The following is a 133,584-nucleotide window of genomic DNA, read 5'->3' as shown; positions in this document are numbered from 1 at the left end:
AGTGGCTCCGAGTGAATGGAAGGGGTGGGGTTGGCTGGGGACAGGTCTGGGGAGGCCAGGAGGGGGCCCGACGCGCCGGCCGTCGAGTGGGTGGACGGACGGACACAGGACAGCGTGTGATGAGGCTGGATCGGAGGGATCAGCAGACAGACAGACAGACAGACAGACAGACTGGGCAGAGACAGCGAGAGGCCGGCGAGCGTCCCACCACCCGGGGCCTCCCCGACCCGACCCGACGGGGCCGGGGCCGGGCCAGGCCCACTGGGCATCCCCAGGAGCGCAGCCCTCCTTCCTGCCCGGCGAGGACTCGAGCCAGCCAGCCCATCCCGGGTCTCGGCCCGCGCGGCTCCCGGGGGAAACTGAGGCAGGCGGAGGCGCAGCGGGGAAGGCGAGGCAGCGAGCGCACAGACAGACGCCCGCGCGCCAGACGGATGGATGCGCCGCACAGACGGCGGCGGGACCAGGGGGCGGGCCGGGGGTGTGCGGCGGCCCGGGGCGGCCCGGGGGGCGCTGATTGGCTGCCGGGGTGGGCGTGGCCGGGAGGGCCCCCACCCGCCCCGCCCCTGCTCGACGCCCCTCCGACCCGCCCCTGCCCCTGCGCCGCCGGCCCGGGCGCTCCCCGCTGCCACTCGCGCCCCGGGGCCCACGTGGCGCAGCCCCAGGCCGCCCGGGCTCCGGGTCCAGCTCCGGCTCCGGCGGGTGCCCGGGCGGGAGGGCAGGGCCGGGAGGGGGCAGGTTCTGGCCTGCGCCTCGCCCCTCACGCCCCGCCCCGGGGCCCAGATTCCGGCGTCCGGGGGCGGACGGGAGACGCCCGGCCCGTCTACCCGCCCCGGGCCGCGTCTGCTCCGACGGGCGGGGCAGGCGGAGTGGAGGCGCAGCGCCCGCCCGCCCGCCCGCCCGCCCGCACGCCCGCCTGCCCGCCCGCCTGGCCCTGCGACCTGCCCTGGGCGGCCACCCGGGCACTGCAGGCGCTGGGGCCCCCAGCCTCTGCCCTCGGGCGGGCGGGCGGACGCGGTGCCCGGCCTCCTCCCTCGCCCACCTACCCGCCCACCCCGCAGACACACACGCTCAGTCAGACCCAGGAATCCAGACATCCCTGAGTCCAGATCCTTCGGCCTTATCTTGTCCTCGGACCGAGAGTCCAGACCAGACCGCCACCCCCGCAGCTTCCACTCTCAGACCCAGCAATTCGATGACCCCAGCCTCCACCCTCAGACCCAGGAATCCAGGCATCCATCCCCTTTCCACCATCGCCCTCAGATCCAGGCATCCAAATCTTCGCCCTTATCTTGTCTCTCAGACCAGAGAGTCCAGACCACAGACCACCCCATTCTCAGACCCAGGAATCTAGACATCCGAGAGTCCAGACCCTTGGGACTTATCTTGTCCCTCCGACCAAGAGAGTCCAGCCCAAGACCACCACCCCCAGCCTCCACTCAGACCCAGCAATTCGACAACCCCCCCCCCCCCAGACCCAGGAATCCAGACATCTATGCCCTCTCACCACAGCCCTCGGATCCAGGAGTCCAGATCCTCGGGCCTTATCTTGTCCCTCAGACCGAGACCTCCTTGGCCTCCTCCGACCTCAGACCCTCTGATTTCCTCCCCAGGTGTTTGCTGCCTGGTGCTGGCGATGCTGAGCCTGTGGCCAGATGAAGCCGTTGCCCCGGGGCCACCCCCGGGAGCCCCTCGGATCCCCGCAGACCTCCGCATGGAGCTGGACACCGTCATCCTCCTGACCCGCGCCCTCCTGGCCCACTCGCGGCAGCTGGCCACCCAGCTGGTAGGTACCTCCGTCTTCTCAGGGATGCCCCTGAGTGAGGGCAAAGACAGGGCAGGAGGGAGGGGATGGCCCACCCCCAAGACCCGTCAGCTTCCCCCTCACGGATGCTTCTCCCCCAGAGAGACAAACTCCCAGCTGAAGGGGACTACAGCCTGGACTCGCTGCCCACCTTGGCCATGAGTGCAGGAGCACTAGGGGCTCTGCAGGTGAGAAGGGGAGGAGAGGTGAGGAGAGAAGGGAAAGGGAGGGAAGGGGAAGGGAGAGTCTGGTCTTAGAGCCCTTCAGGGCAGAGGAGAAATGGGGAGGGTCCAGGATCTTGTCAAGGGAGAAGAGGGAGAGGGGATACGACTGCCTGGTGGAGGGCCCGTGGGGACCCACCGCTCTCACCCCTGCAGGTCCCAGGCGTGCTGCCCCGCATGCGGGCCGACTTGCTCTCCTACCTTCGCCACGTCCAGTGGCTGCGCCGGGTGAGCGGCTCCTCCCTGCGACTGCTAGAGCCCGAGCTGGGCACCCTGCAGCTGCGGCTGGACCGACTGCTGAGGCGGCTGCAGCTCCTGGTAGGTCCCAGCCAGACCCACGCCCCGGGCCCTTAGGCCTGCTCTGACCCCACCCAGTTAGGGGGTCCCAGGACCCCAAGGCTCCAGCCCTTACATTCCTGCTTGGGACTCGGGGACCCTTGTGCAGAGATGGGCCCAGAAGGAGAGCACAGTGGGGAGAACCACTAAGGTGGTTGCCGGCAGCCCAGCACTGCACATCAGATCAGAGTCTGCAAGTCCCTGGCTGGCCGGGGCTTGCACAAGGTTGCCCATAGGGTCCCCCGAGTCTGCCAGGAGCGATTTCTGAGGGCAGAGTCGGGTGGGAACCCTGAGTGCCTTCGGGTGTGGCCCCAAAACAAAAACAAATAAAAGTAACCCCTGACGTCTCTGGGTGTGGCTGTGCCCCCAATTAAAAGACACTCTAGAATCCGGGGTTCCAGCTTTTAGCAGGATCCTGACTCTGGACCAACCCCAACCCAATGGCAGGAGCCCCAGTTCCCCAGAACTCTGCACCCCACACTCTCTCTGACCACCCCCTCTTCTCCTGCAGATGTCCCGCTTCTTACTGCCTCAGGTGCCCCCAGACCCGCAGGCTCTCCCGCTGGCACCCCCGGCCTCTGCCTGGGGAAGTATCCGAGCGGCCTACGCCATCCTGGGGGGCTTGCACCTCACTCTTGACTGGGCCGTGAGGGGTTTGCTGCTCCTGAGGACGCGTCTGTGATCGGCCACACAGTCATGGAAGCCAGAAGTTATTTATTTATTTATTTGGGGGGGGTGGCAGAGAGAACCCCCCCTGCACTGTGTGCTCCCAGTTACCAGCAGGCCCTCCTGGCAGGGCATCTGTGCCTTATTTATACTTATTTATTTAATGGGGGGTGGGAGGCAGGCACACTTGGGGACAGCCCCGAGGATGGGCATCTGGAGCCTGAAAATGTGTCCACATGCGCCCCCTCCCGGGTGGTATATTATTTATTTAAGTCTCACTTTCTGCACGGGATACCAGCGGGGGTGGTGGGAAAAGGGGGCCTGGGTCTTGGGACGAGCCCGTGAGATGGAGTGGGTGACGCAAGACACCACAGTTTCTGAGCCAGGGCTTCATCCATGGACTGGGGGCACCGATATCCAGGGCCTCGGGGGGTTCCACCCCACAGACGTCATGGTGCCAGGAGGCAGTCTTCGAGGCTCCTGTATGCCCAGCATGGAGTAGGCCCAGGAAATATTCAATGAGAAGGTTCCAGAGCACTCCGGAAGGTACTTCGAGGACAAAGGTGGTTGCCTACAGCCCAGCACATCAGATCAGAGTCTGCAAGTCCCTGACAGGCAGGGGTAGCACTCCAGCCAGCCCCACCTCCATCGAACGAGTGCCTGAACCCTAGAAAGCACCCTCGAATTCCACGGGCAGGCTGTCTACACCGCCACTGCCTTCCCTCTGCAGGGCTTCAACATCAGCGCCCTGCAAGGACGCATCCCCAAGATGGAGGTGCCAGTGGCCTTGGGGGTGGGACAGCGGCGGGGATGTCTGCACCGCCTGTTTCTATTTCCAGAATTTCTACAAAGACCGTATATTTTGCATGACACCATTTTTAAAAGATGATAATAATAATAATAATAAATAATAAACACTATTTTTAGAATGACGGACTAGAGTCTTTCTTTTCCCGCCCTGAGTGGGGGCTTTGCTTAGGGGACCCCCAAATCCTTCTATCTGCCACCCACACACTCCAGGTGGAGAGAGAGGGGTTGCCTGCTGGTTCCCTCCGCGAGGGGGCAGCAGAATCATGGCAGAGCTCGTCCCCAAGCCTGGGGGCCCTGAACTAAATGCTAGAGGCGGAGAAAACGCTGAGAGACAGTGCAGCAGTGAAGGTGCTCGCTTGGCACGCGGCTGACTCTGGGTCCACCCTAGGAATCACAGGATTCCCTGAGCATAAAGTCAGGAGTGAGCTTTAAGGACAGAATCAAGAATAATTTCTAGGGGCTGAAGAGATAGCATGGAGGTCGGGCGTTTTTGCCTTGCATGCAGAAGGACGGTGGCTCGAATCGCAGCATCCCAGATGGTCCCCCGAGCGCTGCCAGGAGCGATTTTTGAGTGTAGAACCGGGAGTAACCCCTGAGCGCTGCCAGGTGTGACCTAAAAGCCAAAAATAAAGTGAAATAAAATAAAAGAATACAAGAATAATTCCTAGCACAGAGTCAGGAGTCAGTCTTGAGCACGCAGCCAAGAGGAAGCCCGAGCACAGAGGCTGGGGCCATCCTGGAGCACAGGGCCAGTATCTGCCGGGGTCCCAGGGGTGTTGGCAGGGGGTGCAGCCTCTTCTGGGTGAGGCCCATGCTGGGGTGCGGCTTTTCTCGGGGACCTACTGGGGGTCCCGGCCCTAGTGGGGGCTGAGTTCAGGCCTGGTGGACGGGGAGACAGAGCTCGTCGCTGCCCGTTTCCAGGCGCCTGGCAGGGGCCGCTCCCCACGCGCCCCTCACCCCCAGAGGGGGCAGCCCCAGCCCCGAGCGCCCAGGAAGCCCCCCGGTGCGCGATGAGGTCACAAAGGCCCCAGGACGCGCCGCCCCTTGGCCCCGGGCGCCGCCTCCGGAGACTCGGAGCAAAGGCGCCCCGAAAACCACGCCGGGGCGCGGGGCGCGCACAGCCCCGACAGCCCGCTCGAGCGCCCCGCGGCCGCCATGAACCGCTTCTGGAACCGGCAGCGCGGGGAGCCGGAGGCCCGAGCCGCGAAGTGGGTGCCCACGCTGGGCGGGCTGCAGAAGGCGCTCAGGAAGGGCGAGTACCTGCCCCTGCGGCCGCTGCCCATGTTCGAGAGCGACTTCGTGCAGGTGCGGCGCGGGAGGGCCGGGCCGGCCTGGGCTGGGGGCCGGGGGGCCGGGGCAGGGGCCGGGGCAGGGACGGGCCAGCCCGGACGCGACGCGCGCGGGTCCCAGCGCCCCTCCCGGCCCGCAGGTGACCAACCGGGGGAGCCCCGTCTTCGTGCACCACCGGCCCAACAGGGTCACCATCGGCGTGGCCGCCTCCCTGCCCGGCCTCCTGCTGCCCGACCTGCTGCTCATGGGCCAGCCCGGGGACGAGGACGCCGCCAGCATGGTGCTCACCAGGTAGCCCGGCCACGCCCCTCTCATGTGGCCACGCCCCCGCGAGGCCCTTCTCCCTCAAGCAAGGAACCGCCCCTTCGCCTGACCACGCCCCTTCACAGGCCACGCCCAACAGAGGCCGTCACCGACAGGCAGGCCCCGCCCCTCCCACAAGGCCCCGCCCCATCTCGACGCAGGGCACGCCCCCAGCGAGACCTCCCAGATACACCGCAAGCCCCGCCCTTCCCGTGTGGTCACGCCCCTCCTTCAACACGGACCACGCCCCCAGAGAGGACCTGCCCTCCCGAAAGCCCCGCCCCCGTGCACAAGGCCCCGCCTTTCCCGCAAGGTCCCGCCCCTCCAGCCACACCAGCCCCCTCCGAACAAGGCCCCGCCCCTTTAGCCCAGGCCCCGCCCCTCCGACTCGAGTCCCGCCCCCGCCGCCCAGGATCATCCCGCTGGACCTGGTCCACCTGTACGTGCACGAGCTGGCCGCCTGGCGCCTCAAGCTGCGCCTGGTCACCGGCCGCTACTACTACCTGGAGCTGGACGCGCCCCACCAGGAGGGCGGCTTCCTCTTCAACCGCTGGATCCGCCTCATCAACCTGCTGCAGGACTCGGTCAGCGAGTGGGCCCCGCACGTGGACCTCAACGCCGCCGTCGCGCCGCCCTCCACCTGGCGCCTGCAGGTGCGGCTCCGGGCGCCCCAGCCCGCGGGGTCCGGACCGGGTCCCCCCGCAGTCGGAGGGAGGAGGCGGGCCCCCTGGATCTCCGGGTCCGCCCCTCCGCAGCCCCTGACCGCTCTTTCCTGCGCAGGACCCGAAGGAGCCCTGCAAAAGTTTCGGTGAGCTGCCGGGAAGGGCCCCCTCCTCAGTCGTAGCTCCCGCGCTCCCCACTCAGCGCCCTCTCTCCTGCCACAGTGCTCTCGGAGCCCAGCTTCCCGTTCTCGGTGCTGGCTTCCCGCAAAACGAAGAAAGCCAAGGTGAGGGGCCGCCCGCGAGGGTCCCGGGCGGGAAAAGGGACCCTACGCACAGGAGCCCCGCGGACGGGCGGGCCTGGGAGGGAGACTTGGGCGGGGCCACGAAGGGCGGTGGGCGTGGCCTCGTGACCTTTGAGTGACACGTGGGAGGAGCCATGCAGGGTGTGGGCGGGGCCACGAAAGCTGTCGGTGGAGCCACGGGACCCTTGGGCGGGTGTGGGAGGGGCTACGAAGGATGTGGGTGGAGCCACGGGGACCCTTGGGTGGGAACGTGGGAGGGGCTATGAAGGGTGTGGGCGGGGCCAAAAGACCCTCGGTGGGGTATGGGAGGCGCTATGAAGACTGTGGGCGGGGCCACAGGGCCTTCGAAGGGTGTGGGAGGGGCTATGAAGGCTGTGGGCGGGGCCACAGGGCCTTGAAAGGGTGTGGGAGGGGCTACGAAGGTTGTGGGTGGAGCCACAGGGCCCTCGGGTGGGGACGTGGGAGGAGCTACGAAGGCTATGGGCGGGACCATAAGGCCCTCGGGTGGGGATCTAGGAGGCGCTATGAAGTTGTGGGCGGGGCCACAGGGCCTTGGGTGGGTTGGGAGGGGCTACGAAGGCTGTGGGTGGAGCCACGGACCCTCGGGTGGGGACGTGGGAGGAGCTACGAAGGTTGTGGGCGGGGCCGGGCCTGCTGCTGACACTGCCTCCCTCCTCCCTCCTCCGTCCTCCAGAAGCTGGGCCGCAGGTTCAAGTCCCAGGCCGCGGGCAGCTCCTTGCCCCTCGTCTGGTCCCAGCAGCTGGAGAAGTCCCAGACCTCGGAGAAGAAAGGCGAAAAGGAGGCGTAGGCGGGGTGCTCGCCCGGGGGTGGGGGGGGGGAAGGGGACGGACTCCGCTGGCGTAGGGCTGCCAGCTCTTGCCCTGCCTGCGTTCCTTCTCTGTGCCTCCAGGTCTCCCGGGGAGCTCGGCCCGACCACGTCTCAGGACAAAGAGCAAGTGGCAGGTGGGCCTCCCGTCCCCTCGGCTCTGGCAGGCCCCGATATCTGCTCTGGGCCTTTCTGGGCTCACGTCGGTCTCCGCACCCCCCCCCCCCCCAGGCAAACACAGCGTCACCATCAAGACCATCTTCAGCATCATCTCCGAAACCGTGAACAACCCGTCCTCCACCCAGGCAGCTAGACGACCCAGGGGCTGGGGGCTCCCGGTCTGAGGGAAGAGGGCTCAGGGACGCTCAGGAAGGGCGCCCTCGGGTCTGAGGGCGGAGGCTGGGGCTCTGGGTCCCTGTGGCCGCAGATTCTCCTGCCCAGCAGCCTCTCTTCTGCCCTCCTGCAGGTGGACTCCGATTACAACGCCACCCCCCTGGGCGGGCTAGTGGAGACCGTGAGGCGCTGCATCCCAATCCCCCCTTCCAACCCGTCCCTGCTGGGCTCCTTTGACCACCTGAACCGGCGCTTGTGGGAGCAGGACGTGGAACAGCTCATGGACCCCGAATCCAGCAGCGTGTCCTCTTCCTCCGTGAGCTCAGACACCCTCTACCCCAGCTTCCAGAAGGTCCAGGCCTTGCTGGCCCTTCACAAGTACAGGGGCAAGACTTCGGGCTCCCTGAAGAAGCAGGGGGCCGTCCCCCAGAAGAGGGCCCCATCCACCCGCAGCGGGGCCCGCAAGGCGCCCATGCTCCTGGGTCCGACCCAGAAGGCCTTGCCCACACCTGCTGCGTCCAGAAAGGGCGCGAAAGCCCCCGAGCCTCGTGAGGTGGGTTCTCTCCACAAGGTGAAAATAGCCTCTTCCCAGGGCTCTGCACCAAGGCTCAAGGGCCGGAGCCAGGCCGCCAAGCCCGCGACCACCTCGGCCATCAGGGCCCCGGGGAGAGGGCAGGGCCTGAGCATCGGCAGTGGCAAGGAGCATCGGGAGCCAAAAAGGCCTTTGGAGGCCAAAGGCAACAGGGCGCCCTCGGACCACAGACCCCAACCCAGGACCGTGGGCTTGAGGGGGATGCCTCTGCCTCCGGGGGCCCCCAAGGGTGAAGAGAAACCTGGAGAAGACAGTGCATTCAGCACCTGGAAAACAGTCTACGTGGAGAGAACCGGCTTCCAGTCAACGGCACAGCAACGAAAGTTGAGTGAGGGCCGGATGCAGAGGCCCGCGGGCTCCCTGGAGCAGAAGCATCCCATCTCTGTGGAGGGGCTGACTGTGGCCGAGCTCCTCATCATAGCAGCGAGGCGACCAAAGGCCACTCCTGATGACAAGGACCCGGCCCCGTCCCGGCTGCCAGGCCCCCACCAGCACTCTGTGTCCACAGGGACACAGGTGGACCAGGTGGGCCCTGAGCAGAAGGATGGGGGCCCTGGGATGGCCCAGAAGATATCGCGGATGTCCTCGAAGGTCCAGGAGCCCATCAAGGGGTCCAGGGTGGAGGAGAAGGAAGTGCCCCGCCAGCAGAGAGAGGCCAGCCACCTTCCCGCCCACACCGACAGGCCTCCCGTGTCCCAGGTGCCCATCCCTCTGCCCCAGTCCACGTGGGAGGAGGTGTCCCCCACGCCCCACTCTCAGACCCCCATCACTGCGTTGGAGAAGAGGGTGACCCAATTCAAGAGAGGCCTCCCGAAGTCCGAGTTAGATACCCCACGGTCCATGGTGGCCACGATGGGCTCTACCTCCGAGAACCGCTTGAAGTCGCTCCGGGAGGTGGAGAGCAAGAACCTGCCGGTCACCCCGGAGCTGGAGGAGAAGCGAGTGGCCACCGCGGGGAATTTCGAAAACTTCAGGCCTTTGAGTCTCAGGTATTTGGGGGTGTGGGGGCCAGGCTGACACCACCAGTCCTGTTTCAGGTGGGGCTCTGTGAGGCCAACAGTTCGAGTGTCCATGTGGCCTGCTCTGCACTAAAAATATGGCATCTTGGGGGTCATATGGCATCAGGCATATAGGAGGGTCCTATATGGGAGGGCAAGGAAGATCCTACACGTGGGACCATGAAGACAAAACTCTGGGTTGTGCATTAGCAGAGACAAGGCGGTAGAAGTATGTGTGTGGATTTTTTTCTTTTTCTTTTATTTTATTTTTATTTATTTTGGGGGGGCCCACACCCGGCAGCGCTCAAGGGTTACTTCTGGCTCTACACTCAGAAATCCCTCCTGGCAGGCACAGGGGACCATATGGGATGTCGGGATTTGAACCACCGTCCTTCTGTATGCAAGGCAAATGCCTTACCTCCATGCTATCTCTCGGCCCCCTTGTGTGGATTTCTGTGGGGTGGTCCCCGGGGGACTTCTGGGATGTGGTGTGATTTGTGTAAAGACTTTAAGGAGAGGGAAAGGAGACAGCAGAGAGTGTCTGGGCCAAGAGCCTAGGTAGAGGGAGGCTGTGAGCCAAGACAGAAGAAGCCACCAGAACTCTGTGCTCAGGAATCCCTCCTGGAGGGCTCGGGGGACACTATGGGATGCCGGGGATGGAACCAGGTTTGGCCGCATGCAAGGCAAATGCCCTCCCCGCTGTGCTATCGATCCAGCTCCTTTTGTTTTATTTTGTCCACACTCGGAGGTACTCAGAGCTTACACCAGGTTCTGTGCTTCAGGATCACTCCTGGGGGGCTCAAGCGACCTATGAAGTGCTCCGGGGATCAAACCCCAGGATGGCTCCTCTTAGGCCAGCATCCCATCTGCTGTTCTATGGCTCCAGCCCTGTAGAGTGTTTTCATGGTTCTCTGCTCACAAACAGCCCCCTGGTGCTGCTCTGGGAGGCCATATGTAATGCTGGGGTTCAAATCTGGCTTGGGAGGGATGAGGGTGGAAATTGTACACCCCTGAACCATCTCTTCTCTGGCCTCCTGACCTCCCTTTTGGGCATCTTGCTTCCAGGGGTCAGAGAAGTGCAGTTATTCTGCAGCCGGACTCAGGGCACTGCTCCCTGCTGCTGGGGAGGAGAGGGAGGACAACATAGATGGGGACTGGCAGGGGGACACAGCACAAGCTCTAGATTGGGGCTGGAGCAATAGCGCAGTGGTAGACCATTTACCTTGCAAAAGGCCGACCCGGAACAGACCCAGGTTTGATTCCTGGAATCCTATATAGTCCCCCGAGCCTGCCAGGAGGGATTTCTGAGTGCAGAGCCAGGAGCAACCCCTGAGCACCACCAGGTGGGCCCCCCCCCCCGGAAAAAACACCCAAAAACAAACAAAAAAGCTCCAGATTGTCTCCAAGAGTGAAGGACCAGGGGCCCGGAGTTGAATAGAGCACAATGGAGCCCATAAAATGGGGGTTCTCTGTGCTGTTCCCCTTGACGATGGGATGCTCATTGAGAAAATTCTGATGGCCAGAGGCTGTGCTCTGCACATCCAGACAGGACAGGCAGCAAAAAAATGGCAGCAGGGACTGGGAGGTGCTGCATAAGGCGTTAGAGGCTTTCTTTTGGGGATACTGATTCCACAGGAGGGAGATGGTGTCAGCACTGGGCTGGACTCAGGCCCTTGTTTGTACGCGCTGCACAGGGCTGTGTTGCAGCCATAGGCATAGTGCAGGGGTGAGCATCCTGCACTAGGCCAGAGAAATAGCACAGCTGGGGGTGAGGTGGTTGGAGGGCACTTGCACTTGCGTTCGCTCGCAAGTTAGAACCCCATCATCCCACAGGGTTAGATCCCCATCATCCCACAGGGTCCCCTCAGCCTGCCAGGAGTGATTTCTGAGCGCAGAGCCGGATAAAGGTATTTTGTGACCAAAAGGAGATAGCATAGCGCGTTTGCCTTGCAAGCAGCGATCCAGGACCAAAGGTGGTTGGTTCGAATCCCGGTGTCCCATAGGGTCCCCCGTGCCTGCCAGGAGCGATTTTTGAGCGTAAAGCCAGGAGGAACCCCTGAGCGCTGCCGGGTGTGACCCCCAAAGAAAACAAAACGAAACAACAAAAAGCTTTTAAAAAAAAAAGAGAATTCAGCACCCCTGCAGAGGTGCCCATCCCCAAAGCTTGCTCCATTCTCTCTCAGCACCCACAAAAACCAGCAATAACGGGATGGCAGGATCCAACCCCAGAGGCTCGAGTGCTCAGAGCAGCAGCCATGGCCAGTAAGTTTGGGGGCGCCCGGGCCCCAATCCAACCTCAATCCTGGCGCTATGCAATCAGGAGCACCCCAACCTCGCTCTCTCCTCTCGCCCTGCAGGACCCTATTGTAAGAAGCAGGGTGCTGAGCGGCCGGGCGTGGGGAATCCTCCCTTCCTCTCCAGCAGTCCAGAGCTATTTCTCCGTGTATATATATTGGGGGGCTGGTGGGGGGCGCAGCTCCGCGAGGATTAAACCAGACGCCTAAGTCCAGCCGCCTGTTGGGTTGGGTGCCTGTGTGCGCGTGCACCCGCGTGGGGTCCTGGAGGCCAGTCGGGGCGGGGGCTCGTTCTGATGCTGCTCTGGGCAGCGACCACGCACTCCCCCGACTCAGGACCTCCGGGCCGAGCCACGAGCGCAGCCCCCCAGCCCCGGGGACGCCCCGATCGCCCAGGTGAGGGCGGGCAGGGTGATGATGGGTCGGTTGCGGGGAGGCGGGGCGCGCTGCGACCGAGTCCCTCCGCCCCACGGTGGCTCCACTGGTCCCCGCAGCCTCTCCGGCGATGGTGGACTCTGAGCTCCAGAAGCCCCCCGGGAGGACATGGACCACGCCGCCCTTCGACCCGCGCTTCCCCAACCAGAACCAGACCCGCAACTGCTACCAGAATTTTTTGGGTGAGTGAGACCTCAGGGGTTCAGACGAGGGGGTTAACAGGCAGGGGCACGCCCCCTGACGCGGTTTTTGGGGGTCCCTTATTGCGAGGGTGCAAACAGTTGGGATGGTAGGCGCGGGGACCCCTCTTGGAAGGGCCCGAGCCGAGGGTGAAACCAACAAGTGGGCGTGGCCTGTTGAGATGTGGGCGTGGTTTAGAGATCCCAGTCCGCTCAACGGAAAGTGGGCGTGACCTGGGCTCAGATGTGGGAGTGGCCTTGGTGGGAACGGCCCGCTGGAACTAGGAAGAGGTGGGCGTGGCCTTGTTCAGCGTGCCGTGGGTGGGCGGAGTTATGGGCGTGGCCTTCTTTAATATGGCCGGAGTCGTGGTGAGAGTGGCCTGACGGGACTAAAGGCTGTGGGCGTGGAGGTGGGCGAGGTTGTGGGCGTGCTTAGCCTGTCTGCCGCGAGGGGATTGGCTCCTCAGAGAGGGGCGTGGCTTAACGCGGAAGTGGGGAAGAGAGACAAGTTTGCAGAGGGCCTGGAGCGCATCTCGGGGAGGCGCGTCCTCTTTTTCTGTGTTTGCATTTGTCTGTTGGTTTTTGTTTTGTTTTGGGGCCACACCGGCTCTGCTCCCCGAAATCCTCCTGGCATGCCCTCTTTGGGAGGGAGGCCCGGTCTGAGCTCTAAGGGGAGAAGCGGGCTGGGCCTCGAGCAAGGAGATGCAGCGGGACCCGGCGGGGCGGGAGCCCCGCGGCCAGCCTGACGTCGCCCGCCCGCCCGCCCGCCGCAGACTACTACCGCTGCCTCAAGTCCATGGACCGGCGCGGCAAGAGCCCGGAGCCCTGTCTCTACTACTACCGGGTGTTCCGCGCGCTGTGCCCCCGCAGCTGGGTGAGGAGCGGGGGGCGCGCAGAGGCGAGCCCGGGCGGGCGGGGCCGGGGCCTAGCCAGCGGGACGGGACGGGACGCCCCTGCCGCCTGCCCTTCTCCCTCCCCAGGTGCAGCGCTGGACTGAGCAGATCCAGGAGGGCACCTTCGCGGGCAAAATCTGAGCCGGTCCCCCCAGCGCCCTCTTCCCCGCAGCCCTGACACTCCACTCTCCAAGCTGCAAATACAGTTGTATCCCGCCTGACGTTGCTTCTGGTCCGCACCTAGGGAATTCCAGGGTTCGCTCCGCTCCCTGGGGTCAGAGAAGGCTGGGGGACATTCCTGTCCTGGGGGTAGGAGGAACCGGCCCAACCTGCTGTGTCCACGGGGTGCCCTCGGGCCCTGCAGGCCAGCCCTTGCACACCGGATGGCTGCAGAAAGCCCACCCCCTGCACCCCTCTGCTACTTGACCCCCCCTGGCCTAGCTGGGAGGAATCTCTTTTTTTTTTTTTTTTTTTTTTGGTCTTTGGGTCACACCCGGCAGCGCTCAGGGCTTAGTTACTCCTGGCTCTACGCTCAGAGATCGCCCCTGGCAGGCCAGGCAAGGGGGACCATATGGGATGCCCGGATTTGAACCACCGTCCTTCTGCATGGAAGGCAAACGCCTTACCTCCAGGCTATCTCGCTCGGCCCCTGGAATCTTGGGGTGTTTCTGTGCCCTCTTGTCCTGGTTCCTGTCCCACCCGCAGGCCCTGGCCCCACTGTCTGCCTCCCTCCCCGTCTCCCACATTCCCAGGCAGCTGAACCCCTAATCAGCTAGTACTCTTTGGGAACCTCACGTTCAAAGGCAGCCTTGGCGCTACACCATGGAGTGGTGTGGGTGGGTAGGTGGGTGGGATGCTGGTCTTGCATGAGGCTCATCTGAGTCCACTCCCCAGCACACCAGAGGTGGTTCGAGCCCTGCCAGGTGACTCCTGAGCTCTGGCCTGGGAGCGAGGCCTGAGAGTGATCCCAAAAACCTAACCTTGGTAGCCCGTGGCCCCCGGGCACTGTCTGGGCCTGCAGGAAGGTGCCAGAGGCCACCCCAGAGCACACCCCCAAGTGCCAGTCACGGCCAATTGCCAGGAAAGTGGGGCTTCCCGGGTGCAAATGGTCTTGTCTCAGTCCCTCCCACTCTCCCCAGCGAACACCCCTTCACGGGCCTGACAGGAGTGGGGGCTTTGGTTGAACTTTTTTTTTTTTTTTTTTGGTTTTTTTGGGCCACACCCGGCAGTGCTCAGGGGTCACTCCTGGCCGTCTGCTCAGAAATAGCTCCTGGCAGGCACGGGGGACCCTATGGGGCGCCGGGATTCGAACCGATGACCTCCTGCATGAAAGGCAAATGCCTTACCTCCATGCTATCTCTCCGGCCCCTCTTTTTTTTTTTTTTTTGTTTTTTTGTTTTTTTGGGCCACACCCGGCAATGCTCAGGGGTTACTCCTGGCTGTCTGCTCAGAAACAGCTCCTGGCAGGCACGGGGGACCCTATGGGACGCCGGGATTCGAACCAACCACCTTGGGTCCTGGATCGGCTGCTTGCAAGGCAAACGCCGCTGTGCTATCTCTCCGGCCCGCATTTTATTGTATTTATTTTTTGGTTTTTGGGCACACCCGGCGGTGCTCAGGGGTCACTCCTGGCTGCCTGCTCAGAAATAGCTCCTGGCAGGCACGGGGGACCCTATGGGACGCCGGGATTCGAACCAACCACCTTGGGTCCTGGATCGGCTGCTTGCAAGGCAACACCCGCTGTGCTATCTCTCCGGGCCCTGGTTGAACTTTCGGTGGAACACTCCTTTCTGTATGGCGCAGCTACTGAGCAGGGTTCCCAGGAAAGCGACAATGCTCCTCCTCCTTCACACCTCCCTATGAGCTTACCACCTGAGCAGGCTGCTTATGACTAATATGCCTTTTTAACTTTCATTTTTTTATTTATTATAACAAGGTTTTAATAAAATAAAAGTTCAAGTGCTTCCAAGCCCCCTCCCCGGCCTTCTGGTGTGGGGGAGGGCAGGGTACCCCCACACCCCAGTAGCACCAGGGGCAGCACCATGAAAGGATGAGGTCACACGGCCTCCCTGAGACCTGCCTGGGTGGTGGCACACCCCGACACACTGGCCCTGCCCCCTGACTGTTGAGGGAGCACCCTCAGCCCCCCATGGGCCCACCCCTATGGCTTTGCTCGCTGGCCAGGGCTCCCTGCAGGCTCAGGGTCGGCAGTCACAGGCGATCAGGGGGGCACCACGGTCTTGGGGGCAGGGTGAGCTTCTTGGAGTGACTTCAGGGGCACCAGGAGGAGCCGCTTTCCTGGGGGACCTCCCTGTGTGGCCGTCAAGGCCCCTCACCGTGGACGTCCAGGTCGATGGAGCCATGGCTAACCACCAGCCGCAGGCGCTTGGGTGGGGAGAAGGGGGCGAAGGCCAGAGCCTGTTTGGGCACAGGCATGGGTACCGGGGCCCTGGCGGGCGTGGGCGCAGGGGGCAGCGGCACCGTTGCCCGGCTCAGGTTTACTCGCAGCACATAAGGCAGCCCGTAGCGCCGAGCCCAGTGCCAGTCGTGCTGCGGGGCCGACATTCGGTGGAGCATCACCCGGGCCTCGGCCTGCAGGCGGCAGTGGGGCCCGCACCCCGCCCAGGGGTGCAGGGAAACTTGGGCTTCCGGGAGAACGGGGAGCGCCACGGAGGCTCGCCGGGACTGGGGGCGCCGGCGTTTCCGGGGACGTGTCCTGAGCTGGGGCTGAGGCAGCCACTGGAGCCAGAGCGGGGAGGCATCGGGGCAGGAGCTGCAGGGCGGGGTGCGGAGCGACTGGCAGGCCACTGTGGAGAAGAGAGGTGTCACAGGGCCGCGAAAGGGCCTGGGGTGGGTGGCTGGGTAGGGCAGCAGGCACTGGGCGCTCACGGCAAGAGTCCTGGCGGCCAGACTGCAGGGACTGGTGTGCGCAGGTCCGGGGGGCCCGCGGGTCTTGCTGCAGCCGCCGTTTGGTCTCCCGCAGTTCGTACTTGTCGGGGGGACGGGTCTGCGGGGGCTCCCGCGGCTGCAGCCTGAAAGCGCCTTCGCCTTTCCTGCCAGGAGGGAGGTCGCGCGTCAGTGAAGGCGCGCAGTGGTCCGCAAACTACGGCCCCCCGCGGACCACATGTTGTGTTTGTTCTGGTTTGTTTCTTCACTTCAAAACGACACTCTGATCGGAATTTTTTCGGAGTTTTTGTGTTTACCATAGCCTGGCCCGCCAACGATCTGAGGGACATGAACTGGCCCCCTGCGGGACGCCCACCGCCTAACTTTAGGAGCCCCCAAGGCCCGCCCGCACCTCTCGCAGGTGTGGCATTCACAGTGCTCGTTCTTCTCCCCGAAGAAGCCGTCGCCGTAGAAGCACGTCACCTCGTCGCCGGGCTCGATGTCCCGCAGCACCTTCACGCACGCGGCGTTCCCGTCTGTGGGCACAAACTGCGGGGCCCTGCCTCAGCGCCCCACCTGGGGACGGGTCCTCGACTGATTGGGAGCCCTGCGAGGGTGGCTCGGGCTCTGTGCCTCTCATGCCCCCTGCAGGCCGGGGATAGCCAGTGCACGCCAGGAGGTCAGGGACACCCTGCTAGTCTCACTGGCTGCGGTGGTGGGGGCGCCCCCACAGTCGTTGGGGTCCTGCTGCTGGCCCTCCGGCAGCTGCCCACCCGCACCCCCCACTTGCCTTCCCGCTGCCGCGGAGCCTCACCTTGCAGTTGGGTTTGCAGTCTGGAGTCGGGAAGAAAGGAGGACAAGAGGGTGAGGACAAGAGGGCGGTGAGCGGACCAGCACCCCGAACCAGAACCCGGCTGCGCCCTGCCCTGCACGCACCGTGGTTGATGAAGGCGGCGGGGCCCAGCCAGAGCTGAGCGCTGCGCTTGCGGGTGGAGTACATGATGCTGAAGTCGTTCTCGCCGGCCCGAAGCAGCTCCTCGTCGGCCTCCCGCAGCTCTGCGATGCAGCCCACCAGCATTTCCAGCTTCTCGTTCTTCTTCCTGCCCCGGGATCCCTCGCCGTGAGCCCCAGCCGCCACGCTTGGAATGGGAGGTAGCTGCCGTGCGCCCGTCCAGTCCCGTCCCTGTGCGGACCCTTCTCTGCCTGGCTGGGCAGCGCCAGCAGGAGGAGGAGGGCCGGGCCCGCGGGCCTGCTGGCTCGGCCGCACTCACCAGGCGCGGGTGGACACGATCTTGGCCCCGTTGGTCTCCATGGAGTAGCGGGTGCAGGGCAGGATGGCGAAGCCACTCTCGGGCAGGAAGGCGCGGAGGTAGCTATAGATCTGGGGAACCATGGTGGCAGCTGAAGGGGTGCCCCTTTTGGGGGGACTGCTCTGCACTGACCCAGGAGAGCTCAGCGGCCCTGTGGGCCACAGGAAGAGGAGGTGAGGGCCCCCCACGCCTCCTTTCCGTGGCAGCTAGGCCTGGGGGGTCCTGGTGGCTAAGGAAGTGAGGGAGGGCGGGCGGGCGACGGGCGGGGTGGGGGGCCCTCACGTGGCTCTTGAGCGCGGCCTCCTGCCGGGGACCCCGGCTCTGGAAGTAGTGGGCCATCCAGCCGCCCCCCGTCAGGGCCCGGAACGCAGCCTCCAGGTCCCGCTGCCTCAGGAAGGCCTCCAGCGCTGAGCGCAGGTGCTGCTGTCGCCGCAAAGGCGGCACGGGGCTGGGGGAGAGCGCACGCGGGGTCGGGGCCAGGGCCTGGGCCGACCCCGCAGGCCCGCTGGGCGGGGCGGCTCCGAGGGGCCACCGGGAGCCTCACCTGACGTTCATCTTGTGGGTGCAGAAGCCCAGGTAGGGGTCCAGCACCAGGCTGGTGGCCAGGTCGTCGTTCTCACACAGCTCCCGCGCCGTCACTCTGTCGGGCCCCATGGTGCCCCCAGACCATGCTGCCTCTTGCGGGGAGCCGCGGGGAGCGCCGGCCGGGCTGTAGCAGTGGTGGGGGAGGGAAAGCAGTGCGAGGCGAGGGTGAGATCAACAAGTTCCCCAGAGCGGGCTCAGAGCCCCCCGAAGCAGTACCGGCCCCGGCCCGGTGTGACGGGACAGACACCCCACTCACCCACCCCCGAACCCTGGCTGGGTCCCCGCGCACACGCGTGCGCGCAGTTGGTGCCGTGCAGCGAGCGAGTCCCGGTCTCCCCGCAGGCCAGGGGGACCCACTAATGGCAAACCTAGCATGACCCCAGGGCCGCCCCGCACCCCACCGCAGCCCTGGGGGGCTCCTGAAGCCCCAGGCAGGCGAGGCGGCCTGGGGGGCTGGGGGCGGGAGGCGGCTCCCCACACCTGCGCCCCTTCGAGGACACACAGGAGACATGGGGAGGGGGTGCTGAGGCCGAGACAAAGCAAGAGGGGTGCGGGGTGCGGGCCGGGAGGAAGAGGCCCCAACCTGGGCACTTCGGGGCGCATCAGGAAGGGGGACCGGAAGGGCCGCTTGGGGGTCGTGGCCAGGAAAGCGGGGCTGGGGGCGGGAGCAGACCGACGGGTGCGGGGCCTTGGGGGGCGCCGGCTGGCGAGACAGCCGAGACCCAGCGCCGGGTGGGGGCCCAGCGAGTCGGGGTGCGCCCCGCGGGCCGGGGGACCCCGGGGGCAGAGTGCGGGCGCGAGGGGCCAACTGGGCGCCTGGGAGGCTGCCGGGAGGCGGCGCGGGGCGCAGGGCCGGGCGGAGTCGGGTGCGGGCGCCCGGGCCGGCGAGGGTCACGCGCGGACAGAGCGCGGCCCGGTCGGGGCAGCGGCGGCCGCCGAGGGAGGCCGAGGCCCGCGGGAGGAGGAGGAGAGGAGAGGAGAGGAGAGAGGAGGCCGCGCCGGGGCCGCGGGACCGGGGCGCCCCGAGCCGGGGCCAGAGGGGCTCAGAGTCGGGGCCCGCGCCGCCCCTCACCCGCTTCTCCTCCTCCACCGCCGCCTGCGCGCCGCCGCCGCCACCACCACCGCCTCCTCCTCCTCCCACAGCCTCCTCCAAGCTCTCTCCTCCTCGGCCCGGCCGCCGCGCCTCCCGTCCGCTCCGCCGGGCCCGCCCCGCCCTGCCCTGGGCCTCCGATTGGCCGGACGCGCTGTCCATCCGCCGTTGCCATGGCGCCCGGGCCGCTCCCATGGCTCCCCTCCGCGCTCCGCCCCGCCTCTCCCGCCCCGCCAAAGTCCCGCCCCCGGCCCCGCCACGCCTGCGCCGCCGCTCGGCTCGCCATTGGCTCGCGGCTCCGGCGGGCCCGCCCACGGCCCCGCAGAAGGCGATCTCATTGGCTGAGAGCGCCGTCGCTCCTGCCGAAACTGGGGCTGGGGTCAGGTTCTTCGGGGCCAAGTGGAAAAAGAGCGGGCTCGGCGGACTCCGGAGGCGGCCGCTGATTGGCCGCTGCGGGAACGACTCTCGCTGCTATTGGCTGGCGGTTCCCCCTCTCCCCGCCTCCCCGCCGGCCTCCCGCCTCCGCTACGAGGCCGCGAGCTTCAGCCGCGGGGCGCCGGGGCTGCGCGCGCATCTCGCCCGGCGAGGCCTGCGTTGTCAAGGCGACCAAACTTTATTGACAACCCCGGCGAGCTACAAAGGGCCCAGGCGCTCTGTGGCTTCCCGCCCTGTACCCCCAGGTCACTCGGGGAGCGCCCCCCAAAACGAGCCTGCGCATACACGTCCACGGAAAGGAGGAGGAGGAGGAGGAGGAGGAGGAGGAGGAGGAGGAGGAGGCGGCGGCGGAGGCTGAGGAGAAAGCTCGGACTGACTGCTGAGGCGCTCCCAGGGGACACCCCCTCATTAGGGCGCCCGTCTCAGACGCAAACATAATTAGCGAGGCATCATAATTGCGCCCCGAATTCAATCCGCGGCAAGGCGCTTGCTAGGGCGGTCTTTGTGTTGCTCTGTGGAACCCAGGGTTCCTCTGAGCAGGTGCTTCTGGAGTGTGGGGCCCAGGGAGAGATGTGCGGGTGCTGGGCTGAGACCTGAGAGCATTGGCCTAGGGACTAAATGAAGTGTGCTTGCAAAAAATAAATGTGGTATGTATACACACACATGCAAATACACACACAGAAATACAGATATACACCTGAAGAAATGAATCCAGGAGTGAGTGTAAGAGGAAATGAATGCATGCGTGGACACTTGAAGAAATGAATGGGTGAATGAGTGAATGAGTGAGCGTGTGTGTGAAGAAATGGAGGAATGGGTGTGTGAGTGCATGAGTGAACGGGTGAGTGTGTGGGTGCATGGGTGAGGTGTGAGCACGCGGCTCAGAAAGTACTTGCAAAAATATACACACACCTGAAGAAATGAATGCAGGAGTGAGTGTCTGAGGAAATGAACGCATGCACGGACACTTGAAGGAATGAATGCACGAAGGAACGGGTGGATGAGTGAATGAATACGTGAATACGTGAAGAAATGGAGGAATGGGTGGGGAGTGCATGAGTAAACAAATGAAAGCATAGATGCATGAAGGAATAAATGGGTGGGTGAGTGTGTGGGTGCGTGGGTGAAGCGTGAGCATGGCCCAGGAAGTGAAGGAAGTGTGCTTGCAAAAAAATATTTTTATTTATACACACACATGCGAATAAACACACACATATATTATATATATGTATATATATACCTGAAGAAATGAATACAGGAGTGTCTGAGGAAATGAATGCATGCATGGACACTTGAAGGAAGGAATGCACGAAGGAACGAATGATTGGGTGGATGAGTGAATGAATGAGCGTCTACGTGAAGAAATGGAGGAATGGGTGGGGAGTGCATGAATGAATGAATGAATGAAAGCATAGATGCATAAAGGAATCAATGGGTGGGTGAGTGTGTGGGTGCGTGGGTGAGGCGTGAGCATGGCCCAGGAAGTGAAGGAAGTGTGCTTGCAAAAAATATTTTTATGGGGCCGGGCGGTGGCGCTAAAGGCAAGGTGCCTGCCTTGCCAGCGCTAGCCTAGGACGGACCGCGGTTCGATCCCCCGGTGTCCCATATGGTCCCCCAAAGCCAGGAGCGACTTCTGAGCGCATAGCCAGGAGTAACCCCTGAGCGTCACTGGGTGTGGCCCAAAAACAAAAAAAAATATTTTTATATATACACATGCAAATATAAACACACGCATATATATTATATATATATATATATATATATATATATATATATATATATATATATACCTGAAGAAATGAATGCAGGAGTGAGTGTATGAGAAGATGAATGCGTACATGGACACTTGAAGAAATAAGTGTAGGAAGGAACGAATGAGTGGATGGGTGGGTGAATGGATGCATGGCTATCTGAAGAAATGGAGGAATGGGTGGGCGAGGGCATGAGTGGACGAATGCATAGGTGCATGAAGGAATGAATGGGTGGGCGAGGGCATGAGTGGACGAATGCATAGGTGCATGAAGGAATGAATGGGTGGGCGAGGGCATGAGTGGACGAATGCATAGGTGCATGAAGGAATGAATGGGTGGGCGAGGGCATGAGTGGACGAATGCATAGGTGCATGAAGGAATGAATGGGTGGGCGAGGGCATGAGTGGACGAATGCATAGGTGCATGAAGGAATGAATGGGTGGGCGAGGGCATGAGTGGACGAATGCATAGGTGCATGAAGGAATGAATGGGTGGGCGAGGGCATGAGTGGACGAATGCATAGGTGCATGAAGGAATGAATGGGTGGGCGAGGGCATGAGTGGAATGCATAGGTGCATGAAGGAATGAATGGGTGGGCGAGGGCATGAGTGGACGAATGCATAGGTGCATGAAGGAATGAATGGGTGGGCGAGGGCATGAGTGGACGAATGCATAGGTGCATGAAGGAATGAATGGGTGGGCGAGGGCATGAGTGGACGAATGCATAGGTGCATGAAGGAATGAATGGGTGGGCGAGGGCATGAGTGGACGAATGCATAGGTGCATGAAGGAATGAATGGGTGGGCGAGGGCATGAGTGGACGAATGCATAGGTGCATGAAGGAATGAATGGGTGGGCGAGGGCATGAGTGGACGAATGCATAGGTGCATGAAGGAATGAATGGGTGGGCGAGGGCATGAGTGGACGAATGCATAGGTGCATGAAGGAATGAATGGGTGGGCGAGGGCATGAGTGGACGAATGCATAGGTGCATGAAGGAATGAATGGGTGGGCGAGGGCATGAGTGGACGAATGCATAGGTGCATGAAGGAATGAATGGGTGGGCGAGGGCATGAGTGGACGAATGCATAGGTGCATGAAGGAATGAATGGGTGGGCGAGGGCATGAGTGAATGAATTAACGTGGATGCATGGATAGTGAAAGAATAAATGCATGAAAGAGAGAATGGGTGGGTGACGGTATGAGTGGATAAATGAATTGCATGAATACGTGAAGCAATGAATGGCTGGATGGGAGAATAACGGAGTGAATGAATGAATGCAAATATGAGTGGGGCATAAGTCACACCACTCCTCAGACACCCAGTCATGACAGAGCATGTGTGTGACGAGGTCTAGGGCGTGTGGTGTGTGGAGCCGGGGTGAGTGAACACCTTGTTTTAGTATTGGTCATCTATCATGTTTGTACCCCGAAATCATCACCTAGTGATCTATATTCTCACACCATGTTCTAGTCGTACAGGATGGGGGGCAAGAGCACAGCAGGTGGGGAGCTTGCCTAGCACATGGCCAGCCAACCCAGGCTCTACTCCCAGCACCCTACCAGGATGGATCCACCACAGAGTCAGGAGCAACCCTGAGCACCTCTGTGTGTGGCCCCCCAAAAAAGCTACCAGTGAAAAGATTGTATGATGAGAGTTATAAAAGTCTGGGAGCCAGGGGCCGGGCGGTGGCGCAAGAGGTAAGGTGCCTGCCTTGCCTGCGCTAGCCTTGGACGGACCGCGGTTCGATCCCCCGGCGTCCCATATGGTCCCCCAAGCCAGGAGCGACTTCTGAGCACATAGCCAGGAGTAACCCCTGAGCGTCACCGGGTGTGGCCCAAAAACCAAAAAAAAAAAAAAAAAAAAAAAAAAGTCTGGGAGCCAGAGCGATAGAACATTGGTAGGGCGTTTGCCTTGTATGCAGAAGGAAGGTGGTTCGAGTCCCGGCATCCCATAGGGTCCCCTGAGACTACAAGGAGCGATTTCTGAGCGAAGAGCCAGGAGGAACCCCTGCCACTGGGTGTGGCCCCAAAACAAAAAAAGTCTACAGCCTGTCAGAGCACCATAAAGGACAGACAAGGGTCAGGGACAAAGGTCAAGGCCCCAAGTGACAACTTGAGGAAGGAAATAAGAGATCTGTCAGGAGTTAACTGTTAGGAGGCACACCCAGAGGTACGTAAGGACCATGCCTGGCTCTGCGTCACTTCTTTGGGGCTTTGAGGATATTGTGTGGTGTTGGTGACTGGACACGGTCATCAGTATTTCAAACCTCGGGTTTGGATTTACTATCTCTACAGCCTAGTCCCTAAGTCTCTCTCTCTCTCTCTCTCTCTCTCTCTCTCTCTCTCTCTCTCTCTCTCTCTCTCTCTCTCTCTCTCTCTCCCTTCCTTCCTTCCTTCTTTTCTTTCTTTCTTTCTTTCTTTCTTTCTTTCTTTCTTTCTTTCTTTCTTTCTTTCTTTCTTTCTTTCTTTCTTTCTTTCTTTCTTTCTTTCTTTCTTTCTTTCTCTTTCTTTCTTTTTCTTTCTTTCTTTCTTTCTTTCTTTCTTTCTTTCTTTCTTTCTTTCTTTCTTTCTTTCTTTCTTTCTTTCTTCTTTCATTCTTTCTTTTCTTTCTTTCTTTCTTTCTTTCTTTCTTTCTTTCTTTCTTTCTTTCTTTCTTTCTTTCTTTCTTTCTCTTTCTTTCTTTCTTCTTTCATTCTTTCTTTCTTTCTTTCTTTCTTTCTTTCTTTCTTTCTTTCTTTCTTTCTTTCTTTCTTTCTTTCTTTCTTTCTTTCTTTCTCTTTCTTTCATTCTTTCCTTCTTTCTTCCTTCCCGGCCCCCTTTCTTTCTTTCTTTCTTTTTCTTTCTTTCTTTCTTTCTTTCTTTCTTTCTTTCTTTCTTTCTTTCTTTCTTTCTTTCTTTCTTTCTTTCTTTCTTTCTTTCTTTCTTTCTTTCTTTCTTTCTTTCTTTCTTTCTTTCTTTCTCTTTCTTTCCTTCTTTCCTTCTTCTTTCTTCCTTCCCGGCCCCCTTTCTTTCTTTCTTTCTTTCTTTCTTTCTTTCTTTCTTTCTTTCTTTCTTTCTTTCTTTCTTTCTTTCTTTCTTTCTTTCTTTCTTTCTTTCTTTCTTCTTTCTTTCTTTCTTTCTTTCTTTCTTTCTTTCTTTCTTTCTCTTTCTTTCCTTCTTTCCTTCTTCTTTCTTCCTTCCTTCCTTCCTTCCTTCCTCCTCCCTCCCTCCCTCCTTTCCTTCCTTCCTTCCTTCCTTCCTTCCTTCCTTCCTTCCTTCCTTCCTTCCTTCCTTCCTTCCTTCCTTCCTTCCTCCCTCCCTCCCTCCCTCCCTCACTCCCTTCCTTCCTTCCTTCCTTCCTTCCTTCCTTCCTTCCTTCCTTCCTTCCTTCCTTCCTTCCAAAAGTAAAAAGTACTTCATACAAGTCTTTTTTTTTTTTTTGGTTTTTGGGCCACACCCAGTGACGCTCAGGGGTTACTCCTGGCTATGCGCTCAGAAGTCGCTCCTGGCTTGGGGGACCATATGGGATGCCGGGGGATCGAACCGCGGTCCGTCCTAGGCTAGCGCAGGCAAGGCAGGCACCTTACCTCTAGCGCCACCGCCCGGCCCCTTCATACAAGTCTTTAACCCATCTAAGAAAATGACAGAGCAATATTAAAATATCTCCTTCCATGGACGGGAGAGATAACATTGCACTTTGAACTCAGCTAGGCATAGTCCATAAGCACCACTGGGCGTGGCATTCGAAAAGACAGGTATTTGTGGACTGGAAGGATAGTACAAAGAGTAGAGCATTTGCTTTGCACAAAGTCAAGCCGGGTTCAATCCCTAGTACAATGTATGGCCCCCCAGCACTGCCAGGAGTGAGTCCTGAGCACTGCCACCTGAGCACAATACAAACCTGACTGACAGCCTAGCATGAGTGAGGGCCTGGGTTCAACCCTTCACACCACCAAATATCCCCCAGTAGACCTGGGTGCGTGTCTCTTACAGCGGAGTGGGGAGGCCATTTGCTTTACACATGACCAACCCCAGGTTTGAGCCCCAGCATCCCATGGGATTCCCTGAGCCTGCCACGAGTTAATTCCTCAGCTCAGAGCCAGGAGTAACCCCTGACAACACCGGGTGTGGCCCCAAAACAAAAACAAACAAATAGGGCCGAGAGATAGCATGGAAGTAAGGCATTTGCCTTTCATACAGAAGGACAGTGGCTCAAATCCCAGCATCTCATATGGTCCCCTGTGCCTGCCAGGGACAATTTCTGAGCATAATACCAGGAGCAACCCCTGAGCGCTGCTGGGTGTGACCCCAAAGCCCCCCAAAAAATAAACAAAAAGCTCGGGAACTTTTGCAGGTAGCTTCCCAGAGGCCTCTGTGGGCCCAGCTCTCCAGGAAATTTCGCCACAGTGAGACACAGCGGCGTGGGCTGAGTGTGCACAGCCTACTGGGGCCACCACAGGAACGGGGTGGGGGAACCCTGGCCTCAGCTGGACGGCCAGGCTCAGAAAGAGGAAACCTTGGCTTGCAAGAACGTGCTTTCATTTTAGGGTTACAAGGGACCCACCGTTCCCACTTCTCCTGTTTAGTCATTTCTGTTCCTGGTCAGAACCTCACGCTTTGCTTTCTGTGTTCCACTGGCACATGCAAATAAAACAAAGAAGGAATATTCCTTGCTGGGGTTCGAGAGATAGCATAGCAGGGAGGGCACTTGGCTCGCACATGGCCAACCTGGGTTCAACACCTGACGTCCCATATGGTCCCCCAGCATTGTCAGGAGTAATTCTTTTTTGTTTGTTTGTTCGTTGTTGGTTTTGTTTTAGGGTCACATCCAACAGAGCTCAGGGGTTCCTCCTGGCTCTGCACTAGAAACCGCTCCTGGCAGGCTCAGTGACCGTATGGGATGCTGGCAATTAAAGCTGGATCTGTCCCAGGTCGGCTGCGTGCGAGGCAAACGCCCTATCGCTGTGCTATCGCTCCAGCCCCAGGAGTAATTCTTGAGTGCAGAGCCAACAGAAATTCCTGAAGCATGGTTGGGTGTGGCCCTCCAAAACAGAACAAAAACCATTATTTTTGCTTGTGTGGGGGCCACACCCAGCTGTGCTCTATGGAAGGGCTCCGGGGACCATGTGATGCCAGGGATAGAACCTGGAACATCTATCCAGCCCCCAAAATAGAATAAAAAAATGCTGTTAGGGCTGGAGCTAGTACAGCAGGGATGGTGTCTGCCTTGCATGGGGGCAGAGCCAGATTTGTTCTTTGTACCCTGGAGATACAGTGTCCTGAGCATGGTGGCCAGGAGTAGTTCCTGGGCACAGAGCCACCAGTACAGCTGAGCATCACCAGGCCTGGCCCCTAAAATGAACCCAAAACTAAACAAAGGGGGTTGGCTCCAAAATCAACAGCTGCAGATCAGTTTCACTTCTTCTGAGTGCCGGGGATCCCCAGACACCTCCGTTTTAGAAATTCACAAGACTAGGACTTACTCAAGAACTGTAGCGAGGGCACTGGAGCAAGAGCACAGAGGATAGAGCGTTTGCTTTGCACATGACCGAGCTGGGTTCAATCCCTGGCGTTCCATAGGGTTCCCCCAAGACTGCCAGGCATGATTCCTGAGTGCAGAGCTGGGAGGAACTCCTGAGCACCACCAGATGTGGCCCCAAAACCAAAAATAAAAAAGCTGTGGTTGAAGTTGGAAGGGTTTACAACCCCAGGATCCCAGAAAGATACCCGAAACGCTGTCCCCGAAACACAAGTGCAGTGATCCCCATTTGTTATCTGTAACTTGGGGCCCTCAGAGGTGGGCGATCACAAAGACACCCAGCCCTGCCATGCACACAGCCTCATTCCAGCTCCCATTCTAGGCAGGGGAGGGACCAGACACAGTGGGTCTCTTACAGTGACCAGTAAGCCTGTAACTCAGGAAGCAGTAACTCAGGCAGTTGAGAGGTGGAGGGGCTCAGCGTTGTCTTCATGCTTAACACGGGTTAAAATGGGCGCTTTAGAACACGGGTTGGATCCCCAGCATTGAACAGTTCCCCCAGCACTGCTGCATGTGGCAACCAGAAAGAAACAACCAGGCCAATGACAGCCCGTCCTGCAGCTGGGATAGGTGAGTGATGTCTGCGTTTCTCTTTTTTTTTTTGGTTTTTGGGCCACACCCAGCGGTGCTCAGGGGTTACTCCTAGCTGTCTGCTCAGAAATAGTTCCTGGCAGGCACGGGGGACCATATGGGACACTGGGATTCAAACCAACCCCCTTTGGTCCTGGATCGGCTGCTTGCAAGGCAAACGCCGCTGTGCTATCTCTCCGGGCCCTGCGTTTCTCTTCTAACATCAGTGATGCAATGTGGGAGGACGAGCCCATATAGTCCATGAGTTATGCTTGAGGGGCCTGGAGAGATAGCACAGCAAGGGGGGTGTTTGCCTTGCATGTGGCTGACCTGAGTTCTACCCCTGACATTCCTTATGGTCCCCCGAGCCTGCCAAGAGTGATTTCTGAGCACAGAGCCAGGAGTAACCCCTGAGTACTGCTGAGTGTAACTGAAATCCCCCCCCCCCCTAAAAAAGATAGAAGAAATATTTGGGTTGGATCTGGTAGGGTGCATGCCTTGCATGTGGCCAGTTCTGGCTTATTTCCAGGTATCCTGTGTGTCTTCTGAAGCTGTCAGGAGTGGTTCCGGAGCCAGGAGTAATCCCCAAGCACCACCTGGTAGGCTTCCCCCTGCCCCCGGGCAATCCAGTCTTTTTAATGTTTTGTTTTTATTTTTATTTGTTGGGCCACACTTGACAGTGTTCAGAGCTTATTTCTGTCTCTGTGCTCAGAAATTTACTCTGGCAATACTTAGGGGAGCGTACGAGATGCCGGGGATCGAACTGGGATTGGCCACATGCAAGACAAACGCTCTACCCCCTGTCCTATACCTCCTGCCCAATCCAGTCATTTTTTTTTTTTGTTTTGTTTTTAGGAGCACATCTTGGGAGCATCACCTTTGGTCTCTTGGACAATCTTCACTTCTATTTCCAAGTATCTCTACCCGCTACTCAAGGAAATGATTTAGCAATGAATGATCTATCATTTCCTTTCAGTCTAAACGCAGTCACTGACTCACTTCAAGTTTCTATAATTGAGTCTTCAGGAAACTCTACTCCTGGGGTTCTCGGGGCTTCACTCACTGCACCCCTCTTCTCTTCCCCTGTTACCCAAAGTGAGCCCCTCAGCCCTGGCCCCTTTGGCTTCTGCTCCCTCTTTTTTTGTTGTTTTTCTTTTTGGGGTACAGCCAGCGGCACTCAGGTTACTTCTGGCTCTGCACTCAGAAATCACTCCTGGCAGACTTGGGGGACCCTATGGGATGCTGGGGATCGAAACCAGGTGTGCAAAGCAAATGCCCTATCGCTGTGCTATCTGCTCCCCTTTATTTTTCAGGGGACACTTCCCATGCCTGTCACTTTCCCCCTGCCCCTCTTCTGGCCCCTCTGCAGAAATTCTCAGGCTGGAGGAGGCTCCTGGACCCCGAACAGGCCCACGAGTGAGTAACTAACTTCACTCGGCATTTCCCAGCCAAGCACCAGTGGAGCCTCTCTCCAGCTCTCACAGCCCAGGCCTCCCTGGCTCCCCAAGATGGTGTTGGAGACAAACCATCAGGATCCTGGCTTTTACCGGGAAGAGGCTGAAGCACTTCTGAAGTGTCCCCTCCCTGCTGGGTCAGCTTCCTCTTCTAGAGTCACGGTCCCCGCCACCCACCAGAAGCGGTTTCCCGAACATGAAAGTGTGACATCGCCTAGCTCAGAGCAGCACTTGGCCTCTCTGCCCTGGGCCAAGGCAGACAAGCATCCTCGTTTTGTGTCTGGAAGGAGCCAGCCCTTAAGGGGGGCAGTGAATGGAACGGAACCGGAAAGAAGCCCACCAGGTTTGAGGCCTTAGAAAGAACGGTAGAGAAGCGGGGAGCAAAAGGATGGTTGGGTGGGGGAGCGGGAGAGACGGGAACTTGCTAGAATATGTGTCACTTCAGTAGGCCAGGGTGCGTTGCTGGGTCTATGTTTAGTCCAGGGCCAGAAAGACAGCTCAGGGACAGGAAGCACATGTCTGTGTTTTTGACCTGCATGGACTCCCCAAAGTACAACCAGGGACAGCCCTGTTGGTCCTAGTCTTGCTGGTCTCAGCCCCCACATTACTGGCCCAAGCACTGAACTCTCAGACTGGCCTGAGCATTGGTGGGTGGGTGGCCCCTAGGCCCGGGAACAACTGCTTGTGAGGTCCCCTTGGATATAAATGAGTAAAATGAGGTAGGGGTGGGGCTCAGGAGTAATGCACTCTCCTTGCATGCCTGAAACTTGGCTTTGAGCCCCAGACCATCACCCCCTGGCCCTAACACACATACATACACACACACACACACACACACACACACACACACACACACACACACACACACACACACACGGTTGTGGCTTGTTAACTGGGGCAGGGCCTTGGCTTAGCAAGCAGAGTAAAGGATAAAAGATTTGTCCAATGGCCCTGGGGGTGGCTCAAAGGATCAGAGTGTGGGGGATCCTGGGATTGATCCCAGCTGCTGCATGGTCTCTGGAGCATCTCAGACTGGCCTGAGCATTGGTGGGTAGGGCATTTGCTATGCACGTAGCCGACCCAGGTTTGATTCCCGGCATTCCATATGATCCCCCGTGCCTGCCAGGAGTGATTTCTGAGCACAGAGCCAGGAGTAACCCCTGCGTGCTGTCAGGTGTGGCCCCAAACCTAAATAAATAATAAAAAAAAATCCTAAAGAAAAATATGATTTTACTGCAAAGGAAAAAACAAGTGTGAGATACACTGTGCTGTGCCCAGGCCCATGCGGACTTTGGTCCCAGCCTCGCCCCTGATCCCAGTTTCGGTGGAGCCGCGGTGCCAGCCAGCGGTGGGGAGAACCAGGCCAGGCTAGCAGGTGAAGCAGGACACCAGGCCTGGGAGGGACCTTCCATGTGGAGATGGGCGGCCCCCTTGGACCCTTACCCCTGCTCCAGGTGACCCAGGCTTCCCACACCTGCTTCCTTCAGGGCCTTCTCACCTCAGCGATAGGGACCAGGCAGTGGGAGACTGAGAGATCCAGAGATCGGGAGATCCAGTTCCTGCCTGGCTGAGACTTTCCGGTGGAGCCGCCATGAGGGGCTACTTGTTCCTGCTGCCCATCTTCCTGGCCATCTGGTCTATTGTGGGCGTCTGGACTGTGTGAGTGCTAGAGGCAGGACGGATGCTCGTCTGAGGGACGAGGCTGGGGACCTGGACCCCAGGTCTGAAGGAGGAGGCTTGGGGGTGCCTGGACCCTTGGATCTGGGAGAGGAGGGTCAGAGGACTCCAGGATCTGACAAAAGCGGCTGCAGCCTGGAGCTCTGTGTCTGAGGGAGGAAACTGAGGGCCTGGACACCTGATTCTGGGGGAGGCAGCTTGCAGCCTGCATGCTGGGTCTGAGGGAGGAGGCGGGGGCCTTCCAGCAACCTGATGGAGGAGGCTGGGAGTCTGGACTCCAGGATGGGCGAGAGAGCCTGGCGTGGTCTCTAGGTAGGACCTGGCTGACAGCTGACAGCACTCCCCCCGTTCTGTCCCTGCAGCTTCGGCCTGGCGGTGGTCAACGAGGCGGTCAACATCTCCCAGGTCTTCCCCTACATCAGGTAGGAGCACGGGCAGAGGTGCAAAGTTGAAGGTGGCGGGGGTCCCGCTTGGAGACAGCCCGGCTGGAAACCCTTCTGTGTCTGTCCCAGTAACTGCGGGGCCGAGCCCCCCCAGAGCTGCGTCTTCAGCCAGGTGCTCAACGTGGGAGCTGCCACCGGTAAGTGCCTCCTGCCCAGCCTGCCCGCTCAGACCCAGAGCACAGGCCCCTGCCCTCTTCCTCCCTCCTAGGGCTTGACCTGCACCGGGCCCTAGAGCTTCCCTTCCCACCTCCGGGTGTCCTGCCCAGCCCCACTTCTGTCTCCGCAGTCGCCAGCATCTGCATTCTCCGTTACTACCAGCTTCAGGATTGGGGGCTCAGGAAGCGGCCGAACCAGGCGATCTTGTGCAGCGGGCTCCTCTGCGCCCTGGGCACTTCCATCGTGGGGAATTTCCAGGTGAGACTACAACTCCCAGCAGCCCTCGGGGCCTCCAGCCCTTTGTCTGGCGGGCTCATTGCCGCATAGCCTTCTGGGACTTGTATTTCCTCGGAGGTGGCCTCTTTGGCCTGCCAGGGTCGTGGGGGCAGTTTCCTGCGCCCCTTCCCCGTTCTCAGGGGGCAACTGCCGAGGTTCACTCACGGATACTATTTGCTTCCACCTGGGTTTGGGTTCCCTGTGCGTGGATTGAGACTGGGCGAGTGAAGTTCGCCCTTATAGGCTCTAAATCTCACATCTATTTCATTTTTGGTTTTTGTTTTGGGGCCATAGTCGCTGGTGTTCAAGGGTTACTCCTGGCTCTGTGCTCAGGGCTGCAAGGGGCCCATAGAGGGTGCCGGGGGTCAAACCGGGCTCAGCTGTGTGCAAGGCAAGACACTCGACTGTCTCTCTGTTTTGGCCCTTTTAAAAAATATTATTATTTTTTTGTTTTTGTATTTTTTGGGCCACACCTCGTGGTGCTCAGGGGTCACTCCTGGTTCTGCGCTCAGAAATCGCTCCTGGTAGGCTCAAGGGACCATATGGGATGCCGGAGATTGAACCCAGGTCTGTCCTGGGTTGGCCAAGGGCTGTGCTGTCTATCACTCCACCCCGAAACTCCACTTCTGCAAGCCCCCTGGCCAAAAAACTAATTCCCACCCCAGTGTGGCCATCAGCCAAGGCGGCTCCCGGTGTCCTGATAGTCACATCTCTTGCACGGGCGTTGTGGGACTATCTTCAGGTGAAATCACAGTTGTCCTGTGAGGGGACATGATCAGACAGCGCCCTGGGGGGGGGGGGGGCACTGTCCTGGACTCCCAAGCTGCAGAGGGCTATCAGCTGGGATCCTGGGGCCTGCACTGGGGAGATGGCGCCTGGGTGTGGTCACATGGCACTCGCTCTGCGCCTGGCACTGTGGGAGCCCTGGGCCTCACCAGCAGTGCTCAGGGAGGACTTGTATCTGGTTCTGTGCCCAGGGGTCAAAATGGGATTGCTGAGTGCAAGGCCAGTATCTTCAACGCTATAATTCCTGCCGCTGCAGATTCCAAGGCCTGCCCCCTAGTCTGGGTGCCTGCAGGGCTGGGCCGGTGGGCTGGGCTCGGGGTACCCCGGGATCCGCTCTCAACACCAGCCTCTGCCCCCCAGCATCAGCACCAGCGGCCCACACACCTGACGGGCGCCTTCATGGCTTTCTTCGTCGGCGTCTCCTACTTCTGGCTGCAGCTCCTCTTTCTCCGGGGGCTGAAGACGGAGCCCCGGCTGGGCGCGCCCTGGCTCCAACCCCTGCGTCTGGGCCTCTGCAGCGTCGGCTCCGTCCTCATGGTGGCCAGTATCCTTCCTGGGCTGGGTCTCAGTTTCCCCTCAGTGATCACCAAGCGCCCCCTGGCGAGAGGGGTAACCTGCCTCATTACATTCCTCCCCCCTCGAAGGTGTCTGAGAAGCAGCCAGTCCCTGTCCCCTGTCCCCGAGGATGACGATGGTCTCTCCCGGGAGATGAAGGACAGGAGATAAGGACCAGGCCTGCCTAAGCTCCATCTCCCTGAGCTCTGTGGAGGGAGGGAGATGGGGATCTTGCAGGGAGCACTTGGGGCTTGGCAGGCAGGGGTGAAGGGGCTCTGAGCTCCGGGCCTGGTCGGGGGTGGCCCTCAGCTCAGTGTCCAGTGAGTCCAGCTGGACCTGGTGAATCTGCCCCTTTGGGACCACTTTCTCGGGGCCCAACGCCCTGGGCAGGCAGAGGAGGTGGTAAGGGCTGGAACCTGCAGGGCAGATAGGGAAAGGGCCAGTAGAGGAGGCTGGGGACAGGACTAGAGCCCCTAGGCTCTAGGCTTTGCCATTTTGTGGGGCAGGGGGCAAGGAGAACCCTAGGCTCCAGAGCTAGGGGGAGAGGAAGGAGGCAAAAGAGGGGAGAGGGCAGCATGTCCATTCCTGGGCAGGGACTGCCTCCCCCTCAAACCTGGACTGAACAGGCCAGATCTTGTCTACGGTGGGTGTGTGGAGGGGAGAGGGAGAGATACTGGTAAGGGGGTCTGGGATGGGGAATGGTGGGCACCAGTGTAAGGGGGGAACTTGGGTGCTGGGTTCGAGTTGTTGCAGGGCATCAGAGGTGGGCAGCCAGGACAGATGTGGGTGACCAGCTGGCAGGGTGGTGGGGTGGTGGGAGTAAGGCAGGAGGTGGCTTTGACTCAGGCTCTGCTGGGGCTTGATGGGGTGACAGTTGGGCAGGAAGAATATCTTTCAGGGCCAAAAAAGATGCCTATTTTTGGAGGGGGAGTGCTCCCCCTGGGCGCTGCTGTGGGAGCAGATTGGGGGACTGAGGTGGGGCCATGTTTGCAGATGGAGGCTGATGATACTCCAGCTAGGAGGGGAGCAGGGGTCGCCTGTGGGCGGTGCCTGTCCAGTAAGATAAGAACCTGGTGGCGGGCAAACTCAGGATGAAAACAAAAAAGGGCCAGAGGGACAGCATGGTGGGTAGGGCCTTTGGCTTGTGCCCGGCATCCCATAAGGTCCCCGAGGCTTGCCGGAGCGATTTCTGAGCGCAGAGGCAGGAGGAACACCCTGAGGGTGGCAGGTGTGGCCCCAAAATCCAAACAAACACACACAAAATGCAGCGGAGAGGCTTGCCCCAGCAGGTGGGCGGGGCCAAGCCGGCGGCACAGGCGGGGCTATTCATAAAAGGGCGTGCCCAAAACGAGGGGCGGAGCCAGACCAAGCGGGCGTGTCTAAACCAGAAGGGGCGGGGCCACGCCTGCCGGCCGTGGCGTATCCAGACCGAGCGGAGGCTGCGTGCGGTGGGCGTGTCTTAGGTGGAGGGGCGGGGCCATGCGCGAGTGGGCGTGTCCAAGCCCTAGGGAGGGCCGGTGCGATGGGCGTGTCCCAGATGGAGGGGCGTGCCCTGCCGGGGCGGGCGGGGCCTCGGCCTTGGTGGTCCTTGACGCTGTCAGTGGTGGTCCTGCACGTCCGGGGGCTGCGCTCGGCGGGCGCGGGCTGCGAGTGGGCGGCGGCCACGATCCTCTTCGCGCTCTTCGGCCTCCTGGCGGTGGACTTCTCGGACCTGCAGCGCTGCACCCTGCAGCTGCTGCCCCGCTCCGGCGCCTGCCCCGGGCCCTGCGCCCCGAGCTCCCTGCAGCAGCTGCCTCCGCCCGAAGCCTTCTGAGAAGCTCCCGAGGGGGAGCGGCCTCCCAGGAGGAGCGGCCCGGGGTGGACGGACCCGCGTGCCTGGAACCCCGAGGAAACGAGGCTCATCCCAGCGGCCGGCCGTCCCTGATCAAGGCTATTTATTGTTATTATTCCTTTTTTTTGTTTTTTTCTGTCGGGGTTTTCTTGGCCGCCGGCGGAATCAGAGACACGGACGCAGGCAGGATCACGCGAAACCAGAATTCCTTCCGGAGAGCAAATCCGTACAGAAGGGCGCGGGGCGGGGTGGGGTGAGGAAGGCCCGGCGGGCCCGGGAGGGTTGTGGGGTGACAGGGCTACAGCGCCCGCCCTGCCCCTGGGATCTGCTAAACCACCCCGACCAGCCCCGTCCCTCCCCCACCCTACCCCGCAGATTGATCAATAAATAAAATAATAAATTAATCAATAAATAAAATAGAAACAGCTCCCCGCCCCCAGCCCCCCCTAGTACCACCCCCAGGGCGCCCCCAGAGCCCTAGCCCTGCAGGGCAAGGCTGGGATTTTGTGTCTCCCCCCGCCCCACCTATTCCTTGGGCCCTATTTACAGATTCACAGTTGGGGGCAGGGAAGGGGGTGGGGGCTCCCCTCCTTCCCTGGCCCCCTGGGGTCAGGGCAAAGGGGTCCCGTTGGTGGCCAGCAGCTTCTTGTCCTTGGGGGGGCCTCGGCGGGGGCAGCTGGTCAGCTCGGGATCTGGGCGGCCAGGTGGGGGCTGCAGGCTGCGAGGTGGGGTGCCTGTAGGCCGGCTCTGAGCTCCGTTCTTCTCGTCTGGGAGGGAGAGGAGCGTGGGGACGGCGTGGCCTCAGTTTACCCGAAGGTCCACACTGGTGGCCTGGGGCATCACTTTGTCATGCAGGATCCGTGTGTGGCTGTTCCAATAGGGACTTCCAGTGGCCACTGTGACCCGCTCCCAAGAACCCTCCCCCCGCCCCCCGTTTTGGAAGGCACAATGAGGTTGTCTCCTTACTGGAGGCCCTTTGGGGGACCCCTAGTTTCCTGGCACTCAGATCTGGGAAGCTTTACGGCCTTAAGCCATCCCAGGCTTTCAAGGATCACGGGGTACCACATCTCTGGTCCCATCCGGAGGTCACCCCACATGCCATGGACACTGCAAAGTGTCCCCTGGGGGGGTCTGTGACGGGCAGGACAGTTTCACGTCCCCATGGGCTGGAACTTGGGTCCTGTTGGACACCTCTGCAGCTTCTTTCCCCACCCCAGTTCTGTGTATTGACTCCCTGCGATCCCCAGTTCCTGGATGTCCCCGTTTGGCACCCACCTGCCAGGGCCTGCACCGAGGGCTGGTCGTGCGTGCTCAGCAGCTGAGCCTGGATCGTCTCCACCACGCGCTTGAACCGCCGGCTAGGGCCTGGAAAGAGCCGAGAGGTGACCAGCTGGCGGGGGAGAGGAGTGCATTCTACCTACCTGGGGCCTGGTTCCCCCCTATAGCGTAATGGGCATCCATCCATGGTTGCCAATGGAACTAGGAGGGATTCTCTTTAAAATAACAACCGTGTTATATAAATCTTTATAAATAACAATCTGCTGAAAAGTGCTGCGGTTGGCTAGATTCTACTTGGGGCCACAAAGGAGAAATGTCAGAAAAAATAAATGGGGGGGGGGTGGAGAGATAGCACAGCGGTAGGGCGTTTGATTTGCATGTGGCTGACCCAGGGGGGACCCAGTTCTATTCCCGGCCAGGGGTGATTTCTTTTTGTTTTGTTTTGTTTGGGGACCATACCCAGCTGCGCTCAGGGGTTACTGCTGGCTATCTGCTCGGAAATCGTTCCTGGCATGCACAGGGGACCATATGGGATGCCGGGATTTGAACCACCTTTGGTCCTGGGTCAGCCGCTTGTGAGGCAAACGCCATGCTGCTGTGCTATCTCTCTGGCCCCATCAGGAGTGATTTCTGAGTGCAGAGCCAGGAATGGCCCCTGAGCACCACTGGGTGTGGCCCAACAACCAACGAACCAATCAACCACTCAATCAATCAATCAAGTTTAAAAAAAAAGAAAAAGAAATGAGGGACTGGAGTGATAGCACAGTGGGGAGGGCATTTGCCTTGCATGTGGCAGATCCCCAACATCCCATAGGGTCCCCTGAACCTGACAGGAGTGATTCCTGAGCACAACCGTGCGTGTCTCAAAAACAAAAAGAAATGGGAGTATTTCTTCTTGTTTGTTTGTTTGGTTTTTGGGTCACACCAGGCCGAGCTCAGGGGTTACTCCTGAATCTATGCTCAGAAATCGCCCCTGGCAGGCACAGGGGACCATATGGGATGCCGGGATTTGAACCACCCTCTTTCTGATGAAGCCACGTGGCCGGGGCCTAAGGACAAAGGCCTCCATCCTTCTCCATCCAGCCCCATCATTAATTATTTGATTCTACATCTGGCCCTCCGAACTCTGACCTGAAACCTGGACCCAAGAAAACAGCAAATATGGTGAGATTTTTGCTCTTCTGTTTGATTTTGGCTCTTTTCAGATGCAGTCAACCCAAAGTGTTTGGCCACGTGAAGCCATGTTCAAAGATGGCCGTGACCCCTTCTAGGGGCAAAAATATCAGTGAAATGGGAGTTGAAAACTTGTATCACTCCCATCCAAGACTCAGGACTGAAACTTTGTTGCCGAAAATCCTTTTTCCTAAAACCTCGGCCTCCTCAGAGACTGATTAAAAGCCTAGATTGGGGGCCCGGAGAGAATTTGCCTTGCAAGCTGCCGATACAGGACCAAAGGTGGTTGGTTCGAATCCCGGTGTCCCATATGGTCCCCCGTGCCTGCCAGGAGCTATTTCTGAGCAGACAGCCAAGAGTAACCCCTGAGCACCTCCGGGTATGACCCAAAAACCAAAAACCAAAAAAAAAAAAAAAAAAAAAAAAAAAAAAAAAAAAAGCCTAGATTGGAAATGGAGGAGAAAAAAGACTGTATTGAAAGTGGACTGATTTTCTAAGAATGACCTTCGGCTTGAATTTGGATTTCGACTTTGGAAATTTCGGACTGGACTTTTAGTTTGAACTCAACATCCACACATGGCCTGCGGGGGGGGGGGGGGGGAGGGGAAGCTGCAAACAAGTTGCGTTGCCACAGCGGTGATCAGCCAACAGTGCCCGTCCTGCAGCAACAGTGCCCGTCCTGCAGCAACAGTGCCCGCCCGTCCTGCAGCAAAGAAGCCCAAAAAACTCCTAATCAGCCCAGAAATGGCAACATCTGCGGCTTGGCTCTGCTCTGCTCTGCTATGGAAAAGCGGCAAGCCTGGAATCCACCCTCCAGATCACAAAGGTTAACAGCACAGCAAACCGTCTGCGGGGCCTGGGACTATGGAAGTAAACCATGTGGTGAGAACAGCATGGGACAAATTAATCATCTAGACATTTGGTTTTAGGTGAAGGAATTTCACAATTGGTGTTGGTAATGGGAAAAAATTAGGTAGTAGTGTAAAAAATAAAAAAAGGAGTAATAACAGTTTAGCCCATTTAAAGATCTGATTTCTAAACGCCTGCATCTTTGTCTTGATTGTCATTTTCTTTGTAATTTAAATGTGTTTTGTTTTCCATAGCTAATATTTTCAATTGCAAAATGTTTTACTGTGTGTATTTTAATGTACTTAGCCTGTTTTTAAAATGTATGTTATGTATTTATGCTGTAGTACTTGTGTGTAGGGAAGGTTAATAGGAACAGAAAGTTCCCCCAATATAGTTTAAAAGTATAGGAACATGAAAGTTCCGGAATAGTGCTTGGTAAAAAAGCATTAAGAGAATTTTAAGTTACAGGTGTATAGTATATTTTGCAGAAATGTTATGTTTTTGAAAAGGGCTTGTATGTTAATTTTCACTTTATTTGTTGCATAAAAATATTAACCCACCTTTGGCTAAAGGTGGAATCAGGATTACAAAAGGTTCTTTTATATTTCAGAGAAGGGGGAGATGAAGCCTCATCCCTCCTTTCTCCCTAGGTAACTTGACCTTATCTGCAAGATCCCGCCCATTCCTGGGAGGGGTCTTGGAAAAGGTAGATAAAGCCTTTGACCCAGGGGGCTCTCGCCCTTTTGGTCTTTGTCCAGGATGGAGGTCAAATGGAAGATGGCTGAAAGGAGGTAAGATGCAGAGCAAGCTAAGAATAGCTAATGCTTAAAAGGTTAGGATATAGGCCACACATGTGGTGGATAGGGATGAATAAAGTTGATGCTTACTGATGCCTGCCTGTGAGTGAATTCAATACCCGTCGCTTTCCTGGACCCCAGACCCGACGGTTAATGGGGGATGAAGCCACGTGGCCTGGGCCTAAGGACAAAGGCCTCCATCCTTCTCCATCCAGCCCCATCATTAATTATTTGATTCTACAGTGCATGAAAGGCAAACACCTTACCTCCCTGCTATCTCTCCGGCCCCGAAATGGAAGTATTTCTAGAATTTGCAAATGCTCCTTCTACCAGGAGTTTGGGAGTGGGGGGTAAGACAGACCATTAGTTCCCCATGGGACAGCAGTGCTCAAAGTCTTAGTCCTGGCTGGACTATGAGTACACTACGGAGTGCTGGGGATTAAACCAGGGTTGGTGGCCTGTAAGGCACATACCTTAACCCACTGGACTATTTCTCTGGCTCCATAAAATTGGTCTGGACATCTCGAAGGTCAGTAAGGGGTGGGAGATATAGTCTAGTCCAGGGCGCTTGCCTTGCATGTGGCTGACCCTGATTTGATTTCTGGGACCCCATCTTGTTCCCATGCACCACCAAGAATGATCCCTGAGCACTACCAGGTGTGGTCCAGTGACTTCCCACCCACCCAGCATGAAAGGAGAACCACAAATAAAACAATAGGGATGCCAGGCTGGCATGGGAGGGGAAAGGAAAGGCATCTCCCAGAACTTGTTCTTTCGGGATATTCAGCATCTTGTGGGAATATTCCCAGGCTCAAAGCAAGTGCTCCTTAGGAGTGGATAAGACACAGGAGCCAGGGTGGGGGCCTGAGTGAGGAGGGGATGCGTGGAGAAACTTCTTATTTGCTGCCCTCCCAGCCCTCAAAGTGCTGGGCCTGGTGTGGTCATGGGGGCTGGCTGAGAGACACTCACCGGAGATGAGAGTGAAGGTGACAGAGTAGATGCCACCCCCGCTGCTCCCGTCCCGCCGTGGAGAGGGCTCGGGCCCCTCAGAGGAGCTGATGTCCACCTGGAAGCGGACAGGCTTCTGGAAGACGGAGGGGCCGCCGCTGGCCTTGTATTCGGCCCTGAAGCTGGTCTGGGACAGCACACTGTGACTCAGGCTGGGAATCTGGGGGGGGGGGGGCAGGAGACACATGGTTGGGGGACTCCAGGGACCAGGCAAGCTGCAGTAGACCCATTGTATTAAACTCCAGGGAGCAGGATGATAGGAAATGTACCAGGAGGCCCCACTGCCTTCTAGGAGTTGTAGTTTTCTTTCTCTGTCCTAAGAGCAGCAGGACAAGGGAATCCCAAGGAACAGGACTCACATTTTTAGGTATCAAGCTCCTGGAGCACCAGAAAAGAGGTTCCTCCTCCCTCCCCAAACCATAGCATATCTGGTCTCAGAACTACAAGTCCCATCAGCCCCCCTGGAGCAGTCCCAAGGGCTATAAATGACCCTTCCACCTCTCTCAGACATGGAAGTGGTGGAAACAGCAACTCCCCAATCCTTAGAGGACTGAAACCTGGAATCCCATCTCACTTCTCTTGGACTCTGGTTGGATTCTTTATCTTCTCCTATTCTCCCCCTATGACTTTGCTTGATTTCTGTTTTGGGGCCATGCCAGGCAGTGCTCAGGGCTTATGCGTAACTCTAACTTTAGGCATCACTCCTGGCAGACCTGAGGGACCATATATTCATATATTCGGAATGCCAGGTATTGAATCCGGGTCATCCTGGTGCAAAGCAAAGCAAACGCCCTCCCCGCTGTATTAACACTCGGGCATGGGCACCCCAGCCAGGCAAAGGCCCTCTCACCGACAGGAAGGCGTGGACAATGTCCGCTTTGATGCTGCTCAGCGGTTTGTCCTTCAGCACGAGAAATATTTGTTCTTCTTTGTCCAGGGAGATGAAATTCCCAAACCAGGAGCGTTTGGCCAGCCTGAGCAGGAGAGAAGGTTGGGGTGTGTGTGTGTGGGGGGGGGGGGGGTGAAATGGGGAAAGACCAACACCATCCTCCTAATCCCTTCCCTCTTAGACTCACTCTGGAGAGGACTCTGGTGTCAAACTGGACATCTCCTCTGCGGTGGGAACTGGGTGGGGAAGTCAGAGCACGGTCAGACACCCCCTATGCCCCAAAGGGCCCAGACCTCAGGACCCTGCAACCAGCCCTGGAAACTGGAGCCAGGTCGCTTTTTATAGCCCCGAAGGAGGCGTGTCCGTACAGGCCACGCCCATGGGCGGGATCAAACAGTCGTAAGCCAATGGGAAGGGAGGCGTGGCTCCACCAGCCAATGAGAAGGCCCCGATCCCGCCTCGGGCCGCCAGAGGGCGCGCCAGCCCCGCTCCGCCCCTCTACCGAGGTTCCCTACCGAGGGATGGGGCGCCCGTCCCTCACCCTGCATCTTGCGGCGGTGGAAGCGCGGGGAGCCCAGGAAGCTGTTGCGGATGGAGTTGAGGCGACTCCTCCAGGCAGCGCCCCCGACGCCGCCTCCAGGGCTGGGCGGCGGCGTCGTCCCCGGGGTCCCCGTCGGGCTGGCCCGGGGCGTGTGCAGCGGCGAGTGCAACGGGGTCCCCCCGGAGGAGCGCGGCGAGCCTGGGGGCCCGGGCAGGGGCGTGGAGCGCGCGCTGGGGGGCGGAGGCTGCTCCCCGGTGCCCCCACCCCTGGGGCCCCGAGAAGGCAGCGTCTGCGTCTTGGAAGTCGGGGAGCCCCCGCCCCGAGCCTCGTCCCCAGCTCCGGGCTCCGGTGAGAAGGAGAAGACTGGACTCTGCGGAGGAGAGGCGAGGCGTGAGGGGACTACAACTCCCAGGGGGCTCTGGGAACCCGCGCCGCAGTCGCTGGTGGGGGCTGACCCAGAGGCATGCCGGGACTTGTAGTTCCAGCTGGCTCTCCTGACCCCCTCCCAGGCACCCCATTTCATTCTTGGTCTCCTTTGATGGTAATATCAGTACAATAACTAGAACTTGATCAGGCTTCTTTGGCTTTAGATCAGTTTTCGATGAGGGCATTTGCCTTGCATGCGGCCAACTCAGGAGCGACCTGGTTCCCCTATTGTCCCCCAGCCTGCCAGTGATGATTTCTGAGTGCAGAGCCAGGAGTGACCCCTGAGCTTCGCTGGGTGTGGCCCAGAAACCAATCAATCAATCAGTAAAGTTTAAAAAAATTAACGATGAGGGCCCGGAGAGATAGCACAGCGGCGTTTGCCTTGCAAGCAGCCGATCTAGGACCAAAGGTGGTTGGTTCGAATCCCGGTGTCCCATACGGTCCCCCGTGCCTGCCAGGAGCTATTTCTGAGCAGACAGCCAGGAGTAACCCCTGAGCACCGCCGGGTGTGATCAAAAAAAAAAAAAAAAACAAAAAATAAAACAAAAAAAAAAAAACAAAAAAAAAATTAACGATGAAACCTTCAGATGCCCAGAACCCCAATGCCATGGAGGTGGGTGTAATCTATGGACCATTACTCTTGGCCTATTATTGCTTGTTTCAAAGCTCATGAGCACTGTCTCTGCCCTTCCAGGGTCTCCCTCCCTCCCTGGTACCCTTCTCAGAGTCTCTCGGACCCAGTCTTACCCTTGGGCTGCTCAGGGGGCTGGAGGACAGGCCCGTCGAGGCTCCGCTGACACTGCGGGATCTGTTTCCAGGAAAGATCAAGAAAGGCAAAATTGATTGTGTGTGGTGGGGTGAGGTTTGGGGGTGCAGTTGGTGCACTGTGGCAAAAGGGTTGTGGTGGTGGATCCCACCTCTGACTGTGCTGGGCCATCTCCAAAGCCCGGCGAGTGGGCACTGGAGACCCTCCACAGCCTGCGTCCGTGATGCTTAGGACCTCCATGGACTTCCGCTCCGGCCTCCGCTTCCCATGTCGGCTCAGCATGGGGGAGTCCACCCGCTTCCGTGGAGGGTCTAGGGGCCCAGAGCACGCACATGATCAGCTCACAGGGCTGGAGCACAGGCTTTGCAGGCAGTGCCCTGGGTTCTGTCCCCAGTACCATATGGTCCGAGGATGCCCTTACCCCTCCCACAAAAAAAAAAAAAAAGATGAATTTGCCCAGCTGTACCAGATTCTCATCCTCCTTGGGAAACTGAGTCCCGGAAAATAAAGGTTTTTTGGGAGGGAGAACTACACCCGGTGGCACTTGGGTTACTACCGGCTCTGCGCAGAAACTACTCCTGGCAGGCTTGGAATAAGGATCAAACTTGGGTTAGCCGTGAGCCAGGCAAACGCCCTCCCTCCTGTGCTATGGCTCTGGTCCAGTAAAAAATGGGTTTCAATAAAGGTCCAGAGCAGGGGCTGGAGAGATAGCATGGAGGTAAAGCGTTTGCCTTTCATGCAAGAGGTCATCGGTTCGAATCCCAGCGTCCCATATGGTCCCCTGTGCCTGCCAGGAGCAATTTCTGAGCATGGAGCCAGGAGTTGTAACCCCTGAGCACTGCCGGGTGTGACCCAAAAACCACAAAAAAAAAAAAAAAGGTCCAGAGCAAGTTGGGGAGTCAGAAGCCAGAGTCTGGGGAAGTGAGTGGGGGCAAGTGGGGTGTCTGAGCCCAGTCTCTCACCAACATCATTCCGGGGAGGCAGGTCCTGGTCCTCACAGCTCGGGTACCGCTCCTTCCGATCCAAAAGCAGGTAGTAGATCATCTTTTCTTGGTTTTCCCTATGGAGGAAGCAGGAGAGAACTGAGGTCAGAGTTCAGAGGTCAGGTCCAGATATGGTTTTACCCTCTCAGCCCCTATGGCTGAGTCTAGCCTGATATTGCTAATAGGTGGCCCCTGGGACCTCATTTTGCTCAATAGTGCCAAAGCTTAAGGTCAAAGTTAGGGGCATTTGTGGACAGCACAGTCTTGGCATCTTCATTAGCACTTTTCCAGGAATTTTGTTTTGTTTTGTTTTGTTTTTGATTTTGGGCCACACCTGGTGGCACTCAGGCTCTGTGCTTAGGAATCACAATGGCAGGCTCAAGATACCCTATAGCAGGGGTGGCGAAGACACGGCTCTCGAGCCGCATGCGGCTCCCGGCCAAAATGAATGCGGCTCTTTGCCTCATCATTATTTTCTATACTGTGGCTCTTTGCCAAATTTGGATTTTGTTCTGCTGCTTATGAGGAGGGAGTCTGAGGAGAGATCTCCGAGTGCGGAGTCCCATCTCCCATCATTCGGAAACAACTGCATGGGCCAGCGAGTGGGGGACCCGTGTGTCACATGTTGGGTCACGTCTTGCCATTAGTTCTTAGTGTGGAGGACACAGCACACCCTCACCATCACTGTAGGATTTTGACCCTCACTCAAAATAGCAAAATGCACTATGTGTTTAATAGACTGTTAAAATTATATGCTTTTATGTGAGTGTTTGTCTGTTTTGGCAGGTCACTGCGTGGTGTGGCTCTCAGACTCTCACAGTTTAAAATTTTGGCTCTTTGTGTCGAACTTGTTCGCCACCCCTGCCCTATAGGATGCCAGGGATTGTACCCAGGTCAGCCAGATTCAAGGCAAATATCCTAACCGCTGAGCTATCACTGGCCCTTTCCAGCAGTTTTTTTCCTTCCTGTTTTTGGACCACACCTAGCGGCACTCAGGACTTACTTCTGGCTCTGGCCTCAGAAATTGCTCCTAGCAGGCTTGGGGAACCATATGGGATGCTGAGGATCGAACCCGGATCTGTCCAGGGTCAGCTGCGTGCAAGGCAAACACCCTGCCACTGTCCTATGGCTCTGGCCCCTCTTTCCAGCAGTTTTTTTTTTTTTTTTTTGGTTTTTGGGTCACACCCGGCAGTGCTCAGGGGTTATTCCTGGCTCCAGGCTCAGAAATTGCTCCTGGCAGGCACGGGGGACCATATAGGACACCGGGATTCGAACCGATGACCTCCTGCATGAAAGGCAAACGCTTTACCTCCATGCTATCTCTCCGGCCCCTTTCCAGCAGTTTTTAAGCACTGCCTCTCAGAACCCAGACTTAAATAATGTGCAAGGTCCAGCACCCCCAGTCTGGCCTTAGCTCCCGGACCAGTTCTTTTGGGGATGCTGAAGTTTACGGGGGACCAGGGAAGGTCTTACTCATCACTGCGCAGCTCTCGGTGTAGCCGTTCCCGGTCCCTGAAGCAGCCGAGCGAGGCCATGCTTTCCAGGACATCAGGGTCCAGCTCCCCGTTGGACGGCAGGCTCCTCATGGCCACCCGGCGACCAGGGGCTGGCTCCAGGCAGGGGTCCGGCTCGTGTTTCCCGCCCCTAGACACCATCGAGGGGACAGGAGGGGGTTGTAATCAAAGTTCAAACTCCAACTCTCTCCTTCACTCTGGGGTTCAGAACCTCCAACCCCTTTTCTCTCCTCCATCGGACTGTCCAGACCAATCCACCCCCCTCCACCTAGGACCCAGAAGTCCTCGATTTTTGCCTTTCTTCTCTGGAAGCCTCACTGTCCCACCCATTGGCTAGTTCCCAGGCTGTCACTCTCCCTCAACCCCCCAAAGAGACCCAGGGGTGTAGGTGTCTCGAACTCACAGGTACCAGGGATGTTTCTGAATTTGCTCCAGCTGTGGGGAGGCGAGTAAAAAAAGAAAAAAGCGGGCGTCAGGGCGTGTGGACACTGCAGCCGTGTCTTGAAAGTTGGGTGCAGGGAGCCTTGGGGTGGGGGACCCCAACTGCAGGGCTCTCTCCCCATTCAGATACAAGGGCGCACATTGCCCCCTCGTGGCCACCGAGCGTCATTTTCCCACCCCGCGCACGCGCAGTCCGGGTCCTCTGGACCAGCCGGGCGGCAGGTGCGCACGCGCAGTGCTACCCGGCGCCCCTCGCCGCAGCATCAGCATCCCCATCCCCGGGGCCAAGGTGGCAGGTGGCGGCCGCGCATGCGCCCTGAGCTGCCCCTCCCGCGGCCGCCTCCCGGCTCCGGCCCCCCGACTCACGCTGAGCCTTTTCTCGGGCTCCACTTCGATCATGCCCCGCAGGAGGCTCTGGCAGTCCGGAGGGATGAAGTGGGGCATGTGGAAGACGCCCCGTTTCACCTTCTCCAGCAGCTGGCGGAGGTTGTCGTCGTCGAAGGGCAGAGCCCCCTGGGGCAAGCAGGACGGAGGGTCACCCGGAGCCCGACTGCGGTGGGGGACAGCGGGCACCTCCCGGCGCCACTCGCACACCGGGAAACTGAGGCTGCAGGGCCGAAGTGCCACGCTCAGGCTGTTACTTAAGCAACTGCAGAGAGCAGGGCCCGGAGTGACAGCGGAGTGGGGAGGGCGTTTGCCCTGCACCCGGCATCCCATAGGGCCCCCTGAGCATCCAGGGGTGATCCCTGAGCACAGTCAGGAGTAATGCCTGAGCACCGCCGGGTGTGGCCCCCAAACCAAACCAAACCAATCAAAAAGAAGAGGGATGGGACAAAGTCACACTATGGGAGGCTGGAAGGGGTCACGTGAACGCTGAGGCCAGACCAACAAGGCTGCAGGCCCAGGAAGGCCAGAGCACCTTCAGATTCCCGGGTCCCTGGGCCCAGTGCCTGAGGGGACAGGGGGCCTGCCTACACCCCGCTCTGTTGCTTAGATGGCGGGGATCAGTCAAAAACCTCAGTAGCAGGGCCCCCTACCAGGGCCTCCCAGGCGATGTACATAGGGTGTTCTCTACAAGCCACACACCACACATTACCACAGCCTGACACCAGAACACAAATAGACACTCAGCATGCCACCACAGCCCAAACATATGCCATCACATGCCGCACATATCACAACCCACACCCCCTATCAGCACACACCACAGCCCACACATACCATCACCCCACACCCCACAACACAGCACCTCATGCACCCGACACTCTATCACCCCACATGCACTCTTACCCAACACACTATCACCACACATAGATGCCATCACCCCCACATTCACACCATCACCCCCACATAAGATAAGAACCACTGGGGCCGGGAAGGTGGCACTAGAGGTAAGGTGTCTGCCTTGCAAGCGCTAGCGTAGGACGGACCGCGGTTCAATCCCCTGGCATCCCATATGGTCCCCCCAAGCCAGAGGCAATTTCTGAGCACTTAGCCAGGAGTAACCACTGAGCATCAAACAGGTGTGGCCCAAAAACCAAAAAAAAAAAAAAAAAAAGAAAAAGATAAGAACCACCGAATTCAGGACTGAGGCCCGGAGGTGAGCTGGTTGACCCTGGTGGTGTGCTGGGGTCTATCCTGTGTATTGGAGTGCTCACCACGAGCAGCGCGAACAGGATGACTCCACAGCTCCACATATCAGCACGACGCCCATCGTACTTCTCTCCCTGCAGCGGAAAGACAAGGTGGGGTGTCACACCTCTTAGGGACAGTGATAGGGTGGGGTGGGGTGGGCTCCCCCCACTGCTCACTCACCTTGATAACCTCCGGGCACGCATAATGGGGGGACCTGTGAGGAGAGTTGGCGGTGAGGCAAAGCAGGGCGCGCGGGCAGGGGGCGCGGGTCGTACTCACCCGCAGCTGGTTTCCAGCAGGCTGTCCCCCACCTGCAGCGATGCCATGCCGAAGTCCGCAATGCGGATGTTGTTCTTCTCGTCCAGCAGAAGGTTCTCGGGCTTCAGGTCCCTGTGGCTGCAAGGGCGGGTGTGGGTGGCGGGCTTAGGGGGCTCCCAGGGGGTCCCAGGGAACCCAACCCTCCTCCCCCGCAGGGGACCTCCAGGGCCCTTCACTGTGTCCTTACTCCTGCTCTGCACTCAGGGATCACTCCCAACTGGACTCAGGGATCCTATGGGGTGTCGGGGATAGAAGCCGGAGCCTATGGCTTGGGGTTCTATGACTCTGGGTACTATGGCTCCGACCCAGTCAAGATTTCAGGGTTAACTTGGGGACAGGGAGCTGGAGCAATAGCACAGAGATAAGGCATTTGCCTTGCACGTGGCCAACCTGGGACAGACCTGGGTTCAAATCCTGGCATCCCATATGGTTCCCCGAGTCTGCCAGGAGTGATTTCTGAGCACAGAGCCAGGAGTAACCCTTGAATGCAGCCAGGTGTGACCCCAAAACCAAAAATAAAACAAAATAAAAATAAAGCACAAAGCCTGAGAGATAGCACAGTGGTAAGGCGTTTGCCTTAGACACAGAACGACGGTGGTTCAAATCCCGGCATCCCATAAGGTCCCCCGAGCCTGCCAGGAGCGATTTCTGAGCATAGAGCCAGAAGTAACTCTCTCAACAGGCCTGTCAGGAGCAATTTCTGAGTGCAGAGTCAGGAGTAATCCCTGAGGCCTGCCAGGAGCAGGATTTGAACCACCGTTGTTCTGTGTCTAAAATAAAAAAAAATAGGGCCCGGAGAGATAGCACAGCGGTGTTTGCCTTGCAAGCAGCCGATCCAGGACCAAAGGTGGTTGGTTCGAATCCCGGTGTCCCATATGGTCCCCCGTGCCTGCCAGGAGCTATTTCTGAGCAGACAGCCAGGAGGAACCCCTGAGCACCGCCGGGTGTGGCCCAAAAACCAAAAAAAAAAAAAAAAAAAAAAAAAAAAAGCCCAAAGCCCAAGAGATAGCACAGTGGTAAGGCGTTTAGATGTGCTGCCAGGTGTCCACCCTGATCCCTAATGCCCCACCCCCAAACAAACTAGAGTTCTTTCAATTGGAGTTTTGGGGCTGGCAAGATAATACATGTGACCAGCCTTGGTTCAAACCCTGGGGTCACACATCACACAATCCCCAGAACATCATTGGGTGCAAGCCTAGAGCCCCAACTACCATGCTAGTGACCCGGATAATCCTCAGCATTGTATTTCCGCAGCACGGATTTATGGGACCTGGCACTCACACTGGCTCCAAGGACTGGGCATTACTTGGAGGATCTCTCAGCAGCCTCCCCCCAGCAGCACCTGGGAGCACCCCTCCAAAAATGAAAAGGAAACTTTAGTTTATTTGTCACTTGGTTATAAAAATGTAAACGCATGTCAGAGACTGGGAGAAAATGATGGTACTGAAATAGTGGATAGAAGGCTTATTCTTAGGTTTTTCCTGCTCCTAAAAACATTGGGGATGGAGAGCTAGTATGGTTGGGAAGGCACTGGCCTTGCACCCCAAACGAATTCATTCCCTGCACCCCATAGGAGTGATCTCTAAGCACAAACACAGAAGGAATGGGCTAGAGAGATAGCACAGAGGCAGGACATTTGCCTTGTAAGTGGCTGACCCAGGACCAATGGTGGTTTGAATCCCAGCATTCCATATGGTGCCTGCCAGGAGCGATTTCTGAGCACAGAGCCAGGAGTAACCCCTGAGTGCCGCTGGGTGTGACCCAAAATCCAACTCCCCCTCAAAAAAATACAAAAGGAAGTCCCAAACACCATTGGCCCAAAATCTAAAACACACACATACACCCCAGCACCACTACCACCACCAGAAACCTCAAACAAAACTAAGAACATCTATAAGTCAATAAGAGCAAGAGCCATGAAGAATGGGCAAAAGAGGGGCCAGAGAGATAGCATGGAGGTAAGGCATTTGCCTTGCATATGGAAGGATGGTGGTTCGAATCCCGGCACCTGATATGGTCCCCCGAGCCTGCCAGGAGCGATTTCTGAGCTTAAAGCCAGAAAGCGCTGCCGGGTGTGACCCAAAAACAAAACAAACAAAAACACCTCCAAAACAAACAAAGGAACAAAAAGAAAGATGGGCAAAAGATGAGAACAGGGCCAGAGCAATAGCACAGTGGAAGGGCGTTTGTCTTGCAAGCGGCTGACCCAGGATGGACCTGGATTTAATCCCTGGCATCTCATGGGGTCCCCTGAGTCTGTCAGGAGTGATTTCTGAGTGCAGAATCAGGAGTAACCTTTGAGCACTGGTGGGTGTGGTCCATAAGCCAAAATAAATTACTAAATAAAAGCATTAAAAAAAAAAAAAGATGTGAACAGACAATTCTCCTGAGAAGGCCAGATGGCCATGGGCGAGGGAGGGGACGCTCCACACAGTCAGCCACGAGGGGAAACGATGCGGAGCCAGAGGCGCCAGACGGGGAATCCAAAAGGCAGAACAGATGCAGGAAAAGGCCGGGATGCAGAAGCATAGCACCCCAAGGATCTGGTGGGCTCAGGGTCAGTAGTGCAGCCCCCTGAAGACTGAGTGGCACTCTCTCCCCCAACTCCCGTCTCACCCCACAATTCCACTCCCAGGCTTGTGCCCAGGAGAAAGAAAAGCACAACACAGGGACCTAAGAGAGGCCTTGCATGTGGCTGACCTGGGATGGACCTGGTTTCAATCCCTAGCATCCCATATGGTCCCCCGAGCCTGCCAGGAGTGATTTCTGAGCAAGAGCCAAGAGTAACCCCTGAATGCTGTCGGGTGTGGCCCCAAACAAACAAACAAAACAAAAAATACAAAACAAACAAACAAACAAAAAAAAACCAAAAACACATTGCAGATCTCAACATCACTCAGGAACACCCAAAGGGAACAACCACCCTAACAGCCACCAACGAGTGAGTTCATGAACCCAGCTGGGAAACGGGCTGGAGGACCCACTGGCAAGTGCCCCGCTGACACCCCGGGTGGATTCTCTACAAGCAAAAGGGCTGGCTTGAGGGGCCACAAAGCCAGTGATTCATTGGGGGCCGGAGCAGTGGTGCAAGCGGTAAGGTGTCTGCTTTGCTGGCACTAGCCTAGAACAGACCTCGGTTCAATCCCCCGTCGTCCCATATGGTCCCCCAAGCCAGGAGTGATTTCTGAACACATAGCCAGAAGTAATCCCTGAGCATCACCGGGTGTGGCCACCCCCCAAAAAAAAAATCAGAAGGGATCAATCCAAGCACACAGACAGCAGGGAGTGACTGTCAGGATCAGGAAAAAGTTGAGGGGAGGTAAATGGTTCAGGTGTTTAGGGGGATGGACTGGAGAGACAGGACTAGGAATATACTAACAAGCACTGGGTGGCTTGATCCACAGGGGAGAAGTTTCTGGCATGGGACCTCACGCTTCTCCCAAGGGTGCAAGGTCAGGGTCGGAGCCATAGCACAGTGGGGGATGGCATTTGCTTTTGCATTGCAGGCAGTCAACCTGGGTTTGATCCCCGGCATCCCACCTGGGTAAACTTCAGGTGTGATTTCTGAGCACAGAGCCAGGAGTAACCCCAGATCACCGTCCAGTGTGACCCAAAAACCAAACTACAAGGGTGAAAGGTGGGTTTAGACAGGGAGTAGATGAAGCTAGCGAAGGTTAAATGCATGGCCCTGGTTCAAGTCCTGAGCACCACCAAGGGTCCCTCCTGAGGGCAGAGCGAGAAATTGCTCCTGAGCACTGTGAGGTGCTGTCCCCCCCAGTAAAGGTCATGGACATAGAGCAATTCTTCTCTCTGCCCGCCGAGAGCCTGCAAGGAGGAGCCCCTCTTCCCCTCACACTGAGCCCTCACCAGATGGAGTAGCTGTGGCAAAAGTCCAACGCCGACACGATCTGGCGGAAGAACTTTCGGGCCTCCTTGGGGGTGAGTCTCCCCTTCTTCACTAGGTAGTCGAACAACTCACCTCCGGAAACATGCTCCAGAACCAGGTACCTGAGGACACAGAGAGGGCAGAGGGCTGGAAGGGACATGTGGGGGGCCAAAGAGCTTGGTCTCCCTCTTCTAGCAGCTACCCCAGACCCCAATCCCATTGTCCCCACGGTAGCCCCATGAAGTGAAGGGCGAATCCTGTTCATTCCCATGAATTCTGGGAGGAAGATACTGCACTTTCCATGAGTCCTATGTCAAATTAGGGTGTTTTTATTTTCTCTCCACATTTTGGACAGAGGTCTGTCCTGGAAAGATCAGGCCATCCCTCGAGATCCCATCAGTCACCGGCCCTTGGGAAAGAAAAACCCTCTTTCCCTCAGTTTCTCTGGAAGCCAAAGCCTCATCCTCCTTAATTTCTGGGATACAGCGACAGAAATTCCAGGCAGACTCAGCTCCCTGGAGAAACGCTCTGCTCTGGTTCCCATCACCCCCTCCGCCCCTCATCTCATCGGGCCCTAAGGAAGTGCAGTCTCAGTGCCTGTCGGCCTGGGCACACCCTTGGGCTGCCAACCTCTGAGCAGTCCTTTTGGACTCTTACTTGTTCCAGACATCATCCCTACTCCATCCAACCCTGATGGCCAGAGACACCCTGAGAAACACAAATCCTCCTCCCTTCGGCTAACCATCCTTGAAAGGCTATGCCTCTAATTCCCATATGGGTCGGAGAGGAAACAATTTGGAGTCTCATCCATTTTTTGGGCAAGAACATGTACCCATCTCAGTCAACCTCTGTGGGGTAAAAGACTACAACTCCCGTCATCCCCGGAGAGGTCCAGAAAACTCCCAGAAGCCTCCAGAACCTAAAGTCACCTCATTCTCATCAGCCATCGGGGTTCCAAGGCCTCCAACCTCATCAGGCCCTGGGAGGGTAAAGCTTAATTCCTAATCAACTCCTGGGACACAAAAACCCAATTTCAGGGAGTTCCTGGAAAGCCAGGATTCTTCTGAGAGGCACCAACTCCCCTGAGCTTCCCATAAGGGGCTTCCCCCCAACTCCCTGCTCACACCTGGGTCAAACCCAGGACTCCAATTCCCATGAGCACCTGGAGCTGGGAGGACTTCCTGCCGGGAAACCCCGCCCTAGCATCCTGGCAGCCTGGCATCTGATGGGTATTGGAGCCAGCTCATCCCCGGGGAGTGCTGAGTGGTGGGGGCAGGAGGGCTGTCCCCTCGCTTAATGCCCAGGCCCAGCTGTCCTATGGGTCACCAGAGTCCACACAAAGAGCCATTGTCTGTGTGGCTTGGACAACTGGACCCCACTGCTGCCCTTGTTCCCCGAGGGGACGGGGTGAGGACCTTGGATGGAGACTGTCTCAGAGCGCCTAAGGAGGCCCATTGTTGGGGTGTCCTGGGTTTTGTGGCCGGAGGAAGGAGCCCCGCGTTGCCTTAGAGAGGGCCTGGAGGCCAGGGAGAGTTCCCCGGTTCCAAGCACACTTCATTGGGCCTAGGGCATGTGGGGAGGACGCAAGGAGAGTGAGGGACAATCCGTGTCACTCTCCGAAGGAGGAGCCCTTTCCAGCGCTTGCTTCCAGAAAGTTCCCTCCCCAGAGCTGGCCAAGGGTCATGGGGGGCGGGCGTCTATAAATACCTACAAATATTTCTTGTTCTCGTAGACGTCATGCAGCTTGAGGACGTGCGGATGTTCGATGAGCTTCAGGATGGCGATCTCCCGCTCCACCTGGGGACGGGGCGGCAATGGGTGGGGGGCCGGGTGGTCCCTCGGCCTCAACTGTCCCTGCCCCAGAGCTGCGCCCCGCACGCACCTTCATCAGCACCGACTCCGATAGCTTCTCCCGGTTCACGATCTTGATGGCGACCTTCTGGCCGGTGATACAGTGGACCCCGAGTTTCACTAGACCTGAGGGAGCAGGACCGACCTATGGGTGCTGACCCCTGCCTCCCTGCCCTGCAGGCTGATGGGCAGGGCTTGCGGGGTGCACTCCGTGACCTCCTGAGCCATGTCTTCTCATACTTGGGCATACCCCAATCTCCTCCTCTCGCACCCCTCACCTTCCTTGGGTTCTTTTGCCCTGCCGCGGCCTCAGGTGCCCCCTTTCCGGACCGCCCCACACCCTGACCTTGGATCCCCTCTCTCATCTCCCCGAGGGCTGCGAACCCCAGGGAGGACCTGAGACCAAGGGGCCAGACCCCCATTCACAGAGTCAGGGTCCTGGTCCAAAGTGGAAAGACCTTCAGACCTAGGGTTCCATCGCCCTGGCCTCCTCCCTCAGACCAGGGGGGCAGTCCCCAGGTCTCCTCCCTCAGACCTTAGGGTCTAAGCCCCAGGCCACCTCCCTTAGACACCCAGGGCTTCAGATCCCCCAGCGTCCTCCCTCAGGCCCAGGGCTGCATTCCCAGGTCCTTCTTCCTCAGACCCTAGGGTCTAAGCTCCAGGCTACCTGCCTTAGACACCCAGGGCTTCAGACCCCCCCAGCCTCGTCTCTCAGGCCCAGGGCTGCATTCCCAGGTCCTTCTTCCTCAGAGCCTAGGGTCTAACCCCCAGGCCTCCCCCCTCTGGCCCAGGGGTCCATGCCAGGCCTCCTCCCTCAGACCCGAGTCCTGCCATGCCCCTCCTCCCTGACCTGAGAATTCAGGTCAGCAACGCCTCGCCTCCGTGGGGGCCCCTGGATCTGGGGGCCCGTCTCCCCTTCCCTGCCAGCTCCTCCCCACCTCTGGCGGGCCGGGCGCCCGTCCCGTCCCCCAGTCCCAACGCTGGGCCAGTGGGCCGCGGAGGGGAGAGGACCCGAGGGGTGCGCGGCCGCCCGCCCTGGGGCCTGGGCGCCCGTCCGCGGCCTCCCTGGCTGCGCGGTGCCCGCGCCGGGCGCATCCCGAGCATCCTCCGAGCATCCTCCGAGCATCCTCCCGAGCATCCTCCGGGGCCCGGGGTGGCGATCGGGGCGGCGATCGGGGGGCCCCGCGCCGCTCACCCGTCTGGCCCTTGCCCAGCGTCTTCTCCAGGCGGTAGGGGCCCACGTACTGGGCGTGCTGCGGCGGCGGCGGGTGCGGGTGCGGCAGGTGGTAGGCCGGGGCGCCCCCGGCCCCGTCCTTGGCCCCCGACATGGCGGCGGCGCGGGGCCCCCGGCCCCCCCTGCGGCCCGCCGCCCCGGCCCCGCGCCGGGGGCCGGCGCCGGCCGCGTCCCGGCCCCCCCGGCGGCACCCCGCGTCCCCGGGGGTCCCCAGGGGGCCGGGCGCGGGGGGCTGGCCCGGGGGTCCGCCCCAGCAGTCGCCCGGCCCGGGGGCTGCGCGCCCCCTCCCCGCCTGCCCCCGGGGGTCCGAGTGCGGATGCTGCGGCCGCGCGCCCCCGCCCCCCGCCGCTGCGCCGCCGCCTCCGCCTCTCCGCCTCCCCCCGGCCGCGTCCTTTCTCTCCGGCTCGCTGACATCACCATCCGGGACTCCGGCCCGGCCCCGCTTAACCCTTCCCGGGCGGGCGGGCGGGAGGAGGGGGAGGAGGAGGAGGAGGAGGAGGAGGGGCGGCGGGCGCGCGGACGGGGTGCAAGGCTGCAGGGCTGCGGCAGCGCACAAAGGGATGCGGGGATGCAGGGATGCTTGGATGCAGGGATGTAGGGATGCGGGGATGCAGCAGCACACAAAGGGTGCAGGGATGCTTGGATGCAGGGGTGCAGGGATGGAAGGATGCGGGGATGCAGCAGCACACAAAGGGATGCGGGGGTGCAGGGGTGCTGGGATGCACCGATGCTGGGGTGCAGGGGCGCAGCAGCACACAAAGGGTGCAGGGATGCTTGGATGCAGAGATACAGGGGTGCAGGGGTGCTGGGATGCATGGGTGCAGGGATGGAAGGATGCGGAGATGCAGCACACAAAGGGATGCTGGGATGTAGGGCGCAGGGGTGCAGCAGTACACAAAGGGTGCAGGGATGTAAGGATGTGGGGATGCAGCAGCACACAAAGGGATGCGGGCCAGAGGGACAGGGGGCCACAGGGGGACAGGGAGCCAAAACGTCCCCAGGGCCCAAGGGACAGCAGCAGGGACACAGAGAGGGACCAGGAGGGACATCACATGGGGCACCGCCCGGGAGGCGGGAGGCAGGAAGCAGGAGGCAGAGATGCCATAGAGACCAGTGATGGAGAAGAGGAAGGGGAAGGCGAAGATGGGGCGGTGGAGAAGCCAGGGGGACATGGAGAGAGACGGAGACAGACAGAGAGACAAGAGGACAGACAGGACAGAGTGTGAAGGTGGCACAGTTCGGGGGGGATGTGGGACCACAGGCTGAAGGGAGGATGGAGGTGATGGGGGGCCGCTGGAGAGACACCCCCTCTCCTCCAGGAGAGAAGAGGACTGGATGCTGGCACGGATGGCAGCAGACTGAACCACAGAGAAAGAGAGGAGAAAAGTTTGGGAGTTGCTGACCCAAGACTCATTGGGAGCACTCCAAGTTCTCCCACTCTGTTTGTTTGTTTGTTTGTTTTTGGTTTTGGGGCCACACCCGGCGGCGCTCAGGGGTGACTCCTGGCTATCTGCTCAGAAATAGCTCCTGGCAGGCACGGGGGACCATATGGGACACTGGGATTCGAACCAACCACCTTAGGTCCTGGATTGGCTGCTTGCAAGGCAAACACCGCTGTGCTATCTCTCCGGGCCCAAGTTCTCCCACTCTGAACCCCAGGTCTCCCTTCTTCACTCTGGGTGGTTTTGGTTTTTCCCAGCTCCAGGACATCTCGGGCCAAAGCAACACTCAGTGTCCTCAGGGCTCTTAAAGAAGCTTCCAGAACACACTGGGGCGTTTCCTTAGACGCCCCCCCCCCACCATGCTCTGTCTCCCACAGCCTCCTGGATCTTCAACATGGACACCGACATGGCCCACCCCACTACAGAGAACCCACCCATCTGTGCTCAGTCCCTGCGGGATCCCTTACCTCTGCTAGTTTCCCAGGATGCCACCAAAAGTCGCTGCAAACCCAGGGCTCTCCTCTAGCAGGCACTCTCAGGTGCCTGGCACCTTTGCTTCACCCCGAGACCCTAGACCAGGCATCCTCCAACTATGGAAATATTTATCTGGCCCTCAGGGTGTTTTGCTGCTGTTTTGTTTGTTTTTGTTTCTGGACCAACCCAGTGGAGTTCAGGGGTTCCTCCTGGCTCTACACTCAGAAATCACTCCTGGGGCCGGAGAGATAGCATGGAGGTGGTGCATTTGCCTTGCATACAGAAGGACAGTGGTTAGGACAGTGGTTCAAATCCCGGCATCCAATATGGTCCCCCGAGCCTGCCAGGAGCGATTTCTGAGCATAGAGCCAGGAGGAACCCCTGAGCGCTGCCGGGTGTGACCCAAAACCCCTTCCACTGTGCTATGTGACCCTTGCACTGTGTTTTGTGCATCGTGCATAGGATTTGTTCATAGTTTTTTTTTTCTTTTAATCTACAGTCCAGCCCTCCAATGGTCTGAGGGACAATGAGCTGGCACCCCTTGTTTAAATAGCTTGAGAATCTGCCCTAGACTGAGTCCAGGAGACTTTAGTCTGTGTAAAGACCCTCATTCTGGGGCAGGAGCAATAATCCAGCATTTGGGAGGGCATTTGCCTCACACACAGCTAATCCGGATTTGATCCCCGGCATCCCATATGGTCCCCTGAGCCCTGCCACGGGTGACCCCTGAGTGCAGAACCAGGAGTAAGCCCTGAGCAGCGCTGAGAGTGACCCAAAAGGCAACAAACCAAAAAAAGACCTTCATTTTGTGAACCTCGACTGGTAATGCAAATGGAGTTGTGTGTTCTTGTTTCAGAGGGTGAAGGCACTTTAGGGGACAGTCCCCCAAATCCCCACCATGTGACTCCCTCCTAAAGTGGAGGGAACAAGGAGAAACAAAGAAGGATAAACAAGGGTATAGTGAGCTCTGTGAACTGTGCTCTTTGAGAGGAGCTGAGTTAGAGATGAGAAAGAGAGACACATACACAGAGAAAGAGACAAGGAGAGAAAGAGAGAGAGAGATAGGAAAAGAAAGTATGTTGTCTCAGGTGGGGTGTGAGCACTCAGGAGAGGGTAATGAGGGAAAATCAGGAATAAAGGGAGGAGCATGTGCAAAGGTCCTGTAGCAGAAGGCGCCTGCATGTGGTAAATCCACCGAGGGGCCTGAGGCTGCCCGGCCAGCAGGTCCTATGGTGCCTGAGAAACAGGGGATCATCTGTCTGGGGTGAAGTCTGGATCCTGGAATTATAAATAGGGTGTGCTTTCACTCTTAGGTGTCTCTCAGTTTGGACCGGAAACGATCGCATCATTTGCCTTGAAGGACCTTGTGGAAGGTCGGACCTTTGGCCTGCAGTGTGACCTGTGGCCCTGGCCTACTCAACTGTGCGATGCTACATTTCCTCCTGGACTCTGGACAATGGCATAGTACAGACTTGACCCCCGTAGAACATGGATTTGGAGGGGCCATGCGAGCTTGAGTTTTTTTTTTAGGGGGTCACACCCGGCAGTGCTCAGGGGCTACTCCTGATTCTAAGCTCAGAAATAGCTCCTGGCAGGCTCGGGGGACCATATGGGATGCCAGGATTCAAACCACTTTCCTTCTGCATGCAAGGTAAACGCTTTACCTCCATGCTATCTCTCTGGCCCCGAGTTTTTTTTTGTTTTTGTTTTTGTTTTTTAATGCATGAGTGTGAGTCTACATTCACAGCTGTGGCAGTTGTAAATCTGAGGAACATGAACTTCAAGGGTTTCAGAATCCATGATGGTGATGGGGGGCAGCAGGATCCTGGGAATAGTCTCTGGATACTAGGGGCACAACTGCCTTTTAGATTTGGAACAGTCAAAAGTTGGAGCAGGGGGCCGGAGCAGAGGCACAGCAGAAGGCATTTACCTTGCATACGACTGACTCAGCACGGACCTTGGTTCAATTCCCCGGCGTTCCATATGGTCCCTCAAGCCAGAAATGATTTCTGAGCTCATAGCCAGGAGTAACCCCTGAGCATCACTGAGTGTGGCCTCTCCCCCAAAAAAATTTGGGGCTGGAATAGTAGCACAGTGGGGAGGGCATTTGCTTTACAAGCAGATGACCCAGGTTTGATCCCCGGCATCCATATACTCCCCTGGAGTACTCCTAGGAGTAACCCTTGAGAGCTGCTGGGGTTGCAAAACAAACAAAAAAGTGGGAATGGAGCTCAGTGGAGAGGGCTTGCCTTGTATCTGGACATGCTGAGTTCAGAAAATATGTGCCTTGATTAATAGAACCTTGTAAAGATGTGGGGGCCGGAAAGATAGCATGGAGGTAAGGCATTTGCCTTTCATGCAGGAGGTCATCGGTTCGAATCCCGGCGTCCCATATGGTCCCCTGTGCCTGCCAGGAGCAATTTCTGAGCCTGGAGCCAGGAATAACCCCTGAGCACTGCCGGGTGTGACCCAAAAACCACAAAAAAAAAAAAAAAAAAAAAAGACGTGTATATTGTTTCCATAAGCCAGGAACAGTTATTTTATTTTTTTTTATATATATTTCTAAGATTTTTTGAGGTGTAGAGATAATACAATATGTAGGGTGCTTGCTTGCACATAGCCTACCTGGGTTTGGTCCCCGACACCCCATAATATTTCTGGAGTTTGCCAGAAGTGATCCTTGAGCAGAGCTCGGTAGGAGTAAGCTCTGAGTACTGCCGGATGTGACCCAAAATTAAAAACTAAATTTTGGGGGGTGTGACACATGCAGAGGTGCTAGTGAAGGAATATCCACTGAAAGATGATGCTTAGTTGCAGGAGTTGAGCCTGGGATTGATCGTAACAAAACTCACACCCGGTCCTTTGGGCAGTGTCCCGGCCTTGAGTATGTTATCTCATGTAGCAAACTGCCGTGTTGATGCAGTAAGCGGGAGCTCACGACGTGAGAACATGGTCCTGGATTGTCTGCTGGGTTCTAGAAGTAACTCCAAGGGTTCCCATGAAAGCAAGGCAGTGGCTAGAGTTTGAGAAGGGGTGACTGATGCAAGCCAGGACGCCAGTGATGTAACCCTAATTCAAGATCTCAAGGCTGAGAAAGGCAAGAGAACAGTTTCCCCTACGCTTCTCCAGGAGAAGGCAGCCGTGTCCCCACTACTTTGAACCCTTTTTTTAGGGAAGCCACACCTGGGGATGCTCAGGCATGACTCCTGGCGATGTTTGGGGGATCCTAGGGAATGCCGGAGATGGAACCCCAATTGGCTGTATGCAAAGTGAGCTCCCTCCAGGCTATATTAGCACTCTGGCTTCTTGTACTTTGGATTTTTGATGCCCAGAACTGTAAAGCACTTTTATTTGTCTGTTTTGGGGCCTCATCTGGAGGTGCTCAGGGTTACTCCTGGCTCTGTGCTCAGAAATTGCTCCTGGGGGCCGGGTAGGTGGCGCTGGAGGTAAGGTGTCTGCCTTGCAAGCGCTAGCCAAGGAAGGACCGCGGTTCGATCCCCCGGCGTCCCATATGGTCCCCCCAAGCCAGGGGCGATTTCTGAGCACATAGCCAGGAGTAACCCCTGAGCGTCAAACGGGTGTGGCCCAAAAACCAAAAAAAAAAAAAAAAAAAAAAAGAAATTGCTCCTGGCAGGCTCAGGGAATCATGTGGGATGCTGGGGATAGAACCCGGCTCTGTCTCAGGTTGGCCGTGTGCAAGGCAAATGCCCTACCTCTTTGATATTGCTCAGGCCCCAGCATTTTGTTGTTGTTGTAATTTTACTAATGACAGCAATATAACATACCACAGGAGACCTGGGGGCTCACGACACTTCTGTGTGACAGCTGTGCAGTCACAAGACCCCCCTCTCTCTTACACTCACTCACTCACGCAAGATTTATGCATTCTGCTTCCTTTCTCCGCCTCTCGGTGAATTTGTTTCATCTCTGACCCGGCCCTCCGGCTGGCCAGAGCAGGCGGCTGTGAGAACCTAGAACAGGGCCAGGAAGAGGACTCCCAGGGCTGGCAGCCAGGGTTGAGCCTGGGCCTCCAAGGTCCCCTAAGTCCATGGGAAAGCACTGTCTTAGAAGTGTCCCCAAACACATCCACAAGACAAGACAAGACAAGACAAGGAGCAGGGTCTCCTCAAGTCCATCCCAGCAGACCTGAACCCCCAAAAACAACTGCAGAGATTCTGGGGAGCCACCTGGCTTGGGCAGCTTGCTGTCAGGCTTTAGGGGCCTATTCCAGGAAGGGCAGAGGAGTTGCTGATTCATCCGTCACCGGGGTCTGCACCGAGGTCGCTACGAGGAGAGAGAGGGCGCGAAGGCGAACCTGGGGCCCCAGACATAAGGGGTGCCAGCCTAAGCGGGCACCGGTGAAGCCCAGGCAGGGGCGGGCGGGGCAGGTGGAAGGAGCGATAGCCGCGGGTGGGCGTGGCCAGCTAGAGGAGGGGCGTGTCATCTAAGGGGTGTGGGCAGGGCCCGCGCGCCAAACAGGGGGCGTGGCTTCTCTGGGTGAGGCCGAAGGGTCTAGAAGAGGGGCGGAGCCTGAGCTGGACCCTCGTTGCGTGTGTGCGCGCTCGGGGCGGGCGGAACGAAAAGCGCGCCGGGGGGAGTGTTTCCGGTCGGGCCGGGCGCACTTCCGGCCAAGATGGCGGCGCCCAGTAGAGGCAGGTGCGGGCGCTTCTGGCTTCAGTAAGCGGCGGCCGCTCCGAGTCCCGGGGAGGTGAGGCCCGGCCCGCTCCTGGCTCCCCCGGTTTCGGGGGCAGGGGGAGGCACCCCGCTTTTAAGAAGAGCACTGGGGGAGGACACGTCGCCGGGGCCGCGCGCGCGGTTGCTAAGAGACGGGCACGCCATCCTTGGCGGCCCGGGGCTGGGGGAGGGGCGTCTGCCGGTTGCTAGGTGGAGTGGGCGGGTCTTGTTGCCAGGGAGACGGGGCGGGCGGGCCTTGTTGCCAGGGAGATAGTGGGCGGGGCCCGGAGGACTTTGGGGAAGGGGCGGTCGGGCCGGTGGGCTGCAAGCTGCGAGCTGCAAGCGCTGCGGGTGCCAAGGGCTGCTGGGGTGGGGGGGTCATGGCGGGGCACCCCGTTCTCCCCCGACGCCCTTTTCTCTGCAGAACTCCAGAGTCGACGCGTCCGGACGTCGGGAGCTCCCTGGGCGCTGACGGACCACTCCCCTGTGCCCAGCGCCTGCCTCTCCCCTGCAGAAGCGGCCCATGGCGGACCAAGGGTCTCGGGGCGGCCGGCTCCCCCTGGCGCTGCCCCCAGCCCCGCAGGGTTCTTCGACTGCGGGGGGCGGCGGCTCGGCGGCGGGGGGCTCCGGCAACCCCCCGCCTCCCCGCAGCCTGCAGGGCCTGCTGCAGATGGCCATCACGGCGGGCTCCGAGGAGCCGGACCCCCCTCCGGAACCCATGAGCGAGGAGGTAAGGGGTGGGCGAGGGAGGGTTTTTGCAGAAGGTGGGTCCCTGGGGGGGGAGCTAGAAGAGGGGGTACCCCCCTGGTTGGGAAGACCAAAGCCCAGAACCCTCAGCCCAGCCCAGCTCGGTCCAGCTGGGTCCAGGACGCCAAATTTTGGGGCTGTGTGTCCAGAAGGGCAGAGCCGCCTTCCCCAGTCCTTGGGTGTGACCTTGGTGTCCGAAAATGAGGGAGCACAGCCCTAGGATCTGGCAGCCCCTGAGGCTCTGGGCAGGATGCTGCCCTCCAGCTCCAGGTCTGGCCTAGTGACCTTGATGGAGTCACACCACCTTGCCTTGCCTCAGTTTCCCCCTCTGTGACGGGAGGTTGACAGCCTGCTAGGCTACTTGCACAGGGTGTTTATTTAGAGATTGCTGGTATCGGACCTGATGCTAATGCACAAGCATCCCTGACATCATCTCGCCCCTTTTCCCAGGGGAGGATGAAGCGGGCTGGGAGGGACTCGGCCCTGGGGCACTTGCCTTGCCTGTGGGAGGTCCTGGCTCAGCGTCTGAGCACTGAAGAAGGTAGAGATGGAGCAGCCTGTCCTCACCCGCAACCCCATGGAGCTTCTTAGGAGGCCGGAGCCCAGCTGGGACCCAATACTGAGGCAAAGCTCTGTGCTGATATTTTGTTTCCGCAAACCCTGTGGGGTTTCCACTCTTCTCTGGCCTTTTTAGTTTCCCCATTTCCCCTGCTGGATTCCCCTCCTACTCAGGATGGTTGGTCAGTGGGTAAAGATCAGACATCCCAGAAGCTCCCCAGGACTCTCCGGCTCCAGTCGCCACTCAAACAGCCCTTTTCCTGGGCAGGTGCCCTCCATCAGCCTCTGTGCCCCACTCTTCTCTTGCCACACTTGTTCCTCTGGCCCCCAGGTTCTGATCTTTGTCCCCAGCCATGCCCTAGGAAAGAGTGCAGGGTTTTTTTTTTTTTTGGGGGGGGGTCACACCTGGCAGCGCTCAGGGGTTACCCCTGGCTCTAGGCTCAGAAATCGCTCCTGGCAGGCTCGGGGGACCGTTTGGGATGTCGGGATTCGAACCACTGACCTACATCAGGGGTCTCAAACTCAATTTATCTGAGGGCCGCAGGAGGCAAAGTTGGGGTGAGGCAGGGCCACATAAGAGGTTTCGCTTACCAAATATTCGCATTAGTAAAAAAAAAAAAATCGCAAAAAAACTCATTAAACATTTGCATACCCCGAAGGGAACTGCATGGAACTGCTCGGGGTATGCGAGTGTTTATGTTTTTTCTTTTTTTTTGGTTTTGGTTTTGGTTTTTGGGCCACACCCGTTTGATGCTCAGGGGTTACTCCTGGCTATGCGCTGAGAAATCGCCCCTGGCTTGGGGGGACCATATGGGACGCCGGGGATCGAACCGCAGTCCGCCGTACGCAAGCGCGTGCAAGGCAGACACCTTACCTCTAGCGCCACCTTCCGGGCCCCGAGTGTTTATGTTTAATGCATTTTTTTTTTTTTTTTTTTTTTTTTTGGTTTTTGGGCCACACCAGCGTTGCTCAGGGGTTACTCCTGGCTATCTGCTCAGAAATAGCTCCTGGCAGGCACGGGGGACCCTATGGGACACCGGGATTCGAACCAACCACCTTAGGTCCTGGATCGGCTGCTTGCAAGGCAAACGCCGCTGTGCTATCTCTCCGGGCCCTAATGCATTTTTTTTCACTAATGCGATTTTTATTGCGATTATTCGGTAAGCGAATAATCGCGAATACTGGGATATTTGAAGGCCAGCCGCGGGCCACAAAATATTGTATGGAGGGCCGCAAATGGCCCTCAGGCCGTGAGTTTGAGACCCCTGTTCTACATGCAATGAAATGCTTTACCTCCATGCTATCTCTCCGGCCCCAAGTACAGGGGTTTTTGCCCCCCAGCCTGACTCCACGTGAAATCCCAAACCTGCATCACAGCCTGCACCCCCTCCCACCCACATCTATCTCCTCCTCTTGTGTGCCCATTTCACTGGTGGGGCTCTGGTGCCCCAGTCTCCTATCTACTTACCTGCGGGCCTCAGGAGGCAAAGTCGGGATGATCCTTGAGTGCAAAGTCAGCAGTAAGCCTTGAACATTGCTGGGTGTGACCCAAACAACTCAAACAAAACAAAACAAATAAAGATTCCCCTAGGGCAGGGCCACAAAATGTTGTATGGAGGGCCATGAGTTTGAGACCCCTGCCTTATACCCTGCCTAGCCACATTAACACATTGCTGCCTGGTAGAGGTTTTTTCTATTTTCTGTTTTGTTTTTGTTTTTTCGGGCCACACCCCTTTGATGCTCAGGGGTTACTCCTGGCTAAGCACTCAGAAATTGCCCCTGGCTTGGGGGGACCATATGGGATGCCAGGGATTGAACCGGGTTGCTTGCGATCTTTCCTTGGCTAGCACTTGCAAGGCAGACACCTTACCTCTAGCGCCACCTCACCGGCCTTTTTTTCTTTTTTCTTTATTTTGTTTTTGGGCCACATCTGATGGTGCTCAGGGGTTGGTTCCTCCTGGCTCTGTGCTCAGGAATTACTCCTGGCAGGCTCGGGGGACCCCATGGGATGCCCAGGATTGAACTCGGGTTAGCTACATGCAAGGCAAACTCTCTCCTTGCTGTACCCAAGACCCGTGGTTGAGTTTTTATTTAGGGGTCGGGGTTGGAGCCTTAGCTGTCTGGGTTCAGGGTGGTCTCAGGCTGTGCTGGGATGGAGGGGTTGGCTGCTCGTGAGCAGTGCCTCACCCCTGTCTTGGCCCTGGTGGTTCTTTGCTCCCCAACAGAATGCTAGCACCCCTGGTAGGCCTTCTTTGGCCTCTGACTGTGTAGACAAACAGACAGCCACGGACCAATGTGATGTGGGTTGAGTGATGTGACCCCTCCACCCCTTCTCTCTCCAGCGGCGTCAGTGGCTGCAGGAAGCCATGTCTGCAGCCTGCCGAGGCCAGCAGGAGGAGGTAGAACAGATGAAGAAGTGCCTTGGGGTGCTGGCGCAGCCCACGCCCTCCGCGGCCAGTGAGGCCGAGCTGGCCTCTGATCAGCAGGAGCGCGAGGGGGCACTGGAGCTGCTGGCCGACCTGTGTGAGAACATGGACAATGCTGCAGGTGCCAAGGGGTGCCCTCCGCCACCCCTTCTCAGGGGATCCATGCTCAGCCTTTTCCTGTCCAGGCCTGCGGGCACCACCTAACCTGATGGGCACTTTCCTCTGTCCTCGTGGTTATTCCCCAGAACAAGAATCAGCGAGGGGCCCGGGCAGGGAAGGTGTGGGCCACGGGTGGGTGGGGAACCCCGAGAAGGCCTGAGTGCGGGTCCCAGTAGGGAGGGACCAGAACACATCAGGGTAGGTGGCGAGGCCGTTCTCTGTGGGGGGGTCGGTCGTATGTGGGTTGGGCCTGTTTAGGATGGTGCCACAGTGATGGGGACACACACTGGGATCATTCTTCCTTGGTACCCCCGAGATGGGCAGTGTCAGCCCTGAGTACTGGCACCATCAAGACTGGGGCCACGTTGCAGTGGGTGTGGGCTGGTGGGTCCCCTCGATGCCTCGTAGCTGCCCATTTGGTGTCAGGCCCTCGTGGCCCTCACCAGGCCCTGCCAACCGTGCCCTCCTGCCCACAGACTTCTGCCAGCTATCAGGCATGCACCTGCTGGTGGGCCGCTACCTGGAGGCGGGCGCGGCGGGGCTGCGCTGGCGGGCGGCGCAGCTCATCGGGACTTGCAGCCAGAACGTGGCGGCCATCCAGGAACAGGTGCTGGGCCTCGGTGCGCTGCGCAAGCTGCTGCGGCTGCTGGACCGTGATGCCTGCGACTCGGTGCGCGTGAAGGCCCTGTTCGCCATCTCCTGTGAGCACTGTGTGTGTGGGGAACAGGGCTGGGGCTCAGGGGAGTGTGAAGGTCTTGTTCGCTATCATGCAAGTACTGTGGCGAGGGCATTCCTGTGAGCACTGTGGGGCACTGGGCAGAGCTCAGGGATTTCGAAGACCCTGCTCGCTATCCTGGGAGCACTGTCACAGGGGCCACAGAGCTGTTGCTTGCTCCCCTTCGGAGTGGAGACAGGGCGGGGTCTGAGTGACAGGTTGGGATGGCCACACCTGAACGGGTGGACGACAGGCCTGTGGGGGCCGGGCTGCGAGAGGCAGGTGTGGGGCTGTGGCAGGCGAAGGGCCCTCCAGACAGATATGCCTGTGACTTCTCCACGCGGAGCACTGCACGGCCGGGGAAGGCGCAGGCCTGTGAGGGTGGCAAGTGTGACCCGGACCCGTGTCCCCCTCCAGGCCTGGTGCGGGAGCAGGAGGCGGGCCTGCTGCAGTTCCTGCGCCTGGACGGCTTCTCCGTGCTCATGCGGGCCATGCAGCAGCAGGTGCAGAAGCTCAAGGTCAAGTCAGCCTTCCTGCTGCAGAACCTGCTGGTGGGCCATCCAGAGCACAAAGGTGGGCCGGGAAGGAGGGCCAGGCGGAGGTGGGCAGGGCCCCGGGCAGGGGTGCGGAGCGTGGGTCCCTCCTCATGCCGAGCCCTCCCTGCAGGGACCCTGTGCGCCATGGGGATGGTCCAGCAGCTGGTGGCCCTGGTGCGGACAGAGCACAGCCCTTTCCACGAGTATGTGCTCGGAGCCCTGTGCAGGTGCGCTGGGGCCAGGCAGAAAGGAGTGCCCTGCAATTGGGGCCTCGGGGTGGCAGTGTACGGGGGCAACACTCTTCCAGCTGGGCCTGGGTGTGGCAGCGGCCCTTCTAAGCTCTGCTGTTGTCCCTGCAGCCTAGTGACAGACTTCCCGCAGGGCGTGCGAGAGTGCCGCGAGCCTGAGCTGGGCCTAGAGGAGCTCCTGCGACACCGCTGCCAGCTCCTGCAGCAGCGAGAGGAGTACCAGGTATGTGTCGGGGTTCAGTTGGGCCAAGACAGGAGGTAGGTGCGTGGGGCAACAAGGTGGGCAGAGACATGCTGCAGAGGGGCAGGTGCTTTGGATCTGTCTCATTTGTCCTCTACATGTGCATAGCAGAATCTTGTCTATTTTTATTTGATTTTTGGGTCACACCCAGTGTGTGTTCAGGAGTTACTCCTGACTGTGTACTCAGAAGTCGCTCTTGGCAGGCTCAGGATCATATGGGATCATATTGGATGCCAGAAATGGCACCTGGGTCCATGCCAGGTTAGCTGCGTGCAAGGCAAAACGCCTTACCGCTGTGCTATCAGTTTGGCCTCCAATCTTTTTTTTTTTTTTTTTGGCCACACCTGGCGGTGCTCAGGGGTTACTCCTGGCTGTCTACTCAGAAATAGCTCCTGGCAGGCACGGGGGACCATATGGGACACCGGGATTTGAACCAACCACCTTTGGTCCTGGATCAGCTGCTTGCAAGGCAAACGCCGCTGTGCTATCTCTCCGGGCCCCATTCTTGTCTTTATTATTATTCCTTGTTTGTTTGTTTGTTTGGTTTTTGGGCCATAATCGGCAGTATTCAGGGCTTATTCAAATATCACTCCCAGAGACGAGACAGGATGTTGGGGATCAAACCCATGTCAGCCACAAGGCAAGCACCCTCTCTGCTGTGCTATGGCTCCGGTGCCCAGAATCTTTTTTTTTTTTTTTTTTTTGGTTTTTGGGTCACATCCAGCAGTGCTCAGGGGTTACTCCTGGCTATCTGTTCAGAAATAGTCCCTAGCAGGCACAGGGGACTATATGGACACCGGGATTCGAACCAACCACCTTAGGTCCTGGGTCAGCTGGTTGCAGGGCAGACACCGCTGTGCTATCTCTCCGGCCCCCAGAATCTGTCTTTAATACTGACCGGGCTTTATTATCAAGCCAACAATGGACCGGAGGTGCCAGTGGTCATGTAGCAGGGCCATATGGGGGACTGTCCCAGCCACCTCCTGATACTGTTTGTCCACTGGGATGTCTGTGCAGTCCTCTGCTGTCCCGCTGGCTGAGCCTGGGGAGGCTTGGAGAGCTTACGCACCGGGTGATCCCCTTTTTTATCGAAAGATTTGCATCCTGCTCAAATATTTATTATTAGGTCAATAACTAGTGAGAGGCAAATAGCAGCCCGTGCAATGCTGAAGTTGACAATATGTGATTAAGCACTTAAGCAGCGATACACAATACCAACCCGTAGTTATTTAAATAACAACTCATTAGGCATTTAATTATATAGCTCGATCACAAATAAGGGACGATTAAATGCGCCATTTGTTAGGAAGTTATTTAAATGGCCAGGTGATTTGGGGAGCTGATTAGAAGCCGCTTATTCCCTCCTGGAAGTGACACCCATGTTGGTGCCTTGGCACAGCCACGGGTATGTTCCAGCTGGGATGGCTGGTCTTTATTTGGCTCCAGGGGTGCTGGGGGTGGGAAATGGGGGTGCCTGGGGGACCTGGCGCTCATCTCCAGAGATATCCCCTCTGACTCAGGGCTACATGGAGGTAATTGTGTATTTGTTGGGCTGTCTGGGGGTGTTTGTCACTGTCCATCACTTGTCTGAAGGCACCTTGGAGTGAGGGAGGCCTCCTGTGAACAAAGCTCAGAGCTGGCACCTTTTTCCTTTCAAAAACCTGTTATGGGGTGGGGCTGTGCCTTTTCTCAGCCCCACCCAGTCTCTGGCTTATTTCTTTCAGGTGTTGGGTCATGCCCAGCCATGCTCTGGGGTTACTTCTGATTCTTTGCTGGGGGGCCAGGGGAGACCATGTGGTCCTGAAGGCAGAAGCAGGGCCTCCTACGTGCAGAGCCTGCATTCTGGGCTTTGGCTTTCTCCCCGGCCAGGATGGGGTGTTTCGGTTTGTCCTGTTGTAGCTGACCCATAGGACCGTGACCCGCTTACTCATGTGCTGTGTGTGGCCAGCAGGTAGCCGTGGAAAGGTGCCCTGTTCCACCTGTTACTATTGGGCCTGGTGGGGTGACAGGCTCATCCTAATGCATTGGTGGTTTTCCGAGGACTTTTTTTTTTTGGTCACACCTGCAGTGTTCAGGTCACTCCTGGCTCTGCAGTTGGGTCATTCCTGCCAGGGCCGGTGGACCATATGGGATGCTGGGAATGGAATCTGGATCGGTCGTGTGCAAATGCCCTCTCTGCTGTGCTATCATACCAGCCCCCCGGATACTTTTGCACAGATGAGCAACCCTGTGTAGAGCCCTCTTTCTCTTCCTCCCTCTTTCTCTCTGTTTAGTGCAGAATCATCCTCTCTGGGCCATTGCCCGTTCCTTGCCAGGCTCCCTCAGACATCTCCAGGGCGCTGTGTGGTCCACTTAGGCATCCCAGTTTCATGGCAGGGTCACCTCTCTCCCCTAAGGGCTCCTCCTGATGAACAGGGCCCTCTGCCGATGGCGAGCTCACTGAGTAACCATTCGAACATGTGAGTTTTTTGGTTGTTTTGGGGTCATACCCTGTAATGCCCAGGGATTATTTCTGATGGTTTTAGCAGACCCTGTGAGATGTTGGGGATTGAACTTGGATCAGCTTTTTGCAAGGCTAACACCCTCCCCGCTATGCTATCTCTTTCCCCAACTTCCTGATACTGTTTCCATCCTTTTTCCTTTTGTGTTCAAAGTTAACCATCTTATTCCTTTCTTGTGAATTACTCATTCTTACTCTTTGCCCATTTTCTACTGGGTAGTCATGCTGCCATTAACATTTGGGGGCTGTAACTTAGTGGTGATGGGAGCTATTCCAATTTCAGTGCTGTCAGTCCTGGAGGTGTTTGGATGACAGTGTGGTGCTGGGAGCTGCATGCTCAGCCTGCACCCCAGCTCTTTGAGCCATTTCCTGACAGACATTCAGTGGACTTTGTCCATTTGAGGGGGACATACCTACCTGGTCATGCTTAGAGAGAATTTCTGGCAGGTTGTGAGACAGTGCAGTCAGTGCTTGGGATGAAAGCCAGGTCATCTGCCTGTTAAAGCATACATGCAGACTTTTGGTTCATCTCTTGGTCTTCCTATTACTTTTTTCAGGGTGAAGGGGTCCCTACTGGCTGCATGACTCAGTGCTAGGGCCTAGGTTATAGTGATGTCAGGAATTGCCAAGGTCACCCTGTAGTGCTTGGGGACCCCTCTGGCAGGGCTGTGGGTCTATTGGGCACATACAAGAACAATGCCTGAACCCGTGTACCATCTCTCTGGCCTTTTGACTTAATTTTTTACATAGTTTATTGGTCTCCCAAACAGTCCTGGGGGAACTCAGGAGCCACTTCTGACTATACTTGGCTGTATGGTGTTTGGGTGTACTGTGGTGCCAGGGAGCTCGACATGACCACGCCTGAGGTTCAAACGACTGATCCCTCACCCCGGCCCCTGCAATGGACCTTTTCATTCCTCTTCTTTGATTTTGGGTCATAGCCGGTGGGTGGTGCTCAGGGACGACTCCTGGGAGTGTGTGGGGTGGTGTCTGTGGTGCTGGGTATGGAGCCTGCATCAGTTGCGTGCAAGGCTAACGCCCTGCTCGCTATAACGTCTCTCCAGCCTTTGTTTCTCATTTCCATTCTTAATATGTTTGTCAGGCCGGTCGTCAGTTTTGCAGTCCAGTTTTGCAGCAGCACTCTGTGGTTTCTGGGGTCCGTTCCCACAGAAGGGGTTCTGGGCAAAGGCAGGTTGTACGGCAGTGGGTTGTGTGGTGTCAGGCGAGGGCCCGAGATGGTTCTGGCCCAGCACAGGTGAGGAGAGGCCGTGAGTCATGGAGTGAAGCCAGCCGAGAGGCAGGGACAGGGGCAGGGGCAGGGGCAGGGCGGGAAAGGCCCAGGGGTGGCCGGGTGCTCAGGCTCACGCCCCCACCCTCCTCAGGAGGAGCTGGAGTTCTGCGAGAAGCTGCTGCAGACCTGTTTCTCCAGCCCCACGGATGACAGCATGGACCGGTGAGACCGGAGGCGCGTCTGTCAGCTTCGTGGGAACCCTGGCCGACAGCCGCCCTCCCCACCCACGGGCGCTCCTGGGGAGAGCCGGGCACAGCCCTTGCTCCTCACTCCAGAGGCTCCTCGGCCACGCCCTGCGCCCCTTCACCGCCCTGGCCACGTCCAGCTTCCCGTCCAGCCTCTCCCTGCCCTTCTGCCACCTTCCACGGCCTCCCCGCCGGGCGCTGGGCGAGACCTTAGGGCCCGGGGCCCACGGGGTGGTGGTGGGGTACAATAAAGTGTTCGATCCTCAGAGCCTTCGCGCCCTTGATCATCTCCCTCCCCTCGTGAGTGATTTTGGGGGACACGACGCCTGTGGCCTCGCCAACAGGGAACAGCTTCCACGCCTGGGAGGGGGCGCATGATTTTCCCAGCAGCCCCTGCGGCGCCATCACATGACCGGAGCCGCACCAATCAGGAGCCTCGGAGCAGCAGGGCTTTCCCAGAATCCCTGGCGGCAGCATCACATGACCCGCGCGGCCAATGAGCGGCCGCCAAGGGCCCAGGGCGCCAAGCACCAGCTCGGCTCTCCCGCCATGTTCCCCGCTGGGGGCCGAGGCCGAGGCGACGGAGGCCGGAGCGGGCCGCCGTGTCCCGGGTCCCCAATGCAAAGCAGCAAGCCGCCCCACCAGCTGCCCCCGAGGCCGGGGTTCCGGGGCACGCCACCTCAGGTCCGTTCAGGGTTCTTTCCGGCGCCTTTGGGGGCACCCTGGGCTGGGTCGGAGCCGGGAATGGAAGGGAAGGGAAGCCAGGCCTCAGTAGTAGCTGCCCGGCTCCGTTTACTTGGTTGGCCTTGCCCCAGATCGAGGGCCGTGCAAGGTGCCAGCCACGCCTGCAATTGGGAGGGAACGCCCTGTTGGGGGTCATGGGCACGGGCCTCTAGCGCCTACAGGCCTGCACCCCTCCTCCGCCCATTACTGTTTGTTGCTTGTTCGGGGAACACGGCGATGCTCAGGGGTCACTCCTGACGGGCACGGGGAACCATCTGGAATGTGGGGGGCGTCAGACCTGGGTCGGAGGCCCGCATGGCAACGCACCCTTCCCGCTGTACCATGGCTCTGGCACATCCTGAACGCTCCTGTGAACCCCAGAGTCATTGCCCACATTAGGCGGCGCCGAGTCCACTGTGCTGCGCGGCAGCGACTTCGCTAAGGAAGCTGCAAGGATCGGGAGCTGGAAGACTTCAGAACTTAAATGCCGCCACTGCTCACCCCTTCTGTGCCCACCATTTGTCGGGTCCTCCAACCTCTCTGGCCGGTCACTGCGGCGACAAGCCTTGGAAGCAAAATGCTGAGGAGGAAAGTGGACTCCGGAACAGCACTGAAGGCCGCCCAGCTGCTCCCAACCTGAGGACAGCAGGAAGTTGGATCTCTTTTAGAAAAGACCTCTGGCCGGAGTGACAGCACAGCGGTATGGTGTTTGCCTTGCACGCAGCTGACCCGGGATGGACCGGTTTGATCCCCAGCATCCCATATGGTCCCCCGAACCTGCCAGGAGCAATGATTTCTGATCACAGAGCCAGAAATAAATAACCCCTGAACGTTGCCAGGTGTGGTCCAAAAACAACAAAAATAATTAAAAAAAAAATAAGAAAAGAAAAGAAGACCTCAAGCTGGAAGGGTAAGACAGCCAGTTAAGGGAGCAGACAGAAGACTGGAGGGGCTGGAGAGATAGCATGGAGATAATGCATTTGCCTTGCATGCAGAAGGTCGGTCGTTCGAATCCCTGCATCCCATAGGGTCCCCTGAGCCTGCCAGGAGCGATTTCTGAGCATAGAGCCAGGAGTAACCCCTGAGCGAGGCCAGGTGTGACCCAAAAACAAGACAAAACAAAAACTTGACAAAAAACAATACAAAAGGCAGCTCCAGTGTAGGCACCACAGAATCCTCAATACAACCTAGTGAGGCCCGGGACCTGGGGTTCCTGGGGTGTAGCTATCCTTGTGCACATGAATGAACAGATAGCCTAGCTAGACCCTGAGTCAGGCCTGATCCACTTGGGTTGACCCACACGTGGTTTCGGACCTAGACCACCCAGGCAAGTTCACAACTTGCCCTGGATTAGGTCACAGTTGCCCAAGGCCAGCACGCTGCTTCTCTGAGGTAGCTTGGTGGTATCCAGGGCCTGGAGGTGATGGATGTGCACCACACCACGACCGTCTACGTCCTCAGGAGCCCTGTGAGGCAGGCAGTCAGTAGCCAGGGCCAGAAGCCACACGCTGACACGTGCATCAGTGACACGGATTAAGGCGATCATAGAAGCTGGCAGCTGTGAAAGGACGTTCTCAAACCAGAGGAGAAAACGACAGATGAGGGGCCAGAGCGATGGCACAGCGGGAGGGCATTTGCCTTGCACGCAGCCGACCAGGGGTTTGAACCCCGGCATCCCATAGGCTCCCTGAACCTGGTGATTCTTTTTTAGAACCTGCTGGTTCTTGAGCACAGAGCCAGGAGTGGGCCCCGAGCGCCGCCCCTGGGTGTGGCCTAAAAAAACAACAACAAAAAAAATAAAAGCAAAACGACAGATGTGCAGATTGCAAAGAAGCATCCCTCCAAGTCCTGGGGAAGGCGGGGAAAGCTCAAGTTGCTGGATAATGCTCTGCGCGGCAATCGGGCATGGAGTCGGTGCCGGCCAAGGCCATCAGAACCGACCACGCAAAAGAACACCGAGGCGGCCGGCTGCGCGGGAAGACAGAGCCCGGGCCTGGACGGGAACCGAGCCGGAGCCGAGCCAGAGCCGAGCCAAAGCCAGCCCGGCGAGCGGGACAGCTGCGCCTGCGCACTGGCCCGCCCGGCGGCTCCCCCGCCCCTCCCGGAGAGGCCGTTGGCGCGGGCCTGCGCAGGCGCGGACGCCGGCGGGGCGGGGCGCGGGCCGCCCGGTGGCGCATGCGCGCGGCGGGGCCCGGCGCCCGGCGCCCGGAGCATTGTGGGATCGTGGCGGCCGGGCCGAGTCGGGCCGTGCAGCGGAGCCTCGGCGGCGGCTGGAGCGAGCGGGTCGAGCGCGGCGCCGGGGTCGCGTCTTGGGGCGCCGTCGGCCGCTGCTCGCTCGTCGCCCCGCGGCCCGTCGGACTGTGCAGGTGCAGCCTCCTGGCCCGCCGAGGCCGCCCCCGACCCCCGGGCCTGGGAGCCGTCGAGGGCCCCGGCCCCGCCCCACTCCCGGGCCCCCGCAGGGTCCGAGCCGGCGGCGGGGCGGGGGGGGCGCCCCGATGAGCCCCGAGTGCGAGGAGCCGCCGCCCCGCCGCGCAGGTGAGCCGCCGGGCCCCCGGACCCCGAACCCCGGACACCCAGACTCGAGACCCCACAGCCAGACCCTAGGTCCTAGACCCCGAACCCCAGGCCCGAGACCCCCAGATCCAGACCCTGAGACCCTGAACCCAAGACCCCGGACCCGAGACCCCAAACCCCTGACCCTGAATCCGAGACCCAGGCCCGGGTCTCAGACTCAGACGCGAGACCCCCCAGACCTTAACCCTGAGCCCCAAACCCCAGACCCGAAACCCCCAGATCCAGACCCTGAATCCCAGAACCGAGACCCCAAACCCCTGACCCTGAATTCGAGACCCAGGCCCGGGTCCCAGACTCAGACGCGAGACCCCCCAGACCTTGACCCTGAGCCCCAAACCCCAGGCCCGAGACCGCCAGCTCCAGACCCTAGATTCTAGACCCTGAACCCCAGGCCCGAGACCCCAGACCCAGACGCGAGACCCCCCCAGACCTAGACCCTGAGCCCCAAACCCCAGGCCTGAGACCCCCAGATCCAGACCCTGAGACCCTGAACCCCAGGCCCGAAACCCCAGACTCAGACATGAGAGCCCCCAGACCTAAGCCCTGAGCCCCAAATCCCAGGCCCGAGACCCCCAGATCTAGAACCTGAAACCCTGAACCCCAGATCCGAGACCCCTGACCCTGAATCCGAGACCCAGGCCCGGGCCTCAGACACTCAGACTTGAGACCCCGGGACCCAGACCCTGAGCCCCAAACCCCAGATCTAGACCCTGAAACCCTGAACCCTAGATCCGACCCCAAACCGTGAACCCCAGACCCAAGGCCCCAGACCCGGGCTGCCCCGGTAGCAGCGGCACCCACCCACGTTGAGTACCCTCCCGTTCTAGTTCTTTCCCCCCTCCAGGCCCCCCCCCCGAATTTCCCACTTAGCCCCCCCACTCTCCCCGAGGCTGCCCTCGGCACCCCAAGTTTCTTTTTTTTTTTTTTTTTTTTTTTGGGCCACACCCTGCTTTGCTCCGGGGTTACTCCTGGCTGTCTGCTCAGAAATAGCTCCTGGCAGGCACGGGGGACCATATGGGACACCGGGATTCGAACCAACCACCTTAGGTCCTGGATCGGCTGCTTGCAAGGCTAACGCCGCTGTGCTATCCCTCCGGGCCCCGCCCCAAGTTTCTTACGTTTCCCCCATGCACCCCCCGGTGGATCGCACACCCACATTTCCCCTTGCAGCTCCTGCCCCGGGATGCCCCTGGGCCCGGAGGGGTGCCTCCAATCCCGGGTACCCCCCACTTTGGGGTGGGGCGGCTGCAGCTTGCTTTGGCTCAGCTCCGCTGGGCTGGGCTGGGCTGGGGTTGCTGACCTGGTTGTGCCGTGCGGGGCGCCCCCATATGCCACAGGAAGGGCCCCCCACCCGCCACTTTGAGGATTGTTATTTGCTTTCCGAGTCTCCGTTGCACCGGGTCCAGAGGGGACTGTGCTGCTGCCTCGGCGATTTTTTTTGGGTGTCAGGGGTTGCTGCTGCCTCTGCTGGGTGGAGGCTCAGTGTGCCCCGCTGCATCCCTGATGTTGGGTCGTTGGTGTCCTGGGCCTGGTCGCCAGCTTCCTCTGAGTGGCTTCTCTTGGACTGACTTGGACCTCTGGTCCTCAATCTTCCTTGGGCTGTGCAGTTTCTTCCTGCCAGCGGGATCTTGGGGCCCCGACCCACTTCCTCAGTGCTTCAGCATTTTGCTCAGGACTAAATTAATGAATGCAACAAGTATCTTGAGCCTAAGACTTGCCTCAGATCGGCCAGATCTGGGACACCTGCCTGCCTCTTGTGGGGCAGGCAGCTGGCCAAAGGGGCAAGCCCTGCCATGAGCCTCGGGACTCGGCCATGGGGCGGCCTCAGCTGCTGGGACTGCCTAGCAGCCTGGAAGGCTTCCTGGAGGAAGTGGTGTCTGCACCGGAGCCTGCAGGCCCTAGGAGGAGCTAGTCAGACTCAGCCGGGCAGGCTGGTGTGGCGGGAGGTGCGCCCGGCCTCGTGAAGGTGGGGTGTTGGCGGTGGCCTGCCCTCCCTGCCCAGAGGCCCATCTGGATCTGCGGCAGGTGAGGTGCCCAGGCTGGCAGGGCCGTAGGCCTGTTTGCAGGCTCTTCTGAGGCTCCTGGGGCTTGTTCCTTTCCCCCGCGACTTGGGCTGAGCCTGATCCCGGCTCCTCTCCTGTTCTGGCTGAGCCTAGGCCCCAGACTGGAACTGGAACCTTTGGAAGGTGCTTGAAGCCCGGGAAAGCCCTGGTGGCCCCGGCTGACCCTGGTCCTGTGCAGGGTCCCGCGCCCTCCCTCGCTGGGTGCTGCTGGGCCCTGCTGCTTCTGTGGCCCAGCTTAGCGCTGTCCCCACCCCTTCCTGTGTGGGTTGTCAGGGCCGCTGGGCCGGGGACTTAGGCCAGGGTGGCCTCGCTCGCACCCTGGTGACCCGCGGCATGTGAGCACGGTCAGCGGCCTCTGACGGCCGAGACTCCCAGAGGCTCTGCGCCCTTGAGCTCCTCTTCTGGGTTTTTTCGGGCCCTGGCACCCCAGGAAGGGGTGGGTGGTGTAAAGGGCCGGCCTTGGGTGCTGGGACCGACGGTGGTGGCGGCGGCCGCTATGGGGACGGTTCTGGGGGGGACGCTGTGAGTGATGGTGTGGAGCCTGCCGGCCGGCCAGCCAGCCTAAAGTAGTTCTGTTTCTAGCAGCTTCCTTTCTGGGGCAGCTTCCCCTTCTTCCGCTCGCAGCCCACAGGCTTTGCAAACCGTTGCCGAAACCAGTTGACAGTCACTTCCGTCTTCTTGAAGTGGGCGAAAAGTGGCGAGGTGGGGGTGGCGAGGACCCTTCGGGCCTATGGGCGGTTGCTGTCCCTTCCCTCCTGTCTACAGGTGCCCAGAGGACAGACCAGAGGGGTCCCTGGCAAGCCACCCCCTCCTCTGGCCAGCTTTGCACCCTTCTCTTGCCCAAGCCCTGCCCGTTTCCTGGCTAGGACTCTGGGGCTCCCGAGGGCCCAGCCCAGGTTTGCTCCCCACCCCTAAGACAATGACACCCACTTGTCTGCTTGATCTCCAAAGTGGCGGCAAATTCTGCAGTTGGGCAGAGGGGACTTGAGGCTGGGAAAGTCTCGTCCTTTTCCTTCTGTGGCTTCTGTCCTGTGGAGCTCTGCACAGCAGTGGCTGTGGGCTTCGGATCTGGCAGCCTCTTTCTTGAGGGTGTTCAAGGGTCTCTCTCCTGGACTCACCCCCTCCTCTCACGGCTTCGCCATGAAATGGTTCTGGGTGGGAAAGCCTGGGGCATTTGGGGGCATCGTGGGGGCGCTGGGGTTTTGTGGGTGGGGGCTCTAGGCGTGCGGGGGCACCCCAGCTGGGGGGAGGACCCTAGGCGTGCTGGCAGGGCGGGGCCCTCACGTGCTCCAGCGCTGCAGGCAGCTGGCACCGTGTCAGCTCGGGGTGACCCAGGGTGACCTGGCTGCTGGCGAGGCCAGGCCTGGTCCAGTCACGGCGGCCGCTGGCAGCTTTGGTTTTGTTTTTGGTAACGGTTTTTGTGGAGCTCAAATGGTCGCCCTGCGCAGCAGCTCACGCCTCTCCAGCTCAGTGCTGTGGCTCCCAGAATCTCCCTGACAGACACGGGCAGGCCCCCCACAATGGGCCGTTTTAATGGCGCTATAATCGACCACGTTGTTTACTGTTGGGGTGCCGGCTCCTGTTTGCTGGGCCAGTGCCACCCGGCACTCCTCCCCCACCCCGGCCACCAGGCCCCTCTGGGTCTCTGTCGCTCCCCAGTCCTGGTGACTGACTGTGGCCGCCGGAGAGAGGCAGGTCAGCTGCTCCCTGGTGCCTGCTCGTCCCCTGCAGGGGAGGCTGAGGGTGGTCCCGGGCCCGGGTCTGGGCGACAGAGGGCAGGGAGGCTGAGCGCCATTCTTCTGGCCCATCTGTCGGGTGGGCTCCAGTCCCGCGGCAGGCCCGGCAGTCTCCTGCCCCCTGAAGGGCCAGGGCCAGAGGGAACGGGGCTGCCGAGGGCTCAGGGCAATTGTCCAGTGCCAGGCTCTATGCCAGCTGCTCAGAGCACCCGCAGGAGAGGCTCTGTCTGTCCTGCCCAACCCAGGCACATTTGTTGTTCACGTGTGCCGGGTCAGAGCCGTGGGCGAGGGTGAGGCTGGGGGTTGTGCTGGGCGGAAGCTGGAGGTTGGGGGACATCCCAGGCTGGGGAGCTCTGGGACACGATGCTGCCGCCTCCCCCCCCCCCCCACGAGAGCGGGGAGGGAGCAGAACAGACCGTAGAGAGCTCCCGAGCACACTGGCTTCAACACCCCCACACCCTGGCTGCCTGGTGAATGGGAAGTGGGGAGACCGGAGGGGTGGGGGCTGAGTCTGCAGGCCTGAGCAAGGGTGGGTGGGTGCGGTCTGGGGGTCCTGGGAACAGCTGTCTCCCTCAGCCCAGATGTGTACTGGGGACCCAGTGTATCCCAGGCCTTGGGCTGAGGAGGGCCCGCTGGGCTTGTGGGTGGCAGATGGGATGGGGCTCTTCCCTCAGTGCTCCTCAGGTCCTTGCGTATGTATGACTGTCGCCTGGGGCTGGTGTTACCAGGCCTTCCGGATGTGTGCTCTGCTGTTGGCCTGGAGGTCTCTCCCTCCACAGGCCTTAGTAGTGCGCCCACCCTACAGCTGGGCTGGTATGGGTGGCAGAAGCAGGGAGTGTGCAGACAGCACTCGGGAGCCCCGGCTGCTGAATGGGGAGAGCGCTACAGCATGCATGGGGGTGCTTCCGGGAGTCTGGGTGAGGCTGCCTCAGGGGTGTCTGTGGTTGGAAGACTGGGTACCTGAGCTCCCACACTTGTGTATGAGAATACACTCGTGTGCTTGTGCTCACACCTTATCCTTCCCGCCCGGCACCTGTTTCACTTCAGTGATGAGGGAGGAGGCGGCTACTGCTGCTTCCCACATGCTGGCGGAAGGGGGCACTCAGGAGAAGACGGGCACCGCACGTTTGGGGATGCCTGTCTCCCTCTGCTCTGAGTCGTCGACGCTGGGTAGACACCAAGAGTGAGGGGCTAGTTGGGGCCCAGAGCTGCTGCTGTGGGGACGAGTGGGAGGTGAGCGCCTTTGTGCCAGCCTGCTGATTGGTGGGGCGGCCCTGGGGACAGTCTGGTCATCTTCCGTACCCTGGGTGCTGGCTGGAGTAAGGCTGTGTGTGTGTGTGTGTGTGTCTGAGTGTGTGCTTGTTTCTGTGTGTGTGGTTTCCAGGCAACTGCTAGCACCTGCCCACACTGCGGGCTCCCCTCTGCCTACCACCATCCCACAGCCCACACTGGGCTTCGATGGATACTCAGGCAGAGGCACGCCGGCCAGAGGCGGTTCAAGGTTGAGGGCGCTGTGCCGTGTAGGGTGCTCCCTCGGCCCCTGCGCGGGCACCTCGGGGTGCACGGGCCCCGTCAGTCTCGAGGCCGGCAAAGGTGACTGGCCTTGGGCCTCGCGTCTGTCCACAGGGCGCCATGTTTTGGAAGTTTGACCTGCCCACGAGCTCGCACCTGGACTCGCTGCTGGAACGGGAGGACCTGAGCCTGCCCGAGCTACTGGACGAGGACGACGTGCTGCAGGAGTGCAAGGTCGTCAACCACAAGCTGCTGGATTTCCTGCTGCAGCCGCCGCACCTACAGGCCATGGTGGCCTGGGTCACGCAGGAGCCCCCGGCCGGTGGTGAAGAACGGCTTCGCTACAAGTGAGTGAGGGCTGGGGAAGTGTGGGCGGGGGTGACCCGGGGCTCCCGGCCTCAGACTGTGGCTCTGGAAGCAGCTGTCAGGGCGTTTGACACCAGCAGAGAAGTCCCTGGTGGGCCTCGTGTGGTTTCCTGAGTCCCTGGTTCCCCCAGTGTCTGATCTGCCAGTCTTGGGTGAACCTTCTCTTTGGACCCCAAGGACCAGAACTGTTCTCCCCTGCGCTTGCCTGGCTGCTGCTCTCTGCATGCCCCGGGCTGTCTGTTGGGAAGGATCTGGCTCTGACTGAGCTGGCCCTACAAAGGGGCACCTGCCCTCCTGGGAGCCCCATGCCCCGGGCGTCCCTGCTTGCTCTGCCTAATTGGGCCCAGTGGGTGAGACCTGCCCCTTAGTCTGGCTTCTGTAAAATGGGATTCACTCGAGGACCTGCCAGCAGTTGGAGACAGTGGGATCCCCACTGGAGGGCTGTGTCCCCTGGTGTCCTCTTGTGACCTGTTTCTTTTCCCCTTGGCTGTGACCTTTGGTCCCTCCCCCTTCCACTGTGAGTCCTGTGTCCCATTCCCAGAGGACTATGCTGGTCAGGGCCAGTTGCCTGCCATGGAACACGCAGTCGGTGGGTCCAGCTGTGAGCCATGCATGGCCAGCCCCCCTGCTACTTCTGGAATGACAGCCCCTCCGACTTGGGGCCCCTAGGTACCCTAGCGTGGCGTGTGAGATCCTGACGTCAGACGTGCCGCAGATCAACGATGCCCTGGGAGCTGACGAAGCCCTCCTGAACCGGCTCTATGGCTTCCTGCAGAGCGGCGACAGCCTCAACCCGCTGCTGGCCAGCTTCTTCAGCAAGGTCATGGGCGTCCTTATCAACCGCAAGACGGACCAGGTGCTTCGGGGACCCCCCATCCATGCTGGGGTCCTGGGTGGCCGTTGGGTGTGAGCTGTGTGCTTAATGGGCCCTCCCCCAGCTCGTGTCCTTCCTGCGCAAGAAGGACGACTTCGTGGACCTGCTGCTGCAGCACATCGGCACTTCGGCCATCATGGACCTCTTGCTGCGCCTGCTCACCTGCGTGGAGCGGCCGCAGCTGCGGCAAGAGGTGGTCACTGTGAGTAGCGGGGCTGCGGGAGGGAGGAACCTGGGTGCCACGGGGTGACGGGCTGGGCTGAGCAGAACCGAAGTGTGTCCCAGCCCCTCCTGCCTCCCCCAGTGGCTCAATGAAGAGAAGATTGTGCAGCGGCTAATCGAGCAGATCCATCCGTCCCGAGATGACAATGTGAGTGCAGGGAAGAGACCTCTGCTTGGTGGCGGTGGTGGTGGCGGGTGTGTGTGTTGCAGTCACCACCCTCAGTGCTTTCCCACCCTCGAGGGCGCCCCAAACCCACCAGCGCTCACTGCCTGGCCCCCCACCAGCCCCGGGCCCAGTCTGCCGCTGTCCCTGGAGTTGTCTTTTCTGGGGGTTCCATATCATGGACCCTGTACCGTGTGTCCTGGACGGGCTTCTGTCACCCTGGGCTTGGGTGTTGGTTAGTGCCCCGGGACAAGCCCCGTGGGGTCCCCATCCCCTTGGTGTCTCCCACTGGGCTGCCTTGGGGTCCTACACCAGGCTGTGGCCCGTTCCGTTCTCACCCCCACCCCTTCTTCCCCAGCAACATTCCAACGCGTCCCAGTCGCTGTGTGACATCATCCGCCTGAGCCGAGAGCAGATGATCCAAGTCCAGGACACCCCAGAGCCCGACCAGCTGCTGGCCACGCTGGAGAAGTGGGTCTGGAGAAGGGGTGAGGAGGGCCTTCCCTGGGGACCTGGGCCCTGCCCCCCTGACCCCACCCCGCTCACCAGGCAGGAGACGATCGAGCAGCTGCTGAGCAATATGCTGGAGGGGGCCACGAGCCCGTCAGTGCTGGTGAGCGGAGTGCAGGTGCTGCTGACCTTGCTGGAGCCCCGGAGGCCCAGGTGAGCGCTGCTGGCGGCCCTGCCCCTGGCCCTGCCCTCTGCCTGGCCCCATGCGAGGTGCCCACTGTGCTGTCCCACTGCAGGGCAGAGACCACCTTGAGCAACTTCTTTAGCAGCGTGGACGGGCAGCTGGAGCTCCTGGCCCAGGCCGTCCTGGACCAGTCTGCGTCCAGCGCCGGCGCCCTGCAGGCCCTGCGCCCTCGGCTTCGCCGCTTCCACCAGCTCCTGCTTGAGCCCCCCGAGGTGCGCCAGCTGGAGGGAGGGGCCCTAACCCCGCCTGGCACCCCACCAGGCTGCCGGCACTGAATCGCCTCCCTTGTGCCTGCAGCTGGAGCCCCTATGCACGACGTGGGGCAGCCTGGCCCCTCCTCTGGGCAACACCCGGCTGCATGTGGTGAAGCTGCTGGCCTGCGCCCTGAGTGCCAACGACGCGGCCCTCACCGAGGAGCTCCTGGCGCTGGACGTGCCCAACACCATGCTGGTGCGGGCGGGGTTGGCCTGGGCAGGGCAAGGGGTGGAGGGTAGGTCAGGTCCCCTGATGTCACCGCACTCTCCCCCAGGACCTCTTCTTCCAGTACGTGTTCAACAACTTCCTGCATGCCCAAGTGGAGATGTGTGTGAGTGCCATGCTGGGCATCACGCCACTTTCTGAAATCATCCCCCCCGAGACGCCTGCCCCAAACCCCGCCGTCAAGCACGTAAGCACCCTCGGGGGACGGCCCTGTCTGGGTGTCCTTCATTACACAGCCAGAATCTGCCAGAGGGGGGGCTCCCTGCATGTGGGGAGGCGCCTGTGACCAGGCCTCTCAGGAGGGAGCCTGAGGGCTTGTGGGAGCACTCGGCAGAGGGGCGGTGGGGCTCGAGACGGGGGGGGTGGGGGGGGTGCTCGGGTCTCCGAGGTAAACTTGGAGTGCACATGGTGGAAGGGCAGGGCGGTGGCGTGGTGGGGATGCGGCCCCACCGTGCCCACTGCCCACAGCTGCTGCAGCAATGCCGCCTGGTGGAGCGCATCCTGACTGCCTGGGAGGAGAACGACCGCGTGCAGTGAGCAGCCCCTCCCTGCGGGATGGGTGGGTATGGGGACAGCGGGGGTGGGGTCCGACCCGGTTCCAGCTGTGGCTCTCCCACTCCTGCCCAGGTCTGCAGGAGGCACCCGGAAGGGTTACATGGGCCACCTGACGAGAGTGGCCAATGCCCTGGTGCAGAGCGCCGAGAAGGGGCCGAACGCCGAGCAGCTGGGCCAGCTGCTGAAAGGTGAGGGTCAGAGAGGGGACCCCCATCCCGTGGGGAACTGCGTCACGGCCTTCCCCTTCCTCACACACCTTCCCTTTCGTGCGCGCAGAGCTGCCGGCCGAGCAGCAGGAGCAGTGGGAGGCCTTCGTGGCAGGGCCCCTGGCAGAGACCAACAAGAAGAACACGGTGGACCTGGTGAGCCACTGACCCCTCCGTGTCATGCGGCTCTGCCCCTGCCCTCAGCCACCTGCTCACTGGCCCATCCCGCAGGTGAACACCCACCACTTGCACTCCTCCAGCGAGGACGAGGATGACCGGCTCAAAGAGCTCACGTTCCCCGAGGAGGCGGTGCTGCAGCAGGTGGGCCAGGCTCGGGTCCAGGAGGGGGGTGAGGGCCACTCTCCTCCACTCCCAGCACCTGCCCGCCTAACCGTGGCTCCCACAGGCCTTCATGGACTTCCAGATGCAGCGCATGACCTCCGCCTTCATCGACCACTTTGGCTTCAACGACGAGGAGTTTGGGGAGCAGGAAGAAAGCGTGAAGTGAGTGGCCTATGTGGGGTTGGGTCTCCTTCCAGCAGAGGCGTGTTTTCAGGGGCCCTCTCCTCCCCAGAGCCATGGGGCTGTGGTTAGGTCTTGGGGGCCCTCTACTGTCCCCGTAGAGGTGTGGAGCCCTGAGCATATTTTTGAGGTGAGCCTGCTTGCTTGGTGCCCTTGACCTCTGTCTTCCCCATTTCCTGCCCCCTGCTGTACTTTTTACAGCGTGGGAAAAGTCAGTCCGTGGGCAGATCTAGGAAGGTGTGGGACATCCAGGACAGCTGCCCGTGTGTGCCTGCCCCCTACCCTCGGGAAATAGAGTCCAAACAGGCGACACAGGGCAGGCACCAAGCTCTCACCCATGCCCATTTTGGTGGGGGCAGCTGTGGCCACAGCCCTGAGCATGTTTGCAGGACTTGAAATCCCATGCCCAGTCCTGCTGCTTGGCTTGGTCAGAAACTGAAGCTCAAAAAAAAAAAAGAAAGAAAGAAAGAAAGAGAGAAAGGAAGGAAGGAAGGAAGGAAGGAAGGAAGGAAGGAAGGAAGGAAGGAAGGAGAGAGAGAAAGAGAGAAAGAAAGAAAGAAAGAAAGAACGAAAGAAAGAAAGAAAGAAAGAAAGAAAGAAAGAAAGAAAGAAAGAAAGAAAAGAGAGAGAAAGAGAAAGGAAGGAAGGAGAGAGAAAGAGAGAAAGACAGAAAAAGAAAGAAAGAGAGAGAGAGAGAGAGAGAGAGAGAGAGGAAGGGAGGGAGGAAGGAAGGAAGGAAGGAAGGAACGAACGAACGAACGAACGAAGGAACGAACGAACGAAGAAACTAACTGAGGCTCTAGGGCCAGAGAGCTCACAGCGGTAGGGCGTTTGCCTTGTACATGGCCAACCCAGGACAGACCTGGGTTTGATCTCTGCCATCCCATATGAATTCCCGAGCCTGCCTCCTGAGCGGTCCTCTCTGAGCACAGAGCCAGGAGAAACCCCTGAGTGCCACGGGTGTGGCCCAAAAACAAACAAACAAAAGAAACAGGCTTCTGCGCTCCCGTCCTGAGCACACGCATGGGTGGTGCTCCTGTGTAGATCTAGGTCTGAAATGCAGAATTGCTCCAGCCGTGGTGTCTCAGGGCCTGTCTGCCCCATGCTGGATGGCCATTTGCCCTTCGGAGCAAAATGAGGTGGCCTGTAGTGGGGTGAGGTCAGGGAGTCAGAGAGTGAGTTTAGTGCGAGGAGCTACTGCAAAAGTCCCCACTGGGTGCTGATCCAAGGTGGGTGAGTGACCGTGACCGCTCCTCGCCCGCCCACGGGTTCTTCACTGCCCTGTGGTGGGCGCCACCTCATCTGCGGAGCTGGGAGCTTGTGTGCTGGGCTGAGGGGACTCATTTTCCCTGCTCTGTAGACGCCTCGAGAGGCTGGGGGGCATCTGGGCTCTGACTTTGGAGCAACAGATGAGTGGGGGGAGGTGGGCCCAAGGCAGCGCCTCTCACTCGCACCCCTCTCCCAGCGCGCCTTTTGACAAGACAGCCAACATCACCTTCTCCCTCAACGCCGACGACGAGAACGTGAGTACCGCCCTCTCCCGAGCTGGGCAGGGCTGCGGCGGGCATTGCCCCATGTCCACTCTCACCCTTGTCCCCGCAGCCCAGCACCAACCTCCTGGAGCTCTGCTACAAGGACCGCATCCAGCAGTTCGATGACGAGGAGGAGGACAGCCGGGAATCGGACGGGGAGGACGGGGAGGACGGTGCCTGGGACGGCAGCCAGCAGACCAGCAAGGGCCTGGGCCAGCCCCTCGCTGTGCGGTGAGTCCCCACTCCCTGGGCGGCTCCCACTTGTGCCCTCAGCGTGGGGTGCTCAGATCCCCCCTTGCGCCAGAAGGGCTCCTCTCGAACAACCCCGCCTGTTGTGGGGGCTGCTGGCTCCGAGGCTCATTCGTGCCCTCGTCTAGGGAACGGGGCCCTGGGCATCTGAGGACAAGTTTGCCGTCCCTGTTCCCTTCCTTTGTGGTTCCCGTGGAACTGTCGGGCACAGTCTGGCTCTGTCCCGTGGCTGAGGGGGCTTTGGGCGCAGGAGCCGAGGCAGCACTGACAGTGAGGAGGACGAGGACGAGGAGGACGAGGACGAGGAGGGTGATGGAGCAGCCCTGGGGGGGCCCAGCCCCCCGCCCTATGCCAGCCCCGGCCCTCAGCCTCCAGGTGGGTGAATGGGGAGTGGGAGCACCCGGTCCCTGCCTGCCTGCCTGCCTGGGTGGCTTACTCAGGCCTACTCGCTCCCCTAGGCCCCAGCTGGACGGCCTCTTTTGCCCCAGTGCCTGCGGATGCCCCGACCGAGCCCCAGGACTCCCAGGAGTCTCGCTCCGGAGCACCTGCCACTCAGGGCGGCTCCGATGGGCCCCAGGCCCTCCCTATGCAGAGCCCGGCCAGCCCTGTGGGCCCCGGCAACCTGCAGCCCAGGTGAGTCCGGTGGGTACGCCAGGGCTCGCTCCCTCTCAGGGCTGCCATTCACTCTGGGCCCTCTGGCTGCTTCTCTCACCAGGACTCAGGAGCCCACACACCCTTCCGCACCTCAGGAAGCCCCAGTTGGTGGCAAAGCAGCAGAGCCCGTAGGTGAGCCAGCCACGGGACAGCCGCCCCGATGCCCGCCCCTGCCTGGCCCCAGCCCAGCCCCACTGATTGTCACACCTCCCGCAGCCCCTTGCCAGGCCGTGGTCAGCGTCGAGGACCCCCAGGCCACCCCCAGAGAGACGTGTTCTGGCCCCAGCTCCTTGGACAGGTGATGGTTTGGGCCAGGGCACACTGGGGTCACTGGAGAGGAGGGTCGTGTCCGGGCACTGCTGGGCAGGGAGCTCTGATGGCACGTCTCCCCTGGCAGTGTGACCGGAGACCCCGCTACCTCTGTCCCGGCCTCCGGGGCCTGCCAGGAGCCTCCACCCGCCAAGGGCAAGGATCCAGACCCGAGGTGAGCGGCACTGCTCCCGCCACACCCTTGCTGCCAACTCCCGGGAGCGGGCAAGGGGACCCCGGGTTCACAATTCTCTCTTCCTCCAGGTAACCAGTCCCCCGCCGGGTGGAGGCGGCCCTCTCTGCTCCTGGGGACGCCCGCGGGGGGCAGGGCAGGTCCCCCGTGACCCCTGCCCCTCCTCCTGGACTCCGCGAGGCTGGGCCAGGGACCCCCATTTGCACTGAGACCCATTTGCACCGGAGTCCATGTCTGAGAAAGAATCGGGAGTGGCTGGGCCAGGAGAGCCTGTGTGGATCGAGAGTTCGTCGGGGCGGTGGGACCCAGCACATGGCTGGTGGGGCTGCGAGGCCCTGCGCTAACTCGGGTCGGTGCCCGCACCTCCTTGGCCTGGGTGCCTCCAGCTGGGCCTAAGTGGGCTGTGCCTTTGGGAACCCCTCACTGGGCCCCGCACTTTCCCCATCTGGGGGCCAAGGAAGCAGCGCCTATCAGCGGCTGTAGTTGGGAGGGTCCCCGTCTGTCCAGGCGGCTCCTGTGACCTTCCCTGGGGCCCTGACCCTCACAGCTGGCACCTTCCCTCGGACCCTTTGGCGGTCCTCTGTCTGCCGAGGCCTGGGGTCCGGGCCCGCTGCCAAGTGACCTTGTCCCAGCCCCAGGCTGGTGTGAGTGCGTGTCCATGCGAAGTGCTTTCGTAGCACGACTCAATAAAGGAGACTTTAACACTCTGCCTGAGGCCTCGTTGGTGCCGCCGCTCCCACTCCCTGGTCCCCAGGCACAGCCGAAACCAGCCTGCCCATGGGTGGGGCGGGTGGTGGGAGAGTCCAGAGGGGCCTTCCAGCGTGTCTGGGACCTTTGGTTGGAGCAGTCCTGGCTGCGGGCAGGAGCGAGGGGACAGGCTGGGTGCCCCACTCTGTTCTCCTTGCAGTGCCACCCCGAGCCCAGGACGAGAGTGGGTGCTGGAACTTGCCCACCCATGACACCCACGTGGGTGATGGCTTCTTCAGGGAGCTGTGGGCATCTCAGCCCCAGAAGGTGCGGGGCCACCCGCTCTGCAGCAGCCAGGCAGAAGCCTTTGTCCCGATGGCACCTTATCAGCAGTGCCAGGCGGGGCTGGCCCCCGGGCAGCATCCCAGGCCTGTTATCGGCCCCAGAGTCCACAGGACACTTGGGTTAACGAGTAACCATGCGCCATCCCATCCTGCCCGCAAAGCGCCCGTGTCCAGACCGGCCACCCCGGGGGTAACAGTCAACATGGGTGCCAGGAAAGAGGGGACATCCCGGAAGCACGGCTCTTCCGTCCAAGTGAGCACCGTTTGTGGGAGGGAGGGCCTGGGGGGTGGGCAGGGGTGAGTGGGATTCCCGAGGGTTGCACAGAGGGGGGCTGGTGCCCTGGGCTCCACACAGCAGCGCCTCCTCCTTACAGTCGCCTCCCGTGTACCCCTGGCTGCTCCCCTTCGCCCTCACCTGCGCCGCCTACTTCCTGCTCTGGATCCCTGAGGACCAGCCGTCGGCCTTCAGCGCTTTCGTCAAATGCCTGCCCATCCTCTGCCTGGTGCTGCTGGTGCGGGCCACGGCCTCCCCGGATGCCCGCACCCCCCTCAGTGCGGCCCTGCTATGCTCGGCCGTCGGGGACGTCTGCCTCATCTGGCCCAGCGCCTTCCTCTACGGTGAGTGGCTGCCAAGGGGTGCAGGGGTCACCCAGGTACCGCTCCTGCCCCGCCTGGCGAGAGGGACCAGCGAGTGAGTCACCAGCGTTCCAGGAGGGGCGAGGTGACCCGGCAGGCCGGCACAGCGGTCATGGCCGTCCCCTTCGTGCCGCAGGTCTGGGTGCCTTCGCCGTGGCACACCTGCTGTACATCTGGACTCTGGGCTTCACTCCGCTGCGGCTGCGCCTGCTACTGCCCATCGCGCTCTTCTCGGCGCCTTACACCATTCTCCTGTTGCGTAGCCTGCCCGCCGACATGGTGCTGCCCGTGGTGGTCTATGCGCTGGTGCTCGCCTGTACCCTGTGGCGCGGCCTGGCTCGGGGCGGGGCGGCCGGCTGGGGGACGCTGCTCTTCACCGTGTCCGACTCGGTGCTGGCCTGGAGCACCTTCGTAGGACCACTGCCCCACTCGCGCCTGGTGATCATGACCACCTACTACGCCGCCCAGCTCCTGCTGGCCCTGTCGGGGGTCCAGGGCTCCCGCCCCAAGGCCTCCTGACTAGGGGCCCCCTCCTCTCCTGCCACCCACAGGACCCCCCTCCCAGTCTGGCTGGGTGCCTCCCCAGGGCCCCGGGACTGGGCATGGGGCTCCAGCACTCCTGCCTGCAGGCACCGGGCCCCCTTGGGACAACAGAGCACTGTGGGGGGGATTCTGAGCCCCACCCCGACCTCCATCCCCTTCCCCTCGATGCCTATGTCCCACCCCAGTCCCCTCAACCAGACTCTCACCTGGGGCCCGGCAGCCCTGCACCTGCCTCAGTGATCCCTGGATGCCACCCAGGCTTGTCAGTGGACTGAAACTTTTTTTTTTTTTTTTGGCCACACCTGGTAGCGCTCAGGAGTAACTCCGGGCTCTGTGCTCAGAAATCACCCCTGGCAGGCTCCTGGGACCATATTGCCGGGGATCAAACCCCGGTAGGAAAAGGCAAATGCCCTACCACTGTGCTATCACTCTGGGCCCAGTTGGGCCGAAAGTGAAGAGAATGCAGCTAGGGATGCCCCATTATTGGAGCTGGAGAGAGCCCGAGCCCAGAGCAGACGCTGTTTCCTGAAACCTAAAGAGAATCCCAAGTCTTTGGTCATTGCGTTGCACCTCACCTGGTCATGCCTTTTGTCGGTATCCCAAAACACAGCCCAGACCAACAGGGGCCCTGTGGGGTCTCATGCAGGGGTAGCTGTTCTGATGCTACCAGGTCCCAGGGGCACCCAGCCCGACACCTTTGTTGGGGGGTTCCCTGAGCCAAGTTTCAGAGGGGGCTGCCCTGGGGGAGCCCAAGCCTGGACCAGGGGCCACCCCAGCTGCTTCATAAACCTGGTACATCACGGGACCCACCCTGTCCCCCAACACTCAGAGCCAGGCCTGGGCCCACTGAAGCTGCCTAACCCGAGAACAGGGCAGGCGGGGTCAGCAGAAACGGACACATGGGACGTGCATCTGGACCTGTGGCCTCGTCCATGCAGGCTCCAGGTCTCCCAAATCCCATGTTCAGGAATAGGTAGAGACTGTCTCAAGGTACCCCAAGAGCATGAGGGGTGGGTGTGGTCCCTAAGGATCTCAGGGAACCACCAGCACTGCAAGAAGTGAAGGGCCCAAGGCAGCTTCCTATTGCACCTGCCTCACTGTAATGAGACCCTGGTTTGGGTCCCACCATAAAAAATACGGAGAGAACTCGTCACCCTGTCCCGGCTCCCAGCCCAGCCACTGTTTGGCCAGATCACCAAGTGACAAATGTCCTAGCCGGAGACAGTGAGCTCTGAACCTGAGGCAGGTGGGGGTGGCAGCCGGTGTGAGGAGGATCAGGCACCTGGAACCCAGGTGTCATGGGGTGGGTATCCCGGGCCCACGGGATGCAGAAGCCAGAGCAAAGGGCCATGGACAGTATTCTGGTACTGGTGGGGGTACTGGGGCACATCCATGCACCAGGGGGCACTCTTGGGACCAACAGGTGAAACCAAAGTGGGAAGGGACCTACTCTTGGGAGACGACCCTCACCGGTGCTCAGGGGCTGCTCCCTGGTGCACAGTGGACACCATGATGCTGGGGGTCAGGCCCGGCCTCCCCACAGCCTGTCTCTGGCTGCTATGACACGGCGCCACCGGCAGGGGGAGAGGCTTGCCCAGCACTAGGGCGAGACAGGCTCCAGGGCAAGTCGAGTCTGTGCACAGCAAGTCAGGGTTAGGGTAGGCCCTGACCGAGAGAGACCGTGATTGATGGGTGCAAGGGCACAGATATCCCTCAGGGGACAAGCAGTTGATATCGGGACCAGCCAGAGTCCAGTGGGGAGGGTGTTTGCCTTGCACAGAGCAGATGCTCGTTCGATCCCCAGCATCCCATACAATCTGAGTACTGCGCCAGGAGCGATTTCTGAACTCAGAGCCAGGAGAAGATGCGGAGCAAAGATGGGCGTAGACCAAATAAAAGGACTAATTGAATGAAACAACGACGCATTGATTTCCTGGTTCCCCCAATACACCAGGGGACTCTCGATAGAAGCTGGAGGAGCCCCTGAACACTGCTGGATGCAAGGCTCTGAAACTCAGACCAGGGGGAAAGAAGCCGATGACGCAGGAATTACCTCCTCAGAAGCCAGAGGGCCTGTTTGAGAGGCCCAACAGGCCGGGGTGGGTCTCCAGGTTTTACAAAAGGGCGTTGATTTTATTTTGGCCACACCTGGTGAAACTTGGCTTATTCCCGACTCTTTGCTCAGGAGGTCTCTCCTGACATGCTGGGGGGAACTTTTGGTGCTCAGGGCTCCCTCTGGCTCTAGGCCCAGAAATTATTCGCGGCAAGCTCAGGGGACGCTATGGGATGCCAGGATCGAACCCAGGTGCCTTGTGCCAGGCAAATGACCTCCCCACTGTGCCCTTACTCTGGTAAGACTTCTACTTTCTTCCCTGAGACCTTTTTTTTTTTTTTTTTTTGCCTCAGCTCCAAGCATCAGGCACCACCTCTCTGTCAATACTGTCTGAAGTCCTCAGGCACAAAGGTCTGATGGAAACGGTGATTTAATAAATTACTACATAGAAGGGCAACATAGGCTGTGGGGTACAAGGGACCTCAGAGCCTCGAGGGAAAAATAATATAGTTTGGGAGTACGTGGTGGGCTGCAGCCAGAAAGTCCTGCTTCTCAAACAGCCAGAACTCGATTCTGATCCCCGCTCCTCAGCCTGCGTCTCGCTCCTGGGCCCTGCAGCTAGTCTCAAGGTGCAAAAAGTCCAGATGCTCGATCCACATCCTTCAGGGCCCAGAATCTAGGCTCAGGAGGTTCCCAGGTGCAGCCCTACTGGACACTTGGGGTTCTCTGTAGATTCCAGTGCCCAAGAAACCCTTGGGAGATGGTGTCGGCCTCTCTGAGGGCCTAGTGGGCACCCCTGTTCTTTTAGATCACGTCCTCATACACATGAAGCCACGACGACTGTTCCAGAAAGCGCAGGAGGCAATGGTGCAGAAACACATACTGGGCCTGGGGATGCGGAAGGCAGAGGGAGTGAGAGGAGGGTCCACTCCAGCCCCCCGCCCTTATAGCAGGACCCTCACCTCGGTCTGCACCATCAGGGGCCTGCTGCTCTGCATCCTCTGCACGAAGCTGAAGGGCCCCACGGAGTGGACACCCTCCAGCTGCCACAGCAGGATGTCCAGGGCGATGAGGGTGCCCGTGCGGCCTGCGCCTTCACTAATCGGGACAGGAAGGGTTGGCATAGGGCAGAGCGGGCACATGAACAAACCATGCTGCATAGCCTTCACCTTTCCTCACTTCCCAGGGCCCCAGTGCCTACGACACCCCACTCCCCAGCTTCTCTTGGTCCACCCAGATGTCGGCTGGATCAGGTCCCAGATGACCTTCCATCTGGCTCTGCTCACTTTTCCAAGTTTAGCAGCCGCTCCTCTTGTGGCTCCTACTATGGGAGTCCAGCTGGGCCGGATCCCTTCCCACCCAGGGGACAAGAAGGTCTAAGTCTGGTCTAAGCTGCCATCAGGGACAGTGCGGGTCTTCCTGGGGATCACTCCAGAACAGACGGACCCCAAAGACAAGCATTCCAATGAGGTCTCAGCTCGATCCTGGGGACCTCAGCGAGTGTGTGATGCAGGCAGAGGAAGCCGGACCATGTCCTCCAGCACTGCCCTCCAGTGTCCCCGTTTGCCGGCGCCCACGAGAGCCAGCGTGCCCACTCGGAGGAGGGCCCCTCGGTCCGGCGGGGCTGAGCCCACGGCCCCCAACACCGTCCCGGCCACACCGCCTGCCCCCCCCGCCCTCACCTGCAGTGCACGGTGGGGGTGCCGTCCCCCGAGCACTGGTCCAGCCGCTCGCGGACCACCTTCCTGAAGGCCAGCACCGGGTCGGCGGAGGGCGGCACGCCGTGGTCGGGCCAGGCCAGGTAGTGGAACTGCCGCACCTGCAGCGTCTTCTGCTCCTGTGTCTGCGGGGACGGGCGGAGGGAGGGCAGGGGCTGGCACAGGCCGGTGGAGGCATCCCAGGGCGCCCTGCAGCCCTCCCGAGCCCGGGGGCGCTGGGTGGTGCCTGGCAAGGGCCATCAGGGGCCTTCTCCAAGTGATGGATGGGGTTAGGATGAGAGGCGGAGCTATCGGGCAGAAGCAACGCTGTGGGCGGGGCTTTAAGAGACCAGGAGGGGCTTAAGCAGGACCAAGGGAGCTGATTGGTGGGTGGAGTCTAGGGGCGGGGCTTTCTGGAGATGTCCAGGGTGGCATGTGGGTGTGGCTAAGGGTGGAGCTCATTAGAGGACTGGGGCGGGGCTTGTGGAGGAGGCGTGGCCTGTGGTGGAACCTAGGCCTTGGGGTGTGAATGAGACCAGAGTGGGAAGTTACTTGTGGGTGGTTGGGGGCGGGGCTTATGTGGATTCAGAGGCGGAGCTTAGACGTCGTCGGGCGTGGCCTGTGGGCCTGGGGCCTGTGATTGGCCTGGGTGGGGCTGAGAGGGTGGGCTTGTGGGCGTGCCTGTGGCTAGAAAAATGGTTCGGAGTGTCTGGGCGGGGTCGGGGCGTGGCTTGAGATGACATGTGGGCAATGGTTTGGTGGTGGGCGTGGCTCACGAACAGGGTGTGGCCTGGTTGTTGGGCGTGGCTTGTGATGAACCCAGGGCGTGGTTTATAGTTGGGGCGTGGTTTGTGGTGATTTCGGGGCAGGGCTTGTCGTAGGGGCGGGGTCTGTGGCAGATGGGGCGGGGCTCACATGTCTGAGCTTCAGATCCCGGATGGTCCAGTTGTCCTTCTTCTCCTCCTTCTCCAGCGTCACTTGCAGGTGCCCGTGGGTGCAGGGCGTGGCGTCCAGCGGCCAGTAGTGCTCACACTTCACCTGGGGGGTCAGAGCATGGAGCCCCCAGGCCCGAACTCTCTCCTGGGCCCCTCCACTCCCTAGATCCAGCCCCCTGGTGTCTCCCCACCCTAGGCTAAATGCTAATATTACCTGATGGTCAGCCCTGCCCACATCTGGGAGGGGGCTGGGGGTGCTACTAAAGGGGTGGCCTCAGGGCAGGAGAGAGGAGGAAGAAAGAAGCAGCAGGAGGGGCTGGCAGCATGGAGAGATGATGGAAACAGGATTGAATGGCAGGGCTGCTTATGGAGCTGCTTAAAAGGTTTAGCATAGAAGCCACACTTAGTGGCTAAGGCCTGTTATGAATTATCAATAGAGCTGATGTGTCCTGAAACTTCCTGATTGCTGTGGATCCTTCCTCACCGCAACCCTGAACCTGCAGACCCGCTGGATAGGATAGAAGAAGGGGTTGCAGGCGCCTGGCCTGGCCGAGAAAGGATCCACCATCCATCCACAACCCTCCAGGACTCTAGAATTAATATGTAATTCAACAGCCTGGCAGTCCCTGGAACCTCCTCTGGGTCAGTGGCTGGGCCCGTGAGGTCAGAGGTCAGGGGTCAGAGGCCAGCCACTCACCCTGCCCGACTCCATGCAGTTGGTCAGCATGACCAGGGTGTGGCTCTGCTGCTCCCACACCAGGCGCCAGAAGTCCCCCACAGTGTGCCCCACAGGGGCCCCTAGGTAGCGATGAGGTCCTGCGCCTTCCAGAGACCCTGCGGGGTATGAGAGGGACAAGTCAGGGGTCAGTTCGGCCTGCCCAGGATCACTGCGGTACAGGGACACCCCCTGGCTTACCGGGATGAAGCTGGCATTGATGTAATCGGAGCCCGGCTCCCTGGGCAGAGGCTTCAGGGGCACCCGGGACCAGTCATCTGGGGGCGAAGGCTTCGTCAGAGCAGGGCTGGAGACAGCGAATGTTCCCCCAGGACAGGACAGGGAGGTGACACCTTGGGACCCACAAGAGGCACCTTTGCTTTGTGATTGCACCACTGGGTCCCAAACTCTTCTTATGCCACAGACTTGTCCCCACAGACACCACCCGAGTCAGGTGTCCCCACACTTGGGCTCTCTGGCTGCCGCCTGGGCGTCACCCTGAGCCCTTTGGACTTCACGCCACATGCCACTCTTTGGATGAATGTTGATTCAACTCTCAGTCCGGACCCAGATACAGAGCTGGATGGTGGCGCAGGGACCAACGGCCTGCAGGGACCCATGGCCGGAGCGATCCCTGAGCATAGTGAGGAACAAAATCGAAGATGATCGAAATTGGTCCCTGCACCCCCTCTAAAAGGCTCACCCCTCCCCCTCCCAACAGCCCCTCTGGGTCCCCGAGGGCCTCAGGACTGAGGTGGCCCCTGCTATGTCTGGTGCTCAGAAACTCACCTGCCTAGGTTGCAGTCCAGAAGCATAAGCCCTGAGGAACAAGGGGACAGTGAGGTCTTTGACAGAGCCCTGTGCCCTGGGACCTGATGGGGACTGAGCTAGAGGGAGAGAGAGGGGCAGAGAGACAGAGAGAGAGAGAGAGAGAGAGAGAGAGAGAGAGAGAGAGAGAGAGAGAGAGAGAGAGTGAGAGAGAGTAAGAGAAAGAGAAAGAGAGTGAGAGAAAAAGAAAATCAGAATGTGAGAAATTTGGGAGTGTAATTGTGTGAATGAGCTTTGCCTGTGAGTGTGTCCTTGGGAGTTCAGGGGGACCAGGGACACGACATCTGAGTCACTCCCCTAAGGGTCTGAGGTGCAGTTAGTGTTCCTCTCCCTCCATCAGTCTCTGGGAGACCCAGGGCAGGAGGAAACAGGGTCATCATGTGTGAGGGAGGAGGCTGGGGCTTGGAACTCTGTCTGAAGGAGGAGGGTAGGAAGTCTGGACTCCCCATCTGAGGAAAGAGGTTATGGGGAGCCCTATATTTCTGGGGCAGTCTTTCTTCTCCCTCAGACAGTCAGTCTCCAGGGGTCCTGTTCCCTGGAGTGACCCTGACATTCTCCTTAAGCACTCTGGGCTCAGAGCATTGCTGATGCCCTGTCACTTCCAGAACCCTCCACCCTCAGATTAGGAGCTGGCGGGGCTGTAGGGATAGCACAGCAGTAGGGTGTTTGCCTCGCATGTGGTTGAACCCTGGAGGGACCCGGTTTGATTCCAGGCATCCCATATGATCCCCCAGCCTGCCGGGGCGATTTCTGAGTGCAGAGCCAGGAGTAACCCTTGAGCACCACTGGATGTGGCCCAACAATCAATCAATCAATAAAGTTAAAAAAAAAAAAAGATTAGGGGCCTGGAGAGATAGCACAACGGTGTTTGCCTTGCAAGCAGCTGACCCAGGACCTAAGGTGGTTGGTTCGAATCCCGGTGTCCCATAGGGTCCCCCGTGCCTGCCAGGAGCTATTTCTGAGCAGACAGCCAGGAGTAACCCCTGAGCACCGCCGGGTGTGGCCCAAAAACCAAACCAAAACAAAACAAAAAAAAAGATTAGGAGCTGGCGGCCAGGGTCCTCTACCCCTCCCAGCAGTGGGGCACACTCACCAGCAGCACCAGGCTCCCCCTGGCTCTGCGGCCCCGAGGACAGCCACCCATAGCTCCAGAGGGCTCTGGACCCGTGTCCGCCTTTTCTTCCACCTGCTGGACTTTCCCCGAGGGAGGCGTCCAAGATGAGGAAGTGGAGGAAGTGGTTGCTGTTCAGGGCTCTCCCTTAGCATCCGGACCCCTGAGGTGCTGGGTCAGACCCAGGTTCGTCCTGCAGGTCGAACTCCTACCTTGCAGCATCTCTATAGCCTGAGGAAGGTGCAGGGACTCGGGTCTCATAGGTTCAGTGCTCGGTCCATGCAGTGCTGGGGTGAGCCAAGAGAACCTGGAGCCTCTGCCCCAGATTCTGGGGTCTGCCCAGAGTCCCCAAACCCGGGGAGCAAGGACCCAGTCCTGAGGTGACCCCACTGCCCCATGCCTCCCCTCACTGCCCTGCCCTTCTGTGAGCAGGATGCGGGGTGCAGGGTTGGGTGACCCAGTGCTCATTTGCTCTTGCCTGCCATCAAGTGACCAGCCCCCGCCAGGTGGAGTTGGCATCACTGCTCCTGGGGACACTCTGTGACCTCCTGGACTCCCCACATCTGGGCCAGGGACCCCATTTGCACTGTGACCCCCTGAGCCCATGTCTCAGAGTGAAGTGGAAATGGCCTGGTCCTGGGAGTCCATATGGATCTGAGAGTCCACCTGGGGCCCTGAGCTCCCTGAATTGGTGCCTGGTATCCCTTTGACCTGGACACCTCCACCTGGGTCCGAGTGGACTGAGCCTTTGGGACCCCTCACCGCCCTGATTTTCCCCATGGGAGTTTGAACTGCTCTTGGGGGACGACCCCCAGCGGTGCTCAGAGGCTGTTCCCAGGCGCCCAGTGGACCCCATGATGTTGGGGGTCACACTCAGACTCCCCCAGCCCTCTGACTCCCCTGGGCTGCTATGACGTGGTGCCACCAGCAGGGGGAGGCTGTGCCCGGAGCTGGCCCAGTCTGAGGCTCTTGGGGGAGTCTATCCACAGCCGGTCTGGGGAACCCCAGGAGCCCAGGCCTGCCCTTCGGCAAAGGGTCCGAGCACCGCCAGGACTGACCATGGCCGGGATGGGCGCAGGGCACAAATGTCCCTCAGGGAACAAGCAGTTGATGAAGGGACCAGAGTCCAACCAGAGGGAATTTGCCTTGCAGATGGTTGACCTGGGTTCGATCCCCAACATCCCATATGATCTTCTGAGCACTGCGCCAGGAAAGATTCCTAAGCTCAGGCCAGGAGTAAGCCCTGAGTCTCACCGGGTGTGTCCCCAAAACAAACAGAATAATTGAGGCTTATGAGCCTGGGCTGGGTCCCTGCTTCTGGATACAGAGACAGCAAGTTTGCCCTCCCTTTGGCAATATATATAATTTTGGCACTGAGCAGTGCTCAGGGGTGACCCCTGGCTCTGATCCATGCAAAGGTTCTTTTGTTTGCTTTTTCCTTACGGACTATACCTGACAGTAGCATTATATCGATCAATCCTGGCACTGTTTGGAGGACCATAGGAGGTGATGGGATCCACCAGATTCTCCTGAGCAAGAGGAGGGGCCTTCCTGCTGTTTTCTCTCTAGGCTGGGGCAGGGGCTCTGACATCTGTATATAAATTATACTGACACAGGGGCTGAAGAGGTAATGGAGGTAAGGCGTTTGCCTTGCATGCAGAAGGACGGTGATTTGAATCCTGGGATCCCATATGATCCTCCGAGCCTGCCAGGAACAATTTCTTTTTTTTCCGGCCACACCCATTTGATGCTCAGGGGTTACTCCTGGCTAAGCGCTCAGAAATTGTCCCTGGCTTGGGGGGACCATATGGGACGCCGGGGAATCGAACCGTGGTCCTTCATTAGCTAGCACTTGCAAGGCAGACACCTTACCTCTAGCGCCACCTCACTGGCCCCCAGGAACAATTTCTGAGCATAGAGTCAGGAGTAATCCCTGAGCACTGCCAGGTGTGACCCCTCCAAAAAATTATACTGATATAGGGCAGGCGGGCAGGGGAGAGATGGTGAATACAGTGGGAGGACTTGTCGAACACGCGATGACACAGGGGCCAAGCCTAGCACCCATCTGAACCCTTCAGGAGTGAGTCCTAAGTACAGCTTTTTGTTTGTTTGTTTTTGTTTTTGTTTTTTGGGCCACACCCAGCGGTGCTCAGGGGTTACTCCTGGCTGTCTGCTCAGAAATAGCTCCTGGCAGGCACGGGGACCGTATGGGACACTGGGATTCGAACCAACCACCTTTGGTCCTGGATTGGCTGCTTGCAAGGCAAATGCCGCTGTGCTATCTCTCCGGGCCCCTAAGTACAGCTTTGTGTGGCCTAAAAACCCAAAAGTGGGTGGGAGAGGAAGAAGATGGTGGTCATTGGTGGTGGGAAGGTTGCACTGGTGAAGGTGGTGTTCTTTTATTAATAACTGAAACCCAACTACAAGCATATTTGTAATCATGATGCTTAAATAAAGATATTATTAAAATTTTTTTAAAAATACCCCAAAGTGGAGCCAGAGTGGTGGTGCAAGTGGTAAGGTGTTTGCTAACCGAGGACGGACTGCGACTCAATCCTCTGGTGTCCCATATGGCCCCCAAAGCCAGGCAACACCACCTTCCACCCCCACCAGAATGACCCTGAAGCTCTGCCCTGTGAGGCCCACAGATCTGGGTGACCTCACCAGGGATACCTGGTCCCAGAGACTTCAGGGAGGCCCCCACCGTATATGACACCAGAACACAGAGAAATGTTTCTTTCAACCTGGTAGTGGGGGCCGGAAAGCCACATGGGTGATTACATGCAAGAGCCCTGGGTTCCACCCCCGCACCGCTGCATGTCCCAAGCACTGCAGAGGGAGCCCCAGGACAAGGATAAGAGTTCTGTGACTCTGTCTGGACTCTGGTCACAGGAAGTGAGCTCTGACATCCACTTCCTGGTGTCACTGGGGTGACCCGAGGGTGGGGACTGTGTCCGGGGACACTGCCATAGAGTCCAATAAAATGCAGAATTATTATTCTTTTTTTGTTTTTTCGGGCCACACCCATTTGATGCTCAGGGGTTACTCCTGGCTGTGCACTCAGAAATCGCCCCTGGCTTAGGGGGACCATATGGGGCTGAGATCCAACCTCTGTCCTTCCTTGGCTAGCGCTTGCAAGGCAGACACCTTGCCTCTAGCGCCACCTCGCCAGCACCAAAATGCAGAATTATTTAAGAACTATGTCCTTCCAAAGAGAAAGACTTTGGGGTTAAACAACTTAATATGCCCTAAGCCTGTAGCTGGTCTTATGGCAGGATGCTTCATGGTTAAAGTCTCCCTGTTTTTAAGCCAAAGGTTTTTCCTTTCTCTTTTCCTCATATTTTGCTGTGCCTTTGCAAAACAAAACAAACAAACCAAAAAGCTGCCACACACAGATACTTTTTTTTTTTTTTTTGGTTTTTGGGCCACACCCGTTTGATGCTCAGGGGTTACTCCTGGCTATGTGCTCAGAAATCGCCCCTGGCTTGGGGGTATCATATGGGACGCCGGGGGATCGAACCGCAGTCCTTCCTTGGCTAGCACTTGCAAGGCAGACACCTTACCTCCAGCGCCACCTACCCGGCCCCACAGATACTTTTTTAATTAAATTAAATTTTTGTATTTCGGGCCCGGAGAGATAGCACAGTGGCGTTTGCCTTGCAAGCAGCCGATCCAGGACCTAAGGTGGTTGGTTCGAATGCCGGTGTCCCATAGGGTCCCCTGTGCCTGCCAGGAGCTATTTCTGAGCAGACAGCCAGGAGTCACCCCTGAGCACCGCCGAGTGTGGCCCAAAAACAAAAAACAAAACAAAAAAATTTTTTTTGTATTTCTTGTCTTTTAAATTGGGGCTCCCACCTTTTTTGTAGACCTTGGGACACGAATTACTTTATTTCACCACATATTCCCTCACTTTTCTATAAAACTAAGAAAAAAAAGGGGCCGGTGTGGTGGCGCTAGAGGTAAGCTGTCTGCCTTGCCAGCCCTAGCCTAGGATGGACTGCGGGTCGATTCCCCAGGGTCCCCATATGGTCCAGGAGCGACTTCTGAGTGCATAGCCAGGAGTAACCCCTGAGCGTCACTGGGTGTGACCCAAAAGCAACAACAAAGAAAAAAAAAACTAAGAAAAAAGGAATAAAGAAAGTCTGGAGGCCAGGGGCCAAGTGAGTGGTCTTGGATGCATGGGGAGGGGGGGGAATGAATGACAGAACTAAATATCCAAGCCAAAGTCAATGATAACGGTATCAAGGGACCTAGACTTAAACTATCTAAACTTACAGGGTCCTGTTATACTGGCAGACCTGGGGGCAAAGAGTGGTGGCGTAGGATGTACCCTGGGTCCATTGATAGAGAGAGGTCAACACTGGTGAGGGGAAGAGCCCTGACTCAGCGTAGGTCTGAAATCCAACTATGAAGGGCTCTGCAGATCACAATTGTTTCAATAAAAAACAAACAAACAAAAAACTATGTCCTTAAAAAGAAACAAGTCGGCAACTAAGCCTTTTCCTTCCCTTTCCTAAATCCTTTCCTTCTGGAACCTTCCAGGTCTGAGGCCCCTGGGAGGGAGGGAGGGAGGGAGGGAGGGAGGGAGGGAGCAGCGCGATCGCCCCCAGTGGCGTGAGCGGGAAGTGCAGGTCCATCTGGGAGCTGAACCCCCAAGCTGAGGAGGGTGTGGGCTGTTTGCAGGGCCCAGTGGGGTAGAGGTGGGTCAGAGAAGGGGGATTTCTTAAGGGGGGCTAGAGGCAGGATGGGGGCTACTCCCTGTGGTGGACTCTCTCGAGGAGAGCAAAACCATCGGAAAGGGCCAGGATGACCCCAGGAAAGGCAGGAGAAGAAGAAAGGAAATCTGGTCTGGGGGGACATGAAGTTGGGGTGACTGTCAGAGTCCAGGAGACTCTGGGGGATCCTCTTGTTCCCCCCAACAGCCCGGACCCCTTTTCGTCACTTCTTGCACTAGCACCCCAATGGCCTGGTTATGCTGGGTCGGAAGATGTATCTATTTATTTTATTTATTTAATTACTTATTTATTTTATTTTTTGGGGGGTATTTGGGTCACATCTGGCAGCACTCAGGAGTTACGCCTGATTCCACACTCAGAAATCGCTCCTGGCAGGCTCGGGGGACCCTATGGGATGCCGGGATTTGAACCAATGACCTTCTGCATGAAAGGAAAACACCTTACCTCCATGCTATCTCTCTGCCCCGTATTTTATTTTATTTATCTTTTGTTTTGTTTTGTTTTTGTATTTTGGGCCACACCCAAAAAGTCCTCAGGGGTTCCTCCTATCTCTGTGCTCTGGAATTCTGGTGGTGCTAAGGGCACCCACCATATGGGATGCTCGTAATAGAACCTGGTTCGGCCTTATGCAAGGCAAATGCCCTACCAATGAATTATTGCTCCTGACCCCTCATCAGTATTTTTAAAAATTATTCTATTTGGGGGACCAGAGTGGTGGCACAAGCAGTAAGACATTTGCCTAGCACACAGTGACCTAGGACGGACTGTGGTTCGATCCCCCCAGCGTACCCCAAGCCAGGATTGATTTCTGAGTGCATAGCCAGGAGTAACCCCTGAGTGTCACCAGGTGTGGCCCAACCCCCCCCCCAATTATTCTATTTTTTGGGGAAAACTGAGAACACACTCCATGACTCAGTGCTGCTAGCTCTGCTCAGGGCTTGCTTGTGCTGGGGCTCAGGGACTTTTGAGGTGCTGGATCGAAGTTGTTCAGTCACCCCCAAGGCCAGCATCTTCCCTATGGACTGTCTCTGAACTGAGTTTGCACCTGAGAAGAATGTTCTGAGTTTTCCCATGTCCCTATGGCATTTCACACCATGTACAGGGCCCTGTTCCCTCCACCGGCCGCTGGGACCCTGATGGCAGAGGCAGGATCACGACTAGTCTGATGGTGGTGGCAGGATGGGATCCAAGACTCCATCGCAGGACATTGTAGAGTTAGACCAGAGCAGGGGTGAGAAGGTGACCACATCTAAAGGGTTAGACACCCCTGCTGTCTTGGAGACGCGTCCCTGCAACTCTGGGGGGGCTGTGCCCTCCTCTGGAGGAGGGTCCGCTGTATATACAGGGCTGAGGGGTCCTGACATCAGCTGTGACTCCCAGGACCGCAGGGTCAGGGGTCAGCAGGGAGCACTGTCAGGGGATGATGGCCTGGGCACTGGGGGTGGCAGTGAAGGCCCAGAGCCCACGGCTTCTTTGGGTTGGAGTCCTTGTGCCCCACATCTGGTCCCTGTGCTACTCACATAGAGGCCGCTCTGGGATGGGGGTGTCTGTCTTCTTGAGTGGGGGGAGCAGCTGCAGGGTCAGCCCTGGACAAGAGAGTTGGCACGGAAAGTAGCTTAACCTACAGGGACCCACCTGGTTCCCACCCACTCTTCAGAGGGTCCAGACAACACAGGGGCGAGGAGGGAGCCCTGAGCGGAGTCCAATGTACCCCAAATCGGAAAAGAGAAATGATCCAGAACAGAGGTCAGGGGAGAGGAATGGGTCAGGCTCCAACATGGGGGAGGGGACTTCCCCGGGGCCTCCACTTCCTCCTCTCGGACCCGCCCCCGGCTCCCTCCCTGGGGAAAGTCCAGCAGGTGGAGGCCAGGCGGGCACCACCGGGACCAGAGCCATCTGGAGCCATGGGTGGCACCGCTGGGGGCCACAGGGCAGGGGGAAGCCTGCTGCTGCTGGTGAGTGTGCCCCACTGCTGGGGGTGTAAGTATGGCGGGACCAAGGGCCAGCTCATAGTCTGAGGGTGGAGGGTTCTAGAAGTGACAGGGCATCAGCAATGCCCAGAGCCGAAGAGCTTAGAGAGAATGTCAGGGTTACCCCAGGGAACAGGACCTCTGGGCACGGGCTGCCTCTGAGGGAGAGGAAAGACTGCCCCCAGAAAAACGGGCCCCCACATAATCTCCTCCCTCAGACAGGGAATCCAGAGTTCCCACAGTCCTTTCTCTGTCAGGAAGTCCTGACCTCCCCTCCTCTCCCTCAGACTTTCCCACCTTCCTCCTCCCTCAGACAGGGTTCCAAACCCCCAACCTTCTCCCTCAGATCGGGTCCCAGCCCAGCCTCCTTCCTCACACCTGATGACCTATTGCTTCCTGCCCTTCTGGGTCCCCCAGAGACTGTGTTGAAGGGAGGAAACACTGACTACATCTCTGGCCCTTAAGGGGAGCAACCTGGATGCTGGGTTCCCAGATCCCCCCTGAACGCCCATGGACACACTCACGGTGTCCCTGACAACACAAAGACACATTCACTGGCAAAGCTCATTCACACAATTACACACAAACAGTCACACACATTCCACTCCCAAATCTCTCACACTCTGATGTTCTCTTTTTCTCTCTTTCTCTCACTCTATCTCTGTCTCTCTGTCTCCCTCTCCCCTCACTTCATCTCTCTGGATACAAGGGATCCTGTCCTAGCTCAGTCCCCGTCAGGTCCTGGGGCACAGGGCCCTGTTGAGGGTCTCACTGTCCCCCTGTTCCTCAGGGCTTGTGCTTCTGGATGGCAGACTGGGCAGGTGAGTCTCTGAGCACCGGACACTGCAGGGGCCACCTCGCTCCTGGAGTGCCCATGGGGACACAGAGGGGCTGGGATGGGAGGGGGAGGGGGAGGCCTTACAGAGGGGGTGCAGGGCCAGGATGACCCCTGTGTGGACTGTCCTCTCCCCAATTCAGCCCCCAACCCTGTCGGGAACCTCACGGCTGAGAGCCAGACCAATAGCTCCATCACTCTGAGCTGGACCGTCCCCTCTGGTGGGAACCCCACGGACTACATCTACTGGGTCCAGTGGACGGGACCATTCAGCACTAATGAAACCACAAACACAGCCAACACAAAGGAGACCACATACACTGTGGAGAATCTCAAGCCAGGGTCCCTCTACAATATCTCGGTGTGGACAGAGTCGAACGGTCAGAACAGCACAGCCGAGAACATCTCGGTGGCCACAGGTGGGTCCAGCAGGGTCTGTTGGGGAGGGGCTAAGAGTAGACCCCAGAATCTGTTGTTGGACTCAGACTGCCAGTGGTGGGGGAACCTGTCCCTAAGCCTCAGTGACCATCTTTGGAGACACAGGCGAGACTGGACATGCAGGATGGATAGGACTCTATTCACTCCTCAGGCCGGCTGGGCTTCCTGTGGGACTTTGATTAATGTTAAAATTAAGTCACTACAGTTTTATCAATCTTAACGAGGATGTTCTTTTGTTGGTTTGATATGCTTTGGGGGAGCACCCGGTGCAGGGTAAATCCTGTTTCTGTTATCAGGGGTCAGTGCTCTTAGAGATCAGGGACAATATGGGTGCTAAGGATCAGATATTTAAAAAAATTATTTATTTATTTTTGGTTTTTGGGCCACACCTGGTGGCCCAGGGATTACTCCTGGCTCTGCACTCAAAAAAAGCTCCAGACAGGCTCGGGGGACCCTATGGAATGTCGGGAACAAACCTGGGCTCAATCCAGATTGGCAAGACAGTGCAAGCCAAATGCACTACCACTGTGCTATCCTCTGGAGCCTTCAGGGCCCTTGAAATAAAACCCAGGAAAACGGCCAATTTTCTCCCTCTTGCCCTGGGTCAGACTCCTCCTAGTTCAGGCCGCTGAAGCTCCCTCAAGCTGGGCCTGATGCTGGACATCTCCTCAACACAGACTCAGTGAGCAGGACTGGGGTTCCCCTGTCCCCTGGCCCCGAGTCGACAAAGGGGCCTAGATATTTGGAGATAAACTCAGATGACCCCTGGTCAGCTAGAGAAGCTCACTGAGCAGGTCCTGGGGAATGTGGGGCACAGTCATTGTATTCTGGTTTCTGGTGGGAGCAGAAGTGGGCGCAGTGTGGCAGTTTGAGGGCCATAAGGGTCCTAACTGTCCTCTATTCTCCAAGAGTGACACCAGAACCTTGTCTTAATTCTTAGCCCCCAACCATGTGCAAGACCTCACAGTTGTGAGACAGAGCAACGACTCCATCACCCTGACCTGGACCAGACCCACTGGCGGGGACACCGAGGACTATACTTACTGGGTCCAGTGGATGGGACCAGGGGGCACAAGTGAGACCAGAAACACGGCCAACATCACGTACACCGTAGAGGGACTCGAGCCTGGGTCCCTGTATACTTTCTCTGTGTGGGCAGAGTTGAATGGTGTAAACAGCTCAGCCCAGAACATCTCAGCGGCCACAGGTGGGTCTGACCAGGGCTGTGGGGGAGGGACTGAGAGCCGACCCCAAAATCTGATGTTGGACTCATGCTTCCAGGGATGGGGGGGCATCCATCCCTCAGACTCGGGAGCCATCTTTGGGGACAGGAGAGACAAGTCATGCAGGATGCACAGGGCCTGGCCGACTCACCAGGACAGAGTGGGATTCTTGTAGGAAAATGACAGGGGGCATTTCAGGGTGAAAGAAGGCTGATCCCCTGGGGTAAGGGACAAAGGGGTGTTGGGTGGAGGGACAAAGGGATGGGGGACAGATAGATGGACAGATAAGTGGACAGAGAGCTGAGTGGCAGGTGGTTCAAAGAATGGACACATGGTGTGTGGGGGATAGAGAGACAGATGGGTAGACAAAAGGCAGAGAGCATGATATGGGGAAGTAGGGAAAATGTGGAACAGACGGACTCAGATGCAAGGACACATGTAGGCAGGGGTTGGCCTCCAGACCCCCCTCCCCCAATGCTGTGACGTGTCTCTCGGGACACAGGAGCCGACCATCGGCTCACTGACTATTCTGTGTGGACACCCCTTTCACCCCCCAGACCCCACCTACATCTATCTACTGTGTATCTGGGTGCTGGAGGATGAGCCACTCACCTACCACTGTTCTCCAGATGTTGGGTGATGCTGCAGGGACTGGCCCTGGGACTCGGGCTGTTGGAGTGCGGGAAACACATCCTTCAATTCAGGGACCATCTGTCAGGACAAAGAGAGATGGGACAGAGGGGGTGAAAAAAAGCCCCACTAACACACCAGGCCCGTTGGATTTCCTGTGGGGAATCTTTTAATTTTGTTTTTAAGTCACTTTAGTTTTATCATTATTGATGATAACATTCCTTTTTTTGGGGGATTGGGGACACACTGGGTGCTGCTTGGGTTTAATCCTGGCTCTGCTCTCAGGGTCAGTGCTCTTAGGGCTCAGGGGAAAAGTGGGTCCCAAGGATCACACACTTGACTAGTTCTTGTCTCCTTGAGACCCTGGAACTGGAGGACAGATATATGGCCCATTTATTTCTTTCTACCTGGGTCAGATTTGTGCGGGGTCTGGCCCCTCAGTCCCACTTGGGCCAGTTTTGCTGCTGACATGGGCGTCACCTCTGGGCAGGCTCAGTGGGGAGGGTTGGGGGCTCCCTTGTCCCCATGGCAATGGCTAGCAAAGGGACACAAAACAGATCAGCCAGGGGAGCTCAGTGAGGGGGAATGTGCAGAGTGACCACACCTGACATTTGACGGAGACAGGAGTGAACATGTGTGGGCAGTTTGAGGGCCACAAGGGTCATAACTGTCCCCCATTCTCCGTGAGTGACATCAGACCCTTGTTTCAATTCTTAGTCCCCAACCCTGTGGAGAACCTCACGACGGTGAGCCAGACCCCCAGCTCCATCACCCTGAACTGGAACATCTCCACTGACGGGGACACCACAAACTATACCTACTGGGTCCAGTGGACAGGACCAGGGGGCACAAGTGAGACCAGAAACACGACCGACACCACATACACGGCGGACAAACTCAAGCCTGGGTCCCTGTACAATTTCTCAGTGTGGACAGAGTCGAACGGTCTGAACAGCTCAGCCCAGAACACCTCGGCGGCCACAGGTGGGTACCATGAGGTTGGTTGGGGAGGGTCTGAGAGCTGGCCCCAGAATCTGTTTTTGTACTCATTCTGCTAGGTTGGGGGATCCATCCCTCAGATTCCATAGCCATCTTTGGGGACAGAGGAGAGACAAGACATGCAGAATGGACAGGGCTCTGCTGACTCGACAGGACAGCTGGGATTATTTTTTGGGGGGGACCACACCCTGTGACACTCCGGGGTTACTCCTGGCTGGCTATGTGCTCAGAAATTGCTACTGGTTTGAGAAGTCATATGGGATGCTGGGGGATCAAACCACGAGAGATCAAACCCTGGTCTGTCCTAGGTTAGTGTGTGCAAGGCAAATGCCGTACCACTTGCGCCACTGCTCTGGCCCACAGCTGGGATTCTTATGGGAAAATTACAGGGTATGGTTCAGGGTGAAAGATTGGTGAGCCCCTGGGGCAGGGAACTGAGGGATGTCAAGTGGAGAGACAGAGGGATGGGGATAGATAGATTGAGGAATAAGTAGGTAGAGGGATGCAGGGTCAGAGGGTTGGAGACGTGGAGGATGGAGGGATGAGGGACAGAGAAACAGATGGATGGAGGGAAGGCAGATTTCATGATGTGGGGAAAATGGAAAAAAATGGGGGACAGAGGGACTAAGATGTGGAGACAAGTGCAAGGCAGGAATTAATCTCCAGACTCCCTGTCCCCAGTGCTGTGACATCTTTCAGGACAAGGGATTGATGGTGACTCCCATGGGTGGGAAAATCCCTGAGAATTTTGCCTGTTGTCTGAAATTCCTGTGGGGAATTGATTTATTTTATAATGAGTTTACTATAGTTTTATCCTTCTGAATGTCAACACACTTTGGTTATTTTTATTTTGTTTTTTTTGGGCCACATCCAGCTGAGCTCAGGGGTTCCTCCTAGCTCAGTGCTCAGAAATTGCTCCTGGCAGGCTCTGGGGACCATATGGGATGTTGGGGATCGAACCCAAATGTCCTGGGTCGGGGCCGGTGAGGTGGCGCTAGAGGTAAGGTGTCTGCCTTGCAAGTGCTAGCCAAGGAAGAACCGTGACAGCGGTTTGATCCCCCGGCGTCCCATATGGTCCCCCCAAGCCAGGGGTGATTTCTGAGCACTTAGCCAGGAGTAACCCCTCAGCATCAAATGGGTGTGGCCTGTAAAAACAAAAAACAAAACAAAACAAAATCTTTTCTGGGTTGGTTGCATACAAAGCAAAAGCCCTACCATTGTGCTATCGCTCTGGCCCCTGATTTTATTTTTTAATTTATTATTATTTTTTGTTTGTTTGGGGGCCACAACTGGTTGTTCTCAGGTTTTACAGGAGTGCTCAGGATTCACTCCTGGTAGACTCAAGAGGATCATATGCGATGTCAAGGTCGAACCTGTTGGGTTGGGTTGGGTTTGTGCAAGGCAAATTCCCTCCCTGCTATTCTATTGCTCTTTGGTTCATTTCAGTTATATTCTTTATTTTGATTTGGGGGCACATCTAGGGGTGCTCAGGATTTTTTGTTTGTTTTTGTTTGTTTTTGGGTCACACCCAGCAGCGCTCAGGGGTTACCTGGCTCCATGCTCAGAAATCGCTCCTGGCAGACTTGGGGGACCATATGGGATGCCAGGATTCGAACCAATGACCTTCTGCATGAAAGGCAAACGCCTTGCCTCCGTGCTATTTCTCCAGCCCCAGGTGCTCAGGATTTAATCCTATTTCTGTGCTCAGGAATCAGTGCTCTTAGGGCTCAGGGACAAAATGAATGCCAAGGATCAGATACTTGAATAATTCTTGGAGCCTTGAGGCCCCTGGAACTGGAGGGCAGGAAAATGGCCCATTTACTCCTCCTGTCCAGGTCAATTCTGTGGGGTTCAGCCCCTCATCCCCCCCAGCCCCCCGTCTGGGCTTGGTGCTAACATGGATCATCCTCTCAAAGCAAGTTCAGTGGGAGGCCAGGGGCTCTCCTGTCCCATGGTCCCCGGCTGAGCAAAGGGGCCTAGATTTGGGGAGAGAAACTCAGAGTTTCTGAGTCAGTTAGGGAAACTGAGCAAGTGCTGGGTAGTGGAGTACAGTGACCACAACCAAGCTTCACATGGAGGTGGGGTGGGCACAATATGTTCTGTTTGAGACACACTGGTGTCCTGATTGTTTCCTGATCTCCTCGAGTGACCCCAGACGGTTGTCTCAATCCTTAGCCCCAAACCCTGTGGAGAACCTCATGGCTGTAAACCAGACCAACAGCTCTGTCACCCTGAATTGGTCCATCCCCACTGGCGGGGACACCACGGACTATACCTATTGGGTCCAGTGGACAGGACCATCAGTCACAAATGAGACCAGAAAGACGGCTAACATCACGTACACTGCAGACGGACTTGAGCCCGGGTCCCTGTACAATTTCTCGGTGTGGGCAGAGTTGCACGGTCTGAACAGCCCCATCGAGAACACCTCAGCAGCCTCAGGTGGGTCCACCTGGGTCTGTGAGGGGATCGGCTAGGAACTGATTCACAATCCAATGCTGGATTCAGCTGCCGGGGGTGGGCAGACCTGTCCTTCCACTCAGGAGCTTCTGTGGGGACAAGGAGACACAGGAACATTCAGGGGTGTGCAGGGCCCAGCTGACTCGCCAAGTGCCTGGGATTCCTGTGGGGAAATCAATGGGGGATCAAGGTTAAAGAAGGCTGAGCCCCTGGGATCAAGGGACTGAGGGAATGAAGGGTAAATTGGATGGAAGGATGGAGAGTCAGAGGGACAGAAAGACAGATGAATGGCAGGGCAGGCAGAGAGCCAAATGTGGGGGAAAAGGGACTTGGAAATAGAATACTGAGGGACAGAAGGATGGAGGGATGAACAGGCTGAGGCAATGCCAGGACTAGCCTCCGAGGTCCCTCACATCCTCTCCTGCCCCAGTCCCCAATGCAGTGACGTCTCTCAGGACCCAGGACCCGACCAACAGCTCATTGACTGTGTTCTGGGGACGCCCTCTGGGCCCCCCGGATCCTGCCTATACCTACTGTGTGTCCTGGTACCTGGAGGGAGCGACCCCCACTCCCAGCTGCTCCTCAGATGATAAGGTGACACTGCAGGGACTGGACCCCGGGAGCGTGTACTCCGTGACTGTGAGGGCAGAGAGACACAGTCTCCAAAGTGAGGACAGGACAGTCACTGGGACCACAGGTGAGCAGGTGTCAGGCCAATGGGACCCGGGAGGGGATGGGGCAGTGCTTGGTGGGGCTGTCCTGGGAGCACTTGTGGGGATCTTCTCCCCACGTTATCCGCCTAGGGAGCTCCCCACATGGGTCTGTCTTTGGGCACAAGTGTTCTGTGTTGTGGGGGACCCTCGGCTCTCACCTTCACCCCTTGGGTAGGGGTGATGCAAAAGAACTCGATGTCCAGAACGACTGTCCGGCCAGAGGGAGGGTTGGAGGACCTTCAGGGCCCAGCAGTCCAATGGCCCCTCCTTAGCATCCAGCATTAGGGCTTTGCTAAGAAGATTCAGGCACTGGGGTCTCCAGATCACACCCCGGCAACTCCCCTTCCTCAGCTCCCAATGGGGTCTTGAGCCTCCGCAACGAGACCCAGACCAACCACTCGATCACGCTGCGCTGGGAGGCCCCCCCGGACCCCCACTCTCAGCACTACACGTACCAGGTCCAGTGGGTCACTGGGGAGCACCCCCAGACGCAGGGGGAGACAACGGAGACGTCCTATCGGGTGGACGGCCTCGAACCCGGGACTCCCTACAGCCTCAGAGTGTGGGCAGAGAGGGACAAGGTGGCCAGTTCGCACACGACTCTGGCAGCAAACACAGGTGAGGTTGAGCTTCAGGCCGAGCTCTGTGGACTACAGGTCCCGGCATGCCGTGCGCCGACTGCCGCTCAGCAGTGAGCAGAGCGCGCGCGCGGCCTCATGGGAGCTGTAGTTTCCGGGCTAGCACTTGGGCTTAGCGGGCTTCTGGAGTGGGCGGGATGGGGGCTCCTCCGGGGTCCGCGCCCTGGGCAGAGGCTGGGACCATGCGCCCCTGTGTGGCTCCGACTCCTCCGGTGCCCCCGCAGCCCCCAACCCCGTGGCCATCGCCTCCTGCACCAGCGCCTGGGGGGGCTACGGGCTGGCCCTCAGCTGGGCCTGCCCCCGGGGCGGCTACGAGGCCTTCCTGCTGGAGCTGGGCGGGCAGCTGCACCGCGAGAACCGGTCCGCGTGCGACGCCGCCGTGGCAGTGGGGGGCCTGCAGCCGGCTCGCGCCTACGAGGCCCGCGTGTCCACCGTCTGGGCCGGGCTGGTGGCCCCCGGGGGCTCCGCGACCTGCCACACGTCCAGCGCAGGTGAGCGGGGCGCCCTGGCCTCAGCGGGAATCCGGGGGCCCCTTGGGGTTGGGGGTCCCCAAGGAGGTCCTCTTGGTTGTCAAGATGCTTAATTGCTGGGTCTCTGGGTTTCCTTCCTCCTGGCTGGATGTGGGGCCACTCACCCAACAGTGCTCAGGGGTTCTTCCTGCCTCTTCTTAGGAGCCCCTGGTGATATTTGGGGGCCCTTGTTGAGATCAACACTTTCATTTTTCTCTCTTTTTTATTTTTCTTTTTTTTTTGTGGTTTTTGGGTCACACCCAGCAGTGCTCAGGGGTTATTCCTGGCTCCAGGCTCAGAAATTGCTCCTGGCAGGCTCGGGGGACCATATGGGACGCCGAGATTCGAACCGATGACCTCCTGCATGAAAGGCAAATGCCTTACCTCCATGCTATCTCTCCGGCCCCGTACACTTTCATTTTTCATTCGAGTTAATCGTTTTATTTGGGATTCACCCATCCTTGCTCAGGAATCACTCCTGGCACAGTGCTCAGGAGATCATATGGGTCTCTGGGGATCGAACCCCGGTCAGCCGTCTGTAAGTCAACTGCTCTCCCCACTCCTCGACGGCACCTCAACCCTCCATGAAAACCTTGTGCTCTGCCCACCTAGTCTTCTTTCGCTCTCTCCTCCTCCTTTTCCATTTTTAATGTTGTTTTGGGGCCTCACTCAGTGGTGCTCAGGGCTTACTCCTGGCTCTGCAGTGAGGGATCACTCCTGCTGCTCATCTGGGGACCCTGTGGGTTCCAGGATTGAACCTGGGTCAGCTGCATGCAAGGCAAACACTCCCCGCTGTGCAAGTGCTCCAGGTGTCTGTTGATGAACGGATGCCTGTTCAAGGCACCTGAGATCCTTTTGGGGGGTTGGCCCAGTCCAGGGGTTCATTTTATTTTATTTATTTTTTTTTTGTGGTTTTTGGGTCACACCCGGCAGTGCTCAGGGGTTACTCCTGGCTCCAGGCTCAGAAATTGCTCCTGGCAGGCACGGGGGACCATATGGGACACCGGGATTCTAACCGATGACCTCCTGCATGAAAGGCAAACGCCTTACCTCCATGCTATCTCTCCGGCCCCTGGGGGTTCATTTTAAAGGTCTACGGACCAGTAGTGCTCTGGCGAATGGTTCTGGGCCCAATTGGACTTCCAGATGGCATTCAGGCTCCCTGCGTGCTGGATGGAAACTGGCTTATCTGCTGGAATGTCCGTGTCTGTCTCCTCCACCTGGCACCTGGGTCTCTTAGCCCATGGGGTCTCTGCTCTGGGCAAGACCCGAGGCCTGGCAGGGACTGACCCTGGGGACTGGCCTCACTGCCCAGCAGTCTCCTGAGAAGTCTAGCTTTTTATGGGGCAGCACCTCATGGCGCATTGGGGGACCCAGCCCCCAATGCACCCTTGATTGGGATTCTGTGGTTCTGAACCCAGCGCAAGGCCGAGTGGGCATTCCTTAAGTCAATGAAACCTTTAGAAGACGTACCCCCCGGGACCGGGCGGTGGCGCTAAAGGTAAGGTGCCTGCTTTGCCAGCGCTAGCCTTGGACGGACCGCGGTTCGATCCCCCGGTGTCCCATATGGTCCCCCAAGCCAGGAGCAACTTCTGAGCGCATAGCCAGGAGTAACCCCTGAGCGTTACTGGGTGTGGCCCAAAAAACCAAAAAAAAAAAAAAAAAAGAAGACGTACCCCCACGTTTGCCTTGCAAGCAGCCGATCCAGGACCTAAGGTGGTTGGTTCAAATCCCGGTGTCCCATATGGTCCCCCGTGCCTGCCAGGAGCTATTTCTGAGCAGACAGTCAGGAGGAACCTCTGAGTACCACAAGGTGTGACCCAAAAACAAAAAACAAAAAGAAAAAGAACTAGCCTTGCAGGCAGCAGACCCAGTTTCAATTCCTGGCCTCACATGTGTCCCCTTGACATGCCAGAAGTAATTTCTTAGAGCCAGGAGTGACTCTTGAGCCTTGCTGGGTATGAGTCCTCCCCCCAAAGAAGATGCATCCTCAGTACACAGGGCCAGCCAACCTCTTGTCTGTGGACTGTGTGATGGCCAGTTCTCTTTTGGGGCTTTCTCTGGGAGTGTCCTTGGTGGCTAGCACCCTGCCTCTGTTACTCTAGCCGGTGGCAGGTTGCTCATGGAGATCCACTGTGGGCCACTGAGGGACAGTTCCTCCTTGGGGACCTGGGGAATGGGGTGTCATTGCCCCCAAGTCCCAAGAATCCAAGATCCCTGAACAATGGGAGGGAGGACCCTTGTCCCCAGGTGCCCCATTCCCAGTCTGTTGTTATTCCCTGAGCAAAGGCAAGGGGTGTCCCTGGACAGTGGGCCCCTCTGACACTTGGTCCCCTCAGGAGTGATCGCCGGGTCCATCCTGGGGGTGCTCCTATTCCTTGTGCTGGTTGGGCTGCTGCTGTTCTTCCTGTGGCGCAGGTAAGTCCTTGGAGGGGACCCCGTTAGGGGGTTGTGGCCTCTCCTGACTTCTGACTCCCCCTATAACCCTCTTCCCAGGCGACAGAGAGAGACACACCCCGCAGCTAAGAACGAGGTGTTCAGGTGAGGAGGCTGCTCTGGGGGTACCGAAAGCCTGGTTAGCGCAGGTCACTGATGGTCACAGAGGGAGGATGAGAACCGGGTGTGGGTCACAGAAAGAGGATGATGCTCTGTCCTCCCACCAATGTCGTGTGACCTGGATGAGTCCGCGCATGCCTGTGTTTCCTCCATCTGGCACCATTAAGGCCTTTCCCCTGGGCTAGGCTGGGGCGACAAAGAATCATTGAGTCTGTCAGGGTCCTGGCTGTGTGGCCCAGGCCAGAAAGATCCTGAATCCAGTCCCTGAGACAGAATCCGAAGGGTATGGATAGGGAAATGGGGTGTGGGGCACAAGTGGGCGGCTGGACATGGGCATAGGGGACAGCCTGGACACATAGAGGCTGGATACATAGAAAGGTGGGGTACAGGGCCTGGAGGGATAGCACAGCGGCGTTTGCCTTGCAAGCAGCTGATCCAGGACCAAAGGTGGTTGGTTCGAATCCCGGTGTCCCATATGGTCCCCCGTGCCTGCCAGGAGCTATTTCTGAGCAGACAGCCAGGAGTAACCCCTGAGCACCGCCGGGTGTGACCCAAAAAAACTAAAAAAAAAAAAAGAAAGGTGGGGTACAGTGTCTGGAGCGAGCAGACTCGGTGAGCCTGTGGGGTGACTCCTGACTCAGGAGACCAGTGAGAGCCCCTCAAGAACTCCTCGCCAAAGCAGGCATGGCTCAGAGACAAAGGATCGTTCTGGAAGCCTCAAACAGGAAAAGGCCTCCCCTCTATGTGTGGGACAAGTTGGGCTGAGTAAGAGCACAATGGGGAGGGTGTTGGCCTGGCAAATGCTGCCCCAGGAGCTGGAGCGATAGCACAGAGGTAGGGCATTTGCCTTGCACGTGGTCAACACAGGACAGACCCAGATTCAATTCTGGTCCCCGGAGCCTGCCAGGAGCAATTTTTGAGTGCAGAGCCAGGAGGAACTGACCCCTGAGCTCTGCTGGGTATGGCGTTGAATCAAAAAGGAAAAAAATAATAGAACAAAGAAATGGGAAGAGACGTGCAGGTTAGAAAATGAAATTGTTGGGCTGGAGAGATAGCATGGAGGTAAGGCGTTTGCCTTTCATGCAAGAGGTCATCGGTTCGAATCCCAGCGTCCCATATGATCCCCCGTGCCTGCCAGGAGCAATTTCTGAGCATAGAGCCAGGAGTAACCCCTGAGCACTGCCGGGTGTGACCCAAAAACCACCAAAAAAAAAAAAAAAAAAGAAAATGAAATTGTTTTTTGGGCCACATCTGGTGATGCTCAGGGATTACTTTTAGCTACGTGCTCAGAAATCGCCCCTGGCTTAGGGGACCATATGGGATGCTGGGGGATCGAACTGTGGTCTGTCCTAGGTTAGTGCACACAAGACAAACACCCTACCACTTGCACCATGGCTCCGGCCTAAATAAAGTTAATTTTATTGATGTTTCCTGCTGGTTTGGTGCTCAGGGAGTGCTCCTGGCCTTGGGTCTCCAGGGACTGTAAGTCCCAGCCAGGCTAGCTGTGTTTTGAGGAATGCCTTCCTCCCCTCCCGCTCTGTGTCTCGGTGTGGGCCAAGAGTTGAAGCAACTACGTTCAAAGAGCGGAGTGTGGCATGAAGTCCAAAGGGCTTAGGGTGACGCCCAGGCAGCAGCCTGAGAGCCCAAGTTGGGTCACCCCAACTCCGGCGGTGTCTTGGGGGTGTGAGAAGGGTTTGGGACTCAGCGGTGATGTCATGAAGTGGGAGGTGCCAGTTGACATCTAGGTGGGAAGCCTAGGCCAAGTTCAGGGTCCGAGTGGATGTGTTCCTGGCCCAGATTCACTGGGCGGGTCTCTAAGTCTCATACCTGGGGAGACGCCTACTGGGATGGGTGCCAGAGACAGGGGAACCTCCAAACCCAGGGCAGTTTCTGCTTCCTTCTGGATCCTGCTCAGGCCCATCTCCGGGACAGCTACTTTTGCTGTTTATTTATCTTTGGGGGGTCACACACAGCGGCACCCTGGGGTTACTCCTAGCTCTGCACTCAGGAATCGCTCCTGGCAGGCTTGGGGTCCCTTGTGATGCCAGGGTCAGCCACGTGCAAGACCCCCATTGTGCTCTTGTTCTGGCCTCCGTGACGATTTTGTCCATCCTTCTCTTTACAAGCCTGGTGATAAATGACTCTGGAACATTCGAGAACAGGTGACTGAGGAGATGGGGCCCACGGGAAAGGGCTTGATTCTGTCACTGTGTCCAGGCTGGCCAGGGGGCGAGGGGGTCTCTGTGGATAGCGAGATATGGCTGCCGGTGGTGTGTGTACAGAGGAAGCAGGTGGGGTGATGGGGTGTCCCTTGCTGAGAATCGGGGTGCAGTGGGCTGGAGGCGGCCTTTGGACCCGGAGATTAGTATGTAAATAGACACAGGACCAGGCGAAATGCAAAAGGGATCCAGGGAAACTGGTCTTAAGGGGAAGTTTGAAGGTACAAGGATGATCTCTGAGTTTTATTGTCTGTGGGCACAGAGGGCAAAGACCTGGGCAGAGGGAGGGAGGGGTCGTGGGGAAATTGATCCTGCTGGCTTCCCAGGACAGGGGGTGAGGCCGCGGGTGGGGGCACCCGGGTCTGGGGACAGGCTATGGATGATCCCGGTTGTGGGGGAGGAAATCTGCAGGGGGTGTGGTCCAGGGGCCCCCAGAGGAAGTGGGGGTCAGTAGATTTGATTCTCTGCTCTGAAGGGACCCTCCCACCCAGAGCTGGTATTTATGAATGATGGGAGGGGAGAGGGAGGAGCCCAGGGCCAAGTGAGGCCAGGTGGTGGTGGGTGTTTTGGTTGCTTTGGTTTTGCCACACCCGGTGGAGGTCAGGGGTCACTCCTAGCTCTGTTCTCAGGAATCACTCCTGGGGGGCTGGAGTGATAGTACAGTGGTAGGGTGTTTGCCTTGCAAGCAACTGACTCAGGATGAACCCAGGTTCGATTCCCAGCATCCCATGTGGTCCCCTGAGCCTGCCAGGAGCAACTTCTGAGATCAGAGCCAGGAATAACCCCTGAGCCCGCCAGGTGTGGCCCCAAAACAAAACAAGAAAGGAATCACTCCCGGCAGTGCATTGGGGACCTTATGGAATGCTGAGATGAAACTTGGGTTGACAGTGTGCAAGGCAAACGCCCTCCCTGCTGTGCTGTCGCTCCAGCCCCTAAACCTCTTTTAGCCCCTCAGTTCCTCTCTGGGGTCTTCCCTTGAGGGCCAGGAACTGTGATGACAATTAGGGGAGATGCCACTGCCATGGAGTTACTGTGACATTGTGAGCAACAGGCCAAATAGGAAAGAACCCGTCAGAGCAGATGGGGTCCAGACTCCAGCTCGCCCACACTTACACACCCATACTCACACTGACACCCCCACACAGGGGAGTTTTAAGTGTGGTCAGGAAGGTTCTAATGCCTTTCTAAGCCACTGGACAGGACATCGCGAGCTGGTCCCAGTGGAAGGGGTCATGGCGGTGTGTGAATTTTGCAGTGTCTCCCACGGGTCGGCCACTGAGAACCCCTGAGTTCCAGAGGGCGGGTGCCAAGGCCTTTTGGCTGTAGGTTGAAGCAGATGGTTGGCCTTTCACTTGCTTAGTTCTGTTCTGTTTAAGTTTAGTTTCAGGACACTCCCGGGTCTGTCTCTGCTCTCAGGCTTGCCTCTGGTGGTAGGCTCGAGGGGGATACTATAGGGTGCTGGGATTGAACCTGGGTCAACCATAGGAAGGCCAGCCCCCTCCCCACTGTGCTATCAGTCTGGCCCCTTATGTTTCCGCTGTGAAGTCTGCATAGGAACAAGAAGTCAGACAGGACAGCGCAGTCCTGGGGTCCGGGGATTCCACAACTCAAACCCTGTCTCCCTCCCTGCAGCTTCCACAAGGAAGTCCCGGCTGACCAATTCCCCGAGTATGTGCGAGAAAAGGAGAAGGACAGCAACTGGGGCTTCGCTGAGGAGTACCAGGTGGGAAGAGACCCTGAGTCTCCACACCCTTCCTGGAGGAGTGAGCAGGAAGACAGAGACTGTTTTCTGTTGGGCCCAGTCTTTACCCTGCTCAGAGTCCTGTCATTACTGGGGGTCCCGTCTGACTGGCGCCACACTCACTTCCCTGCTTTCCAGAGGGCACAAGAGCTGGCCTTGGTATCTCAACTTTCTTTTCTTTTTTTTTTTTTTTTTTTGTTTTGTTTTTGGGCCACACCCGGCCCAAACAGGTTGCTCAGGGGTTCCTCCTGGCTGTCTGCTCAGAAATAGCTCCTGGCAGGCACGGGGGACCATATGGGACGCTGGGATTCGAACCAACCACCTTTCATCCTGGATCAGCTGCTTGCAAGGCAAATGCCGCTGTGCTATCTCTCCGGGACCTCAACTTTATTTTCATGCTGGTGCTTGTTGGGTGTGGCTCCCTTCCCTGTAGGTGGGGAGCAGAAAGCAGGTCTGTTGGGCATGTATGGGACACTGGAGACTCGAACTCACAGGTAGGCTTGCCAGGGAGAGCTCTGAGTGCCAAGATACTCCATCAGGCCCTGTGATGGTACTTTTTTGGATGTGGTCAGCACTCCTGGCAATGGTCTGTGTTGACTCCTGGCTCTGTGCTCAGGGATCACTCCTGGTGGGACTCAAGGCAAGAACATGCTCCCCTGTGAGTCCCACCTCTGCGGCAGGTCCCGCCATGTCACCTTCCTCTCCTAGAGGGACACTCGCTGTCCCCTGCCCTGCTCTCACGCCCCCTTCGCCCCCAGATGACCGGTCCCAGGTGCTGAGCTCAAACCAGAGCACACACAGTGTGCAAGGCAAACACCTTCACTCCTGTCTGTCTCTCAAGGCCTGGCATGGTCTTTTTTATTTTTATTTTTAATATATCTGGCAGTGCTCCAGAGTCACTCCTGGCAGGCTTAGGGGAACTTATGAAATGTTGGGGATGGAACCCGAGTCAGCTTTGTGCAAGAAAATGCCCTCCCTGCTGCTCTATGATTTCCTCCTCTATGGGATAGTCTTTTTGATCCATCGAGATCTTGAGCCGTGACTGGCTGGCTCAGTCCTTCCCACTGGATGGTTTGTTCTTCCCTGACTCCTCCTTCAATGTCATCCTCCACTTTCCCACCCACCCCAAATCGTCCCCAGGACCTCAGCATGGTGGGGCACAGATGGCTTTCAGCCTGGTTTTGTGAGTGCTGGCGAATTCTGCAGGCAAATGTTTGACAAAAAGGGGGCCGAATAGATAGATGGCTCAATAGACTGTGCATGACAGCAATGCCTGCAGCAGCCGTTTGATCCTGTTTGGTTCCCTTAGTTCTATTGGGAGTATTGCCCAATCACAGAGCCAGGAGATGCCCCTGAGCACTGTTGATGAAGTCCCAAAACATAAAATACCAACACCCCTTGAAGCAAAAGTGGCACTACAGTGGCAAGGGGATGACAATGGTGTCTGGGCAAGGGCCCGGCTGGGACCATTTATCTCTGACCCACTTCATCTCCCGCAGATCTTAGACCAGGAGGATCAGAACCGGCAGCCTCAGACTGTGGCCATGGCCCCTGAGAACCAGAGCAAGAACCGGTACAAGAACGTGCTCCCTTGTGAGTCCCACCTCTGCGGCGGGTCCCAAGGTGTCACCTCCCTCCAGGGGGACACTCGCTGTCCCCTGCCCTGCTCTCATGCTGCCTTCGCCCGCAGATGACTGGTCCCGGGTGCCCCTGAAGCCTTTGCCCGGGGAGCCGGGCTCTGACTACATCAACGCCAGCTTCATCCCTGTAAGCCAGGGGGAGGGTCCTTGCACCTCAGTGAACCTGGGCAGGCTAGACTGACCCCTGACTTGTCCCTCCTGCACTCTGCAGGGTCTCTGGAAGGCACAGGAGTTTATCGCCACCCAGGGGCCCCTGCCCCAAACTGTGGGAGACTTCTGGCGCCTGGTGTGGGAGCAGCAGAGCCACACCCTGGTCATGCTGACCAACTGCATGGAGTCGGGCAGGGTGAGTGGCTGGCCTCTGACCCCTGACCTCTGACCTCACGGGCCCAGCCACTGACCCAGAGGAGGTTCCAGGGACTGCCAGGCTGTTGAATTACACATTAATTCTAGAGTCCTGGAGGGTTTTGGATGGATGGTGGATCCTTTCTCGGCCAGGCCAGAACCCCTTCTTCTATCCTATCCAGCGGGTCTGCAGGTTCAGGGTAGCGGCGAGGAATGATCCACAGCAGTCAGGAAGTTTCAGGACTCATCAGCTCTATTGATAATTGATAACAGGCCTTAGCCACTAAATGTGGCTTCTATGCTAAACCTTTTAAGCAGCTCCATAAGCAGCCCTGCCATTCAATCCTGTTTCCATCATCTCTCCATGCTGCCAGCCCCTCCTGTGCTTCTTTCTTCCTCCTCTCTCCTGCCCTGAGGCCACCCCTTTAGTAGCACCCCCAGCCCCCTCCCAGATGTGGGCAGGGCTGACCATCAGGTAATATTAGCATTTAGACTAGGGTGGGGGGACACCAGGGGGCTGGATCTAGGGAGTGGAGGGGCCCAGGAGAGAGTTCGGGCCTGGGGGCTCCATGCTCTGACCCCCCAGGTGAAGTGTGAGCACTACTGGCCGCTGGACGCCACGCCCTGCACCCACGGGCACCTGCAAGTGACGCTGGAGAAGGAGGAGAAGAAGGACAACTGGACCATCCGGGATCTGAAGCTCAGACATGTGAGCCCCGCCCCATCTGCCACAGACCCCGCCCCTACGACAAGCCCTGCCCCGAAATCACCACAAACCACGCCCCAACTATAAGCCACGCCCTGGGTTCATCACAAGCCACGCCCAACAACCAGGCCACACCCTGTTCGTGAGCCACGCCCACCACCAAACCATTGCCCACATGTCATCTCAAGCCACGCCCCGACCCCGCCCAGACACTCCGAACCATTTTTCTAGCCACAGGCACGCCCACAAGCCCACCCTCTCAGCCCCACCCAGGCCAATCACAGGCCCCAGGCCCACAGGCCACGCCTGACGACGTCTAAGCTCCGCCTTTGAATCCACATAAGCCCCGCCCCCAACCACCCACAAGTAACTTCCCACTCTGGTCTCATTCACACCCCAAGGCCTAGGTTCCACCACAGGCCACGCCTCCTCCACAAGCCCCGCCCCAGTCCTCTAATGAGCTCCACCCTTAGCCACACCCACATGCCACCCTGGACATCTCCAGAAAGCCCCGCCCCTAGACTCCACCCACCAATCAGCTCCCTTGGTCCTGCTTAAGCCCCTCCTGGTCTCTTAAAGCCCCGCCCACAGCGTTGCTTCTGCCCGATAGCTCCGCCTCTCATCCTAACCCCATCCATCACTTGGAGAAGGCCCCTGATGGCCCTTGCCAGGCACCACCCAGCGCCCCCGGGCTCGGGAGGGCTGCAGGGCGCCCTGGGATGCCTCCACCGGCCTGTGCCAGCCCCTGCCCTCCCTCCGCCCGTCCCCGCAGACACAGGAGCAGAAGACGCTGCAGGTGCGGCAGTTCCACTACCTGGCCTGGCCCGACCACGGCGTGCCGCCCTCCGCCGACCCGGTGCTGGCCTTCAGGAAGGTGGTCCGCGAGCGGCTGGACCAGTGCTCGGGGGACGGCACCCCCATCGTGCACTGCAGGTGAGGCCGGTGGGGGGCAGGCGGTGTGGCCGGGACGGTGTTGGGGGCCGTGGGCTCAGCCCCGCCGACCAAGGGGTCCTCCTCCGAGTGGGCACGCTGGCTCTTGTGGGCGCCGGCAAACGGGGACACTGGAGGACATGGTCCGGCTTCCTCTGCCTGTACCACACACTCGCTGAGCTCCCCAGGGTCGAGCTGAGATGCCCTTGGAAACCTCGTCTTTGGGTTCCGTCCATTCCAGTGTGATGCTCCCGCTCTGTACACACTTTTTCTGTCCCTCCTAGCGCCGGGGTGGGCCGCACGGGCACCCTCATCGCCCTGGACGTCCTGCTGCGACAGCTGGAGGGTGGCGACTCCGTGGGGCCCTTCAGCTTCGTGCAGAGGATGCGGAGCAGCAGGCCGCTGATGGTGCAGACCGAGGTAAGGGTCCTGCTAGTAGGGGCGGGGGGTTGAGGTGGACCCTCCTCTCACTCCCTCTGCCGTCCACACCCCCAGGCCCAGTATGTGTTCCTGCACCATTGCCTCCTGCGCTTTCTGGAACAGTCGGGGATCCACGACAAGGCCAAAGAACACCTGTATGACGACTTGATCTATGAGAACATAGGCGCCTTCTAGGCCCACAGAAGGGCCGACGCCAGTCCCGCACCCATCTCCACCCAAACTCTGGGGCTTTGGGCACTGGGGTCTGTGTTCTTGAATCTACAGAGAACCCCAAGTTCCCGTTGGGCTGCACCCGGGAATCTCCAGAGCCTAGATCCTGGGCCCTGAGAGATGTTGGTCGAGAAGCTGGACTTCTTGCTCCTTGAGACGCAGTGCAGGTCCCGAGTGTGAGACAGGCTGAGGAGCGGAGCTCAGGGTCTGGAGTTCTTGCTGCTTGAGAAGCAGGACTGGCTGGTTGCAGTCCACCGTGCACTCCTGAAACAATATCACCTTTTTCCCCTCGAAGCTCTGGGGTTCCCTTGCACCCCACAGCGTGTACCTGCATTTCCACTTCTCTCTAGTAATTTATTAAATCGCCGTTTCCATCAGACCTTTGTGCCTGAGGACTCCAGGCCTGAGATAGTATTGACACAGACGTGGTGCCTGAGCTTGGGGCTGAGGCAAACTAGTCTCAGGAAAGAAAGTAAAGGTGGGGCCAGAGAGAGGACACATAGGGAGGGTGTTTGCCTTGCACACGGCGACCCGGGTTCGATCCTTGGCATCCTATAAAGTCCCTGAGTAATTTCTGAGCGCAGAGCCCAGAGTCAGCCCTGAGCACCACCAAGTGTGGCCCAAAGATAAAACAAAATGAAAACATAACAAAAATGTTAAGAAATGGGGCCGGAGAGATAGCATAGAGGTGGAGCGTTTGCGTTTCATGCATTTCATTAGGTGGTTCAAACCCCGGCATCCCATATAGTCCCCCGAGCCTGCCGGGAGTGATTTCTGAGTGTAAATCCAGGAGTAACCCCTGAGCGCTGCCGGGTGGGACCCCCCCTCAAAAAAAAACACGTTAAGAAATAAAATACAATATTTTGGGATCAGAATGATAATATAGTGTATAGGACACTTGTATTGCACCTGGCCAACCCGGATTTGATCCCTGGCATCCCATATGGTCCCGAAGCCTGCCAGGACCAATTTCTGAGTGCAGAGCCAGGTGTAACCCCTGAATATCACCAATTGTGGCCCCCACACACACCCAGGAAAGTCGAGACACCTGTGATTTTCCTTCTGAAAAATGCCTGTTGGCATTTCTGAGACCTGGGGAGAAGCTACCCCATCCCCACATCCTGCTCTAGGCAATGTCTGGTCTAGAACCCCAACACAGGATGACAGAGAGTGGAGTGGGCAGGGGGTGATGCCTGTGACTGTGACTGGGCCATGGCCAAGGGTCGGACAGCTGAAAGTTTGGGCCTCTAGGTTTCCTAGTCTGGGCACCTTTTTGATCGGTGGCACCCGGGCCTCTGGACAGCAAAGGGAGAGGGAATGCCAGGTGGCAGCGATGGAAGGCAGAAAGAAGGCCCTGGGGAGCCCATAGGAAGATTCCCTCTGTGCCTGGGTGTTTGGGGACCCAGGGCAGGTCGAGGGGTGGAGCAGGTGGGTACTCCTACCGGGAACTGAACACGCACGCAGGCGCATACAGACACACATACAAAGCACACACACACACACACACACACACACACACACGCACACACACACACGTCTACACATGTGTGTGTCCCCTCCACTCCTACGAGCCCCGCGATCAGTACCCCGGACAGCGACCCTCATCCGCGGGGCCTTGGTTTCAGCACCCCGGACAGCGCCCGCGCTCGGGGCGGGGTCCTGGCGGGGCGGGGCGGGGCGAGGCCTGTAGGTGCTCCCGAGGCTGGGGTGCCGGCAGGCAGGCGCCAAGCAGGTAGGGGAGCCGCTGGGATCCCCCCAAGCCCCGTCCCGAGCCTCCCGCGGGGGTTGATCGCGGCGTGGGAGGGAGGTGTCGGGGCCTGAACCGGCGGATCCAGAGCGACGCTTTGTGGGAATCCCCGATCACACGTCCCAGGGACCTGCGAGCAAAAAAGGGGGTGGCCCTGAGGACTGACAGGACAGGGAGGACCCCAAGCGGGGTGCACAGAGAAGCGGGTATCAAGGCGGCTGGGAGCACAGCGTTGGCAAGGGCTCGGATTGCGGGAGGACCGTGCAGCTCCTCCTCACCGCCATGCCCTGGCCCGGCCAGATGTGCATGGAGGGATCCAGCTGTGCATCCCGCCCAGCTGCAGAATTGGGGTCTGGGGGTGGAGGTGGGGGTGTCCCGGACCCTCCGGGGCGGAGCCTGGGCCCCACCCGCCTGCCTGCGCCTGCCAGCTCCGCGCGTTGTCCTGGCAACCGGCCGTTCCCGGGGCAACCCTTGGGCTGCTCCCACCGCACCGGTTGCTCCGAGCAACCCGGTGCTCCGGTTCCCACGCGCGTCCTCTCCTCCCACTTGCAAGTCCCAGGCCCTGCGGGGGTCACCCGGGAGCGGGGCCAGAAGATGATGGAGGGAGCCCTGGAGGGAGGGGAGGGGCGTCCCTTGAAGGTGGAACCCGGTTCCTGGAGCCCACCCACCCTGCTCTTGCGTCCGCCCTGCTTAAAGCAGAGGCGGAAACTACCACTCCCAGCATGTCCCGCGGAGGCCGATGGTGCTCTCCTTACGGGCCTGCGCCCCACGACCTTCTGGGACTTGGAGTTCTTTGTTGTTTGGTGGCCTCAATGCAAGGACCGGGTGGGCGTGGGGAGGGGGGGGGCCGGTGCGTTTGGATGCCTTCGCAGAAAGGACCCTAAGAGCGCGTCGCCATGTTCCCGGAGCCTCCATCCGCAAGGCCCCCGGCGCCTGACACTCCTCCAGACACCAGCCCCATCAGCCATGGCCCAGGTGAGCCAGATTTGGGAGCAGAGATGGGTGCTCTGTCTGCCCCGGCACCAGGGGGCGGCGATGGGACCGCGGTCATTGGGCGGCGCGCTGGGCGAGAGCCCGGAAGGGACAGGGGGCCCCTATAAAAACGAAATGGAAAAGCAGCCTGTTTGCCAAAAGAACACACACACACACACACACACACACACACACACACACACACACACACACACACACACTTGCATCATGTGGGTGCCCAGCAAACCCTCCTCTCCCTTCTATGGACAACAGAGACAGTTACCCTGGGCCTGGACTGGACTGCCATTAGCATCAGGGGTGGAGAGATGATAATGGGGTGGAGGGGAGTTGGGAAAGGCAGAACAGTGAGGATGGAGACCAAGGCACCGAAGTGCTTTGAAGGCACTTTCGAGGTGAGATCAGCTGGATAGAAAACACAGGAAAAGGGCCGGGCGGTGGCGCTAAAGGTAAGGTGCCTGCCTTGACTGCGCTAGCCTCGGATGGACCGCGGTTCGATCCCCCGGCGTCCCATATGGTCCCCCAAGCCAGGAGCGACTTCTGAGCGCATAGCCAGGAGTAACCCCTGAGCGTCACCGGGTGTGGCCCAAAAACCAAAAAAAAAAAAAAAAAAAAGAAAACACAGGAAAAGGGGCGCAAGCGACAGGGCAGTGGGTAGGGCGCTTGCACACGACTTGAGCTCCTTTGTATCATATGGTTTCCTAAGCCTCCCAAGAGTAATTCCTGAGTATAGAGCCAGGTGTAACCCCTGAACACCAAAACTAGAACAGAGGAAGGAAAGAAGGAGGAAGGGAGGGAGGGAGGGAGGAAGAAAGGAAGGAAGGTCAAAATATAGGGGCAGTCCAGAGAGACAGTACAGCAGGGAAGCACTTGCAACCGACTCAGGTTCAATCCCTGGCACCCCATACACTCTCCCAGCAGCACCAGGAGTGATTCCTGAGTGCAGAACTAGGGGTAACCCATAAGCATTGCTGAGTATGGCTCCTATTCCCCCCCAAAAAAGACAGAGGTGTGTGCCAGAATAATAGCACAGTGAGTAGGGAGTTTGCCTTGCACGTAACTGACCCAGGTTCAATCCATGGCATCCCATATGGTTTCCTGAGACTACTAGGAGTGATTTCTGAGCACAGAGCCAGGAGTAATCCCTGAGTGTATCTGGGTATGCCCTCCCCCAAAATAAAACAAAATAAAAGACAGAGAGGCCCTGGAGGGGAAACTAAGGCTAGGCTAGAACTCTAGTCTCATGCAGTCTTAGGCATCCCCTTGTGTCGGCCTCAATGTTTACTCTCTCTCACCTTCTGCAGTGCCTCCCTGGGCTCTGGCCACCATCGTGCTACTTTCAGCCTTCGTCGTCTTCAGCTGTTGTTTCTGTGCCTACCGGAGGCGGTGTGGACGGAGGCTGGCTAAGGTCAGTCAGGTCCAGGCACAGGTCCATCTGCAGGAAGTGAAGGAGCTGGGCTTGAGTTACATAGACAAGGTATGGTTGGCTCCCTCCCTCACCCTGCCTCCCTCTTGCAGTCCTGAGATCCTCCTCACTCACAGACATGCCCTGTAGTGTATTGTCAGGGCTAGTCCCTGAACATGGAGACATGGTGAATCAAACATCGACAAACACAGCCCACATTAATCCATGAGACCCGGTCCCTGTCTGTAGCAGACCTTATTAATCAAGCCCTTCTCTCGCTCACGTCACATTGCTCTGCTAGGCCTGGTCCCTGTCTGTGGCAGACATTACTAATCAAGCCCTTTCTCTTATACACACCGCATGACTCTGCTAGATCTGGCCTCTGTAGCAGACATTACTAATCGAGCCCATCTCTCCCTCACATCGCAATGATCTGCTAGGCCTGGTCCCTGTCTGTGGAAGACAGCACTAGTGGACTATTGGCCTGAAAAAGTTGAGATACAACCAAAGGTCTGGGAACCTCCACTGGCTTCTGAATCTGGAGTTCAGGATTCACTCGCCAGAAGGTGTTTACTTGTCCTGGTCTCTGACTTCCGAAGGTGCAACCGGAAGTGGAGGAGCTGGAGCCGGCACCGCTGGGGACCACAGGGCAGCAGGTGGCAGAGAAGAAGGAACTTGGACGGCTGCAGTACTCACTGGATTATGATTTCCAGAGTGGCCAGGTAGGTGGGAGGAGGACTCTTCGTTTTTGTTTTGATGGTTTTTCTTGGTTTTTGGGTCCCACCCAGAGTGGGTGGTGCTCAGGGGTTACTCCTGGCTCTGGACTCAAAAATCGCTCCTGGCAGGCTCAAGGGATCATATGGGATGCTGGGAATAGAACCTGGGTCTATCCTGGGTTGGCGTGTGCAAGGCAAACAGCCTACCGCTGGGCTATCACTCTGGCCCCAGAGGGGCATGGAGGAGGGGCTTTGGGTGGAAGTGATGGGGAGTCCCAGTGGCTGCAGCCTTTTCTGAGGGGGAAGTTAAGACTTGCCCCCGTCGTTGTCCAGTTGCTGGTGGGCATTCTGCAAGCAGAGGGGCTGGCGGCTTTGGACCTGGGCGGCTCCTCCGACCCCTACGTGCGTGTCTACCTGCTCCCGGACAAGCGGAGACGCTTCGAGACCCGAGTGCACCGGCAGACGCTAAACCCACACTTTGCTGAGACCTTTGCCTTCAAGGTGAGCCTTGTCCTCGGGGGACCCCAGGCCCTGGCATTCTCCGGTGAACCCTCTGGCTTTTCCTGGAGGCAGCCAGAGCTGTTGGGCTCTGGACCCTAGGCTACTTCACTTGGGTTCCCCAGACTCTCATTTGTTGTGGGGGGAGACCCTTGGACTTTGGAGAGATCCGTCCCTCTCTACCCCTTCCACTGGCATGTGCTCTCTGCCCTATTCCCCACCCCAGGTTCCCTATGTGGAGCTGGGGGGCAGGGTCCTGGTCATGGCGGTGTATGACTTTGACCGCTTCTCCCGCAATGATGCCATCGGAGAAGTGCGGGTTCCCATGAGCTCAGTGGACTTGGGGCGGCCAGTGCTGGCCTGGCGGGAGCTGCAGGCAGCGCCCCGGGAAGAGGTGAGCAGAGCACAGGGAACCTCGTGAGGCCGGGCCCCCAGGTCTGCCCCTACCAGCCCAGCCAATGAGGTCACCTGCTGCACTGACCCTGGAGCAGGGGACAACCCCAGAACTCTCCCTGGGAGGGTTCTTTGGGGATCTTGATGCTCTTTCCTCTCTGGACTGCTCCACTGCTGGGTCAGGGAGGAAGGAGGGTAGGGAGGACAGGCCAGATGAGCACCCTGGTCCTCTTGCTTTGCAGCAGGAGAAGCTGGGGGATATCTGCTTTTCCCTCCGCTATGTGCCCACGGCTGGAAAGCTCACAGTCATTGTCCTAGAGGCCAAGAACCTGAAGAAGATGGACGTAGGCGGACTCTCAGGTGTGCTGCTCGAGCATCTGGAACTTTCGGGCGCCCAGGGCCCCTGGTAGTAAGAGTGGTTCCCAAGATGATGCAGGTTTGATTTGGGCATGGAGGAACGGAAGCCAAAACCCCAGGTTCCCCTCCATCATCTGAAGGGGGCATCAGGACCCTCCTTCCTCTCCCCAGATCCCTACGTCAAGGTCCACCTTCTGCAAGGTGGCAAAAAGGTGCGCAAGAAGAAGACGACCATCAAGAAGAACACGCTGAACCCCTACTACAATGAGGCTTTCAGCTTCGAGGTGCCCTGCGATCAAGTCCAGGTATGCCAGATGAAAAGCAGAAGCGGGGCTTCTTGGCGATCCCCTAGAGGCCAGGTCCTAGGGGCTGGGATTAGTCTCTGCAGGCGGCCTCTGAGATCCTGGATTGTCTGCCCCATTCAAGACTGGGGGTCTCGTCCCTAAGGGAGACCAGATACTTCCTCCAGCCAGATGCCAAGCTCCCATGGGGGTCCACAATGGTCCTCCCTCAGCTGATCATGAAGGCCTACCCCTAATGGAAGATGATCCCCCATCCCCAATGGAAAACGGATGCTCTACCCCAAAGGGTACAGGATGCTCCAACCCCATGGAAAGAGGATGCTCCACTCCCAGAAGAGACCAGTGTGCCCCCTTGGCCTAGCCCTGGTTACAAAGGAAAGGAGCCTCACCAGGCTGGTCCCAGCCCTATAGGAGACTGGAAGATCCCCCAACAGGTTGACGAGGCCTTTGGGGGCTGGAGGGACCTCTAGCACAGGACTCTGCTTCCAAAGCTCCAGGCCAGTCTGGAAAGCAGGGTCCAAACCTGGTCCCTGGGAGTTCTGTGGGGCAAGGGGTGGAGATGCCTAACAGTAGCTCTGACCCCCTTCTTTGTGCTTCTCCCCTAGAAAGTTCAGGTGGAGCTGACCGTGCTTGATTATGACAAGCTGGGCAAGAATGAGGCCATCGGGAGAGTGGCCGTTGGTGCCATGGCCGGTGGGGCAGGTCTGCGGCACTGGGCGGACATGCTGGCCAACCCCAGGCGGCCCATCGCTCAGTGGCACTCGCTGCGACCCCCGGACCGGGTGAGGCAGCTGCCTGTGCCCTGATCTCCACCCTTCACCCCATGACTCCCCTTGACTCCAGCCCAGGCTTGTCTTTCAGCCTTCTCTAACCACAACCCCCTCCCCACTCCCCTACCCAACCATTGGACCCACTCCTGCCTTCTCACCTCCGATGCCAATCATGAGAACTTGCCAGTGTCCACAGCTCACATTTGCCCAAAAGACCCAGGGGCCCTTGGAAAGGCAGCCATTCCCCACACCCCCAGGTCCCACCCTCTGCTTTGACAATCAGGATCCCAGTCACTCTGCCCTCCCCTCAGATGCTTCTCTGTCTCCCCAGGAACCCCACTCAGGCCCTACTCCTGCTCCTGCACTGATCCTGGGACTCAAATAAATACCCAGCAACTTGGTGATCTGGCTCTTTTGATCTTCATGGGCATGGGGTCAGGGGCCGGGAGGCGAGAGGGTGGCCTTATCTTGGGTGAAATCATAAAAGGACGGAGACAGGGCTGTGTCACACACAAACACACACACACACACACACACACACACACGCACGCACGCACGCACGCACGCATCCAGCCTCTCACCTTCATTCCTTCACATCCCTCACTTCCCTCATCTAAAACAATGTGATAATAAGATAATATCTACTTTGCCTGTGGGAGGCCCTGGCAAAACCAATACAGCAGTAAGAATACTTACTGGATTAATGAAAATCCGCTTAGCCATGAATTTACCCACTCTGGCACCCATAATCTATAGAGATATCATACCTCTGTTTCTCTTATTCCTTCTGTCATTCTGTACTCCTTGAGGTCTCTTGTATCTCTGCTTATGTGGGATGCTGAGAACCCCAGTTGATTCAACCCAGACTTTGACCTTCAAATGATTTACCAAGAAGCCAAGTAGACATGTAGAGTGTTTTCTTTGCTTGTTTGTTTTGTGTTTTTGGGCCACACTCAGGGGTTAATCCTGACTCTGTATTCATAAATTACTCCTGACAGACTTGGGGACCATTTGGGATGCCAGGGATCGGGGATCGTATTCAGGTTAATCCCGGGTTGGCCAAGGGTAAGGCAAACACCCTACCACTGTGCTATTGCTCTGGCCCCCTGTAGAGTTTTTCTCATCCTCAGAATACAGGGTGGACAGTAGTCCAGTCTTTATTATTGGTTTGTTTTATTTAGGGCCATACCTGGTGGTGCTCTGGAGTTACTCCTGGCTCTGTGCTCAGAAGTTACTTCTAAGGGCTGAAGAGATAGCACAGCAGTAGGGCATTTGCCTTGCATGCAGCCGATCCAGGATGGACCTGGGTTTGATTCACAGCATCCCATACAGTCTTCTGAGCCTGCCAGGAGCAATTTCTGAGTGCAGAGCCAGGAGTAACACCCTGAGTGCTGCTGGGTGTTGTGACCCAAAAACCAAAAAAAAAAAAAAAAAAATTACTTTTAGCAGGCTAAGGGGATCCTATGGGATGTCAGGGATCGAACGTGGGTTGGCTGTGTGCAAGGCAACGCCCTACCGGCTGTGTGTTCAGGCCCAGTGGCTCAGTCTTGCAGGAATCTCACTATAAAGTAGGTTAAGTAGAAAATGAAGCAAAAGCACCCCCATGTGGCCAGGAAGATAGTGCAGAGGGTAAAGCATTTGCCTGTGTCTGTAGCAGCAACAATCCTTAAAATCCCTGCATCAGGGGCCGGAGCAGTGGTGCAAGCCGTAAGAGGTCTGCCTTGGGCGCGCTAGCTTAGGACAGGACGTGGTTCGATCCCAGCATCCCATAGGGTTCCCCAAACCAGGAGTGATTTCTGAGCGCATAGCCAGAAGGAACCCCTGAGTGTCACCGGGTGTGGTCCCCCAAAAAAAATCCCTGCATCACATACAGTTCTCAAAGCACCTCCGGGAATAACCCCTAAAATGTGCTAGTCCCGACTACCTCTGGGGGTGATTGCCACAGGCCAGCCTAGTTTGTCTTTTTTTGTTGTTTTTTGTTTTGTTTTGTTTTGTTTTTTTGGGGGGGCCACACCCGGCGGTGCTCAGGGGTTACTCCTGACTATCTGCTCAGAAGTAGCTCCTGGCAGTCACAGGGGACCATATGGGACGCCAGGATTCGAACCAACCATCCCATATGGTCCCCCGAGCCTGCCAGGAGTGATTTTTGAGCATAGAGCCTGGAGTGACCCCTGAGCGCTGCCGGGTGTGGCCCAAAAAACAAACAAAACCAAAACAGTAACCACTCTTTGCTGTTAATCATATCTTCACTAGTACCCCATTAAGATATACTATCAATCAACAACAAAATCATCTATAATAACTTAATTAAACAGCGCTAAAAAAAAAAAAACCTAAAAGGGACTGGAGAGGTGGTGCTAGAAGTAAGGTGTCTGCCTTGCAAGCACTAGCCTAGGACAGACTGCGGTTCATCCCCTGGCGTTCCATATGGTTCCCCCCAAGCCAGGGGCAATTTCTGAGCGCATAGCCAGCAGTAACCCCTGAGCATCCAACAGGTGTGGCCCAAAACACAATAAAAAGACCTATAAGACCAGACATTCTTACAGCATTAAATCCATGGCTTAGTGGCTGGTAAATATGTGAATACTTTCAGCATGGGAAAGGCAGGATATGTTTCAGTGTTTTCTAACTATGGGAGGCAAGGACAAAAAGCATTCCATTGAAACTGTACTTCTTAAAAAATTAAATGTTCTCATAATGTACATATTACTAAGTAACTAGCTGAATAATATGATTGTAAATTCTTTCAGGCCAAATAATATCATTCTAAATTCTTCCAACCTTGGGAAAGGCAGCTGGGGGTATGGCAAGTGTGTTCCAGAAATTCTTGTCTAACTGGAAGGGACATAAGCACACAGTTTTTCATCTACTCTACTCGGTATTGTTAAATCTCGTTAGACATTAATTTTATTTTATTTTTAGTAAGCTCATTGTTGCTCTCCTGCCAAGAGCTAACCTATGGTACAACTGGACTTTTCTCATCAGTGTCTTCCAGGACTGCACCCCTATTTTGGGGGGGTGTGTGTGTTTGTGTGTGTGTGTGTGTTTGGGGGGTCACTCCCAGTGGTGCTCAAGGGCTACTCCTGGCTCTATACCAGTGCTTCTCAATTATTTTCTGTCATGCCCCCCTAGGAAGAAGAAAACATTTTTTGTGCCCTCTTGCACAACTGTAAATAGTATCTTTATTAAAAAAACTTAAACCTGCAAAACAAAAATATATCAAATAATTTGAGCTGTTTTTTTAATCAGAGGTGATGTCTGGATGAATGGCTACAATGAGCACATTTTCAATGCATAGCTTTTGGAAGTGGAGTTTGAAGCAGAATGCAACAATTCTCAGCTCCAGAGACATACAGAGACATAAACACGGGCTTGCCCCACTATTTGAGAAGCACTGCTCTATACTTTTTTTTTTTTTTTTTTTGGTTTTTGGGCCACACCCAGCGGTGCTCAGGGGTTACTCCTGGCTGTCTGCTCAGAAATAGCTCCTGGCAGACACGGGGGACCATATGGGACACCGGGATTCGAACCAACCACCTTTGGTCCTGGATCGGCTGCTTGTAAGGCAAACGCCGCTGTGCTATCTCTCCGGGCCCTGCTCTATACTTAGAAATCATTCCTGACAGGCTCCGGGGACCCTATGGGATGCCGGGAATCGAAGCAAGGCAAATACCCTACTGCTGAGCTATCATTCCAGCCCCCCAGCACTCCCTTTTCCAGGGGAGAGGCTAGGCCTGCACCAAAGCTGTCCTTCTGGTAATCAGCCATCATGCGGGAAGCCAGGGGCTACAAAACAAAAACAAACTTAGCCCCTGAGCCTCCTGGTAGCCCTGGGAAAGGGCGAGCAGATCAGACATACAGGTTGTGACGTTCATGAGTTGTCTAAAAATCCTCCAGCGATTTTCCATGTGTGAATGAGGAGCAGAGCATGATTACAAGGACACTTGGTGAGTTATTAGCAGCACTGCTGCTGTTGCTAATAATCATTCTCGTCGTCCTGTGAAATACATGGATGAGATGTGCTTATTCCTCTTCGGCACATGAGGAAATTGGGCTCAGAGAATAAAATATGTCCAGGCCAGAAAGACAGGACAGCTTAAATCTTGGCATCGAATCTGCTCTGAGATTTATGTTGACATAAAGCATCCCTGATTCTGTGTCTCAATAAGAAAAATTAAAGGATAGAGATGATGACTGGAAGGACAGGCCCATGATATGAAGCCTACCGCAAAGAATGGTGAGTGCAGTTAGAGAAAGAACTACACTAACAACTATCATGGCAATGGTAGTGAGAGAAGTAGGATGCCTGTCATGAATACAGACAAGGGGCAGGGAAGAGGGAATTGGGGGGCATTCGTGGTGGGAAGGTTGCACTGGTGAAAAGGGTGTTCTTTTTTTTTTTATAACTGAAACCCAACTACAAACATGTTTGTAGTCATGATGCTTAAATAAATATATTCATAAAAAATAAAAAAAATAGGGCCAGAGAGATAGCATAGAGGTAAGGCGTTTGCCTTGCGTGCAGAAAGTCGGTGGTTCAAATCCCGGCATCCCATATGGCCCCCCCAAGCCTGCCAGGAGTAGCCCTTGAACACTGCTGGGTGTGACCCTCATAAAACAAAAACAAACAAATAAATAAACATAAATAAATAAATAAATAAATAAATAAATAAAGGTCACCCTGTCAGAAAAATAAAAAGAAATTATTTTTTGGGGTCACACCCAGCAGCGCTGAGGGGCCACTCCTGGCTCCATGCTCAGAAATTGCTCCTGGCAGGCTGGGTGGGGGGTGCATTTGGGATGCCGGGATTCGAACCAATGACCTACTGCACGAAAGGCAAATGCCTTACCTCCATGCTATCTCTCCGGCCCCTAAAAAAAAATGTAAAGGCATAACCTGACCCTATTCTTTAGATGACTAGATCTCAGCTTAAATCTGACCAGATTCTAATAATTTTTTTTTTTTTTGGTTTTTGGATCACACCCGATATTGCTCAGGGGTTACTCCTGGCTGTCTGCTCAGAAATAGCTCCTTGCAGGCACGGGGGGGACCATATGGGACACCGGGACTCGAACCAACCACCTTAGGTCCTGGATCGGCTGCTTGCAAGGCAAACGCTGCTGTGCTATTTTTCCGGGCCCTAATAAATTTTATTAACTAAAACAATCAGTTTTATTAACTGAACAAGCAGTTTGCCCTCACTTGCTCATCACATGCCCCTCATGTGTTGATTCATTT

At 58.1% G+C, this 133,584-nt stretch overlaps 11 protein-coding genes across 14 annotated transcripts; 8 read left to right on the top strand and 3 right to left on the bottom strand.

The window, feature by feature from the left end:
• Positions 1-4,989: 4,989 nt before the first annotated feature.
• GARIN5B (golgi associated RAB2 interactor family member 5B) lies at positions 4,990-11,834 on the top strand. The gene is made up of 11 exons (XM_049787649.1): positions 4,990-5,139; positions 5,264-5,415; positions 5,840-6,080; positions 6,183-6,235; positions 6,292-6,373; positions 7,086-7,195; positions 7,302-7,354; positions 7,449-7,555; positions 7,645-9,131; positions 11,498-11,506; positions 11,651-11,834. The coding sequence occupies exons 1-11, from the start codon at positions 4,990-4,992 to the stop codon at positions 11,832-11,834; spliced, it is 2,628 nt and encodes an 875-aa protein (XP_049643606.1).
• On the top strand, positions 11,765-13,155 carry LOC126028075 (cytochrome c oxidase subunit 6B2). The gene is made up of 4 exons (XM_049787119.1): positions 11,765-11,830; positions 11,929-12,051; positions 12,822-12,922; positions 13,029-13,155. Exons 2-4 carry the CDS (start codon positions 11,940-11,942, stop codon positions 13,080-13,082), a joined length of 267 nt encoding a protein of 88 aa, XP_049643076.1. The 5' UTR covers positions 11,765-11,830; positions 11,929-11,939; the 3' UTR covers positions 13,083-13,155.
• A 1,687-nt stretch (positions 13,156-14,842) lies between these two features.
• Positions 14,843-17,826, bottom strand: KMT5C (lysine methyltransferase 5C). Its single transcript, XM_049787048.1, has 8 exons — positions 17,682-17,826; positions 17,420-17,585; positions 17,099-17,208; positions 16,764-16,927; positions 16,642-16,661; positions 16,240-16,376; positions 15,831-15,994; positions 14,843-15,748 (listed from the first exon to the last, which is right to left on the bottom strand). The coding sequence occupies exons 1-8, from the start codon at positions 17,789-17,791 to the stop codon at positions 15,264-15,266; spliced, it is 1,356 nt and encodes a 451-aa protein (XP_049643005.1). The 5' UTR covers positions 17,792-17,826; the 3' UTR covers positions 14,843-15,263.
• Positions 17,827-30,134: 12,308 nt separating this feature from the next.
• Positions 30,135-34,249, top strand: TMEM150B (transmembrane protein 150B). Its single transcript, XM_049787648.1, has 6 exons — positions 30,135-30,202; positions 30,583-30,642; positions 30,733-30,800; positions 30,950-31,077; positions 32,242-32,425; positions 34,038-34,249. The coding sequence occupies exons 1-6, from the start codon at positions 30,135-30,137 to the stop codon at positions 34,247-34,249; spliced, it is 720 nt and encodes a 239-aa protein (XP_049643605.1).
• A 479-nt stretch (positions 34,250-34,728) lies between these two features.
• BRSK1 (BR serine/threonine kinase 1) lies at positions 34,729-53,980 on the bottom strand. 2 transcript variants are annotated; one of them, XM_049787008.1, is made up of 19 exons: positions 53,818-53,980; positions 52,654-52,748; positions 52,483-52,568; positions 50,753-50,893; positions 46,847-46,963; positions 46,748-46,781; positions 46,591-46,659; positions 45,299-45,445; positions 44,895-44,926; positions 44,451-44,621; positions 42,957-43,054; positions 42,146-42,305; positions 41,976-42,036; positions 40,803-41,172; positions 40,449-40,497; positions 40,223-40,346; positions 39,334-39,532; positions 35,543-35,632; positions 34,729-35,034 (listed from the first exon to the last, which is right to left on the bottom strand). In XM_049787008.1, the coding sequence occupies exons 1-19, from the start codon at positions 53,948-53,950 to the stop codon at positions 34,877-34,879; spliced, it is 2,334 nt and encodes a 777-aa protein (XP_049642965.1). In that variant the 5' UTR covers positions 53,951-53,980; the 3' UTR covers positions 34,729-34,876. The 2 variants fall into 2 exon arrangements, with proteins under 2 accessions (XP_049642965.1, XP_049642966.1); XM_049787009.1 differs by lacking the exon at positions 53,818-53,980 and having other exon boundaries at positions 52,479-52,568; positions 52,654-52,746.
• A 6,404-nt stretch (positions 53,981-60,384) lies between these two features.
• HSPBP1 (HSPA (Hsp70) binding protein 1) lies at positions 60,385-70,097 on the top strand. The gene is made up of 8 exons (XM_049787056.1): positions 60,385-60,480; positions 60,871-61,176; positions 64,094-64,298; positions 64,813-65,037; positions 65,469-65,624; positions 65,718-65,814; positions 65,947-66,058; positions 69,959-70,097. Exons 2-8 carry the CDS (start codon positions 60,970-60,972, stop codon positions 70,031-70,033), a joined length of 1,077 nt encoding a protein of 358 aa, XP_049643013.1. The 5' UTR covers positions 60,385-60,480; positions 60,871-60,969; the 3' UTR covers positions 70,034-70,097.
• Positions 70,098-73,192: 3,095 nt separating this feature from the next.
• On the top strand, positions 73,193-86,232 carry PPP6R1 (protein phosphatase 6 regulatory subunit 1). 3 transcript variants are annotated; one of them, XM_049787004.1, is made up of 23 exons: positions 73,193-73,310; positions 78,775-79,007; positions 79,696-79,882; positions 79,965-80,102; positions 80,205-80,270; positions 80,644-80,756; positions 80,835-80,948; positions 81,032-81,191; positions 81,277-81,429; positions 81,509-81,646; positions 81,928-81,992; positions 82,087-82,202; positions 82,291-82,376; positions 82,452-82,541; positions 82,627-82,724; positions 84,208-84,265; positions 84,345-84,505; positions 84,774-84,898; positions 84,982-85,156; positions 85,239-85,309; positions 85,394-85,475; positions 85,575-85,661; positions 85,751-86,232. In XM_049787004.1, exons 2-23 carry the CDS (start codon positions 78,781-78,783, stop codon positions 85,752-85,754), a joined length of 2,514 nt encoding a protein of 837 aa, XP_049642961.1. In that variant the 5' UTR covers positions 73,193-73,310; positions 78,775-78,780; the 3' UTR covers positions 85,755-86,232. The 3 variants fall into 3 exon arrangements, with proteins under 3 accessions (XP_049642961.1, XP_049642963.1, XP_049642962.1); XM_049787006.1 differs by having other exon boundaries at positions 73,204-73,310; positions 85,012-85,156; XM_049787005.1 differs by lacking the exon at positions 73,193-73,310 and adding an exon at positions 77,088-77,107.
• A 383-nt stretch (positions 86,233-86,615) lies between these two features.
• TMEM86B (transmembrane protein 86B) lies at positions 86,616-88,177 on the top strand. Its single transcript, XM_049787072.1, has 3 exons — positions 86,616-86,963; positions 87,085-87,328; positions 87,483-88,177. The coding sequence occupies exons 1-3, from the start codon at positions 86,742-86,744 to the stop codon at positions 87,863-87,865; spliced, it is 849 nt and encodes a 282-aa protein (XP_049643029.1). The 5' UTR covers positions 86,616-86,741; the 3' UTR covers positions 87,866-88,177.
• Positions 88,178-90,703: 2,526 nt separating this feature from the next.
• On the bottom strand, positions 90,704-101,870 carry LOC126028718 (receptor-type tyrosine-protein phosphatase H-like). The gene is given in 10 exon segments (XM_049787647.1): positions 90,704-90,830; positions 90,905-91,040; positions 91,625-91,785; positions 92,555-92,677; positions 93,272-93,361; positions 93,364-93,408; positions 93,491-93,596; positions 94,079-94,109; positions 101,485-101,550; positions 101,756-101,870. Coding segments are annotated over 10 exon segments (957 nt in total). The 3' UTR covers positions 90,704-90,746.
• Positions 101,869-121,317, top strand: PTPRH (protein tyrosine phosphatase receptor type H). The gene is made up of 19 exons (XM_049787646.1): positions 101,869-101,919; positions 102,725-102,755; positions 102,913-103,188; positions 104,148-104,414; positions 105,778-106,044; positions 108,235-108,515; positions 108,916-109,216; positions 109,584-109,850; positions 110,095-110,361; positions 112,719-112,797; positions 112,876-112,920; positions 116,787-116,877; positions 118,395-118,488; positions 118,586-118,662; positions 118,747-118,881; positions 119,467-119,589; positions 120,359-120,519; positions 120,801-120,936; positions 121,012-121,317. The coding sequence occupies exons 1-19, from the start codon at positions 101,869-101,871 to the stop codon at positions 121,129-121,131; spliced, it is 3,069 nt and encodes a 1,022-aa protein (XP_049643603.1). The 3' UTR covers positions 121,132-121,317.
• A 2,424-nt stretch (positions 121,318-123,741) lies between these two features.
• Positions 123,742-128,746, top strand: SYT5 (synaptotagmin 5). Its single transcript, XM_049787051.1, has 8 exons — positions 123,742-123,889; positions 125,209-125,381; positions 125,909-126,031; positions 126,359-126,526; positions 126,750-126,917; positions 127,159-127,276; positions 127,445-127,578; positions 128,181-128,746. Exons 1-8 carry the CDS (start codon positions 123,811-123,813, stop codon positions 128,379-128,381), a joined length of 1,164 nt encoding a protein of 387 aa, XP_049643008.1. The 5' UTR covers positions 123,742-123,810; the 3' UTR covers positions 128,382-128,746.
• Positions 128,747-133,584: the final 4,838 nt, after the last annotated feature.

Source organism: Suncus etruscus, chromosome 14, assembly GCF_024139225.1.
Source record: "Suncus etruscus isolate mSunEtr1 chromosome 14, mSunEtr1.pri.cur, whole genome shotgun sequence".
NCBI lineage: Eukaryota > Metazoa > Chordata > Mammalia > Eulipotyphla > Soricidae > Suncus > Suncus etruscus.
Note: the sequence above shows the minus strand (reverse complement) of the source record. Positions and strands in the feature narration are given on the sequence as shown.

Excerpts from the sequence above, each read along its gene's own strand:
- GARIN5B (XM_049787649.1), top strand. The coding sequence starts at position 4,990 with ATGAACCGCTTCTGGAACCGGCAGCGCGGGGAGCCGGAGGCCCGAGCC. Across the intron at positions 6,236-6,291 it reads GGAGCCCTGCAAAAGTTTCG|CGCCCTCTCTCCTGCCACAG; the intron begins GTGAGCTGCCGG and ends CTCCCCACTCAG. Across the intron at positions 7,556-7,644 it reads CCAGGGGCTGGGGGCTCCCG|ATTCTCCTGCCCAGCAGCCT; the intron begins GTCTGAGGGAAG and ends CTGTGGCCGCAG.
- LOC126028075 (XM_049787119.1), top strand. The coding sequence starts at position 11,940 with ATGGTGGACTCTGAGCTCCAGAAGCCCCCCGGGAGGACATGGACCACG. Across the intron at positions 12,052-12,821 it reads CTGCTACCAGAATTTTTTGG|ACTACTACCGCTGCCTCAAG; the intron begins GTGAGTGAGACC and ends CGCCCGCCGCAG. Across the intron at positions 12,923-13,028 it reads CGCTGTGCCCCCGCAGCTGG|GTGCAGCGCTGGACTGAGCA; the intron begins GTGAGGAGCGGG and ends CTCCCTCCCCAG.
- KMT5C (XM_049787048.1), bottom strand. The coding sequence starts at position 17,791 with ATGGGGCCCGACAGAGTGACGGCGCGGGAGCTGTGTGAGAACGACGAC. Across the intron at positions 17,586-17,681 it reads ACCCACAAGATGAACGTCAG|CCCCGTGCCGCCTTTGCGGC; the intron begins GTGAGGCTCCCG and ends GCTCTCCCCCAG. Across the intron at positions 17,209-17,419 it reads AGGCCGCGCTCAAGAGCCAC|ATCTATAGCTACCTCCGCGC; the intron begins GTGAGGGCCCCC and ends ATGGTTCCCCAG.
- TMEM150B (XM_049787648.1), top strand. The coding sequence starts at position 30,135 with ATGAGGGGCTACTTGTTCCTGCTGCCCATCTTCCTGGCCATCTGGTCT. Across the intron at positions 31,078-32,241 it reads CCATCGTGGGGAATTTCCAG|CATCAGCACCAGCGGCCCAC; the intron begins GTGAGACTACAA and ends TCTGCCCCCCAG. Across the intron at positions 32,426-34,037 it reads CTCCGTCCTCATGGTGGCCA|TGGTGGTCCTGCACGTCCGG; the intron begins GTATCCTTCCTG and ends TGACGCTGTCAG.
- BRSK1 (XM_049787008.1), bottom strand. The coding sequence starts at position 53,950 with ATGTCGGGGGCCAAGGACGGGGCCGGGGGCGCCCCGGCCTACCACCTG. Across the intron at positions 42,306-42,956 it reads GCCTCCCCGGAATGATGTTG|ACCCTCCACGGAAGCGGGTG; the intron begins GTGAGAGACTGG and ends CTGGGCCCCTAG. Across the intron at positions 35,035-35,542 it reads CTCGGTGCAGGCCCTGGCAG|ACGAGAAGAACGGAGCTCAG; the intron begins GTGGGTGCCAAA and ends TCTCCCTCCCAG.
- HSPBP1 (XM_049787056.1), top strand. The coding sequence starts at position 60,970 with ATGGCGGACCAAGGGTCTCGGGGCGGCCGGCTCCCCCTGGCGCTGCCC. Across the intron at positions 61,177-64,093 it reads CGGAACCCATGAGCGAGGAG|CGGCGTCAGTGGCTGCAGGA; the intron begins GTAAGGGGTGGG and ends TTCTCTCTCCAG. Across the intron at positions 65,815-65,946 it reads GTGCTCGGAGCCCTGTGCAG|CCTAGTGACAGACTTCCCGC; the intron begins GTGCGCTGGGGC and ends TTGTCCCTGCAG.
- PPP6R1 (XM_049787004.1), top strand. The coding sequence starts at position 78,781 with ATGTTTTGGAAGTTTGACCTGCCCACGAGCTCGCACCTGGACTCGCTG. Across the intron at positions 81,430-81,508 it reads ACGTGCCCAACACCATGCTG|GACCTCTTCTTCCAGTACGT; the intron begins GTGCGGGCGGGG and ends ACTCTCCCCCAG. Across the intron at positions 82,542-82,626 it reads AGGAGGCGGTGCTGCAGCAG|GCCTTCATGGACTTCCAGAT; the intron begins GTGGGCCAGGCT and ends TGGCTCCCACAG.
- TMEM86B (XM_049787072.1), top strand. The coding sequence starts at position 86,742 with ATGGCACCTTATCAGCAGTGCCAGGCGGGGCTGGCCCCCGGGCAGCAT. Across the intron at positions 86,964-87,084 it reads AGCACGGCTCTTCCGTCCAA|TCGCCTCCCGTGTACCCCTG; the intron begins GTGAGCACCGTT and ends TCCTCCTTACAG. Across the intron at positions 87,329-87,482 it reads GCCCAGCGCCTTCCTCTACG|GTCTGGGTGCCTTCGCCGTG; the intron begins GTGAGTGGCTGC and ends TTCGTGCCGCAG.
- PTPRH (XM_049787646.1), top strand. The coding sequence starts at position 101,869 with ATGGGTGGCACCGCTGGGGGCCACAGGGCAGGGGGAAGCCTGCTGCTG. Across the intron at positions 104,415-105,777 it reads GAACATCTCAGCGGCCACAG|TCCCCAACCCTGTGGAGAAC; the intron begins GTGGGTCTGACC and ends TTCAATTCTTAG. Across the intron at positions 109,851-110,094 it reads GACTCTGGCAGCAAACACAG|CCCCCAACCCCGTGGCCATC; the intron begins GTGAGGTTGAGC and ends GTGCCCCCGCAG.
- SYT5 (XM_049787051.1), top strand. The coding sequence starts at position 123,811 with ATGTTCCCGGAGCCTCCATCCGCAAGGCCCCCGGCGCCTGACACTCCT. Across the intron at positions 126,527-126,749 it reads CTGAGACCTTTGCCTTCAAG|GTTCCCTATGTGGAGCTGGG; the intron begins GTGAGCCTTGTC and ends TCCCCACCCCAG. Across the intron at positions 126,918-127,158 it reads AGGCAGCGCCCCGGGAAGAG|CAGGAGAAGCTGGGGGATAT; the intron begins GTGAGCAGAGCA and ends CTTGCTTTGCAG.